This window comes from Schistocerca gregaria, chromosome 2 (assembly GCF_023897955.1).
Source record: "Schistocerca gregaria isolate iqSchGreg1 chromosome 2, iqSchGreg1.2, whole genome shotgun sequence".
NCBI lineage: Eukaryota > Metazoa > Arthropoda > Insecta > Orthoptera > Acrididae > Schistocerca > Schistocerca gregaria.
Genome location: NC_064921.1, coordinates 177,172,181 through 177,316,359, shown reverse-complemented (window position 1 = coordinate 177,316,359; position 144,179 = coordinate 177,172,181). Strand labels below are relative to the sequence as shown.

General features: G+C 42.6%; 1 protein-coding gene and 1 non-coding gene across 2 annotated transcripts; one reads left to right on the top strand and one right to left on the bottom strand.

Annotated features, from left to right (window-relative positions):
• The first annotated feature begins 26,361 nt into the window (after positions 1 to 26,361).
• LOC126336632 (UDP-glucosyltransferase 2-like) lies at positions 26,362 to 114,987 on the top strand. The gene is made up of 7 exons (XM_050000524.1): positions 26,362 to 26,516; positions 33,109 to 33,287; positions 50,803 to 50,981; positions 66,657 to 67,116; positions 76,250 to 76,472; positions 85,944 to 86,163; positions 112,456 to 114,987. Exons 1-7 carry the CDS (start codon positions 26,498 to 26,500, stop codon positions 112,724 to 112,726), a joined length of 1,551 nt encoding a protein of 516 aa, XP_049856481.1. The 5' UTR covers positions 26,362 to 26,497; the 3' UTR covers positions 112,727 to 114,987.
• Trnaa-cgc (transfer RNA alanine (anticodon CGC)) lies at positions 55,145 to 55,217 on the bottom strand. Its single transcript has one exon. It is a non-coding gene; the product is annotated as a tRNA-Ala (tRNA).
• Positions 114,988 to 144,179: the final 29,192 nt, after the last annotated feature.

Genomic DNA, 144,179 nt, shown 5'->3' with positions numbered 1-144,179 from the left:
TGTGATCGCATATGTAACTACCGAACAGTAACGAAGGATCAGATATAAAATAATGGATTTCATACCTAGTATGTGGTGTCCAAAATGACAAAATATTAATTATTTCGAATTAGGGCCCCTTTTTTTTGAGTGATCAGTCCTCTGACTGGTTTGATGCGACCCGCCACAAATTCCTCTCCTGTGCCAACCTCTTCATCTCAGAGTAAAAAAATTGTTCAAATGGCTCTGAGCACTATGGGACTTAACATCTATGGTCATCAGTCCCCTAGAACTTAGAACTAAGTAACCTAAGAACATCACACAACACCCAATCATCACGAGGCAGAGAAAATCCCTGACCCCGCCGGGAATCGAACCCGGGAACCCGGGCGTGGGAAGCGAGAACGCTACCGCGCGACCACGAGATGCGGACATCTCAGACTAGCTCTTGCAACCTACGTCCTCAATTATTTGCTGGATGTATTCCGATCTCTGTCTTCCTCTACAGTTTTTGTCCTCTACAGTTTCCTCTAGTACCATAGAAGTCATTCCCTGATGTCTTAACAGGTGTCCTGTCACCCTGTCCCTTCTTCTTGTCAGTGTTTCCCACAAATTCCTTTCTTTTCCGGTTCTGCACAGAAACTGATCATTCCTCACCTTATCAGTCTACCTAATTTTCAACACTCATCTGAGGCACCGCATCTCAAATGCTCTGATTCTGCGTTCTGGTTGTCTCACAGTCCATGTTTCACTACCATACAATGCTCCACACAATGCTGTGCTCCAAACATAGATTCTCAGAAATTTCTACCTCAAAGTGAGGCCTATGTTTGATACTAGTAGGCTTCTCTTGGCCACGAACGCCATTTTTGCCACTAATAGTCTGCATTTGATGTCCTCCTTGCTCCATCCATCATGGGTTATTTTGCTACCTAGGTAGCAGTATTGCTTAATTTGTCTACTCGTGACCGTCGATCCTAATGTTAAGTTTCTCGCTGCTCTCATTTCTGCTACTTCTCACGACTTTTGTATTTCTTTTACTCTCAATCCATATTCTGCACTTCTAAGTAGGCTGTTTAGGTTTTTATGTTGGTAACGCCATGTAGCGCTCTGTGTTGTTGTTGTGGTCTTCAGTCCTGAGACTGGTTTGATGCAGCTCTCCATGCTACTCTATCCTGTGCAAGCTTCTTCATCTCCCAGTACCTACTGCAACCTACATCCTTCTGAATCTGCTTAGTGTACTCATCTCTCGGTCTCCCTCTACGATTTTTACCCTCCACACTGCCCTCCAATGCTAAATTTGTGATCCCTTTATGCCTCAAAACATGTCCTACCAACCGATCCCTTCTTCTAGTCAAGTTGTGCCACAAACTTCTCTTCTCCCCAATCCTATTCAATACCTCCTCATTAGTTACGTGATCTATCCACCTTATCTTCAGTATTCTTCTGTAGTAGCGCTCTGTATGAAAAGAAAATAACTGGCTGTGCCGTGTGCAGTCTGTGGCTGGTTGATACTGTTGGAATATTCACTATTGTAGTGATGGGCAGTTGGATGGGAAAAGCGTGTAGCGTTGCGCAGTTGGAGGTGACTCGCCAGCAGTGGTGGATGTGGGGATAGAGATGGCAGAGTTTTGAGAGCGGACGATGTGGACGTGTGTCCGTCAGAAAAAGGAAATTTATAAGACTGGATGCCATGAACTGATATTTATCCAGATCGCCCGCTCTCAAAGCTCTGCCATCTCTCTCCCCACATCCACCACTGCTGGCGACTCACCTCCAACTGCGCAACGCTACACGCTTTTCCCATCCAACTGATATATATATATATCAGTTGATGGCATCCAGGCATCCAGTCTGTCCATCACGGATAGCATAATCGACTTTTCGTCACCAAACGAAAGAATCAGCACCATCACAGCGAAATCAGCCAACAAATCTTACACAATAATCAACGCACATGCGCCGACTAATGAGTACAACAGGAGAAACCCGGACGAAATTGATGACTTCTGGACGACAATGGAAGAAACTATCAGAAAAATTCCTGCACATAGAGTCAAAATATTGCTGGGAGACTTCAACGCTAAACTCGGAAAAGAAAAGATATACAAACATACCACAGGAAAACATACTCCACACAAGGACACAAACAAAAACGGAAAACACCTGATAGACTTTTACGAAAGCCACGACGTCGCCATTACGTCAACAAAATTCTAAAAACCAACACTGAAACTTACCACATGGAAGTTCACCAGCGAAAAGCAAGAACTACAAATAGACCACGTAATAGTCCAGAAAGACTCGCAAAAAGAAATTTTGAACATAGAAACCCGTAAAGGGTACTTCGACTCAGACCACCACCTACTACTGATGAGGATTCGTCTTTTACCCAAGAAAAAGCTCCAGAATAACAAAATTGTTAGACCAGATCCAGAATACCTTACTGTAAACCAGACACAAATATGAGACAAAATTAAAATGGAAAAAACGACAGACTGAACACAACTTTCAGGAAGAATCCGAGAGGCCATGAAACTAGCACAAGCACCACGCACAAGGAAACACCGTTGGTGGAACCACACATGTGACCAAGCTATTGACCAACGAATCAGTGCATGGAAAAAAATTTGTAGCCATAAATCCCAAGAGAACTGGATAAACTTCCTGAAAACACAGAAGCAATCAAGCAAAATCATTCGCAGTGAAAAACGACAGCATGATAAACGGCGACTGACGGAGATCGAAACGGACTTCATGAAGAATAATACAAGAAACTTCTACAGAACGTTCAGAGAAAATATGACTGGATATCAACCACCCGACGTGTGCTTCAGAAGACCGGATGGAACCCTAGAAACCAATACCAAAAACAATTGTGACATTCTGGCAACGTACTTTGAAAAACTGCTCAACACGGGCCCCCCTATGGAAGAAATGATGACAGAAACGAGCACGTACAATCCAGATAGTGAACCTCCAACTCTAGAAGAAGTTAAAGAAATAATCAAGTCACTCAAGAATCGTAGAGCACCTGGAGAAGACAGCATCATCGCGGAAATCTGGAAGTTACAGTACCCAGTACTCACCAAAGACATCCACAGGATCTTGGAAGATATCTGGAAGACCATGAAAATTCCTGACGACTGGAAAACTGCCCTGACACACCCACTACACAAAAACGGTGACAAGACTGGCCCGAACAACTACAGAGGAATATCCCTACTATCAGTCACATACAAGATCCTCTCTAAATCGTTACTAAACAGACTAGAATGCCAGACCGACCACTTGATTGGGTAATACCAAGCAGTCTTCCGTAAAGGGCGATCTTGTGCGGAACAAATTTGGAACCTGAAAATGATTTTACAACACAAACAGAACCTGATCATTACCTTTGTCGACTTCAAAAAGGCGTACGACTCTATCGACCGGAAAACTCTCTTCAAAATTCCAGCAGAATACAAAGTATACAGCAAAACACGGGCTATCATAGAACAAACTTTAACCAACACGACCTCCAAAGTGAAGTTCTGTGGGGAACTATCAGAGCCCATTGAAATTCGCACAGGTGTCCGACAAGGCGATGGCCTCTCACCTCTCCTTTTCAATCTGGTGTTAGATAAGGTAATAAAAGAATGGGAAACATCACAACAGGGGATAACCTTAGGAAACCTACAGATTAAATGCCTGGCTTTTGCAGACGATTTGGCGATTGTCACGAAAGGTATAAAAGAAACAAATGACGCTATTTAAAAACTGCACGAAATCGCTTCCAAAACTGGACTACATATCTCTTACGAAAAGACACAGTTTATGAGCACAAAGAAACTCTCATCTCTGAACAGAAAGTATTTCACGATTTAGAAAACGGCAAACTTCAAATACCTTGGTGAAACACTACAAATGAGTGGACATAACAGGGACTCAAACGGAGAAAGAAAAACTAAGCTGGACGAGGCATACAACGTAGTGTGGAATCATTACAACAAGAAGTGTATCTCACAAAAAGCCAAATTATGCCACTACGACACGGTGGTTCTCTCCGAGGCACTATATGCAGCAGAGACCACACTAATCCTAGGGAATACACGTATCAGACAACTAAAAAAAGTATAACGGAAAATACTTAGGAAAATATTTGGCGCAACTAACAACAATGGAATATGGATCAAGAAACCTACAGAGGAACTGTACAAACATACGGAGACAACCACAGAAAAGATTAGAAAACGCAGACTACAATTCGATGGACACCTATACAGAATGCCATCAGACAGACTGATCAAACAGATCTTTGACTGGGTAACCACTAGAAACAACAAATGGGTGGCAGAGGTAAAAAACGACCTGAACCGACTCAGCATAGCAGCAGACACAATAAACGACAGAATAAAATTCAGAAACATCATTAAGAAAAGTAAACTACATGAGATACAATGTGACAAAGGAACAGGCGTAAAATGGACCGAAGAACGCAAGCAAGATCACAGCCAGAAGATGAAAGAAATATGGGCAACTAGTTTAGTCCAAATGCACTCTTTAAAAGCAAAACACCAATAATATATATATAATGACTTTTGAACACTATTAAGGTAAATACATTGTTTGTTCTCCATCAAAATCTTTAATTTGCTAACTATGCCTAATCAGGAATTAGTGCCTTCAGTAGTTAGAATCTTTTATTTAGCTGGTAGTATTGGCGCTCGCTGTGTTACAGTAGTTTGAGCAACCAAGATTTTTGTGAGGTAAGTGATTCATGGAAGGTATAGGTTATTGTTAGTCAGGGGTCAGATTGTGTTGCAGTTAAAAAAAAAAGTGTTAGTTTAGTGCTGATCAAAATAAGTAAGGAGAGAAATGTCTGAGTACGTTCAGTTTTGCTCAGCTGTTTGAAAATCAAATAACGTAGAGGTTTTCCAGCACTGTCATTTATGAATTTTTCTAAGAGGATGTTTCATATGTTGAACCTTAGCCAAGGATACCTCACTGGAATCTTCTGATTTTTTCTTGCAGTTTGTGTAATTAGTGTAGCTATTGTTGATTTCTAGCGCGTAATTGTAGAGAGAATCTTCTTTGTAGTTGTAGTTTTTCATTGTTGTAGCGTAAAACAGTTGTGGCATGCATGTAGATTTGCACCAAGTATTTCGCAGCTGCTCTTGCAATTAACTAGATATTATTTTCAGTTCTATGTTAATGTGTTCTCTTATTTTTGCTCTTCAAATTGTGGTTTTCTGTGTTATCGTGTGAAGTATTGTGACAATAATGGCGTGTGAAAAACGTAACACTAGGCTCCAAAGTAAACTGATAAATGATAGTGACGACGAGCGTACCTTATCAGCACCACCGTCTAATGAATTGACTGACATTCAAAGTAGTAATTTGGTAATTGTGCATATGGAAATGAACCAGGCGGAAAATAATGGTGTAGACAGTGAAACAATTAGTGAACAGAGAAGCATTATCGATCGATCGGTCGGCAACAGCTCACCTCAGGAATCCGAAATGGCAGGACACAAGCTTGCAAATACTGCAGATTCAGGTTTTGTGTCCTCAACGTTTTCTGAAATATGTCAAGACACATTTTCTGCTTTTTAAATTTGTGAATGTTGCCGGTGCAAATGCACTGCCGAAAAGCATAGAGGAACAGACTCCAGACACAAATAAATTATTATTGCAACTAATGCAACAAAGGACCAAAATCAAAAAGAAATGGGACAAAATCAGAGCAAACACAGCAACAGATTCAAAAGTTAGACTCAAAGGAACAAACGCTTGAACAAACACGTGAAAATTTAACTTCAGAATTACTTAAAATCGAATATAAATGTCAAAAAGTCTGTAATGATGTAAAAACACAAATTTGTGAGCATTTTCAACTATATGAAAGTGCATTTCGCAACCAAAAAGCAGCTATAAAAGAACTGCAAACTATTGTTCATGAAAATGACGACACCTTGCAAGGTAAAACTGACGCAGTTGCATCTACCGATTCTGTTACGCAACTTGCAAAAACTCAGGAAAACTTAAAGGACACAGTAGGTACGATTTCAACACAAATCTACACTCTGAAACTTGGTTCAGAAAAAACACTGAGGAAATCAGTTTACTATCTGAGAAAGTAGCCGAACTTTCGGATCAGTTCACTAACTTATCTTCAAAGGTAGATGATGATCTGAATGACACAAGACTGGTAGCCTTCACTGACACGGAAGAGTATGAACAAATTGAGACTTTTAAACAAAGTCGGAATCAAATCAATGCACAGTACAAAAGGGAAATCCGGGAAGTACAAAAACAGTTGACACAGGTAATACAAGAATTACATATTTCAGAGGATACTTGCTCTCCAATACGGGGAGAGTGACATAGAAATACGGAACAGCCACAAAATAATAACAGAGGGCATTTCGGAAATTATGAAAGAAACTGGCAAGGTGCACAGAATTCTGAGATGGAACTGCCGAAACGATGTAACAATGACCGATATGCGACTCGCCAGCATGATGAATTTGACTATAAGCTGTTTATTACTACACGTAAATTCAAAATATTTAAGAATTCCGGCAACGACATTCATCCACAAGCATGGCTTCTTCAATTCTCTCATTGTTTTTCTCCCAACTTGACATTGGAGCACAGATAAGAATTTGTGTGTGGCTACTTACACATTGAACCAGCTGTAAGAATGCGATTAGTCATTCACGATTGTCACAGTGAAGGAGGATTTTATCATGTCTTCCTCTCAGCATATTGGTCTCACGCTACTCAAGATCGCGTAAAACATAGCATCATAATGATGAAAGATTTCGAACTATCTGAATACTCCAGTCTTATAAAATATTCTGAAGACATGTTGCACAAGAATCAGTACCTGTCAAACGCATACAGCCCCTCAGAACTCATCCGCATTTGCTTAATCAAACTGCCTGAACATTTACGGCATATTATTTTGGCAGGACGTTGCAAAGATGACACTGAAGCTTTTCAGGGACTCTTACAAGAATTGGAAACTGACACTGACAATCGCGGGACGTGAAAACAGGAACACATGAATTACAGGTCACATCCGTCACAATTCCGCGATGACAGAAATAATAACAGGACACGACAAGGCTACTCTTACAACGCAAATAGTGACCAAAACCGACACTGTTGGTAGAGTAACAGAAAAACTTCGCATTTCCGTGGTAATGAATATGAGAATCAGAGAAACAGACAATGTTGTTGTTGTTGTCGTCTTTAGTCCTGCGACTAGTTTGATGCAGCTCTCCATGCTACTCTATCCTGTGCACGCTTCTTCATCTCCCAGTACCTACTGCAGCCTACATCCTTCTGAATCTGCATAGTGTATTCATCTCTTGGTCTCCCTCTTCGATTTTTGCCCTCCACGCTGCCCTCCAGTACTAAATTGGTGATCCCTTGATGCCTCGGAACATGTCCTATCAACCGATCCCTTCTTCTAGTCAAGTCGTGCCACAAACTCCCCTTCTTCCCAGATCTATTCAATACCTCCTCATTAGTTATGTGATCTACCAATCTAATCTTCAGCATTCTTCTGTAGCACCACATTTCAAAAGCTTCTATTCTCTTCTTGTCTAAACTATTTATCGTCCATGTTTCACTTCCATACATGCTACACTCCATAGAAATACTTTGAGAAACGACTTCTTGACACCTAAATCAATACTCTATGTTAACAAACTTCTCTTCTTCAGAAACGCTTTCCTTGCCATTGCCAGTCTACATTTTATATCCTCTCTACTTCGACCATCATCAGTTATTTTGCTCCCCAAATAGCAAAACTCCTTTACTACTTTAAGTGTCTCACTTCCTAATCTAATTCCCCGAGCATCACCCGACTTAATTCGACTACATTCCATTATCCTCGTTTAGCTTTTGTTGATGTTCATCTTATATCCTCCTTTCAAGACACTGTCCATTCTGTTCAACTGCTCTGTCAAGTCCTTTGCTGTCTCTGACAGAATTACAATGTCATAGGCTAAACTTAAAGTTTTTATTTCTTTTCCATTGATTTTAATACCTACTCCGAATTTTCCTCTTGTTTCCTTCACTGCTTGCTCAATATAGGGATTGAATAACATCGGGGATAAGCTACAACCCTGTCTCACTCCCTTCCCAACCACTGCTTCCCTTTCATGTCCCTCGACTCTTATAACTGCCATTTGGTTTCTGCACAAATTGTAAACAGCCTTTCGCTCCCTGTATTTTACCCCTGCCACCTTCAGAATTTGAAAGAGAGTATTCCAGTCAACACTGTCAAAAGCTTTCTCTATGTCTCCAAGTGCTAGAAACGTAGGTTTGCCTTTCCTTAATCGATTTTCTAAGATAAGTCGTAGGGTCAGTATTGCCTCAAGTGTTCCAACATTTCTACGGAATCCAAACTGATCTTCCCCAAGGTCGGCTTCTACCAGTATTTCCACTCGTCTGTAAAGAATTGGCGTTAGTATTTTGCAGCTGTAACTTATTAAACTGATAGTTCAGTAATTTTCACATCTGTCAACACGTGCGTTCTTTGGGATTGGAATTATTATATTCTTCTTGAAGCCTGAGAGTATTTCACCTGTCTCACACATCTTTCTCACCAGATGGTAGAATGTTGTCAGGACTGGCTCTCCCAAGGCTGTCAGTAGTTCTAATGCTATGTTGTCTACTCCTGGGGCCTTGTTTCTACTTAGGTTTTTCAGTGCTCTGTCAAAATCTTCACTCAGTATCGTATCTCCCATTTCATCTTCATCTACATCCTCTTCCATTTCCTTAATATTGTCCTCAAGAACATCGCCACTGTATAGACCCTCTAAATACTCCTTCCACCTTCCTGCTTTCCCTTCTTTGCTTAGAACTAGGTTTCCATCTGAGCTCCTGATATTCATGCAAGTGGTTCCTTTTTCTCCAAAGGTCTCTTTAATTTTCCTGTAGGCAGTATCTACCTTAGCCCTCATGAGATAAGCCTCTACATTCTTACGTTTGTTCTCTAGCCATCCCTGCTTAGCCATTTTGCACTTCCTGTCGATGTCATTTTTGAGACGTTTGTATCCCTTTTTGCCTGCTTCATTTGCTGCATTTCTGTATTTTCTTCTTTCATCAATAAAACTAAGCATCTCTTCTTTTACCCAAGGATTTCTAATAGTCCTCGTATTTTATCTACTTGATCCTCTGCTATCTTCAGTATTTCATTCCTCAAAGCTACCCATTCCTCTTCTACTGTATTTCTTTCCCCCATTCCTGTCAATTGCTCCCTTATGCTCTTCCTGAAACTCGGTACAACCTCTGGTTCTTTCAGTTTATCCAGGTCCCATCTCCTTAAATTCCCACCTTTTTGCAGTTTCTTCAGTTTTAATCTGTAGTTCATAACCAATAGATTGTGGTCAGAGTCCACATCTGCCCCTGGAAATGTCTTACAATTTATAACCCTGTTCCTAAATCTCTGTGTTACCGTTATATAATCTATCTGAAACCTTTTAGTATCTCGAGGGTTCTTCCATGTATGCAACCTTCTTTCATGATTCTTGAACCAACAGACAATATGGGAAACAAAATAATTATTATCAAGGGAGACAGAATAACTTCAGACGCAACGGTCCATCGCGCAGCCATGAATCATGGAGAAATTCTCTACCACGTGACCGACAAGAAAGAAATTACAGAAACTACCGACATGAAGACAGACAATATAATCTTAACAATAGACCACAATTTAATCGGAACTGGCTAGATTCAAACAGGGCAAGGCCCTCTCGACTAGCTGAAATTGTAGAAGTTAGGTCTCCTAATCCCAATAACGACGCCCGCCAACAAAGAGGCAAACAATGAGTCACACCGCAGGCGGCCACGTGCGCCATCTGGGATTGAGAAAAATAACATAAGCTAACCTTGAGAAAAATTCCAGTATTCTTTACCGACATAAACCACGTGACAATTGCGTTCAAGTTGATATTCTGTGTACTGAGGAAAGGTAAAGGATTACACGACATTTTACATGTAAAACCGTTTATTAAGAGATAATCTGCTATTCAGCTTAGTCTTTGCCATAAAATTTATCTCTTCACATTACTAGTACACTTTGTCACTCTTAGAAACTCTTAACATGCAACATTGTTTTAATGTTAACTATCCAGTCAAGAACCTAGGGAACTTATTTAGACAGTAATTACGTATGCATTTTTGTAGTGAACAGCCGACACAATGTTATTGTGTGTACATTCTTGCTTGTTCGTTGCACGATTAGGTAACGACTATAAGATTTACATATTTAGAACATATACCAGTACTGCTAATGAGATATTAATGCAACATTTTAGTTTACTTGAAAATAAATTCTGGATTTAAAGTACTTTCTGAGAGATACCAGATGACACAGCAGTTTGTTTATTTGACAGCTACACAATTATATCACAGTGCTACTAATGAGTGACTCAATTTATAGTATTACTTTTGCACTGTATCTGTTTTATACCTACACAGTTTTTCTGAATTCTTCTGGAAAGTAAAACATGTTTTAGTAGTAACGTTTGTGGTATAACTACAATGAGACAGAGATTATCTTACAACAAGACGCACAGTTTAGCGCTACAGTACTTAAAACATTTATTTTTAAAGAATTTTGAATTACAAAGATACAGAGATGGTTTTCGATGATACATTTCATTCCATTGCTGTAATCTGTAACACCTGAGGGTATAATTTCATTTATCCTCAGGGGGTACACCCCTACTTTGTGTACTATGTGTGTGGCAAGCGTTAGGGGTCCTAGCTAATATGGTGTTTGCTTGTACAACTTCACACATCGGTACCATATTTCTCGAACACAGAATTACACAGCTATATGATCATTTAACTGGGAGAGACAAACACTTTTTTTTACTACATCACTGACACATGTTTATGCAATTACACAGTTGGATAACTTCACACTTATGAGATTGTATTTTGTCTGTACTTTGTGAACTCTTCATATTTTTTCAGAAACATTGTAATACTATGAGAGGTTTGCATGATGTATTTGGTATGGGATCATGATTTTTGAATTACATTTGAGGTAGATGACACTACTGAAATGAGCAGAGAAATTTTTTAGGTTTTGAAATTATTGAAAGAAGCTGTTATGATTATCTTATTATGACGATGATGTGTATTATGCTGTTGAGGTATGTTTAAGATCAATAAGCTGATGCTATATGAGGAATCTGATTATGCTACATACTTATTATCATGAAATATTGAAGAAGTGTCTACGAATATGTATATGTGTAATAAGGCAAGGACTAATGAGTAGTGGTTAGGGACTCTGATTTGTGAAAAAGGGTGTTAGAAACCAATAATTGTATTTAAGAGTTATGAAATGTGTGTACATGTGTGAATGTGAATATCACAACACTGCTATTCATGATATTTCGTTTCTACACATTTCTACAATAATTTCTCGACCTGTGAAATATTATTAGTATCAAACTCTCACTGTAGCAGAAACTGCTGCTATTAATATGTCGGTAAGGAAGGTAAGTGACCTTGACATAATGCACTGTGGACTCCCAGCTGTGAGACAGTCGCCTGAAAAAAAGTTCCATTAGTGCGTACCATTCAGAGGGACAGGTGGAGAAAAACTAGGCCCTTAACCTCGCTATTGACATTTCTTTGTAGAAAGCATCCCAAATACGTCGCACTCGTACTTGAAGACATATGATTACAATTTGGAGCTTGCGATTTCTGATATTCACTGAAATGCCTAATGAAATGATGAGAAACATTTTACATCTATTGTCTTTCTAATTGAGAAATTTTTTACTGCCTTAGGACACTCCATATGGCTAGTGAATGAGGTTTCATGCTTTGCTTTATATATAGACATTTCCATTCACAGGCATTGCTTACATAATTTTTTTAACGATTTGGTAACTTTTTGGTAGAGTAAGTTATTGAGATGCATCACTCTAGTGTTAAGATCTGACACAGGCATTAGACATTTCCTATCTTTACTGTAATATTCTGTCTGCTTGAGCATTATGATGTTTAGGTATAAGTTACTGCATTTGCTGCTGCTGTTTATCAGGTATCGGTGACAAAATTCAAAATAAAAAAGAATGAAAAAAGCGCTTGCGTTACCACCAGTGATGAAACTAATTTTTTTAATGAACAGACCGCCACTCGACTGTCAAATGGCGGTAACTTACTACGGTCCCGTTTTGAAAAAAAAAAGGCCATGCTGCTTTCAAAAAGGCACCGTTGAAAGAGGGTTTCATACTCGTAGTAAACTGGGATTATTCTTACGTCATCCCATTAATAGTAAGAATAACAAACAAAACAAAAACCGGAACATTATAAAATCAACTGCGGACAGGGTGATCGTAACTAACTATATCGAGTAGACTGGGACTTTGCAAGATAGTTCAGACAACATACCTACAAAAATAATAGCAGCCTTGGTAAACAGTTTAAGAATGAAGACCCTATGATTGCAGCCATTACCTAGAATATGAAAATCATGCATATAGAACCCAAGGGACGAAACATGGACATCCTTGAAGAACTGGAATTCCATATTCATCGTTCTAAAAACCTATCTAAATTAATTAACAAGCAAACAATTGTGGCCAGCCACTGGTTCTTTAAAATATTTTACGACTTGCTGAGTTATGGAATTAATCTTGGATACCTTCTGATCCCCATCAACATGCACCCATTGATCTCCACCTACATGTTTGGAACATATCCCTATCCTTTCAACTTCCCTTCACCCTCTTCCATCCCACCCCCCCCTGCCAACAACCCTTCTCTTCTTCTCTAACTTATTTACGAACACAAGGACTTGTTGCTCTTAGTGTTGGCCCTTATTTCTGCTATTTGCTAATGGTGGGTTTTGGTTTCTTCACAATATGCATGTTATTGCTCTACGCTTTTCAGGTTTGAACACATAATTAATTTATTGTCACCACTACTGATACTTGCTCAGGCTTCTAAAGTGCTTCTAGTTTTTATTTTCTTTTTCCCGTTGCTACGTGTTTTGATCCCACTCGACGCCTGTTGCCCAGAATTTATCTATTTCCAATATTGCTGCACAATGTAAAGTTGTAACAATTACCTTTGTACTTCTCTTTAGCTTACCTTGTAAGATTATTAGATTAGCTGCTCGTCTGGCTCCGATATTGTACTCACGCCGCTATAAAATATTACATATGGTTGCATTTGAATGTTAGCTGGCTATTTCTGCATAGATATCCATATAACACAATACTGTTATTTCTAAGCTATCTTTCTGATTATATTACATGTCTAGCCTCGCTACCATTCTGTACTTTATGCAAAACATAACTTTGTTGTAAAATGGTTTTTATTTCTTTACTTTGTTACTATTTATGTTGTTTTCCCTTATGGTTCGCCCCATCCCTACTTCCCTCAAACCCCTACCTTATCCCCACTTTTTGTTACATACCATATTACTTTAGCAACGTTGTATGATCTATGTCTTTGATAGTATGCTTTTACAATTTATTTATAACATGTGGTGCATTGCACATGTAACTATTTTTATGATTTCCATGTAGTTTTACTTGTGTTTAGCCTCTGGTCTAGCCCCACGACATACTGCCCACTTGTGTGACCTGTTGGCCATTTCGTTATCTTCGACGCTATGTTCACTAACATTTTCGGATGTATTACATTTACGTGACCCCCTACTGTATGTATGGTCTTCTCCCTGCATTGATATCTGTTTTTCTTACCTGTGTTAATATACAGGGTGTTTCAAAAATGACCGGTATATTTGAAACGGCAATAAAAACTAAACGAGCAGCGATAGAAATACACTGTTTGTTGCAATATGCTTGGGACAACAGTACATTTTCAGGCGGACAAACTTTAGAAATTACAGTAGTTACAGTTTTCAACAACAGATGGCGCTGCAAGTGATGTGAAAGATATAGAAGACAACGCAGTCTGTGGGTGGGCCATTCTGTACGTCGTCTTTCTGCTGTAAGCGTGTGCTGTTCACAACGTGCAAGTGTGCTGTGGACAACATGGTTTATTCCTTAGAACAGAGGATTTTTCTGGTGTTGGAATTCCACCGCCTAGAACACCAGTGTTGTTGCAACAAGACGAAATTTTCAACGGAGGTTTAATATAACCAAAGGACCGAAAAGCGATACAATAAAGGATCTGTTTGAAAAATTTCAACGGACTGGGAACGTGACGGATGACCGTGCTGGAAAGGTAGGGCGACCGCGTACGGCAACCACAGAGGGCAACGCGCAACTAGTGCAGCAGGTGATCCAACAGCGGCCTCGGGTTTCCGTTCGCCGTGTTGCAGCTGCGGTCCAAATGACGCCAACGTCCACGTATCGTCTCATGCGCCAGAGTTTACACCTCTATCCATACTAAATTCAAATGCGGCAACCCCTCAGCGCCGCTACCATTGCTGCACGAGAGACATTCGCTAACGATATAGTACACAGGATTGGTGATGGCGATATGCATGTGGGCAGCATTTGGTTTACTGACGAAGCTTATGTTTACCTGGACGGCTTCGTCAATAAACAGAACTGGCGCATATGGGGAACCGAAAAGCCCCATGTTGCAGACCCATCGTCCCTGCATCCTCAAAAAGTACTGGTCTGGGCCGCCATTTCTTCCAAAGGAATCATTGGCCCATTTTTCAGATCCGAAACGATTACTGCATCACGCTATCTGGACATTCTTCGTGAATTTGTGGCGGTACAAACTGCCTTAGACGACACTGCGAACACCTCGTGGTTTATGCAAGATGGTGCTCGGCCACATCGCACGGCCGACGTTTTTAATTTCCTGAATGAATATTTCGATGATCGTGTGATTGCTTTGGGCTATCCGAAACATACAGGAGGCGGCGTGGATTGGCCTCCCTATTCGCCAGACATGAACCCCTGTGACTTCTTTCTGTGGGGACACTTGAAAGACCAGGTGTACCGCCAGAATCCAGAAACAATTGAAGAGCTGAAGCAGTACATCTCATCTGCATGTGAAGCCATTCCGCCAGACACGTTGTCAAAGGTTTTGGGTAATTTCATTTAGAGACTACGCCATATTATTGCTACGCATGGTGGATATGTGGAAAATATCGTACTATAGAGTTTCCCAGACCGCAGCGCCATCTGTTGTTGACAATTGTAACTACTGTAATTTCGAAAGTTTGTCTGCCTGAAATGTACTGTTGTCCCAAGCATATTGAAACAAACGGTGTATTTCTATCGCTGCTCGTTTAGTTTTTATTGCCGTTTCAAATATACCGGTCATTTTTGAAACACCCTGTATTTACTTGTTTTGTTCTTAACCATCTTCACTGTGCTAATTTTGTGTGTTTTTATAACCTTTTCAGATTTTATGGTTATTGTAATTGAAATGCTTCAATAATCAGTCACCTCCCATCCAATGAGTTACAGAAACAAAAGCTTCTATTCAGCGTGCGTATCATTGGTGTTTCTCCATTTTAATTCATAAAACTCCTGTTGCGTTAGTGTGTGTCACACCTTGGATTTAGAGAAAATCTCAGTGGACATTTTAGTATTAACAATGATAGTTTAGTTGACATTCCGTTCTGCTTCACTTAGTAAAATACAGCATTTGAATCTGGCATTTGACTGGTAGTTGGTGTAACCACAGAATTCATTACAGTATTAATAGTCGGATTAACCACAGCTTTAACAGCTTGGGCTTCAGTTCGTGATTCATCTTTGCACGATGAATCTTTCCTACCATCTAAAATTACGCCAGCATGCTCGTTCTCATCACCACTAGATTCTTTACGAAAACGTAAGCAACAAAAATTGTATCTTTGGTTTAGTTACGAGAACAACAGCCCAATTTGTGTGTTCAATTAAATAAAATTTTAATTTTCTGCTTTAGTCTTGAGGAAACTGAATTTTTCGTCAACAATATTTTCTGATCAAGGCACTGGTTTCAAGACAAAGAAATATTATCCCGCAATGATAAGCAATATGATGTGCTGCGCTGCCGGAGGAAGAATAGCGCATTAATGTGGCCTTCATAGTGGCTGAATTATCAGTTTCACTGGTGGACGTCTGGAGAATACAAAGCTTCAAGAAGCAGATTATGTAACAGTAACATGAGATAGTGGAGCACTCATAAAGCTGTCAAAGGAGGTAAGCTCACGAATAGAAAGAATTAAAAAAATAGTCCTTAATTACACTGATGCTCCAAAGAAACTCGTATAGACATGCTTATTCAAATACAGAGACAAAATTAAAAAAAATCTTTAATTACACTGACGCGCCAGAGAAACTAGTATAGGCATGCGTATTCAAATACAAAGATTTGTAAACAGGCAGAATACGGCTCAGCGGTACTGCTGCTACAATGGCAGGTTATCAAGATTTAAGTGAATTTGGACGTGGTGTTATAGTCGGCACGCGAGCGATGGGACAAAGCATCTCCGACGTGACGATGAGGTGGGGATTTTCTCGTATGAACGGCTATTTCACGAGTGTAACATGTATAACAGGAACCCGGTAAAATATCAGTCTCTGACATCGCTGCGCCCTGGAAAAGATCGTGCAAAAACGGGACCAACGATAACTGAAGAGATTCGTTCGAGGTGACAGAAGTGCAACTCTTCCGCAAATTCCTGCACATTTCAGAAAGGGTTAGCGTGCGAACCATCATCGAATGGGCTTTTGGAGCCAAACGTCCACTCGTGTACCCTTGATGATTGCACGACACAAAGTTTTACACCTCGCCTGGGCTCGTTAACACCGACATTGGACTGTTGATGACTGGAAACATGTTATCTGGACGGACGAGTCTCGTTTCAAATTGTATCGTGCGGATGGACTTATACGAGGAATGGAGACAACTTCGTGACTCCATGGACCCTGCATGTCAGCAGGGGAGTGTTGGAGCTGGTGGAGGCTCTGTAATGGCGTGGGACGTGTGCAGCTGTATTGATATGTGACCCCTGATACGTACAGACACAACGCTGGCAGGTGACACGTACGTAAGCATCCTGTCTGATGACCTGTATCCATTCATGTCCACTGTGCATCCCGACGGACTTGTGGAATTCCACCCCACACGTCCAGAGCTGCCACAGAGTGGCCCCAGGAGCACTGTTCTGAGTTTAAAAGTCTCCGCTGGCCACAAAACTCCACAGACATGAACATTGTTGAGCATATCTGGGATGATATGCAACATGCTATTCAGAAGAGATCTCCACCCCCTGGTACTCTTACGGATTAATGGTCTCAGTTCCCTCCAGCACTACTTTAAACATTAGTCGAATCCAGGCGATGTCGTGCTGCGGCACTTCTGCGTGCTCGCAGGGGCCCTACATGGTATTAGACAGGTGTACCAGTTTCTTTGGCTCTTCGGTGTATTTAACACGCACCACATTGTTGGATTGCAGAAGTTAGGAGGAGTGAGAACTGTTGAATATCAAGGCTAAACAATAATTAGTTTATCTACACTACTGGCCATTAAAATTGATACAAAACGAATATGACGTGCTACAGACGCGAAATTTAATCCACAGGAAGAAGATGCTGTGATATGCAAATGATAAGCTTTTCAGAGCATTCACACAAGATTGGCGCCGGTGGTGATACCTACAACATGCTGACATGAGGAAAGTTTCCAACCGATTTCTCATACACAAACAGCAGTTGACCGGCGTTGCCTGGTGAAACGTTGTTGTGATGCCTCGTGTAAGGAGAAGAAATGCGTACCATCACGTTTCCGACTTTGATAAAGGTCGGATTGTAGCCTATCGCGATTGCGGTTTATCGTATCGCGACATTTCTGCACGCGTTGGTCAAGATCCAATGACTGTTAGCAGAATATGGAATCGGTGGGATCAGGTGGGTAACACGGAACGCCGTGCTGGTTCACAACGTCCTCGTATCACTAGCAGTCGAGATGACAGGCATCTTATCCGCATAACTGTAACGGATCGTGCAGCCACGTCTCGATCCCTGAGTCAACACAGGAGGACGTTTACAAGACAACAACCATCTGCACGAACAGTTCGACGACGTTTGCAGCAGCATGGACTATCAGTTCTGAGACCGTGGCTGCGGTTACCCTTGACGCTGCATCACAGACAGGAGCACCTGCGATGAGGTACTCAACGACGAACCTGGGTGCACGAATGGCAAAACGTCATTTTTTCCGATGAATACAGGTCCTGTTTACAGCATCATGATGGTCGCTACCGCGTTTGACGACATCGCGGTGAACGCACATTGGAAGCGTGTATTCGTCATCGCCATACTGGCGTATCACCTGGCGTGATGGTATGGGGTGTCACTTGTTACTCGTCCCGGTCACCTCTTATTCGCATTGACGGCACTTTGAACAGTGGACTTTACATTTCAGATGTATTGCGACCCGTGTCTCTACCCTTCATTCGATCACTGCGAAATCTTACATTTCAGCAGGATAATGCACGACCGCATGTTGCTGGTCCTGTACGGCCTTTCTGGATACAGAAAATGTTCGACTGCTGTCCTGGTCAGCACATTCTCCAGATCTCTCACCAACTGAAAACGTCTGGTCAATGGTGGCCGAGCAACTGGCTCGTCACAATACGCCAGTAACTACTCTTGATGAAGTGATGTATCGTGTTGAAGCTGCATGGGCAGATGTACCTGTACACGCCATCCAAGCTCTCTTTGACTCAATTCCCAGGCGTATCAAGGCCGTTATTACTGCTAGAGGTGGTTGTCCTGGGTACTGATTTCTTAGGATCTGCGTGAAAATGTAATCACATGTCAGTTCTAGTATAGTTGTACAATGAATCTCCTTTTATCATCTGCATTTCTTCTTGGTGCAGCAATTTTAACGGCCAGCAGTGTACGATAATACGGTCGTACACAGATGGTTTTGTCGCGTGTTTGTAGAACCGTATAAAAGGTGGCGCAGTTCATCGTAGACCACTTCCCCTTTGAATCCGAATACAATATTTCGACTTCTGAAATGAACAGCTACAACAATGGACAGTTTTATGTAATAATGGATTGTTAGCTTCCTTCTGTCAGCATTTCAGCTTCTGTCATCAGTAAAAGTAGTCGCTTCTCTTTGCGGTCTGAAAAATGACTTTCTCGACCGAAGAAAGAACTGAAATATGTGTGGAAACAGGTTCGATTAAGAAGACTAATTTTCGATGTCAAGTATCCGGACAGAGGATTGTGAGCAAATAGAGCACTGATGACTCTGTATGAAAGTTGGCAGACCTACGGATCTGTGAAAAATGTGAAATGACAAAGAATTCCTGCATTTCGCATGCCAGAAGTTATTGTAGACATTCGTCAAAGAATGATTCAGAGCCAGAAGAAGTTTACTCCAAAATAGGATCAACTGGCACATGTAGGTAAGAGGAGTTAACAGCAGATATTGAAAATGTCTTAATTTGAAGACCATATCGTGTGACGGCTGTGTAGTAATTACGAGAGGATGACAGTCGGAAACGTGTAGTTCACTACATGTGAATAACATTAACGATGGTTTGTTAGACCCTTTCCATTACACCATGAGTGATGGAAATGCTATCGATGATGGTGCCACTAAAGCGGAGTAACTGAATACAGTTTTCCGTAATTCTTTCGCGAAAGGAGACGAAGAAAATATTCCAGAATTCGAAACCAGAACAGCTGTTAGCATGAGTGATATAAAAGCATATATCTTAGGTGTTGCGAAACAACTCAAATCGCTTTAGAAAGGCAAGTCTTCCGGTCCAGATAGTATGCCAATCAGGTTCCTCTCAGAGTATGCACGCACAATAGCGCCTTTCTTAGCAATCACATACAACCGCTGACTTTACGAGAGGTCTGTTCCTAAGGACTGGAAAGTAGCACAGGTCACACCAATATTCAAGAAAGGAAATAGGAGAAACCCATTGAATTACAAACCCATATCACTGACCTCAATTTTCAGTAGGATTTTGGATCATGTAGTGTACTCGAACATTATGAATCACCTTGTAGAAAATGACTTATCGATACATAACCAACACGGATTCATATCGTTCTTGTGCAACACAGCTAGCTCTTTATTCCCATGAAGTAATGAGTGCTGTCGACAAGAGATCTCAGATCGATTCCATATTCCTAGATTTCCAGTTTTGATACCGTTCCTCACAAGGGACTATTAATCAAATTGCGTGCATATGGAGTATCGTCTTAGTTGTGTGACTGGATTCGTGATTTCCTCTCAGAGAGGTCACAGTTCGTAGTGATAGACGTTAAATCATTCAGTAGAACAGAAGTGATATCTGTCGTTCCGCAAGATAGTGTCATAGGCCTACTGCTGTTCCTGATTTACATAAATGATATAGGTGATAATCTGAGCAGCTCCATTAGATTGTATGCAGATGACGCTGTAATTTACCGTCTAGTAAAATCATCAGACGATCAAATCCAATTACAAATGATCTAGAGAGAATTTCTGTATGGTGCGAAAAGTGGCAATTGGCACTAAACAAAGAAAAGTGCGAGGTCATCCGCATGAATACTAAAAGTAATCCGATAAATTTTGGGTATACGATAAATCGTACAAATCTAAGGGCTGTCAATTCGACTAAATACCTAGGAATTACAATTGCGAGCAACGTAAATTGGAAAGACCACGTAGATAATATTGTGGGGAAGGCGAAACAAAGACAGCGCCTTGTTGGCAGAACACTTAGAAGATGCGACAAACCCACTAAAGAGACAGGCTACATTACACTTACTTGTCCGTCCTCTGCTGGAATACTGCTGCGCGGTGTGGGATCCTTACCAGGTAGGATAGACAGAAAACATCGGAAAAGTGCAAAGAAGGGCAGCTCGTTTAGTGTTATCGGGCAATAGGCGTGAGAGTGTCACTGATATGATACGCGAGTTGGGGTGGCAGTCACTGAAGCAATGTCAACTTTCTTTGCGGTGAGATCTATTTACGAAATTCCAATCACCAACTTTCTCTTCCGAATGCAAAAATATTTTGTTGACACCCACCTACGTAGGGAGAGGTGATCATCGTAATAAAATAAGAGAATCAGAGCTCGAACGGAAAGATTTAGGTGTTCCTTTTTCCCACGCGCCATTCGATAGTGGAATGGTAGAGAAGTAGTATGAAAATGGTTCGATGAACCCTTTGCCAGGCACTTAAATGTGAATTGCAGAGTAACCGTTTAGATGTAGATGTCGAAGCATGGTTTCAACTTTCCGGTCATGTGTATTCAAGGAATACGGTATCTTGGGCAACGAAGAACCCTAACATTGAGTGTCAGCAACCAGCAAACAATCGGCGTTTGGTTCGGTGTAACAGGAACGCGCATCATTGGACTGAAATGTTTTGGCCCTACCCTCAACACGGTTGCATGTATAGAAAGTTTTGATAAATTTTTTGCTCTGCTCACTGAATATGAAAGACAATATTGCTTCTTCGAGCAAGATTGGGCAACATGCCACCCGCCTAGGGTACCCTGGAACAAGTCCGTGATGTTGTCACTGAGGAACGGACTGTCAGCAAACATTTATGGCCACCACGTTTACCGTTTATAACAACATGTGATTTTTTTCCTGCGAGGACAGCTGAAGAACAAGCCCTATGAAACTAATTCACACACAATACAGGAACTGGTTGACAGTATCAGCCGTGAAGTTGTCGCCGTCGATATCCGAACTTTATGACGAGTGTGTCTGAATATGCTTAGATGTGCACAGCTGTGTATTGAAGTCACCTTCAGCATCTTCTATAGCTGAAGAGATGGCTCTGAGCACTATGCAACTTACCATCCGAGGTCATCAGTCCCCTAAAACATAGAACTACTTAAACCTAACTAACCTAAGGACATCACACACACAATGCCCGAGGCAGGATTCGAACCTGCGTCGTAACGGTCGCGCGGTTCCAGACTGAAGCGCCTAGAACCGCTCGGCCACTACGACCGGCTGTATAGCTGAATTCTTCGCTCTATTTTTCATTGTAAGTAAATGGTAGGTCCATTTCAGCTATTTATTCCTGTAATTCCACTGCATTTCCTTTATACTTACACGGCTTACTTTTATTTGCGGCAACCTTTACAATAAAAATTGTTCCAAAACTCCACACTCTTGTAGGATCTTGTGTAAGAGAGTTATCTCGCGCACGCTGAAAGAATATAACATAGTTTTTTGGGGAAATCTGTCCTTTTTTGTATTCTATCCAAGTTTTGTAAAGAAAACAAAGAACATGACAGCAGGTGAAAATTGGAGTCACTCAGTAAAATTTATACATACTAACCATAGTTGACGGTAACATGCTCCACCTCTCTAGACGCTTTGTATCTTAAATTATTATCTAAATTTGAGTTATGACTTAAAGTGCTACCCAGCGTAGCACATTAAGTCAGTAAAGCCATTTAAAAACCAATCATGATATTCAGCATCATATTACCGCACAGGGCCGCTCACACACATTCCAGATTTGTCAAACATTCAGGTGCGCTAAATCACACGGTCTTAATCGTATAGAAAACTCTTGGCGTCGCGCATAGTAAAAGTTATTTAATACTCTTAAACAGTTGTAGGTTTAAAACACGAGAACTGCTTATGATCATCGACAAACAATTTCGTAAGAAAATCCACGTTGTTGTAGTGACTGCCGAAGGCGCTTCAAAATAAAGAAAAATACATATGGTCTAAATAACACTCTTATTACAGTCACAAAAGACGGTACAGGTATAGGTGATATACCTATATTACATGTATAACTACCACTTTGGAAAATAAGCTTAGAAACAAGAAAGGCCACACGTAACAGCCCCGTATTTTGGTATCTCTACCGTACCCCCCCATGAACCATGGACCTTACCGTTGGTGGGGAGGCTTGCGTGCCTCAACGATACAGATAGCCGTACCGTAGGTGCAGCCACAACGGAGGGGTATCTGTTGAGAGGCCAGACAAACGTGTGGTTCCTGAAGAGGGGCAACAGCCTTTTCAGTAGTTGGAGGGGCAACAGTCTGGATGATTGACTGATCTGGCCTTGTAACAATAACCAAAACGGCCTTGCTGTGCTGGTACTGCGAACGGCTGAAAGCAAGGGGAAACTACGGCCGTAATTTTTCCCGAGGGCATGCAACTTTACTATATGGTTAAATGATGATGGCGTCCTCTTGGGTAAAATATTCCGGAGGTAAAATAGTCCCCCATTCGGATCTCCGGGCGGGGACTACTCAAGAGGATGTCGTTATCAGGAGAAAGAAAAATGGCATTCTACGGATCGGAGCGTGCAATGTCAGATCCCTTAATAGGGCAGATAGGTTAGAAAATTTAAAAAAGGAAATGGATAGGTTGAAGTTAGGTATAGTGGGAATTAGTGAAGTTCGATGACAGGAGGAACAAGCCTTCTGGTCAGGTGAATGCAGGGTTATAAATACAAAGTCAAATAGGGGTAATGCAGGAGTAGATTTAATAATGAATAAAAAAAATAGGTTTGCGGGTAAGCTACAACAAACAGCATAGTGAACGTATTATAGTGGCCAAGGTAGGCCCGAAGCCCATGCCCACTACAGTAGTACAAATTTATATGCCAACTAGCTCTGCAGATGACGAAGAAATTGAAGAAATGTATGATGAGATAAAAGAAATTATTCAGGTAGTGAAGGGAGATGAAAATTTAGTAGTCATGGGAGACTGGAATTCGACAGTCGGAAATGGGAGAGAAGGAAACATAGTAGGTGAATATGGATTGGGGCTAAGAAATGAAAGAGGAAGCCGTCTGTTAGAATTTTGCACACAGCATAACTTAATCATAGCTAACACTTGGTTCAAGAATAATAAAAGAAGGTTGTATACATGGAACAACCTTGGAGATACTAAAAGGTATCAGATAGATTATACAATGATAAGACAGAGATTTAGGAACCAAGTTTTAAATTGTAGGCCATTTCCAGGGGCAGATGTGGACTTTGACCACAATCTATTGGTTATGAACTGTAGATTAAAACTAAAGAAATTGCAAAAAGGTGGGAATTTAAGGAGATGGGACCTGGATAAACTGAAAGAACCAGAGGTTGTACAGAGTTTCAGGAAGAGCATAAGGGAACAATTGACACGATTAGGGGAAAGAAATACAGTAGAAGAAGAATGGGTAGCTTTGAGTGATGAAATAGTAAAGGCAGCAGAGGATCAAATAGGTAAAAAGACGATGGCTAGTAGAAATCCTTGGGTAACAGAAGAAATATTGAGTTTAACTGATGAAAGGAGAAAATTTAAAAACGCAGAAAATGAAGCAGACAAAAAGGAATTCAAACGTCTCAAAAATGAGGAAGTGCAAAATTGCTAAGCAGGCATGGCTAGAGTACAAATGTAAGGATGTGGAGGTTTTCTCACTAGGGGTAAGATAGATACAGCCTACAGGAAAAGAGACTTTTGGAGAAAAGAGAGCCACTTGTATGAACATCAAGAGCTCAGATGGAAACCCCGTTCTAAGCAAAGAGGGAAAAGCAGAAAGGTGGAAGGAGTATATAGAGGGTCTATACAAGGGCGATGAACTTGAGGACAATATTGTGGAAATGGAAGAGGACGAAGATGAAAATGAAATGGGAGGAACAATACTGCGCGAAGAGTTTGTCAGAGCTCTCAAAGACCTGAGTCGAAACAAGGCCCCGGGAGTAGACAACATTCCATTAGAACTACTGTTGACCTTGGGAGAGCCAGTCCTGACGAAACTCTTCCATTTGGTGAGCAAGATGTACGAGACAGGCGAAATACCCTCAGACTGCAAGAAGAATATAATAATTCCAATCCCAAAGGAAGCAGGTGTTGACAGATGTGAAAATTACTGTACTATCAGTTAATAAGTCGCAGATGCAAAATACTAACTCGAATTCTTTACAGACAAATGGAAAAACTGATAGAAGCCGGCCTCGGGGAAGATGAATTTGGATTCCGTAGATATGTTGGAACACGAGAGGCAATACTGCCCCTACGACGTATCTTAGAAGAAAGATTAAGGAAAGGCAAACCTACGTTTCTAGCATTTGTAGACTTAGAGAAAGCTTTTGACAATGTTGACTGGAATACTCTCTTTCAAATTCTGAAGGTGGCAGGGGTAAAATACAGAGAGCGAAATGCTATTTACAATTTGTACAGAAACCAGATGGCAGTTATAAGAGTAGAGGGACATGAAAGGGAAGCAGTGGTTGGGAAGGGAGTGAGACAGGGTTGTAGCTTATCCCCGATGTTATTCAATCTGTATATTGAACAAGTAGTGAAGGAAACAAGAGGAAAATTCGGAGTAGGTATTAAAATCCATGGAAAAGAAATAAAAACTTTGAGGTCCGCCGAAGACATTGTAATTCTGTCAGAGACAGCAAATGACTTGGATGAGCATGACATTGTAATTCTGTCAGAGACAGCAAATGACTTGGATGAGCAGTTGAACGGAATGGACAGTGTGTTGAAAGGAGGATATAAAATGAACATCAACAAAAGAAAAACGAGGATAATGGAATGTAGGCGAATTAAGTCTGATGATGCTGAGGGAATTAGATTACGAAATGACACTTAAAGTAGTAGATGAGTTTTGCTGTTTGGACTGGAAAATAACTGATGATGGCCGGAGAGGATATAAAATGTAGCCGGGCAATGGCAAGGAATGCGATTCTGAAGAAGAAAAATTTGTTAACATCGAGAATAGATTTAAATGTCAGGAAGTCGTTTCTGAAAGTATTTGTATGGTGTGTAGCCATGTATGGAAGTGAAACGTGGACGATAAATAGTTTAGACAAGAAGAGAATAGAAGCTTTCTGAATGTGGTGTTACAGAAGAATGCTGAAGATTGGATGGTTAGATCATATAATTAATGAGGAGGTATTGAACAGAACTGGGGAGAAGAGGATCTTGTGGCACAACTTGACTAGAAGAAGGGATCGGTTGGTAGGACATATTTTGAGACATCGAGGGATCAACAGTTTAGTACTGGAGGGCAGCGTGGAGGGTAAAAATCGTAGAGGGAGACCAAGAGATGAATACACTAAGCAGATTCAGAAGGATGTAGACAGCAGTAGGTACTGGGAGATGAAGAACCTCGCACAAAATAGAGCAGCATGGAGAGCTGCATTAAACCAGTCTCAGGACTGAAGACCACGACAACAACAACGGTATCTAATCGTCAGTCAGTGATTTGAGCTGCACAAGGCAGAGATGAATATACTCGTGGACTCCTTTCTTCTTCGAACTGGCCCAGTATCAATGCTGGAGGCGGTGCTACGCGGAACTAGAGCGATGTATCGTTGGTTGTGCTCCCTTGTCTGCCCAGCATGCGTGTTTTACAACAATTAAGGAGTAAGGACAAGAGCGATAACTCCAGCTTCTGACGGACGCGAAAGAAACACTTGCGTAACTGCCCTCGCATACTCACGTAGTGGGGGAACGCGTCTGTAGGAATGTCTCTCTAGGTCAACAGCAGTAGCGGCAGGAGTTCCATGCCGGGCAGCTGGTGATCGTCGCTTTCCCGAGCGCCTCGCTTCCCAACCGTAATCAGCTGTTGTTAAAGATGTCGGGATACCTTTACGGTAAGGAAATCAATCTGTTCGTTATCGTCCTCGCTATAGGGGTAAACTACGCTACCAACAAATTTGGACCATTTCAAAGTATGGCTGAATCAGTTATTTCCCAATTATGATGCCAGAGGACTCACTAGTGACGAGGTGCACATGGCAAGCTCTTGCTGAGCTTGAAAATTTTTCAACAGTACTTTACTTTCGTGTGCACAACTACGACATATAAATTAAAGGAAAACAGTGATTTTGTTCGTACGGTAACTTCAAGATTAGCGTAGGTATGATCAATGATTCAGTATCCATTGTAATTATGTTATAATGTTACATATCAGTAGAAAAGTATTCACAGACACGAACATTCATATATACTAACTATATTAACTCACAAAAATAATGCTGTAAGCAATATTAAAATGTGCAGCTAGTAAGATCCAGTGATATGAGTGTAATCGCTTTTACATTTGAAATATAGTCACGAGGAATTCGTGAAGCGAAATAAAATAATCGTTTGTGCCAGATTGCATTACATTAGCAAATTAATCCTTACATTTCGACGAAATAAATAATATTGGTTTATCACAATGGGCTTAAAAAAATTAGAAAAGAGTAATGACGGCTGCAAGTGATATATAGCGATGCCGCGACTGTCACGGAGCCAAATACAACAGTAGCTACTACAATGATAGAAGATGAGCGATATGTATTTTGTTTAGACGTGAATATCGTCCATTAAATGTAATTTCGCTTACCTTATTCGTCATTTCTATCTTGGTTCTGTACAATTCTACCTGATGTATACGCTTCCAGTATGAGTCCTTTTTTTTGCCGTAGCTGTATATCTTAAGAAAATTGGCTAAGTCCCACAGGGAAGTTCTGTGCCACGTAGTCGCAAATTGTGGAAGTACAGGCACTAAAAAATGTACTGTCCGTCTCCTAGCCGGCCTTCCTTTTTAATAGAGGATTTCCAGTATTTCCATAATCGCTCGATGTCCTGGGTGTGAACCGACTGATACTCAGAAGACACGAATTCCACTGAATGGTTCACAAATTCGTGGTGAAATAGTTCTTTCTTAAAAGTACTGTACGGCTCTCAGTTTTCTATTCTTACTTCGGTTCCGTACAAGATAAAGTTCTTAATAAGAAGCACTAAAGTTCGTTTATACCTGTAATACACTTTGATATTGAATTATTTTCTAGATTCTCTTTCTTTACCTCCAAACACCCAAATATGTTCAGTTTAATTCTTGAGAAACCTTCTTTTCCCTTATTTTAAACTTGTGATGTGGGTTTAACAATTTCAACAATCGTTTTGACGCCACCTTCATCAACGTTGCCATCGGTCACTATTATTAACATACCTCACGACAGAAACTACAGGAAACACCAACAGTGTTAATCGTTAATTCGGTTTCCGAAGATGTGTTTTCCTGTGTGTATTCTTAAACTCGGCGGGAAACCAAGATGATACTCCGCGGTGTTGTCATTTTACAACTAACAACATGTTTTTTCTTATACTTGTTCTTTTCCAACATTTGGTACAGTATAACCGGAATGGGAAGTTAAAATCGCTAGTTTTTTAAACCAGTTTGACACCTATTTGCCCATTACAGTCCACGCAATTTCTAATGTCGTGAGTCGGAAACAGATTGTATAAGCAACAGAAGTCTAAAGAATTTTGCACAGTAATCAGTCTAGGAACCAAATCGCATCACGTGATAGTAATGCTACTCGAAACTGTAGTGGCGTCAGTCATCTCTGTAATCAGATATTCAGTTGTCAACGAAAGTCTATCAGAAACAGTCTCAGAGCTTTCGCAAATTTTTTGAAAGCAACTGGCATGTATAACCATACCTCCCGAAACGATTGTTTATTATATAGGTCTTTGAATGTATCAAATGTGTCTGCAATCCGTAAAGAAACCTTTGAAACGATTTAAAATCTACACAGTTACATCACAATGACTTTTTTATTTTATCCTGATATTAACACGATACGAGAAATTTCTTTAATGTTATATTGAAAAAGTCGCTCGAAGCGTGATTCTTTGCCGCAGATTGCGCCATCGCTGTAAACGAAATCGACATCTGGCTCCGTGACAAACACGCCTTCGATATACAGGGTGTCCATAAATGTTTACCCTGATAACAAAACAGTATAACTCTTTACTGCATGCCGTACAGGAAACATGTTATCCTACATACACCTCTCCTAGTTAATTTTTGAACTTCACATACACATTTAATGCTGGTAAAACACTTCAACATTTAAATCACTTTAACATGTGCACCGTTCATAAAACGCAAAATTGCAAAATGTTCGCGTTTTGGGCGATCATCTGGTTATAGGTATATACTTTAAGACGTATGCGAACCATTTTATGCCTGTATAAATTAGCTCTCGAAAATCCCGTGTGGCTTGTCTAATCCAGTTCTGTGGCGGCCCCGTGAATGCAGTTTGAGGTGCCTGCACAGTCTCCTCTGAAACAGATGGTATCCCTCTGCTTTTCCGTTTCTGAACTGATCCCAATGCTAAAAAAGTTTCTATCCATTTCTGATTAACTTGACATCAGCTACTTTGTTTCCGTAATGGGGCACAAACGTTCGCTGCACAGTAGTCGGTGATATATCTGCGTTACACAACACAACGAGCCTTCTCCTGGGGGGAAACCAGTTTTACGATGTAGCTCACACAGCTCTCCTTGTGGCGGAAGTTTCGAATGAGACACAGGTGTGCAAAAACTTCATGGGTTCCCTAGTAACAAAAAACAAACGTTATCATCATAAATATAATTAATATCTAATCTTGAAATCAGGGTAATCTTTGTGGGCACACTGTATTTCGCTTGCAGGCGTTCTTGGAAATTACCAGAAAAAGTGACTTTGCTTAAATAACTTTTAACTTATCATTATCAAATCAGTTAAAAAATATTGAGAAGTGCACTTTGCAAAGCTTATTGCTTGACATATCTCTGAAGACTCGTCACTGAAGTATCTTTCTTTCTTTCTTTCTCTCTCTCTCTCTCTCTCTCTCTCTCTCTCTCTCTCTCTCTCTGTTTCAGTGTCTCCGTGGCAATTTTGTGTTAAATAATCAATGGCGGAAAACATCTTCCTCCATCATCTCAGTACACCGCCAGCACACATATACGAAGCCTCATGTTTCCTTCGGATACGATAAGTGCACATTTACACGTGCATTGCCTCGTCAGCAACAGATGTCAACTGTTCGACTCTCTTCCAAAAACAAATATGTCTTTGGCCTACCCAGTAGAGTTCTCCTTCAAATGTAACAAAAATATTTACACATATATTTTATTTTATGTAACACACTCTATTGTCTGAATATTATTTGAGCCCGCTCCTGCACAGCGGTTGTCCAGTGCTACAAACATGAACAATCCCCTGCGTCGACAACGTGTAGAAACATTAAGTTAGCTAGTTTTATTCTTCAATATTTCCAGTTTTATTCTCAGAAATACAACATACGCATTTAATACCGGTATACAAAGGAATAAAGTTTAAACTTTTCACAGAAAGCGCACGCAGATTTTACTCCATATGTACAACAGACGTTTTTGGTCTGAAACGACATGCAGCCACCGTATCACAATAACGTTATCGACAAAACTGTGAATTTAGTATCACAAAAACAATAAGAAATAAAATTACAATTTCACACAGATAAAATAAAAGTATTTGCTTCACTAGCAAGTGATACTAGTAATTATGTTTAGGTAGTATTGGCATGTATTGAGATACTTCAAAATTAATTACGTAAAGAACTGTCAAATGAAAGAAAGAACATTATGTTGTACAGTAATGTCTCGAAATTTTGTTTGCCTTGAATACGTGTTATTGTCTTGAATTTACTCTTTCATTTCAAGAGACCCTCTCTCGTTACTCTTCTTCGTTTCCTTGACTGTGCCTCCCAGTTGTGACAGGGTCTGTCTATACTAGTCAGTTACCCATTCACAGTTTTGTCGCTGATGTTATATTTATACAGTGTCTGGATGTCGTTTCAGACCACAAACGTCTGTTATCCATGTAGAGTAATATCTGTGTGACCTTTCTGTGAAAAGTTTAAACTTTTTTTTCTTTGTATACCTTTATTAACTGCATGTATTGTATTTCTCAGAATAAAACACTGGAAATTTTGAGGAAGAAAACTAGCTAACTAGATACTTCTACACGTTGTCGACGAGAGGACTGTTCATGTTCGCGACACTGAACAAGCGCTCTGGAGGAGCGGTGTTTATATCTTCCCCTAGCCACACTGATTCACGTTTTGTGGTTTGCCCAACTCTGTTACGGTAAATGGTGGAAAATAGGGGGGGGGGGGGGAGTGGTGGGGCATTCGTCTGTGATGGATGTGGCCGATTTTCTCTTTCATCTTTTCGTACTCGAATTTGAGCTCCGTCTCTGACAATTTAGCCGTTATCTTAAAATGTTATCTTATTTTGTTTTGTTTTGACATCTGGAATACCTTCGTCTGTCCTCTATGTACTCCACAAATAGAATAAACGATTATAACACGAAACTTAGTGCACGTCGTTCATCGTTCTGAGAAATGACAATGAAACTACAGAACGAACCACTACATGCTCGTAGATACATTCACAATGACGAGACCAAGGAATTTGAAAATAACCAGCACAAACTGGGCCAAGAAAATGTTCAAACGTCCTTCATCATTTTTTCTGTGTGTAATCACGTTACGTCGTTCTTGTCTGTATAATTTTATGCATACCAAGAGTTGTCTACCTTTCCTGCTGTGCAAAACCCTAATGCTGGACCCATTAATTTAACGCAATAAATGAATCGCTACAAATACATAAAATATTTTATTTAACCGTAAGTTGTAATCATGAACAAAATGGCTAAAATGGCTCTGAGCACTATGGGTCTTAACTTCTGAGGCCATCAGTCCCCTAGAACTTAGAACTACATAAACCTAACTAACGTAAGGACATCACACACATCCATGCCCGAGGCAGGATTCGAACCTGCGACCTTCCAGGCTGTAGCGCCTGGAACCGCTCGGCCACCTCGGCCGGCGCAATCATGAACAGGTTGTGGGAATGTTTTTACAAAGTACACCAATAAAAGATAACCAGCGTCGAACATTCAATCCACTATGCACGGCATTACATAACAGGAACAAAGAAACGAATATCATTGTTGACTGCTTTGTGACTAAACTAGAGAAACTTCTTATACAAAATGCCTAATCCTTGGTGAGGATAATTTCCTTGTCAATATTCCTATATTCTCATGGTTATCTGAAAATGAAATGATGTTTGCGATACTGATACAGGATATTTATGTGCATTTTTGTTCGATCCCGAAACCGCTCTCCATCAAAAATTATTTTTTGTACACTTGTGACAAATACCCAGGTAGTAAATCCGAGAACTCACTCCAGGATCTGATTTTTTAGCGCGGGTTTTAAGAAGGCCGCCTTTTCAGTTTTTTTACTGAAACATTGCAGGAGAAACAGTTTTTTTCTATTAAACTATTTACTGTTTTAGAAAAAAATTATGCATTTTGATATACATCCTTACAAGGTGCCGAAGCAGTTTTACTAGCTCAAAAACGTGGTTTTAAAAGGATTCGCTGCTCATACTTTTGTTTACGTGTTACGACTGCTCATACATGTGACAGATGAGACCATCTCAGTTGTGATAGTTTCCATAAAACTCCAACGTATCTGGTTAAGAAGACACTCCTTCAGGCCACTAGTGGCCTACCGGGACCATCCGACCGCCGTGTCATCCTCAGAGGAGGATTCGGATCGGAGGGGCGTGGCGTCAGCACACCGCTCTCCCGGTCGTTATGATGGTATTCTTGACCAAAGCCGCTACTATTCGGTCGAGTAGCTCCTCAATTGGCATCACGAGGCTGAGTGCACCCCGAAAAATGGCAACAGCGCATGGCGGCCCGGATGGTCACCCATCCAAGTGTCGACCACGCCCGACTGCGCTTAACTTCAGTGATCTCACGGGAACTGGTGTATCCACTGCGGCAAGGCCGTTGTCTTCCTAGTAAAGAAACACAAAGTAATTCTTTTCACCTTTCACCTCTCACTACAGAGGTACACTGATGATTCAAAACATTATGATCTCTGCTCATCGCGAGTTTGAATACCGCCCGGAGGCGCTGCACGCACTTGGTGGGGGAAGTCTATAATCGAAGAAAAGACGAAGAAGCCGGCCGTTGTGACCTAGCGGTTCTAGGCGCTTCAGTCTGGAACCGCGTGACCGCTGCGGTCGCAAGTTCGAATCCTGCCTCGGGCTTGGATGTGTGTGATGCCCTTAAGTTAGTTAGGCTTAAGTAGTTCTAAGTTCTAGGGCACTGATGACCTCAAATATAGTCCTATAGTGCTCAGACCCATTTGAACCGAAATCGAAGTACAGTCATGAGTTCTACCGGTCGTTTTCTCTATGTCTATTGTGTGCGCAAGACTCATAGTTAGACACAATTACGACTTAGTGACATACATTTATCTCAACATTTCTCACAATTTATCACACTACATAACGTTTATTCAATGTTGTTTTCATAAAAACAATTTAACACGTGTCATTTAAATGTAACTAACATTTTTGCAGAGAAAGCACTTGCCACACTTCTGCTACTTTGGCTGATGAGTCAGGCGTGTAATAGCTCCAAGATTCTGGTGGTGTGCCCGACGCCATCCATCAGCCACCAGAAGCCTTTCCACATTTTAACCAAAGCTCTGCTCCAGAGAGGTCACCAGGTCACGTTTTTCACCGCCAACCCACTCAAGGTAGGTCTCGCTAGTTGGTTAACCATTATTTAAACGCACTACTTTGTTTCACTGTGAGACGAAGTTATATATTCTGAGGTGATAAAAGTCAGGGGACAGCGATATGCAAATGGCGGTAGCATCGCGTATACATACAAAAGAACAGCGCTTTGGTGAACCTGTTGTTTGTAGTCAGATGATTCGTGTGAAAAGGTCTGCAACGTGGTTGTGACCGCAATGACCTTGAGCACGTAATGGTAGTTCGAGCTAGACACATGGAACATTTCATTTTGGAGATCGTTAGGGATCTCAATATTCCGAGATCCACCTTGTCAAGCGTTAGGAGATTCAATATTCCCAGATCCACATTGTCAAAGGTGGGCCAAGATTACCAGATTGCAAGCATTATCTCTCAGCACGGACAACACAGCAGCTGACGGTCCCACTTCACGACCGAGAGCAGTGTCGTTTGCGTAGTCGGTGCTAACAGACAAGCAACACAGCGTGAAATAAACGCAGATATCAATGTGGCACCTACGACCAACGTATCTATTAAGACAGTGTGGCGAAATCTGGCGTTAATACACTACTGCCCATTAAAATTGCTACACCAAGAAGAAACGCAGTTGATAAACAGGTATTCATTGGACAAATATATTATACTAGATCTGACATGTGATTACATTTTCACGCAGTTTGAGTGCATAGATCCTTAGAAATCAGTACCCATAAAAATCACCTCTGGCCGTAATAACGGCCTTGACACGCCTGGGCATTGAGTCAAAATGAGCTTGAAAGGCGTGTACAGATACAGCTGGCCAAGCGGCTTCAACACGATACCACAGTTCACGAAGAGTAGTGACTGGCGTATTGTGACGAGCCAGTTGCTCGGCCACCATTGGCCAGACGTTTTCAGTTGCTGAGAGATCTGGAGAATGTGCTGGCCACAGCAGCAGTCTAACATTTTCTGAATCCAGAAAGGCCTGTACAGGACCTGCAACATGCGGGCGTGCATTATCCTGCTGAAATATAGGGTTTCGCAGGGATTGAATGAATGGTAGACCCGCGAGACGTAACAAATCTGAAATGTAACGTCCACTGTTCAAAGTTCCGTCAATGCGAACAAAAGGTGACCGAGACGTGTGACCAACGGCACCCCATACCATCACACCTGGTGATATGTTAATATGGCGAAGATGAATACACGCTTCCAATGTGCGTACAGCGAGATGTCGCCAAGCACGGATGCGACCATCACGATGCCGTAAACAGAACCTGGATTCATCCGACAAAGTGACGTTTTGCCATTCGTAAACCCAGGTTCGTCGTTGAGTACACCATGGCAGGCGCTTCTGACTGTTATGCAGCGTCAAGGGTAAGCGCAGCCACGGTCTCCGAGCTGATAGTCCACGCTGCTGCAAACGTCGTCGAACTGTTCGTGCAGATGGTTGTTTCCTTGCAAAATTCCCCATCTGTTGACTCAGGGATCGAGACGTGGCTGCACGATCCGTTACAGCCATGCGGATAAGATGCCAGTCATCTCGACTGCTAGTGATACGAGGCCGTTGGGAACTAGCACGACGTTCCGTATTACCCTCCTGGTCCCACCGTTTCTATATTCTGCTAAGAGTCATTGGATCTCGACCAACGCGAGCAGCAATGTCGCGATACGATAAACCGCAATCGCGATAGGCTACAATCCGACCTTTATCAAAGTCGGAAACGTTATGGTACGCATTTCTTCTCCTTATACGAGGCATCACAACAACGTTTCACCAGGCAACACCGGTCAACTGCTGTTTGTGTATGAGAAATCGGTTGGAAACTTTCCTCATGTCAGCACGTTGTAGGTGTCGCCACCGGCGCCAATCTTGTGTTAATGCTATGAAACGCAAATCATTTGCATATGACAGCATCTTCTTCCTGTGGATTAAATTTCGCTTCTGTAGCACGTCATCTTCGTGGTGTAGCAGTTTTAATGGCCAGCAGTGTAGTTACTGTTTCGCGAGGATTTCATTGTACGTCACGACTACAGACATGTAGCTGCAAACAAACGAAAATTAATAACGAAGTTTTATTTTTTTCGAGGTAATATATAAAGCTTTGTGACTAGCATATATACTTTGCTCAAAATTGCTTGAGAATAACACTTAGCACCTGGAAGCGTGAAGCTGAGTTAGCACATCCGATTCGGAATAGACGTTTAGTCTAATATTTCATTGAGATCGCTTTAATTCGCAAACTATTCAGTGTACAAAGACGAAGATGGCAGCTGTGTTGTAGAAGAGCTGAACTGTTTTCAGACATCTGCTGTCCGTAGCCGTCTTGGAATCCGCGGTCGGTTTTGGAACAGAAAATGATAAAGAAAACCATTTCCTTTGTGTAACATACAAAAAGTTAATGAAAATGCACTTCCTGCAGACGTTAATGAATTTTATAAAAGTGGAATGTTTTTCGTTATTGAATTTACACGAACGCCCTATGTGAACAACATGTTTAAGATATACTGTTTGCCTAAAAAAAAGGAAGTCCTCGTACGGAGAAGGAAAAGTAACGAAACGCCACGGATGGCCTAGATGTATGCGTTCATTCAATTTTTCGGTTGGATAGGGCGTCATAAAGCCAATTTATTCTCTCATGAGGCAAGTTGATCCACAACTGTTGTAACTGGTCCTAGACATACTGAATACTGACACTGGGAGAGAATGGAACAGAATAACGTCCAAGCTGGTTACACACAGGATCAATCGTCTACTGCAGGAAAAGCGCTTCTCCAATTTATGACACTGTGTGAATTATTCGCATTTTCGTGATTATGGATGCAAAAACCTACAGTTTTATGTGGAAAGAACACGTCTATATATATCCATGGCCTAGAGACAAGATGTAAAATTTCAGTTTAGCGCAGGAACGACGCACCTCCTGGAGTGGTAATGTTTATGCTCTAAAAATGGCTCTGACCACTATAGGTCATCACGAGACAGAGAAAATTCCTTACCCCGGCGGGAATCCAACCCGGGAACCCGGGTGCGAGAAGCGTGAACGCTACCGCACGACCACGAGCTGCGGACTTCTGCTCTAACTGTGTGCGTGAGATATCAGCACAGGAAGCGTTCTATGCAGGAAACTCTCCATTAATGTAGTTAATATTAACAATATGATGAGAAATAATGCAAAATTTTATATTTATTATACGGGGAGGCTTTCTATAATCAACCGCACATTGTTGCCATGTGCTCCTGCTTATCCACAGGGCTATGTTGGACTAAATGAGAAGAAATTAGCTGCATAAGTACGTACGTACCAACAGAACAACGTGACTTTCATGGTGAACTACTAGCTAAACCCACAACAACAGCCGGTTTAAAATTATGTTAATAAAGCTCCTTACATAGAACTACTAGCTAAACCCACAACAACAGCCGGTTTAAAATTATGTTAATAAAGCTCCTTACATAGATATTTTGTATTTATGTGCTCTCATTCTTTATTGAATTTCTAACAGTGTAACTTTATAATGTAACAGAAACGTCGTAAAATTATTTCCTTTTTCTTTAAAGAAACATGTCCTGCGTCGAAATTTGTGAGCCATAAAAATAGTAACTTTTTTGTTACTAAGAACACCTGGGATAGGGTAGGAAAATGGGTCCTATAATGCACTATCAGTTTAAAATATTTTCTGAAGTAAGAAATAAAGTTTCTGAATTAATTACAGTCTATTAAAACTGATTTACTGCTTTTTGTTTTCTTAGTTATTACACTTTATTTGAGAAACAGCACTTCTCCATCGCTTTTAAACAATTCTGTAGCCTTTTGTATTGCTCTCATGTTATCGATCAAGATGTAACAAAATTTTCACTAAACACTAGGAAAGGAAAATATGTCATGGCTCTCCTTTCCTCGCTAGATTATCCCTTACACAATGCTTTTTTAAATTTTCTTTTATTTTCTGGGAAATGTCATTGAATGGAGAAGCGTTGTTTCAGGAATAAACGATTCTGTTCTATCGGGGACAGATCTGCGGACCTTGTTGGCCAGAGGAGTACCTCAGCACCATGCATGCAGTTCATAGTCACACCTGCAATCTCTGGACGATCATAACGGTGTTGAAAAGTGGCACCACGATACTGTTGCATGAGAGGTAACGCATGGGGGTGCAGGATGTTTGCAATGTACCATTGTGCCATCAGAGTTCTCTCAATTTCTGCCAGAAACCATACCTGAGGGCTCCCCACTTCGTGGTACCCGGAGTAACACCACTGAGCCCAAAACACTGGAAGAAAATGACCTCTCCCCAGACTACCATCATAACCGCCGGTGACTGTAATCCAGATAAGTGTAGAACCGTGATTCACCGCTCATCTCAGTGCGGCACGACTCGTGAGCAATCTATGTTGGCTGGTCCTGACATCACTCCAAACGCAGCCTTCTGTTTCTTTATGTTAACAGCACTCTATACATGGGACGGCAATTCCCCCATCCGACTGATGCTGGTTTCTGACCAAAGGTTAGGATGACTAATTTTGCAAAGAGTCCTTTATTTGTTCTCATATGGCAGGTGCAGATGTGTGGAGATTACCATGTGCTTGGTGCATAATACGGCCATCCTCCCTTATGCTGGCTTTAAACATATAGTTTTTCCAGCATATCAAGTAGATTCAAGTCGCCACCGCCTACAATTGTATGATTGGGGCACCTGTTTGAAATGGGACTCAAGTTTCTCTGAAATGTTCAGCAACTACATCTTCTGAGTCGAGGGGTCAGTAAAACGATGCAATTAGTAGTTTAGTCCGATTGTCAGGTATAACCTCTATCCATACCATTTTGCAAGAACTATCTACTTCAGTTTCACTACACGGCAAACTACTTCGGACGGCAGTAAATACTCAACCACCAACTGTATTTAATCTGTCCTTTCTGAACACTGTTAGATAGTTTGAAAAAAATTTCAGCTGAACTTATTTCCGGTTTTAGCCATCTTTCTCTACATATAACTGTTTCAGTTTCAGTTCTTTCTATTAGGGCTTGGAACCCAGGTTCTCTACCAAACTATGACAGTTTTCAACTACAATACCGATAGTCTCTGCAACTACCTTACTGTGTTTTACCTGCGCCCTTTTAGACGGACGCCCTTTCTGTGGTTCCCTGAGACCCTCTAACCTAAAAAACCTCCCAGTCCCTTCCACACTGCCCCCGCTACTCGAGCAGCCGCATCCTGTGTGTAGTGGACTCATCATCTATTATGCGGAACCCGGAAACCCATGACCCAATGCCGCAGGTCAAGGAATCTGCAGCCTTCCTGGTTACAGAACCGCCCGAACCTCTGATTCAGACTCTCCACTCGGCTCGGCACCAAAGGACCACAGTCGCTTGTATCGACGATGCTGCAGATGGTGAGCTCCACTTTAACCTCGGAAACTGGCAGTCTTTACCATTTCTGCTAGCCGGTTGAAGCCAGAGAGAATCTCAACCGATCCAAAGCGACACATGTCTTTGGTACCGGCATGAGTCACCACCTGCAGCTGGCTGTATTCTTCATGGCATTCGGAAGCACCCTTTCCACATCCGGAATGACTCCCCCAGTATGCACACGGAGTGCACAATGGCTTCCTTCCGTCCTTGGCAGCCATGTTCCTAAGCGGCCCTATTGCGTGCCTAACGTTGGAGCTCCCAACTACCAGCAAACCCATCCTCTGTGAATGCCCAGACCTTGCGGGCCGGGAAACTTCCTCTGGAACAGGGTGGATGACTGCATCTGGTTTAGAGACATCGTCAGCCACAGTAACGCCCGGAACCTGTCTGTCAAACGAACTGGGGAGGCCCTATGAGTGGCCCTGTGGAAAGTTTTTCACTGCTCTGCCAAACTTTTGAATGATCTCCCACTCGACCACAGGTGGTGGGTCATCCTCAGTGCAGGCCATACCTGGGGCGGCCACAGCCACATGCTCGGCATCCCTCTCATCACTGCACCTGACCCCCCATGGTAATGCCCCTTGGCAGCGGCCTCAAGCAGGGTGACGGAAGCCAATGCAGCCTGGAGCTGTGAGTGAAGGGTCGCCAACTCAGCTAGCATATGTACACGGCAATCGCAGTTCCTATCCATTACTGCAGTTATTCCTGTTTGAAGTTCCTAAAAATATGTAACAAACGAATGGTGCACTCATTAGCAGCAGGAATTCGAAATGCTTTCTCACTGGCGGTCTATCTGACAGTGAGCTACACTAACCAAAACAAACAAAAGCCTGTACGACACGAGCGTCAATAACAACGGCGGTACTGTAAGCTGTGCTGTTTTTAAAGTAAAAATAAAAGGTTGTGCCTAGTAAGCACTTGAACGAGCATGAAATTGCAAAAAAAAAAAATCTAGTATCTACACAGGTATCTGTAAATAAGTCGCTCCTGTTGGAAGCTCGTAATAATATGTAAGAAACGAACCGTGTACTCGCCGTATTAGCAACAGGAATACGAATTGCTCCATCTCTGACGGTCTATACGACACTCACACACGCATTCCTGTAACTGAAATCGCTATAAGAACCACGGCCCACGCACAACGCTACGACAGACAGTGCAAAATTTGAGATGAATATCAAAAGATTAGGTAACTTTATATCAAAAGTATTCTAAAGGAACTTTTCATTTGAAATTTCATAAACGCAATATTAAGAAACCATGTAGCGTATAAAAAAAGCTCTTTATAATCTGCAGATTTTTGTTTAATACTAAAATTTTTAAAAATGATTGAAAACGTTTCCTTTACTCTAACTGTTAACCCTTACTCATGTGATAATAAAAGTTCAAACTAAATGATTAATGACGATACTTGAGATTTCCTGTTAACATACTTCCACATTTAAATAACGCAAATGAATTCATCATTAATCCAGTGTATTCTAGTGGACGAGAATTACCGCAAAAACTCTGGTCACCCATCTCCATAACAGACAACATGAGTCAACCAGTGCGCAATGCACCACCTTAACGGTATTGCGCTACGCACTATGTTCTCTACATGCCAGGGCATCAGCAGCCAAACTAGTTACTTCTCGCGCAGCTTAGCGCACCTTAAGACAGCATTATTCTAAAGCAAGCCACCTCGACAGCACTAAATATCCCTAGATACCACTTGAGCTAGATAACTATTCAATACAATAGCCTAAGGAATCATCATCACATCTAAATTAGAACTAAGGGGCTGCTCTGTTGGGCACCAGAAACTTCCTTATAATACTACTTGTAATGTAATTAAGCAGAACACTGGCAACCAGTATCAAAAGGCAGCACCGATTGTGCTTTTACAAAAATTACACAATCATCATTTCTCTGCACACACTGACTATGGTAAACTGCAAATATACTTCCTTCGGCAGAACATATTAAGAGTGTAATACACTACTGGCCATTAAAATTGCTACACCGAGAAGAAATGCAGTTGATAAATGGGTATTCATTGGACAAATATATACTAGATCTGACATGTGATTACATTTTCACGCAATTTGGGTGCATAGATCCTGAGAAATCAGTACCCAGAACAACCACCTCTAGTCATAATAACGGCCTTGATACGATTGGGCATTGAGTCATACAGAGCTTGGATGGCGAGTACAGGTACAGCTGCCCATGCAGCTGCAACACGATACCACAATTCATCAAGAGTAGTGACTGACGTATTGTGACGAGCCAGTTGCTCGGCCACCATTGACCAGACGTTTTCAATTGGTGGGAGATCTGGAGAATGTGCTGGCCAGGGCAGCAGTCGAACATTTTCTGTATCCGGAAAGGGCCGTACAGGACCTGCATGATGCAGTCGAACATTATCCTGCTGAAATGTAGGGTTTCGGTGGGATCAAATGAAGGGTAGAGCCACGCGTCGTAACACATTTGAAATGTAACGTCCAGTGTTCAAAGTGCCGTCAATGCGACCAAGAAGTGACCGAGACGTATAACCAATGGCACCTTGTACCATCACGCCGGGTGATGCAGCAGTATGCCGGTAACAAATATACGCTTCCAATGTGCGTTCACCGCGATGTCGCTAAACACGGATGCGATTATCATGATGCTGTAAACAGAACCTGGATTCATCCGAAAAAAGATGAATTTTTTGCCATTCGTACACGCAGGTTCGTCGTTGAGTACACCATCGCAGGCGCTCCTGTCTGTGATGCAGCGTCAAGGGTAACCGCAGCCATGGTCTGCGAGCTGATAGTTCATGCTGCTGCAAACGTCGTCGAACTGTTCGTGCAGATGGTTGTTCTCTTGCAAACGTCCCCCTCTGTTGACTCAGGGATCGAGACGCGGATGCATGATCCGCTACAGCCATCTGGTTAAGATACCTGTCATCTCGACTGCTAGTGATACGAGGCCGTTGGGAACCAGCACGGCGTTCCGTATTACCCTCCTGAACCCACCGATCACATGTTTTGCTAACAGTCATTGGGTCTCGAACAATGCGAGCAACAATGTCGCGACACGATAAACCACAATCGTGATAGGCTACAATCCGACCATTATCAGAGTCGGAAACGTGATGGTACGCCTTTCTCCTCCTTAGACGAGGCATCACAACAACGTTTCACCAGGCAACGCCGGTGAACTGCTATTTGTGTATGAGAAATCGGTTGGAAACTTTCCTCATGTCAGCAAGTTGTGGGTGTCGCCACTGGCGCCAACCTTGTGTGGATGCTCTGAAAAGCTAATAATTTGCATTTGACAGCATCTTCTTCCTGTCGGTCAAATTTCGCGCCTGTATCACGTCATCTTCGTGGTGTAACAATTTTAATGCCCAGTTGTGTACTTTTACAGGCACTGGCGCTGACGGCGTATCCGTCCGCTTTTATCGCACGTGTGGCGTTGGGAAAACATGTATGAACAAGAATCGCAAATACAACCTTGCACGACCATCACTTATGCGTAAAATCTGTAATCACTTTCCGCGATAAGAGGGCAATACGTTATAGCAGGAGACTTACAGCAACGAGCACAGAGAGCGAGAGAATGAGCGACCCACGGCTTGGTGTTAGCCTCAACCAAGGCAAACGGGATGACGGCAGAACCGTGCCACAACGCTGGAACGACTAACGTAGGTCGCACTCGGTGTTGGCACGTGGCATCAGACTCGGACAACCCTGACCTCATTCCGCGCCGTCTGATGGTGTGTGTCACCCACCACACGAAGTCCACATTTAACTTGTAGCGTCTGCTGTCCAAGGGCTTGGTCGCTGCACACGCAATAGCACCTCTTATCACTATGAGAGATTTTCTCTAAATCAGAAGTGAATTCTCGTCAAAACAGCGAAATCATGGCTCTCGCAGAAACAACAACGGCGGAACAAAATCCAGCTGCACGCCAATCACAGTTTCAGCGACCAGAGCACGCCTACGTGAGATAGCCATCAACTACGGTGACTAATTTAAATTAAACATTGAATAGAAAAGCTGTGGTACAACACAGACCAATTAAACTCAACAACGAAGTAAATGGTCTCCGTTCAACAGCCGAGTATTTATTTATTTATTTACACGTCAAGTTCCGTAGGACCAAATTGACGAGCAAATCTCCAAGGTCATGGAACGTGTCAGTACATGAACTTACAACACAAAAGTAATAACAGATAAAAATATATGTTCATGAACTTGAAAAAAAGTCAGTCCATAAGTTTAAGTAAACGCTATCAGCAATACAATAAGAATGAGCTTAATTTTTCAAGGATATCCTCTACACAATGGGGAAACTCTTCAGTTTCGATTTGAAAGTGCGTAGATTACTGCTAATATCTTTGAATTCGAGTGGCTGCTTATTGAAAATGGATGCAGCAGTATACTGCACACCTTTCTGCAAAAGAGTTGAGGAAGTCCGATCCAAATGGAGGTTTGATTTCTGCCCAGTATTAACCAAGTGAAAGCTGCATATTCTTGGAAATAAAGTAATATTGGTAACAAGAAACGACAACAAGGGATATACATATTGAGAGGCCAATGTCAAAATACCCAGATTCGTGAACAGGGGTCGACAAGAGATTTGTGAACTCACACCACTTATTGCCCGAACCGCCCGTTTCTGATCCAAAAATATCCTTCTAGAATGGGAAGAGTTACCCCAAAACACAATACCATACGACATAAGTGAATGAAAATAAGCAATGTAGACTAATTTACTTATCGAAGTATCACTCACTTTTGAAACCGTTCGAAAAGTGAAAATGGTAGTATTAAGTCTTTGAACAAGATACTGAACGTGGGCTTTCCACGACAGCTTACTATCTATCTGAGCACCTAGAAATTTGAACTGTTCAGTTTCACTAATCATATGCCAGTTCTGTAAGATTAAAAAGTCAGGTTTTGTTGAATTGTGTGTTGTTGTTGTTGTGGTCTTCAATCCTGAGAGTGGTTTGATGCAGCTCTTCATGCTACCCTAACCTGTGCAAGTTTCGTCATCTCCCAGTACCCACTGCAACCTACATCCTTCTGAATCTGCTTAGTGTATTCATCTCTTGGTCTCCCTCTATGATTTTTACCCTCCACGCTGCCCTCGATGCTAAATTTGTGATCCCTTGATGCCTCAGAACATGTCCTACCAACCGGTCCTTTCTTCTCGTCAAATTGTGCCACAAACTCCTCCCCAATTCTATTCAATAACTCCTCATTAGTTATGTGATCTACCCATCTAATCTTCAGCATTCTTCTGTAGCACCACATTTCGAAAGCTTCTATTCTCTTCTTCACCAAGCTATTTATCGTCCATGTTTCACTTCCATACATGGCTACACTCCATACACATACTTTCAGAATCGACTTCCTGGCACTTAAATCTATACTCGATGTTAACAAATTTCTCTTTTTCAGAAACGCTTTCCTTGCCATAGCCAGTCTACATTTTATATCTTCTCTACTTCGACCATCATCAGTTATTTTGCTCCCCAAATAGCAAAGCTCCTTGACTACCTTAAGTGTCTCATTTCCTAATCTAATACCCTCAACATCACCCGACTTAATTCGACTACATTCCATTATCCTCGTTTTGCTTTTGTTGGTGTTCATCTTATATCCTCCTTTCAAGTCACTATCCATTTCGTTCAACTGCTCTTCCAAGCCCTTTGCTGTCTCTGACAGAATTACAATGTCATCGGCGAACCTCAAAGTTTTTATTTCTTTTCCATAGATTTTAATACCTGCTGCGAATTTTTCTTTTGTTTTCTTCACTGCTTGCTCAATATACAGATTGAATAACATCGGTGAGAGGCTGCAACCCTGTCTCACTCCCTTCCCAACCACTGCTTCCCTTTCATGTCCCTCGACTCTTATAACTGCCATCTGGTTTCTGTACAAATTGTAAATAGCTTTTCGCTCCCTGTATTTTACCCCTGCCACCTTCAGAATTTGAAAGAGAGTATTCCAGTCAACATTGTCAAAAGCTTTTTCTAAGTCTACAAATGCTAGAAAAGTAGGTTTGCCTTTCCTCAATCTAGCTTCCAAGGTAAGTCGTAGGGTCAGTATTGCCTCACGTGTTCTGATATGTGTACGGAATCCAAATTCATCTTCCCCGAGGTCGGCTTCTACCAGTTTTTCCATTCGTCTGTGAAGAATTCGCGTTAGTAATTTGCAGAAATCTGGACTTAGATAACATCAGGATTTAGATTATATGAATTCTTTATTCTAAATCCGTCACAGTTGCGGTTAATTATGCTCTCGACTAATTTCGAACCACAAATTTCATTTTGAAGCCAGGTCTATTTAAGCTGCACTTACAATGCTTTGTTAGGTGACAGACAATGCATCGGAAATATACACATAATACACAGCCATTGGAATGTCAGACCAATTTCACGTTGTAGATGTGTTCACAATGTGTATTTGAACTAGACTGACGACTGCTGTGTTATGTGTATTACATATGCGCAAACTGACTGTCACCGAATCATAGGCTTGGCTTCAAAATGAACTTTGTAGTTCGAAACTAATCTACAGCATAATTAAACGCAACCGCGACGGAATTACAACAAAGAATTTAAAGTAACAGGTGCATGGAACCTCCTACTGTTTCTTCTACTGTTTTTTTCCCCATTCCTGCCATTTGTTCCCTTACGCTCTCCCTGAAACTCTGTACAACCTCTGGTTTAGTCAGTTTATCCAGGTCCCATCTCCTTAAATTCCCACCGTTTTTCAGTTTCTTCAGTTTTAATCTACAGTTCATAACCAATAGATTGTGGTCAGAGCCCACATCTGCCCCTGGAAATGTCTTAAAATTTAAAACCTGGATCCTAAATCTCTGTCTTACCATTATATAAACTATCTGAAACCTGTCAGTATCTCCAGGTTTCTTCCATGTATACAATCTTCTTTTATGATTCTTGAACCAAATGTTAGCTATGATTAAGTTGTGCTCTGTGCACAATCCATATTCACCTACTACGTTTCCTTCTCTCCCTTTTCCTAGTGACGAATTACAATCACCCATGACTATTAAATTTTCGTCTCCCTTCACTATCTGAATATTTTCTTTTATTTCATCATACATTTCTTCAATTTCTTCGTCATCTGCAGAGCTAGTTGGCATATAAACTTGTACTACTGTGGTAGGCATGGGCTTCGTATCTATCTTGGCCACAATAATGCGTTCACTATGCTGTTTGTAGTAGCTTACACGCATTCCTATTTTCCTATTAATTATTAAACCTACTCCTGCATTACCCCTATTTGATTTTGTGTTTATAACCCTGTAGTCACCTGACCAGAAGTCTTGTTCCTCCTGCCACCGAACTCCACTAATTCCCACTATATCTAACTTTAACCTATCCATTTCCATTTTTAAATTTTCTAACCTACCTGCCCGATTAAGCGATCCGACATTCCACGCTCCGATCCGTAGAATGCCAGTTTTCTTTCTCCTGACAATGACATCCTCTTGAGTAGTCCCCGCCCGGAGATCCGAATGGGGGACTATTTTACCTTCGGAATGTTTTACCCAAGAGGACGCCATCATCATTTAACCATACAGTAAAGCTGCATTGCCCTCGGGAAAAATTACGGCTGTAGTTTCCCCTTGCTTTCAGCCGTTCGCAATACCAGTACAGCAAGGCCGTTTTGGTTATTGTTACAAGGCCAGATCAGTCAATCATCCAGACTTTTGCCCCTGCAACTACTGAAAAGGCTGCTGCCCCTCTTCAGGAACCAACCACACGTTTGTCTGGCCTCTCAGCAGATACCCCTCCGTTGTGGTTGCACCTACGGTACGGCTATCTGTATCGCTGAGGCACGCAAGTCTCCCCACCAACGGCAAGGTCCATGGTTCATGGGGAGGATTGTGTGTAAACTGTAAAAACTGAGTCTTACTGTGATTTAACTTTAGTTTATTTTCTAGAAGCCGTGAACTGGGGTTATATATTGCACTACTTGAAACCATCCCGTACCATATTGTAATACCATCTGTCAAACCGATAACTCAGAGAAGTCACGCGGAATTTACAGTGCAAAAATTCGGGATCAACAATGTAACCACGGAACCCAACACTTTGCCCTATAATGCCCGAGCCGCACAACGCTGATTCCGCGACGAACAGGAAGGTATCACTTGTATCAAGTCACAGGGCCGACAGACATCTCCTCGTCTCAGGCCCGGGGACTGGACGTTTGTGTTGTCTTCATCATTTCATCATAGCTTAGGAAAAGTGGTGGTACTGGACAATGAAAAATTGCTGATTTGTACGGACGCTGATAACCACGCAGTTGAGCGCCCCATAAACCAAATATCATCTTCATATCATCATCATCATCATCATCATGATCATCCTGGCCTCAGCCTCGCACCGCGTGTGTTCACTCGACAGGCTAGAAGCTACGTCAGTTCCCCCTCAGCTCCGCCAAGTGCAGCGGCCACCAAACAGACGTGCGAGTTCAGATCGCCGGATCGACAAACATCCAGCGCATGCTGATGCAGGTCTGGAAGCGGTTTTTTCCACAGGGAGAGTGGAGGAGTCAAGTTTTCTGACACTATCACTGTGGTATGAAGTTCCGATGGGCGCAGACATTCTTCCATCAGTCTCCAATGAGCACAGACTCTGCCTTCAGAATCGGCCAGCAGTTACCGGAGGGCACAGTCTCTGTCTTCAAGCTCCGACGGCGGCTATACTTTTACATCGTTTGGTAAGCACTCCTTTGCTGCTGGTAATCCTTTCGGGGTGTGAGGCCGTGATCCACGAAACTCTGCTATTCATAAGGTTTTGTTCAGAACTGAGTTGCTATAGCCAATTTCTACACGGAGAAATTCAAACAGTCAGTCTTCAGAAAAAGCAAATAAGAAACCATTTCGTTGGTATTGGTCTGTGGATGACACATTTCTGGTCTGCTCACTTGGTAAAGAAGCTATGGACGAATTCTTTGGTTCTCTAAATAATATAAATCCAACAATCCAGTTCACCAAGTAAACAAATAATGACAAGAAAATACCTTTCTTGGATGTTTTAGTTGTGAGACAGACCGATGGAAGTTCCGAACATAAGGTTTTTCGAAAAGCATCGAACACGAATCACTATTTACATAAGAACTCTAATCATAATTCACAACAAGAGAGGTGCCATTAAAAGTCTTATAGACAGAGCCAAAAAGATTCGTACGCCGAAATACCTAGACGCCGAATTAAAATATCTAAGGCAGGGGTTGGACAAAAATGGCTACTCTGGAAAGGAAGTAAACAGAACTATACGACCAAATAACAAGAGGGCCGAAGGACCAGCATGAAAAATAACTATGGAAGACTACAGTTTCTCTCTTTCTCTTTTATTACAAAAGTAACAGATCAGATCTGAAATACTTTGCAGAAACATTACACTAGACTGGTTTTTAGACCAACAAAGAAAATAGGACAGGCACTCCGATCCGCGAACGATAAACGCCATCCTCTGTCTCTATGTGCGGTATGTGAAATTCCGTCTACGTATGGTAAAGTTTATACTGGAACAACCAAGAGACCGAGCGAGGTGGCGCATTGGTTAGCACACTGGACTCGCATTCGGGAGGACGACGGTTCAATCCCACGTCCGGCCATCCTGATTTAGGTTTCCCGTGGTTTCCCTACATCACTTCAGGCGAATGCCGGGATGGTTCCTTTGAAAGGGCACGGCCGATTTCCTTCCCCATCCTTCCATAATCCGAGCTTGTGCTCCGTCTCTAATGACCTCGTTGTCGACGGGACGTTAAACGCTAATTTCCTCCTCCTCCAACCAAGAGAAGTGTAGATACACGGCCAAAGGAACACAAAAGTCTTTGCCAACTAGGGAGAATAAACAAATCGGTTGTAGCAGAGCATGCTCTTCAGCAAGGAAGCCACCAAATGAAGCGTTTTTGAAGCAAAAATTTTGTCTACAACGACGAACTATTATCCATGGCTATGTAGAGATGCCATTGAAATATAAAACATTAGTTCCAGTATTTCTACGGAATCCAAACTGATCTTCCCCGAGGTCGGCTTCTACTAGTTTTTCCATTCGTCTGTAAAGAATTCGTGTTAGTGTTTTGCAGCTGTGACTTATTAAACTGATAGTTCTGTAATTTTCACATCTGTCAACACGTGCTTTCTTTGGGATTGGAATTATTATTTTCTTCTTGAAGTCTGAGGGTATTTCGCCTGTCTCATACATCTTGCTCACCAGATGGTAGAGTTTTGTGCTCTGAAATAAGATAAAATAAAATCTGTCTTACTGAATTTAGTGCAGTAGTATTTTTACTGTTTGATGTCTATTATTGTCTATCATCAGCTAGGTAGATTCGACTGGTGCACAGATAGTACGGAACACCGACTGGTGTTTAATGTACGCGTTGTTTATCGTATTTTCACATGACGTCGTAGTATTACACACATCTTTTGATACCACTTTCACTTCTTGTGCAGGCAAGGGGACCGTATGTACTTGCCCTCACCGATTTATTTCATGTTGGCAGGGTGTATGAAGCATGGCTAAGAGTTGAAATTACGAAATGAGGAAGAAACAGCTCTGAACCGTTTTCGAGAAATCTGAGTTTGAAAGTTTTAGGCATGCGTACAATACTACGTATGGTCGCTAACAGGCGAGGAGACAGTAGCAAAGTGATTCAGCCTGCCTTCGGCAGCGCTGAGGCGAGCACTTTCTTTTTGCGTACTGCCTGTTGTGATGCTTACGAACGAGCGAGCGGCTGTTTACTTCTGCTGAGAGTCCGATCCGATCGACCATCATGGTGTTTTCGTACCGACAAGTCACGGATAAATTAACTTTTCCTCCGGCTCCTGACCGACCAGAGGCGTAAGACGTAGAATGTTTATACAAGACGAAATGCGTCTCCCGACGCAAGATGTTCTCGGAATTCGTTCTTCCACTCTCAGTACTACTCTGTACATAAAGCTGGCGAAAGAAGAGCTGTGTGCCGACGTTGTGCGGCGCCATGCTTATAGTATCAAGTTCCGATACTCTGACGCCCATATAGGAGCTGTCGCGGTTGATGACGTTGATTTTGGCCTCCAAACGTTGACGGTCTTCGAACTCCTGTTTCGGAGTGCCTTCGGATGTTGTGGTGGTCGTTTTTAAACCTTGTGGCAACGTCGTCAGTCATGTTACTGCGACGTGGAAGACGTTCGAAACGTACGTGTCCGCAGTGGTATCCGTTAGATAGAAACTGAATTGAGGAAACAGGTTCAGAGTGTCGCGGCGATAACATTGAATAAAATGTTCTCGGGTTTCCAACCGCGTCAATTGCTTAAATCCACACGAGCTTTCGGCCGAGCACTTCTTCGTCATTGTCAAGTGTTATGACTGCCAGTGGGCTGTTGGTGCGCCCTTATATACGCTAGCTGCCGGCTGTGACGTCACTAGTGCCCCTGACATTTGCCATATATGGGCATGTTTTGAGTCGGCGTTCGAAGAGGGCACATCGAACGCCGACTCAAAACATGCCCATATATGGCAATGTCACGGGCACCAGTGACGTCCAGCCGGCAGCTAGGGTATATAAGGGCGCACCGACATCCCACTGGCAGTCATAACACTTGACAATGGCCACGAAGTGCTCGGCCGAAAGCTCGTGTACTTTTAACCAATTGACGCGGTTGGGAGCCCAATATTTTATTCAGGTTCAGCACTGTCTTACGACGCCAAAGATTTCCTTGCGGTCGGTTCTACTCATTATCAGTATGCTGAACTCCCTCTGGGCTAGAAAATATTTCCAACCTTACTTTCACCTACTCTTCTTCTTCTGTTGCAAATGCAGTTCGTTGTGGATATTCGCCTCTTTAATGATTTTCCGCCAAGTGTCTCGACTCCGTGTTGCTTCTTTCCAGTTTCTGTATCTCATCCTCAGTATGATACCATCTATCCTCCATGTATTCGATCTTCTGCGCTCTTCTTTTTCCTCTGGGATTAGCAACTATTATTTTCTTCGGTACTCCTGTATCACCCATCACTTCTGACTTAAATTATTTGTTGTACTACCTCTTCATTTGTACTTATATTTTGTAATAAAACGTAGTATGAAAAACAAGAAGTAACACCACTTATTTGTGTTACAGATTTCTCACGAAAACCTGACGGAAATTGACTTATCCGTTGGATACAAAATCATCGGTGAGTTGGATTTCGTGAAAATGGCATCGCAGTCACCTGCAGAGAGTATTTCGTTTATTCGATCTGCTTCAAGAACTATGATTCCTTGGCAACTTAATGAACCTGCAGTGCAAGATTTCCTCAAGTGAGTTTTTCATCCATTTTGTCTAAATAGGTGAGCCGTAAGCAAACTTGGATGCTCCATCTAATTTAATACTAGAACTGACCAGCTGTACAATTGGTGTTATTTGAAATGGAGGTAATTGGTTATGTTAGTCAAATCTGATGTAATGCCACATGTAACAGCTATACAAATCTAAATTAATTCACCATCCCACTCAAAATCCATTGGATCACATTCACATAATGGTTCTGTATTCTCACTCAAAAAATCAAAACAGATCGTCACTTATGGAAACACAGAAGCATAAAATTACGGTAACATAGTTGGCTTACGTTAAGTTTAGTTACCCATAAGTGCTGAAGGTCCCGAGTTCGAGTCTCGCTCAGGCACACAATTTTAATCTGCCAGTAAGTTTCATATCAGCGCACACTCCGCTGCAGAGTGAAAATCTCATCCAGTACGCGCAGGATTTGGAAGATGATTTCATCCCCGTCATCCTAAGTGACACTGATATCGATAAGATTTGGTTCATGTAAGACGGATCTCGACCCCATCGAAGAAGCAAGTGTTTTATGTCCTGGAGGAGCACTTTGGGGACCACTTTTTGCCTCTGGGGTACCCAGAGGCCAGTGGCATGGGCCTCTATTGGCCGCCTTATTCTCCATATCTGAACACATGCGATTCCTTTTTATGGAAATATGTTAAAGGTAAGGTGTACAAAATAGCCCCAAAACTATTGCTGAGCTGAAAGCAGCTATTCAGGAGGTCATTGACAGTATCGATGTCCTGACACTTCAGCAAGTCGTGTAGAATTTCGCTATTCGTCCGCGCCATATCATCGCCAAGGATGGCAAGCGTATTGAACATGTCATAACCTAAATCCAAATATCTGTAGTGATGTTTACATGTTGAATAAAGTGTGTGCACGCCGTAGATTGTAACTAATTTACGTTTTCCTTCATATAGTTCAATAAGTGTCACCCTGTAAGTAAACACTGATCTGCCAAAATAAATTATTAGAGTGGAAATCTTCACTAAACCAGCCAAACCCATGTCTACCATCTGTAAAATCTGAAAACAAAGCCAGGTGCAGCTTTCAGCCAACAAGAACCACTCACAGATTTTGGTACGCTAGCACATACGCTGTTCAATGCCGGGCAGATTGTTCACTCACTTCAGAGTTCGAAATATTAGAAACTGCAAAACTGTAACCTGGCGATTTTTAAATTTGCACTGAATGACAGCTAATATGTGCTTATACTATAATGGAAATTATCAGTAGAATTGTCGGAACCACTGTACAGAAATTATTAACTTTGTGGTGTGGTTTAGTGGAGCAGTACATAATAACAGAGACGATAAATATAGTAACTGTAATTTCACACCTTTTTGCACACCATGTCATTTTTAATACCATTTTCATGCAATGCCAAATTACTGACAAGAATTTGGTCATCTGAATTATTGGTAGAACTATAACCATTGTTTACCAACGAGCTTTTCCGAAAAAATAGTTTTATAGGTGCACATACAGAAAATCATTGACTATGTATGGTGCTTGTCTGATGGAAGGTTTAAACTAGTGGGCATAAGAGTTTCACATAAGATTACCCAGATGAAAGATCGCCACTTTTATATGTGAATAGTGGAAAAACATATAATAATATAATGATGCCACCTGACTGCTCAACATGTGTAACTCGATACAGACACACATAGTAACCACAACGGATGTAACTCATAATCTGAAATGACTTACTACTGTTTAATGAGAAAACTACCTATCAGTGTATCTTGGATCTGGTTCCATAAACATTTCCTAAGTTCCACTTTGAAGGGAAAGCATGTACTTTGACTGGATCCCGTTTACAGTTCAAAACATTTCGCTAAAGAAACTGATAACACAGCATTTCCACGGAACACTGTATAATTGCAGGGACTGAACTTCTCGAGGAACACACATATTCTGCAACTTGAAAACAGTCTATTGAAATACTAGGAGGAATCTTATTACTTTGAAATTGTTTGTGCGACATATAATAATGTTATAATTCAGAACATTCCACTATAAAGAAACTGATAACACAGCATTTCCACAGGACGTTGTATAACTGCTTGGACCGTAGTTCTCGATGCACACATACCTTCTAGAACTTTAAAAAATCTACTAAATAATGGAAAGAATCTCATTACTTTGAAATTGTACGACATGAGAAGTGATTTTCACCGAAGTAATTATTGTGCTGAAGGCTCAAGCCCTTGCTTGCTTATCGTGGCTGAACGAAGTATCAATGCATGTATAATTCCGTTTAATTTGGAAGGAAATGAAGTGAAAAATAAAGATCAAGCCTCTCTCTGGGGGCATCAACAGTCAACTGTAACAAGCAAAATATTATTATAGGGCAAATTTATCCGAAGTCTTTTCCAATGCACTCACTATCGTAATCATTCAATACTGTTTCAGTGACTTAAACATCACCGGAAACTCGCCCACAGCACTACTCATCTCGTTTATTTTTCATCATTCACTCACCTATGATTATGAAAGTGACTTATCTAATCAACGGACACCTAGAAATGTGAAATGTGTTACTGGTATTTCGATTTGTGACTCCTCAAGGTCCTGTCTCTACAACATTATCATGAATAATTCTTCTCACTCTGTACGATTCACTGTACTCGTAAAAAGACTATGGCTTATAAATTTACTCTTGCTTGACCTCTTCTCGTTTTCAATAACACTACGCTGTCTAATAACTCGCTCCTTCTCATTGCGTTCTAAGATTATTTTATGGCGCCTCATTGTTCAACTAAAACAGACATTTCTCTTCTCCGTAAACATGCATCACTCATTGGTGATAGGCACTTACTAAGTCCAATTTTTAAAGTTTGGAGATAAACAGAAAAATGTTTTCCGCTCTTGTAACGTAATATGAGATGTATTTGTTTGTGCGTGTAAAGTGCACACACACACACACACACACACGCCGTTATATAAAACCAAAATAGCATTTTTCCATAAATTACTGGCAAAATACATAACTAGACCTATCTCCTCCCAACATGGAACGAATACGACATGTAAGCGTGCAATGAAATTCACGTTCGTGCTTTATTTCCTTTATTTCTAAATTTATACATGCATGTGCAAGCACATGCATATTATTTTCTTCATACAACACACAGAACTGTTTATTATTTTCTTATGCGGTATATTTATACACTGACACTACTGCACTACAGTCACAGATATTGAACAACAAAACAGTTATTAAAACAAGTCACACTATTAGAAACGGCAGGCAATGGATTTTCAGTGACACAGCCCTTCTAGTAATTCATCAAAGAATGCTTTGCTCGCCTCAGACGTCGCGACGTAAAGATGAACCTCCTTGAGATCGTCCTGTTTCGCTGATTTGATTGCTATTCGTCCTTTGTCATTGGCCTTCTCAACTGGTTCATAAGAGTGCCATAGTTTGGTTCAGGCTGAGAAAAATGGAATGTTTGATGCACTATGCTGCCAATGAAGAGAAGAGCAACCACTCCGCCAGGATGATCTGCAGAATACTGGAACTCGGAGAACGACACAGCAGCAAACAGCACCGTCGCGCTTCTAGGAACGTCCTTCCCTCTTGATTGATCACTTAGAGTTATTCACCTATAATGCTAAGGCCACCACGCATCCACATCAATGATGTCATTTCCTTCCCCCATTTTTATTGTAACATCTCTTTTGCATTAGCAGTGATTGTACAATATTCTTTTGGGGTGTAGATTTTGTCACAGCACAATTTTTTTGGAAACACCAAAACCTTATCGCAAGGACGAAGGAATGAGCTCTAATAGGGAAACGGTGAATAATTTCCTCGAATCGTTTATATTCGACCAAACCCATACAGAAACGAATAAATGAATGATACCTATTTTCGACCGGACACGGATACGAGTACAAGTGAAGTTTTTTCGCGCCTCGTTTAATCTGTTTGGTGAGCTAGTCCAATATGAATGTACGCGGTGGTGGTGGGTAGTGTTTAACATCCCGTCGACAACGAGGTCATTAGAGACGGAGCGCAAGCTCGGGTTAGGGAAGGATTGGGAAGGATATCGGCCGTGCCCTTTCAAAGGAACCATCCCGGCATTTGCCTGAAACGATTTAGGGAAATCACGGAAAACCTAAATCAGGATGGCCGGGGACGGGATTGAACCGTCGTCCTCCGGAATGCGAGTCCAGTGTGCTAACCATTGCGCCACCTCGCTCGGTATGAATGTACGCACCTCATTGGCTCCTTACTTGGTGTGCCCATCTCGATACCAGTGTACTTTGGAACTATTGTCTTGGAGTGTGTTAAATCAAACAGCTTCAAGCCCCCTAGTTTGCAAACTTATTTTACGTGGCTCCAGTTTCGGCGATCTACTACGCCATCATCAGGCCCCTGACCGCTGTGTTGGAAGATTCTACCTCGTTTCTGGTCAAAACAGGGGGCAGCAATATTGGTATTAGTAGATTTCTGCTTGCTATAGCGATCACATCAGCCATCATCTGATGACTGAAGATGGCGTAGTAAATCGCCGAAACTGATAGCAAAATAAAATAAGTTTGGAAACTAGACGGCTGAAAGGTGTTTGATTTGACATTCTGTATCGAACAGCCAAGTTCCGCAAATGTCTCTGAAAAGCTGGGTATACAGAGACTATTGTCTTGGAGGTTGTGTACTCGTTTAGTAAATACATGTACCTATAACTGCCTTTGGTAGAATACTTTCTGATCAGGTATTTGAGGTACAGGTAAATTTTGCATGTAGTCAAAGGTAACACAGACTGTGTTATTTGGCTACAGGATTCTGAGGATGATGTCACAGAGGAATATAATTTGCGACTTCTACACTTGTGAATACTTAGCTCACTTGCTAGTGCTAATTTAACATTTTGCGCGATAAGTGCAGATACTGCAGACATCTATTTGGGGTCTACCGACTCTTTAGCCAAAGTTCATATTGAAATAATCAACATAAAATGATATTTTAACTTCAAGATCAGCATGTTCTTCATAAAATAAATCATCCATTTTTAAGGTTCTACCTTGCATCCAAGTACTTTACTCCTTTACCTCCGTAATGAGGTGTTTTGATAGGAAACCTGAGATTGTGGTCCCGAATTTCAGTGCAGATTTCACGTGATACAGCATGCATCTTCTTACTGAATCCTCTCTTGTCCACTGGGCTTTCGCCTTTCGACAACAGTTTAGCAGTTCCGAATACACGCTTCTGTGTTACTCCGTGTGAACTAATGAATCCATTCCTACAGACATACAGACGCTCCTGATGTCTAATTACGAAATACGCTCATTCACGTTACACTTTTCATCGTTCCCCGTTTTGTTTAACAGCCCTAGATCTTCGACGTTCAATGGGATCATCTGTGTAGGTGGACATTCTGCTCATTTTTGATTTCATAATCGTAAAAGCACCAAATACCTCCAGCCTCGATTCTTCTTGAAGTATATTGAAGCAGTGACGATTGCATCCGAAACAAACAAGCAAGTTACCTAGGAAAAATCTTTGTTGGAAATAATCAAACTTCAGTATCAATAACCATTCGAATCCCTTTTACAGAAGTGAAATGGTTAAACAGCTAATATTTAGGTGAAAATGATATTTTCTGTCATACCTGCAGAGAGGTCCAATGCTTTTCTTAGGAACTGCCTTTCCTGCATAGTTTGTATATGAAGTACCCTCGATCTCTTTCCTTTATTCCTGGCATATTTTTTTTCTTTCCGTTAACGCTTCATTCCTGCCGTAACACCGTTGTCCGTGATGAAAATACGTTTATGAACACAACAAGGAAAAGATTAATAATACGCACAGCACAACAGCCACATAGTACATATTGTCAGTGACAACACTCCATATCCATGTAAAGAAAAGAAAGAAGCATGCCAATCTTGACATCCGAAACCAACAGCGCTCTCTGCATAGGTTGGTTGGCGTTGATAGACATTCCATGTTGAAGCGCACTATCTGCAGGACGAACTTCCTTCCAACACGGAATAACTGACGTGACGGCTGTGGTAACGGCACAAGCGCTGCTAGAGCATTTTTCCTTTCAACAACAAAACATGTCTCTTTCTTCGCAGAACGCAAAATCACGCTAAAACGAATTTGTCAAGAATGTGGACTTAGTGCCTTTCAACAACGAGCGATCCTCATACATGTCCACATTCCAATTATTCAGTGTTTGAAGGGCCTCCAGCTACTTGATTCCTAAAATTACACTTTCTTTATTTATTTACAGGGAATCCTCTGGGGGTTACATTTCGTCTAATGGTGAAGTCGGGTCCTCGACCGTCGGCTAATCTTGCCTCATATTGCTTTCCTCTTCATTCCCTCACGGATTCCTTCCCGGATCTGCGCTGCGTATTTCACTGATTTCCGCACAGTCTCCTCTTTGAACATCACATCCTCTGAGATTTCGCCTATCATCAGCAGAATATGGATTCGTCCACGGATTACATTGATTGTTTCCGTTTCACCGGTTCCCATGTTTGTGGGGTCGATGCCTCTATCACCACTTCGCTTTCGCTTGCACACGTTGTCACGTTTCCTAATACGTTTGTACAAAGTGCACTGGTCCCATAACTTCATTTTTGTAGACAAGTTAATGGAGCAAGTGAAGGAATGCGTCTGCATCGACCATACCATGACTGGTTAATGTAAAGTCTTTTGAATTCGGTTAGGCAGTTTGCTCTGGCAGATCTGCACAACGTATGCGTTTCTTCGCCTCAAACGATGTGACCAAAAACTGGTTGCTCCTCACCATTTCTTTAAAGCACTGCTTCATATAACAAAACTGCGAACCCTCGTACGGCTCCATCATTAAAATGCCTAGTCTGACAAATTCATATTTTTCTTTCTCCCAAAATTCGTGCAGAAACGCCTCTTTAAACACCTTATACGTTCTGCACTTCGTCGTAATCCTATGGATAATGTGGCTACCTCTTATCGTAAATGAAGTTGGTTTGATAACAGATGGACCAAAATCCCAGAAGACCATCCTGGAACAATTTTGGAATGTAAACTGTTCGACCTGTCCGGAAACATTGTGTACTTCTGAATGAAAGAAAATGCTTGCTTATTTCGTCCTGTTCAACATCCTGATGGTGTTTATTCCTATCAAGCTGAAGGTGACAATTTTCGGAATAGCATTGTCACTGGAGATGAGACGTGGTATCACCACTACGAGCCGGAATCCAAAAGACAGTCCATGCAATGGCGACAGGCGAATTCTCTGTGACAGAAGAAATTCAAGATACAGCCGCCTGCAGGCAAAGTGATGTGCTCAGTCTTCTGGGATAGCCAGAGTGTGATTCTTTGGGTGTCCTAGGGTATGGAGAAGCTGTCAGTTCAGCATGCTACAAGACGGCATTGGCTAAGCTGAAAGCCCGAATTTACAGGGTAAGGCCAGAGAAGAAGACTAACTTTCATCTGCAACATGATAACGCCAGGCTTCACACCAGTTTTGCTACCACGCAACACACTGCAAAATTCAGCTGGACTGTCTTACCACATCCACATGCAGTCCTGATTTAGCGCCTTCAACAATCCATTTCCTTGTGCCCATGAAAGAGGCCGGCCGGAGTGGCCGTGCGGTTCTAGGTCGCAGGTTCGAATCCTGCCTCGGGCATGGATGTGTGTGATGTCCTTAGGTTAGTAAGGTTTAATTAGTTGTAAGTTCTAGGCGACTGATGACCTCAGAAGTCGCATAGTGCTCAGAGCCATTTGAATCATTTGAACCCCTGAAAGATGGACTATGTGGTGAACATTTTAAAGGCTCGGTTGCTGTTGTCAAAACTGTAAGGAAGTGGTTCGCCTCAGCTGTTTCCGAGTTTTATAAGCGCGGCATGCAGATCCTGGTTCATCGTTGGTCAAAGTGCAAAACGAATGGTGGTGACTATGTGGGAAAATGACAGTCTGTAACTGAAATATTGCTCTACTTAGTTGTGCTGTTGTGATTTATGTATCTTATGTAGTTTCCATGATTAAAAACAGAAGGCATTACTTTCGGAACGACCCTCGTAATACAAGTATTGCACATATGGGGGTCAGGTTTCCCAAAGGGTCTGTCACAAAATTCTTTACATTAGCTGTGTATTAGGTCGTAATCTACGGTAAATCCGCTGTTTTGAATATTTGTGCGTAGTTAACGGACTGCTGTAAAACTGTTGTACCCAAATTTGGTTAAAAGGTATGTCATAGATTGCTCACAGCTTGGGAAGTTAGTTCTCCTCCCCTAAATATACATTTTTTGAAAGAATAGAAGTCTTTTGGGTAGGTTAATCTGAAACACCCATGGGTCACCAGTTTAGCATTAGAGATTCGTGTGTGGGCTGGGGGTGGGGTTAAAAATCGTAGAGGGAGGCCAGGAGATGAATACAGCAAGCAGATTCATAACAGAATAGAGTAGTGTGCAGACCTGCATCAAACCAGTTGAGGACTGAGGATAACCACAACAACAATCTTGCATGTGTTTCTAAAACTGGTCATATTCGTATAAAGTCAGTACTGTTCACGATCGCGAAAAAAGTTCTAAAATCACTTATTGCTGTAAAATGGTTTCAGAAAAATCATTAGTAGAACATTAGCATTCAGAATTATTCCCATGTGCGAAATCTTGTGTTGACTGCGTTTGCACTGCATGAGGCGGTGTACACATTTTACAATGTCATTTTTAGTTTACGAATTTTAATTTAGCCTTTCTGCGTCGCTGCTTGTTGTGTTCCACTTCCGAGAGACGTTTTACTGTACCAAGATAAATACACGAATAGTTCAGGGCCATAGTCATACGGATACGCTGTACATACATACCAACGTCAATACACAGTTAATCAGTGATTAGGCATTCGGGAGGACACTGCTTCCAATCCTGAACAAGTATCCATGTTTGAATTTTCTGTGGTTTCCCAAAAGTGCTGGGATGCTTCCCTGAAATGGACATGTCAGAGATTTTTTTTTCCTGTTCTTCGCCAACTCACGCTTGTACTCCTTCACTTATGACCTTGTCATTGATGGACCGTTAATGTCTTAGCTCTCTTTCTTCTCCCACTCGTTCGTTTTGTAGCTAAGAGTTTAACTTGTCTTACAGTCGGTCAGACTGCCACATGCTTCTTGTGTTCTCTGTGTGGGGTACGGTACACGAACGAAGCATACATTGTAGTGTAAACTGGTGATAAACTGTTCGATAACGTAATGAACCCCCCCATGAACCATGGACCTTGCCGTTGGTGGGGAGGCTTGCGTGCCTCAGCGATACAGATGGCCGTACCGTAGGTGCAACCACAACGGAGGGGTATCTGTTGAGAGGCCAGACAAACGTGTGGTTCCTGAAGAGGGGCAGCAGCCTTTTCAGTAGTTGCAGGGGCAACAGTCTGGATGATTGACTGATCTGGCCTTGCAACATTAACGAAAACGGCCTTGCTGTGCTGGTACTGCGAACGGCTGAAAGCAAGGGGAAACTACAGCCGTAATTTTTCCCGAGGACATGCAGCTTTACTGTATGATTAAATGATGATGGCATCCTCTTGGGTAAAATATTCCGGAGGTAAAATAGTCCCCCATTCGGATCTCCGGGCGGGGACTACTCAGGAGGATGTCGTTATCAGGAGAAAGAAAACTGGCGTTCTACGGATCGGAGCGTGGAATGTCAGATCCCTTAATCGGGCAGGTAGGTTAGAAAATTTAAAAAGGGAAATGGATAGGTTGAAGTTAGATATAGTGGGAATTAGTGGAGTTCGGTGGCAGGAGGAACAAGACTTCTGGTCAGGTGACTACAGGGTTATAAACACAAAATCAAATAGGGGTAATGCAGGAGTAGGTTTAACAATGAATAGGAAAATAGGAATGCGGGCAAGCTACTACAAACAGCATAGTGAACGCATTATTGTGGCCAAGATAGATACGAAGCCCACACCTACTACAGTAGTACAAGTTTATATGCCAACTAGCTCTGCAGATGAAGAAATTGAAGAAAAGTACGATGAAATAAAAGAAATTGTTCAGATAGTGAAGGAAGACGAGAATTTAATAGTAATGGGTGACTGGAATTCGAGTGTAGGAAAAGGGAGAGAAGGAAACATAGTAGGTGAATATGGATTGGGGCTACGAAATGAAAGAGGAAGCCGCCTAGTAGAATTTTGCACGGAGCACAACTTAATCATAGCTAACACTTGGTTTCAGAATCATGAAAGAAGGTTGTATACGTGGAAGAACCCTGGAGATACTAAAAGGTATCAAATAGATTATATAATGGTAAGACAGAGATTTAGGAACCAGGTTTTAAGTTGTAAGACATTTCCAGGGGCAGATGTGGATTCTGACCACAATCTATTGGTTATGACCTGTAGATTAAAACTGAAGAAACTGCAAAAAGGTGGGAATTTAAGGAGATGGGACCTGGATAAACTGAAAGAACCAGAGGTTGTACAGAGTTTCAGAGAGAGCATAAGGGAACAATTTGATAGGAATGGGGGAAAGAAATACAGTAGAAGAAGAATGGGTAGCTCTGAGGGATGTAGTAGTGAAGGCAGCAGAGGATAAAGTAGGTACAAGGACGAGGGCTGCTAGAAATCCTTGGGTAACAGAAGAAATATTGAATTTAATTGATGAATGGAGAAAATATAAAAATGCAGTAAATGAAGCAGGCAAAAAGGAATACAGACGTCTCAAAAATGAGATCGACAGGAAGTGCAAAATGGCTAAACAGGGATGGTTAGAGGACAAATGTAAGGATGTAGAAGCTTATCTCACTAGGGGTAAGATAGATACTGCCTACAGGAAAATTAAAGAGACCTTTGGAGAGAAGAGAACCACGTGTATGAATATCAAGAGCTCAGATGGCAACCCAGTTCTAAGCAAAGAAGGGAAGGCAGAAAGGTGGAAGGAGTATATAGAAGGTTTATACAAGGATGATGTACTTGACAACAATATTATGGAAATGGAAGAGGATGTAGATGAAGACGAAATGGGAGATACGATACTGCGTGAAGAGTTTGACAGAGCACTGAAGGACCTGAGTCGAAACAAGGCCCACGGAGTAGACAACATTCCATTAGAACTACTGACGGCCTTGGGAGAGCCAGTCATGACAAAACTCTACCAGCTGGTGAGCAAGATGTATGAGACAGGCGAAATACCCTCAGACTTCAAGAAGAATATAATAATTCCAATCCCAAAGAAAGCAGGTGCTGACAGATGTGAAAATTACCGAACTATCAGTTTAATAAGTCACAGCTGCAAAATACTAACGCGAATTCTTTACAGACGAATGGAAAAACTGGTAGATGCGGACCTCGGGGAGGATCAGTTTGGATTCCGTCGAAATGTTGGAACACGTGAGGCAATTCGGACCTTACGACTTATCTTAGAAGAAAGATTAAGAAAAGGCAAACCTACGTTTCTAGCATTTGTAGACTTAGAGAAAGCTTTTGACAATGTTGACTGGTATACTCTTTTTCAAATTCTAAAGGTGGCAGGGGTAAAATACAGGGAGCGAAAGGCTATTTACAATTTGTACAGAAACCAGATGGCAGTCATAAAAGTCGAGGGGCATGAAAGGGAAGCAGTGGTTGGGAAAGGAGTGAGACAGGGTTGTAGCCTCTCCCCAATGTTATTCAATCTGTATATTGAGCAAGCAGTAAAGGAAACAAAAGAAAAATTTGGAGTAGGTATTAAAATTCATGGAGACGAAGTAAAAACTTTGAGGTTCGCCGATGACATTGTAATTCTTCAGAGACGGCAAAGGACTTGGAAGAACAGTTGAACGGAATGGACAGTGTCTTGAAAGGAGGATATAAGATGAACATCAACAAAAGCAAAACGAGGATAATGGAATGTAGTCCAATTAAATCGGGTGATGCTGAGGGAATTAGATTAGGAAATGAGACACTTAAAGTAGTAAATGAGTTTTCCATTTGGGGAACAAAATAACTGGTCGAAGTAGAAAGGATATAAAATGTAGACTGGCAATGGCAAGGAAAGCGTTTCTGAAGAAGAGAAGTTTGTTAACATCGAATATAGATTTATGTATCAGGAAGTCGTTTCTGAAAGTATTTGTTTGGAGTGTAGCCATGTATGGAAGTGAAACATGGACGATTACTAGTTTTGACAAGAAGAGAATAGAAACTTTCGAAATGTGGTGCTACAGAAGAATACTGAAGATAAGGTGGATAGATCATGTAACTAATGAGGAGGTATTGAATAGGATTGGGGAGAAGAGAAGTTTGTGGCACAACTTCACTAGAAAAAGGGATCGGTTGGTAGGACATGTTTTGAGGCATCAAGGTATCACAAACTTAGCGTTGGAGGGCAGCGTGGAGGGTAAAAATCGTAGAGGGAGACCGAGAGATGAGTACACTAAGCAGATTCAAAAGGATGTAGGTTGCAGTAGGTACTGGGAGATGAAGCAGCTTGCACAGGATAGAGTAGCATGGAGAGCTGCATCAAACCAGTCCCAGGACTGAAGACAACAACAACAACAACAACGTAATGAAATAACTCTAGAAACGCCAACTGGTCAGTGTATTCTAGAATGTTGATGCAGCGAAGCAAAAGTAAATCTTTCGAAACATAAAAGCAACCAATGAAGAAACAACCTCGTTACAGAGGCAAGACAGCTATTCAGTTAGTTAGCTACAAGTCCCATAAAGCGTTTGAACGGTTCTTCTACCGAAATGATACCCATAAAGCGTTTGAGTGGTCCTTCTACTGAAGTGATGTGGAAACGAGTCAGTTTACAGGATATCTTAGTGTGATTACTGTTACATGAATCAACTTACAATTTTTTAGTTCTAATCATGGAAAACCGTTAAAAACTAATTTTTTACAAATTCATCTATGGAGATGTGCAGGAGAAATTATTTTACGTTAGATTTATAAACGTGCTTTGCTACCTGTCATAAATGTTATGTTATGGGACTAATTATCAAAATTTTTTGTTGCTACAAACTGAACTGCTTCATGATCACCTGATAACTTAATAATGTGAAATAGAGGTCACTCTTCCTCTAGTATTGGAGGTATAGGCAACACTATTCTCAAAATGTGATGGTTTAATTATGAATAATTTCACTAGCGAATATATGTATTGTATGATGTAGTTAAAATGTCCATCTCCTTGAAGATATACCAGCATGACGACCATAGGTGAACGCCACTTATTATTCTTGCAGTTCGCTTTCGTGCAATCAGTATTTTCTTTCTAAGAGATGATAACCTTAAAATTTCAAAGACTTGAATTGCTTATGTGCTTAATAAGCCAATGACTAACTGTTGAGGCAGACAAGAAATGTGGTATGACTGAGGAAATTCAGTTATTTTTTAAATTCGGCATACACTAAATATATAACATCATCTAAAGAATCCATGAACATAAAAAAGAAGTTTTGAAATGCAGACCACTGTTATAAAACTGTTAGTACCTCTAAACTACCACCTCTGCTTGATGAATCTTAACTGGAAGGTCATTAACTTATATAAGGAGCAGAAATTGGTACAAAATTGAACCTTGTGGGTTTCTCTATGTGATTTGTCCTAACCACTAAAATTTTCTCTTCTTTGAATATTGTTTGTATTATCCAGTATGCATTCTTGCTTACTATTAAGCATGATTCAAATTATTTGCATGTAATACCAACTAGGGTTGAGTCTTTCCTGTGTCACTTTTCTCATAAAGTGCTTTAACAGTTGCATGTTTCAATCTGTCCAGTGATGCATTCTGTATATTACTAAGGCTATTACTTATTAAGTCAGAACTCAGATCTCTTTCTGAAATTCCATCAACAGAATATGAGGTTTTTTTTTCCTTTAAAAAAGAAGTTTTATAATTCTATTAATACCAGTGAAGGTCACTGGGGCTACTTCCAGATACTTAAAAATTTGTGAAATTGCATTTTTAATATATTCTATTGCTTCTTCAAATGACTCATGTTATACTTTTTTCTGCTATACTTACGAAGTGATTGTTACAAATACTTGTAATTTGTGAATTATGAATCACAACATTGCAAATTTGTTTAACTGTTGTGATATCCTGCACGCTGACTGGTTGTCCTGCCCAGATGTCCACATTTCTCAACATTTGAGAACGTTCTTTAAAATATTACAGTATGTGTTATAGAACGCAGCAATGTCAGACCTCGCCCCATTCTGGTTTGTAAATAAATTTTGCTTACATGAGATTTCAATGCCTTTAGTTATCCATGGGTTGTTTTCTTAATGGACTTTCGCGATATTTTGGGAAAATTACTTTTGAATATAGACAAAAATTTGCTATGAAATATATTGAATTTCATATTTGCATGTCTTTCTGTGCTTGGGAAATTTACCTCTGAAATTAGATTGAAAGAGACAAATAATTCCAAAAGTAGAAAGTAGTCTCTGTTGCAGGTGTTTTGTTAATAATGACTTGCTTTGTGTAGTTAGTGCATCTTCTGATTATTTGTAATTAGTAATAATAATCTTCTTATGAGATGGATAAATTATGATTTGCTGATATTCTTTTTCGTTCCTAATCCTGCACTCATGCAGATTTTATTTCTTATTACTCTTGTAGTATTAGGGTTTTAACTTAAAGATTTCAGCTTGTGCAGTCACCACTTTGAATCACTTTTCACCTTTAGCTTAGCTATCCCACTGATAGTTGCTAGACAGTTTCGCAAATAAACTATTATGTAACAAGTTTGTTATTTCTAAGTGCAGATAATCTCAAGATGAGCTAATTGCGCAAGATGCATCATTGTTAATAAAACACTTGCAACAAAGACCGATTTCTACTTTCGGAACATTGAATCCATCTTGCTGCATCAGACCATGATGGAATGGCTTAATGAACGAAACAATAATGCTAGTTCATTATTTCTAGCAGATGCTTTTAAGAAAGCTACACTGATACTGTATATCCACAAACTACCAAATGTTCCTTCTTGTCTGACAGATAGCTCAATAATGCATCCAGATTTCGCATAAATAGATGACAATCGTTTAGAGACTATCTGTAGATTGTTACAATCACAAGAGAAGTATTCTACAATAACAAGTCACAAGCATATGCTTTTAGATTCTGATCTTCACAGAAACTGCTTGTATCTGTATTTTTGACTTTGTGTCCAACTTTTACATATGCTGCAACTACTCTGTTTCCCATGTTAACTCTCCATGAAAATGATGCTAGTCTGTAATCCCTGATATTTAAGTTCTCCATCCCTGTGGTTATACGTTATTCAGAGAGGCACAGAAGGGGTATCACTTCAGAATTTTCCACTTATTCCTGATACACAAATTGCTCATCTACCTTCTTTATCGGCTCCCTAATGTTCATCTGAAATAACAGTCTTAAATTTAGCCACAGGACAAATTGGAAACTTAGCGCAAAACTGACTCTAACAATTCGAGCTGAGATTTGATTTTCTAAGTTGGTAGACAAGGAGTATACGGTAGCAACTATGACAAACAAAACCACAAAAAATGATAATTTTACAAATTAGTGATATTAATTGTGGGTAACCAGAAGTCTATGGACAAAATATCCAGTTTAATGATTTACATACTTAGAACAAAGATAAATGTGCATCATAGTTGTTGTGGTGAATGGATGTATGCCTATTTCTTTCAGAAATTTTGGCAACTAAAAATAGACAACTTTTTCTAGGAGGAACCACACATTCGACGTAATGATTATGGAGCGGATTTTGTACCAGGGCTACTACGGGCTCGCCCACAGGGTCGGCTCCCCACCTCTCGTCGGGATGGTGACGCTGGCAGCCTTTTCGCCTCTGTATTACGCCATGGGGAATCCCATGAACCCAGCGTACGCACCCGACGTCTGGCTGGGATTCTCGGACCACATGACCTTCTGGGAACGGGTGTACAATGTGTTTTTCTACCTGAGATGTTATTACTTGTGGTTCTGGGAAACATTTCCAGAGCAGGACGCCATCATGAGACAATACTTCGGTCATGACCTTCCATCGGTGTACGAGACGGATCGCAACTTCAGCCTCCTTATCGTCAACAGCCATTTCTCTATGGAGTACCCTCGTCCGCACCTGCCCAACATCATAGAGATCACTGGTGTTCACGTAGAGACGCAGCCCAAGCCACTGCCAAAGGTGAGTGCCAAACTGAAGCTCTTTGATGCTGTACAATACACAGTAAAATAAATCCCACCAGTTTGGTCAGTACTGACAAAATAATAGTTGAGAACATGCTGCAATAATCGTTGATCGCTGAGAATCGAGGACAGCATCTCCTAACACTCTCTCACTCACTCCCCCCCGCCACATCATCACCATCTTCATCACGCCCAACCCTTCCTAATACCTGCGTGCACGACTGTTGCGTCACCGAATTAAACTACCATTCACATACACTTGATTCGCAGCTTTCCTAGTCCAACAAAAACCTTCCAGCCGGACATCACCCACCAGAGTGCATTGTTCAAAAATGGTTCAAGTGGCTCTGAGCACTATGGGACTTAACTTCTGAGGTCATGAGTTCCCTGGAACTTAGAATTACTTAAACCTAACTAACCTAAGAACATCACACGCATCCATGCGCGAGGCAGGATTCGAACCTGCGACCGTAGCGGGCGCGCGGTTCCAGACTGTAGAGCCTAGAACCGCTCGGCCACAGTGCATTGTTAATAGCGCATTATACACACATGCAAACTAACGTTAGAGAGAACAATACTATGCAGACAGGCTTAAGAAGGGAATTAAAATACCAGCAATCAAAAATGGTGGAGAAAGTCTAAGTACATTTGTAAAGAGAATGGCAGGCTTAAACGAGGACTTAAGAGAAAGCTTGCGCTTTGGGATCATTCAGCACTGAGGTGACAAAAGTCACTGAATACCTCTCAATATCATGTCGGACCTCCTTTGCTCAGCGTAGTGCAGCAACTCGGCGTGGCATAGATCTAACAAGTCGTTCGAAGTTCCCTGCAGCAATACTGAGCCATGCTATCTCCGTAGCAGTCCAAAACAGCGAACGTATTGCCGGCGAGGATGTTGTGCACGAACTGACTTGTCGGTTATGTCCATAAATGTTCGGTGGGCTTCATGTCACACCATCTGGGTGGCCAGGTCATTCTCTGGAAATGTACAGGATGTTCTCCGAACGAAATAACGAACAATTGTGGTCCGGTGATATGACGTCGTTCTTTGGGAACATGAAGCGCATGTATGACTGCAAATGGTCGCCGAGTAGCCGAACACAACCATTTCCAGTCAATGATTAATCCGACCAGGGGACACATTCGATTCCATGTAAACATAGCCCACATCATTTTGGAGCCACCACCAGCTTTGTTGATAAACTAGGTCCATGGCTTCGTGGTGTCTGCACACACTTGAACCCTACCATCCGCTCTCACCGATTGATATGGTCACAAGCCCAGGAGAAGCGCTGCAGGCGATATCGTGCTGCTAGCAAAGGCATTTGCGTGGTCGCTGCTGCCAAAGCCCATTAACACCAAATTTCACAGCACTGTTCCAACTGATACGTTGGTCGTACGTCCTACATTGATTTCTGCGGTTATTTCAAAAAATGGTTCAAATGGCTCTGAGCACTATGGGACTTAACAGCTGAGGTCATCAGTCTCCTAGAACTTAGAACTACTTCGACCTAACAAACCTAAGGACGTCACACACATCCATGCTCGAGGCAGGATTCGAACCTGCGACCCTAAAGGTCGCGCGGTTCCAGACTGTAGCGCCTAGAACCGCTCGGCCACCCCGGCCGGCGGCTATTTCACACAGTCTTCCTTGTATGTTAGCACTGACAACTCTATGAAAAGTAGCTGCTCACGGTCGTAAGAGAAGAACGCCGGCTGCTTTGTTGTCCGTGGTGAGGTGTAATATATGAAATTTCGTATTCTCTGCACACTCTTTACTCCTCAGATCTCGGAATACTGATTTCCTTTACGATTTCCTAAATTATGGCTCCACACTGCCTTTTATATCTTGTGTGTGCAATACTACCGTCATTTGCATATTGCATTGCTATGACTTTTTTCACCTCAGCGTAGAGCTACCAGTTGCCGCCATGGAGAACAACACTGTGCAGACAGACTACTTTAGGTCGCTCCTGATGATTACTTAGAGGTGTTTTATGATAGTTATGGTTTTCAAAATACCAACACGAATTCTTTACAGACGAACGGAAAAACTGATAGAGGCCGACCTTGGGGAAGATCAGTTTGGATTCCGTAGAAATGTTGGAACATGTGAGGCAATAGTGACCCTACGACCTATCTTAGAAAATATATTAAGGAAAGGCAGACCTACATTTCTAGCACTTGTAGACTTATAGAAAGCTTTTGACAATGATAACTAGAATAGTCTCTTTCAAATTCTGAAGGTGGTAGGGGTCAAATACAGGAAGCGAAAAGCTATTTACAATTTGTACAGAAACCAGATGGAAGTTGTAAGAGCCGAGGGGCATGAAAGGGAAGCAGCGGTTGGGAAGAGAGTGAGACAGGGTTATTGCCTCTCCCCAATGTTATTCAATCTGTATATTGAGCAAGCAGCAAAGGAAACATAAGAAAAGTTTGGAGTAGGTATTAAAATCCACGGAGAAGAAATAAAAACTCTGAGGTTCGCCGATGACATTGCAATTCTGTCAGAAACAACAAAGGACGTGGAAGAGCAGATGAACGGAAGGGACAGTGTGTTGAAAGGAGGATATAAGATGAACATCATCAAAAGCAAAACTAGGATAAAGGAATGTAATTGAATTAGGTCAGGTGATGCTGCGGGAATTAGATTAGGAAATGAGACGCTTAAAGTAGTAAAGGAGTTTTGCTATTTGGGGAGCAAAATAACTGATGATGGACGAAGTAGAGAGGATATAAAATGTAGACTGGCAATGGCAAGGAAAGCGTTTCTGGAGAAGAGAAATTTGTTAACATCAAGTGTAATGTAGTACAACTGTAGTGTGTCTATTCATCAATTTATAAGGAACAGTCAAATGAAAATGAGATATGCAGAAAAAAAGTAAGTTAACTGTTTACTGCTTCAAAACTAATCCCTACAACTGTCAATACATTTATCCAACTGTGAGGCAAGACGGTCAACAGCTTGGTGGAAGATTGTTTGCAATTGCGTATAGAACGATGCTTGTACCGAGGCGTGCACATCTTCGTCCGAATCAAATCGACGGCCACGAGCGGTTTTTTTCGTGGTATCAAAAATATGGAAATCGCATGGAGAAAATGTTCAAATGTGTGTCAGATCTTATGGGACTTAACTGCTCAGGTCATCAGTCCTTAAGCTTGCACACTACTTAACTAAATTATCCTAAGGACAACCACACACACCCATGCCCGAGGGAGGACTCGAACCTCCGCCGGGACCAGCCGCACAGTCCGTGACTGCAGCGGCTTAAGACCGCTCGGCTAATCCCGAGCGACTCGCGTGGAGAGGGATCGGGACTGTGTGGCTGATGTTCCCAGCGAAACTATTGCATCGTAATTGAGAAAAGCTTGGCAGCATGTGGGCGGGTAGTGGCGTGCAACAGAACGATGGCGTCCGTCGAGGTACCTGGGTATTTAGACTTAATGGGCATACTCGAAGAAAGATAACTAATTTTTGGCAATAAACTACTTAAAAATGTCTGGAACGTATTTTGAAGGTACATGATACGAATGTCGCTAAGATCCTAATATTATGCGTTCGTAATGACCTTAATGCCAAAAGCAGACTAATAATACCTTCCACAGGCACATGTAAGCTACTGTTCCTCCATCCATCCATCCGTCCGTCAATAATGTTACGGAAGAAACTCTTAGCACCTGATGCAATTAGATGTGCACTCAACCAAAGGTTTCTCAGCGCCGCTCGGAATATAAATGTACATATTCTCTGCTTGACAAAAAAGTGAAGCTCCCAGAAGAGGGGGAGGAAATGAAATTAAACTTCCCAGGTTGAGAGGGTATTATTGCAGTGACTTCAAAGCTTCGAGGAACGTAAAGTTAAATTCTTCTGGGGTGTTAGGCCAAGTCATATTTCCTCTAACGTAATCGACGTTTCGACCCCTCTGCTGGGATTTTCTATACCACCTTCCGGTGTCCACTATTGCTAGAACACTGTCAGAGACCAGTGTCGCGTTCTCTTATAAAGGGTAGTTTTCCCGCGTTAGTCCTGGAGAAGTGGGGGTACTAGTTAAAATCTTTGTGGCTGCCATTGGTGGGCCACTGTCATAGGCTAATATCCCGCGCTGATGCAAAAGAAGGGGCCTTATTGGCTAAACTTTTGAGGATACTATTGGTGGCCCATCGTCATTAGATAGAAAGGTACTATTAAACACTTACGCTGGAGAAGGGTTATTGGCTGAAATTCCTCCTACTGCTACTGGTTAGCCGTCATCATTGGCTAGATGCGAAACGGACAGAGCAAGAGAGGCGGAATGTTTACCCAAAATATTATTGTCCGCCGAGGCCACTTACAGCGCGTTGTTTATGTTGCTCGCACACCACGCCCGCATATTAACTTCCTTGATGGCGGGGAGCCACGATGCTGGAAGCCTGTAAGTGTCCTCTCTATAGAAGTACCATGTGTTCTTACAAGGGAACCTCCCCATCGCACTCCCCTCAGATTTAGTTATAAGTTGGCACAGTGGATAGGCCTTGAAAAACTGAACACAGATCAATCGAGAAAACAGGAAGCGGTTGTGTGGAACTATGAAAAAAATAAGCAAAATATACAAACTGAGTAGTCCAAGGGAAGATACGCAACATCAAGGATGATGTGGGGCCAGGAGCGCCATGCTCCCGTGGTTAGCGTGAGCAGCGGCGGAACGAGAGGTCCTTGGTTCAAGTCTCCCCTCGAGTGAAATATTTAATTTATTATTTTCAGACAATTATTATCTGACAAACTCTTATGTTTTCATCACTTTTTTGGAGTGATTATCACATCCACAAGAAAACCTAAATAAGGCAAGATAGAAGAATCTTTTTACCCATTCGCCTAGTGTACAAGTTAGATGGGTCGACAACACATTCCTGTCATGTGCCGCACATGCCGTCACCAGTGTCGTATAGAATATATCAGACGTGTTTACCTATGGAGGAAACGGTTGATCTATGACCCTGCAATCATATGTTTTCGGTTCCCATTGGAGTGGCGCGTCCTTTCGTCTACTAATCGCACGGTTTTGCGGTGCGGTCGCAAAACACAGACACTAAACGTATTACAGTGAACAGAGACGTCAGTGAACGAACGGACAGATCATAACTTTGCTAAAATAAAAAGAAAGCCTCACTTGAGGGAATACTTGAACCACGGACCTGCCGTTCCGCAGCTGCTCACGCTAACCACGGGACCACGGCGCTCCTGGGCTCAGGTAATCCTTGATGTTGCTTATCTTGCACATGAGCTACTCAGTTTGTATATTTTGCTTATTTTTTTATAGTTCCACACAACTTCTTCCTGTTTTATCGATTGATCTGTGTTCAGTTTTTCAAGGCCTATCCACTGTGCCAACTTATAACTAAATCTGAGGGGGTTGCGATAGGGAGGTTCCCTTGTTAGAAATTTCAACCGCTTCTGGGACCTTCCTTCTATAAATATTTGTTTCTTTAGCCAGCACACGTACGTTATTAAAATCGATGTTCCGCTGTTGCCGATTTTACATTTTGTTTTAGCCGCGAGTGCCGTTCGTGTTCTTTAATGCGTTCTTGAACTGTTCTCCCCGTTTCACCTGTAAACACTTTGCCACAGCCACATGTCACTTGATAGACGCCTGTATTGTGGAGGTATTCAGGTGCATCCGTTTTTCGTCGGAAAAAATCTTTTATTTTGCTTTGACTAAAGAAAGATGTTTGGATACCATTTTTTTAGAACTCTGCCAATGCAGTCAGTGACCCCAGAAACGAATGGTAACGTAACAGAGTGAGAAGGCGGTTTCTCGTCATTCTTATTTACGTGATTAATATTCCACCCGAAAGCCCTGTCGATGGAACAACTATCATAGCCATATACCATTAATGTCTTCTTTAAAAAATTCGACTCCGATTCCAAGTTATCGTCATCGCTGATACGGAAGAAAAATGGTATACAGACTTGTTTCCACTCCGGCCGGCCAACGCGCTGTAAGTGGTCTCGGCGGACCATAATATTTTGGGTAAACATTCCGTCTCTCTTGCTCTGTCCGTTTCTGATCTAGCCAATGATGATGGCAAACCAATAGCAGAAGGAGGAATTTCAACCAGTAATCCTCTAAAATGTAGAATAGTGATTTTCTGTCTAATGACGATGGGCCACCAATAGTACCCACAAGAGTATAGCCAATAAAGTGCCTTCTTCTGCATCAGCTCGGGAATATTAGTCCATGACGATGGCCCACCAACAGTATCCACAAGAATATTAACCAATACTCCCACTTCTCCAGCACAAACGCGGGGAAAATTCCCTTTATAAGAGAACGCGACACTGGTCTTTGACAGTGTTCTAGCAATAGTGGACACCGGAAGATCCTGAAGAAGATACAAGCAGAGGGATCGAAACGTCGATTATTTTAGAGGAAATATAACACGCCCTAACACACCAGAAGATTTTAACTTAAGTGACAATGGCCGCGAAAGCCAGCAGACTTACATTTTACAAAGAACGTGCCAGAATGAGCTCATTCCTCAGAAAGATGTTGCACCCTACTCTGGCCTGGTTGCGTGCAGTGATGCAGTTGGGAATGATGTCATACAGTTGTACCCTTTCCTGAAGAAATATGGTCCACAATTGTTGTAACTAGTCCTAGATATCGTGGTTACTTCAGCTGGGACGGAGTTGACATCCAAGATGGTCCCACACATGTTCTGTCTGTGACATATCTGGGTTTCGTGATTGTCACGGGAGTACCACAGCTACACGAAACGGTTCATAGAGATAAGTGCAACGTGGGACCATCACTATTATGTTGAAAAATGACACTACGATATTGTCCCATGAGAGGCAACACATGCTAATGCAGGGTACCCGTGGTGTACCATTGTGCTTTTAGAGTTCACTCAGTTACTACCAGCCATGACCTGACGTCAAGTCACCCCCTTTGGTTCCCCACATAATGAAACCAGGAGTAACACCGCTGTGCCCCTCCAAAACCTCTCTCAAGGCCGCCGCCATGATCGCAGCCAATGGTAATTCACAGAAGTGAATAACTTCGATTCATAACTGAACACAATGTGGCGCCATTCATCAGCAGTCTGTGCTTTGTAATCACAGCACTACTCCATAGGCAACAGTTTGTGCTATGCTGTTCACGGTAGCTTGTGCATGGATTCAAAAATGGTTCAAATGGCTCTGAGCACTATGGGACTTAACTTCTGGGGTCATCAGTCCCCTAGACTTACAACTACTTAAACATAACTAACCTAAGGACATCACACACATCCATGCCCGAGGCAGGATTCGAACCTGAGACTGTAGCAGTCGCGCGGTTCCAGACTGTACCGCCTAGAACTGCTCGGCCTGTGCATGGGAACAGTTTTCCTAGCCCACTTACTGATAGCCTCTGAACAATGGTCCAGGATGGCTTACAATGTTGCAAATTGTTCACTACTTGTTCCTAGATGTAAAGTTCAGATGTGAAGGGGTTATGTTGTGCTTGGTGCACAATACAGCGATATTCCTTGCGGTGGTCAGAAGTGGTCGAATGGAACCTTCATCGCGAGAATGCTTGCCATTACGTTCGCATGCACTCCAACATCAGGCAGCTGTCACATCCAAATGCCTCACAAAAATGTATGTCGCACGATTCCACTACCCAATTTGGTCGCGCGGTTCTAGGCGCTTCAGTCCAGAACCGTGGGACAGCTACGGTCGCAGATTCGAATCCTGCCTTGGACATGGATGTGTGTGATGTTCTTAGGTTAGTTAGGTTTAAGTATTTCTAATTTATAGGGGACTGATGACCTCAGATGTTAAGTCTCATAGTGCGCAGAGCCACTGAAACATCGCCTTAGAAAAATTTATGAATTATTGTGCAGGTAAACCTCTTACGTTATGTGATTTTCAAACGGCTGGACAAAACTGAACGTACTCAGACATTTCTCTCTTTACTTATGCTGATCATCACTAAACTGACACCCAATATTTTTAGCGCAACGCAATCTGACTTTCAATAATCCCTAGAAAAGAATGGCCGTGACTAACAATAACCTATACCTTTCATGAATCACTTACCTCACAAAAATCTTAGTTACTCGAACTACTGCAACACAGCGAGCGCCAATGCTGCCAGCTAAGTAAAATGGTCTAACTACTGAAGGCACTAACTACTGATAGGCATACTTAGCAAATGAGCCGGCCGTGGTGGCCGAGCTGTTCTAGGCCCAACAGTCTGGAACCGTGCGACCGCTTTGGTCGCAGGTTCGAATCCTGCCTCGGGCATGGATGTGTGTGTTAGGTTTAAGTAGTTCTAAGTTCTAGAGGACTGATGACCTTAGAAGATAAGTCCCATAGTGCTCAGAGCCATTTGAACCATTTGAACTTAGCAAATGAAAGGTTTTGATAGAGAACAAACAATGTATTTACCTCATTAGTGTTCAAAAGTCATAATATATATGTATATCAGTTCATGACATTTCCATTTTCTGACGGACACACGTCCAGATCATCCGCTCTCAAAACTCCATCTCTCTCCCCACATTAACCACTGCTGGCGGCTCACCTCCAACTGCGCAACGCTACACGCTGTCCACATATAACTGCCCAACACTACAACAGCAAACATTCCAACAATGCAAATCAGCCACAGACTTCACACAGCACAGTCAGTGATTTTCATACAGAGCGCTACGTGGTGTTACCAACATAAAAACCTAAACAGCCTACTTACACCACTTGAACAATTTTTGAACCAACCGCTACCCAGTCTAATGGAGACTCAAACTGAGGCCGCTTTATAACTCTGCCACGAAGTGATAATGCTGTTTCAAGCGAGTACGCGGCATCTCCCTGTCCTTCACAGTGAGCATTCAGTATCTCACGCAGTTCATGCCTCTCGTGTATCCAGACAGGCCTGGCAACAAGACTAAAGACGAACACATGAATGCAGTCTGGCGGTCGTTGTAACCGTCACAGAGAACTGGAAATCTAACCGGTTACATACCCGCCTATGGTATGCAACTCTACGATGTGACACTGACATCTAACATTTTTTTATGAGTGTTTCACTTCTTTCGTCACACAGATAAAGAAGCCTAAAACAACATTTTATATTAAACATAGTTCGCTATTTTCATTTTTTCAGCGTATTCAGGAGTTTATGGATGGGGCAGCGAACGGAGTGATCTACCTCAGCCTCGGATCTAACGTGAAGAGCAATGCCTTGCCGTGGGAGAAGGTCAAGGCATTCCTGGATGCGTTTCGTGAGCTTCCACAGCGAGTCCTCTGGAAGTGGGAGAACGACTCGTTGCCTGGACAACCAGATAACGTGATGGTCAGCAAGTGGCTGCCGCAGCAGGATGTTCTCGGTAAGCTCCCAACCACTGTCTTTCAGTCTTGTTCGTTATTAAAATCTAACATGGCTCAGTTAATATTAGTGTCACTCATTAACGGTAAATACTTTCCTCTTATGAAATATAATTCTGATTAGAAAGGGAGTGGGAAAAGTGGAGTGACTGGCTGCAAAATGTTTCAATAATTCACAACCGATTTGTTACCCATTTAATTGTATAAGAGATACTTTATATACACTACTGGCCATTAAAGTTGCTACACCAAGAAGAAATGCACATGATAAACGGGTATTCATTGGACAAATATATTATACTAGAACTGACATTGATTACATTTTGAAGCAGTTTGGGTGCATAGATCCTTAGAAATCAGTACTCGGAACACCCACCTCTGGCCGTAATAACGGCCTTGATACGGCTTGGATGGCGTGTACAGGTGCAGCAGCCCCTGCAGCTTCAACACGATACCACAGTTTATCAAGAGTAGTGACTGGCGTATTGTGACGAGCCAGTTGCTCGTCTACCATTCACCAGACGTTTTCAGTTGGTGAGAGATCTGGAGAAGGTGCTGGCCAGGGCAGCAGTCGCACATTTTCTGTATCCAGGAAAGCCCGTACAGGACATACAACAGGCGGTCGTGCATTATCCTGCTGAAATGTAGGGAGTCATAGAGATCGAATGAAGGATAGAGGCACGGGTCGTAACACATCTGAAATGTAACGTCCACTGTTCAAAGTGCTGTCAATGCTAACCAGAGGTGACCGAGACGTGTAGGCAATGTCACCCCATACCATCACGCCGGTTTATAAGCCAGTATGGTGATGACGGCAGCCATGATCTCCGAGCTGATAGTACACGCTGCTGCAAACGTCATCGAACTGTTCGTGCAGAAGGCTGTTGTCTTGCAAACGTCCTCATCTGTTGACTCATGGATCGATACGTGGCTGCACGATCCGTTACAGCCATCCGGATAAGATGCCTGTCATCTCGTCATCTCGACTGCTAGTGATACGAGGCCGTTTTTATCCTCCTGAACCCACCGATTCCATATTCTGCTAACAGTCATTGGATCTGGACCAACGCGAGCAGCAATGTCGCGATACGATAAACCGCAACCGCGATATGCTACAATCCGACCCTTATCAAAGTCGGAAACGTGATGGTACGCATTTCTCCTCCTTACACGAGGCATCACAATAATGGTTCACCAGGCAACGCCGGTCAACTGCTGTTTGCGTACGAGAAACCGGTTGGAAACTTTCCTCATGTCAGCACGTTGTAGGTGTCGCCACCGGCGCTAACCTTTTGTGAATGCTCTGAAAAGCTAATCATTTGCATATCACAGAATCTTCTTCCTGTCGGTTAAATTCCGCGTCTGTAGCACGTCACCTTCGTGGTTCGACGACGTTTGCAGCAGCATCGACTATCAGCGCAGAGACAATGGCTGCGGTTACCCTTGACGCTGCATCACAGACAGGAGCGCCTGCGATGGTGTACTCATCGACGAACCTGGGTGCACGAATGGCAAAACGTCATTTTTTCGGACGAATACAGGTTCTGTTTACAGCATCATGATGGTCGCATCCGTGTTTGGCGGCATCGCGGTGAACGCACATCGGAAGCGTGCATTTGTCATCGCCATACTGGCGTATCACCCAGCGTGATGGTATGGGGTACCACTGGTTACCCGTCTCGGTCACCTCTTGTTCGCATTGACGGTACTTTGAACAGTGGACGTTACATTTCAGATGTGTTACGACCCGTGGCTCTACCCTTCATTCGATCCCTGTGAAACCCTACATTTCAGCAGGATAATGCACGACCGCATGTTGCAGGTCCTGTATGGGCCTTTCTGGATACAGAAAATGTTCGACTGCTGCCCTGGCCAGCACGTTCTCCAGATCTTTCACCAATTTAAAACGTCTGGTCAATGGTGGCCGAGCAACTAACTCGTCACAATACGCCAATCACTACTCTTGATGAACTGTGGTATCGTGTTGAAGCCACATGGGCAGCTGTACATGTACACGCCATCCAAACTCTGTTTGACTCAATGCCCAGGCGTATCAAGGCCGTTGTTGCTGCCAGAGGTGGTTGTTCTGAGTACTGATTTCTCAGGATCTATGCACCCAAATTGTGTGAAAATGTAATTACATGTCAGTTCTTGTATAATATATGTGCCCAATGAATACCAGTTTATCACATGCATTTCTTCTTGGTGTAGCAATTTTAATGGCCAGTAGTGTGCTTTCTAATATACTCTCCATTGTTGCCAGACATCCTCCCAAATTTTACACTTTAGCAACTTTTTAGAGATATTCGCTCTCAGGCATTGCGAGCAAGATGCGCAGGCATCTGCAAGCACGCCGTGGTACTGCGTCACCAACCCACATCTGTCACTGGACTCCATCTATAGAGGAACCGCTGCTGCAGGCAGTCCGTCAGTCTTTCCGCGACCTCGTATCGTCCATAATTAAAATTCCATTTCCAAAACGTTGTAGGAAGAGAACCACCGTTCAGAATAACGTCAAAATTTGAACAGCAGGCGGATAAGTCACAGGGAAAAAGAATCGAAAATCTTAGCAATATATGGCGCTGTAAGGGTCAGAACATGCACACCAAGAGGCATGCTGCACAAGGCTACTTCTCAGTTTGCATCCAAAACGCCCAGTGTGACTGTCTCCGTGGTGGATCGTGTGCTGCTGGTATAGCTCTTTTGCAAGAACTGTGACTGTTTGTCAGTAGCCCTGCAGAAGTTCTGAATATAAAAAGAGTTTGGTTGTTTGGTTGATTTAGGGAAGGGACCCAAACTGCGAGGTCATCGGTCCCGTCGGGTTTGGGCAGAAGGACAACCGTGCTCTTTCAGAGGAACCATCCCGGCATTTGCCTGAAATATTTTAGGGGAATCACGGGGAAGTTAAATCAGGATGGCTGGACTCATGTTTGAAACGTCGACCTCCCGACTGCGAGTCAAGTATGATAAAAAGGCATTGGTCCGACATATGGTAAGGGTTTGGAGAAAATGACTGCAAAATTCGAAAAAGTCCAGTGTGGTAGAGGAAGGAAGCAAAATTGGAAAAGAGTTTCTTTGGAAGTACAATGTGGCAAAGGGAGGAAGCAAGTTAGCATGGGATTGGTGGGAGAGGGGGGGGGGAAGGGGGGGATTGAGCCATGGAAAATTCTGTGCACAGACGAAGCCTATTTTCTTTTCCAAGGACATGCAGAATTACAGAATATGGGCAAAGGAAAATCCGCACCCACATCAATCGCTACCACTCCAGTCAGTCAAGGTGACAGTGTGGTGCGGGTTGAAGGTATCGTTCGTCGTAGTACTGTATTTTTTTGAGGAGATGAGTCCTGCCGGTCCTGTTACTTGTACCCCCACTTGTAAACGTTATTAGAGTCTTTTGCTCACTAGCGTCATTCGAACCCTTCAACAGCGTGTATGTGCGGGTACGATCATTTTTATGTACGATGGCGCTCCTATCCACATTACACAGCCAGTGAAGCGACTGCTGGAGAGGCATTTCAGAAATGACGAGTATCAGCCGCCATTTTCGTACGCCTGACGAAACAGTATACCTGATTTAGTCCATGTGGCTTCTAGTTAGGGGGTTATCTGAAAGATGCTGTGTTCAGTGTTCCAACTACTAACGTAACCGAACTGAAGGCACGCATTGCGCAAAGCATTACGAACGTGACCCCCGCCCCCCTCACCCATCCCCCCCCCTCCCCCCCCTCCCCCCCCACGAAAGGCATTCCGCTCTGTTTTGAAATATGCTCTTTCTCGATTTCAGGTTGTGCCAGAAAACGGTGGACAGCATATTAAACACGTGGTACGCCAATCTCCTGACAATTAGAAACCGATGTATTTCGCTTTTTATGCAGTTTTTGGCTCCAGGACAATTAAAAACAGATGTCACTTTGCTTTTCATGTGATTTTTGGCCTTAGGACAATTAGAAACCGATTGCCGCGTCAGATGAGTTTACCAAACCAATATTGCCACAACTGTTGACTGTCTAACTCGTGCAGTCATGCACATTGAACAATATGTGTGATGCAACGTGGAACTCAAAACCATAGCTGTCATATTACGATTTATCTATTATTTTAGCAGTCGATCCCAGTTACATTAAGGATGTGTGTATGCGTGGATAGTGGTCTTGATAAGTACTTTAAATTGAGAGGATGGTTGACATTGAAACTTTGTAATTGAGGCATTACGTGTCCTGTTTCTTAGCTGCAAAATTCGTATGATCTGCACACATATGTGACGCTATTGGTCTCAGCCTTGCGTCCACAATTTCCAGGAAGTTCATGAACATTTCATTCCACATGTCTCCTGAAACCTATCAACGGTTGCGTCATGCAAAATATGGATCAACATTCTATAACAAGATCTTAGAAGTTGTGTCCCATGTAGAGTCAGAAGACCTAAATATGGTGTTTTAACGTCGTTATGATGCATATTGATTAAACGGATATCGTACTTGACTGGGCTATCGAGCAAACTCTTAAAATTCAGTGTAATTGAGTAGGCATCCGCAGCCAGAGCCAGTTGACAGAGACGTTTCCTGAGTATCGCAGAGCATTATGAGGTAAAAAAGTGTGTCGGAGAAACCATTGTTTCGGCCACGGTTACAGTGGACTTCTTCTGGGTCTACTGAAAATTCAGCTTTAAAAACAATATTGTTCATAATTAAATTACAGATCAGTCAGTTACATCTGCATATGCACAGTGGAGCTTTCAAATTAAACTAGAAACGGAATGTAAAGCGTCTTGAAAACAAAAGTAACACTAGGATTATCCCCAATAACTTAGAAAACTATATTTGTAATTCTTTAAAGGCCACAATGAATTCCTGGAACTTTACGTTTTTTTTATAACACCAGTGAGCTTAGGGAACTGGACTGTGTTTGTCAGAATTTGTCCCTTCTACAATGCGGTTCTCTTTTTAAACGCATTCCCATCAAATCGGAAATAAGTTGTTCCTCACATTGCAGTGCCTTACCGTGGGCAGTGTGCAGTAAAATTCACTTAAAATGCGAGCTCTTCAATCCATTCCAGATGTTAAAACTTTCGTTGCTTTTCCCTCAAAATTCAACAGCTGGTTTTAAATCGAAAAATTGATCCAGGCATGGCCCTCGACATACCCAACGTACTTTGAAATTTTATATAAAATCTATGTGCTCTACGTTCAGTTCCATCGTAAACTGTTGAAACTGAATAATGTTTGCGACTTCACAAACTTTAGTATTCGTACCAGCAATTTCTTTACGTGCTCGATGCGCAGCACGAAGTATTTCTTGACGTACTCGGTACTGAATCCCGTCTAACAACCGTTGTAATTTTTTGCTCTTCCATCTTCAGCTTTATCATAGAATTATTTCTGCATGGCATTGTAATGTCGTTTCATAGCAAATTTGGGGAAGTCATCGATTATGCGACTACACAATAAATACTGAGCATTCTCATCCTTATGCACTTTCATTCCCACTTAGTTATAAAGACTTGTGAAGATATATCGCCAAAGTGCCTCTTTTTGTGAAAACAGCCACTGCATCTGTGAACGTCCATCATACTACGAACAAACAGTGAAGAGTAAACAGCGCTGAGCTCATGATTCTTCTTAAATGAACGGAGTGGTTGCGACACATATTTGGTAGTACTCCTAATATTAATGCGATGGTTATCATTTTTGACAGAGCACTGAAAGACCTGAGTCGAAACAAGGCCCCCGGAGTAGACAACATTCCATTGGAACTACTGACGGCCTCGGGAGAGCCAGTCCTGACAAAAATCTACCATCTGGTGAGCAAGATGTATGAAACAGGCGAAATACCCTCAGACTTCAAGAAGAATATAATAATTCCAATCCCAAAGAAAGCAGGTGTTGACAGATGTGAAAATTACCTAACTATCAGTTTAAAAAGTCACAGCTGCAAAATACTAAGGCGAGTTCTTTACAGACGAATGGAAAAACTAGTAGAATCCAACCTCGGGGAAGATCAGTTTGGATTCCGTAGAAATGTTGGAACACGTGAGGCAATACTGACCCTACGACTTATCTTAGAAGCTAGATTAAGGAAGGGCAAACCTACGTTTCTAGCTTTTGTAGACTTAGAGAAATCTTTTCACAATGTTGACTGGAATACTCTCTTTCAAATTCTGAAGGTGGCAGGGGTAAAATACAGGGAGCGAAAGGCTATTTACAATTTTTACAGAAACCAGATGGCAGTTATAAGAGTCGAGGGACATGAAAGGGAAGCAGTGGTTGGGAAGGGAGTGAGACAGGGTTGTAGCCTTTCCCCGGTGTTATTCAATCTGTATATTGAGCAAGCAGTGAAGAAAACAAAAGAAAAATTCGGAGCAGGTATTAAAATCTATGGAGAAGAAATAAAAACTTTGAGGTTCGCCGATGACATTGTAATTCTGTCAGAGACAGCAAAGGACTTGGAAGAGCAGTTGAACGGAATGGACAGTGTCTTGAAAGGAGGATATAAGATGAAAATCAACAAAAGGAAAACGAGAATAATGGAATGTAGTCGAATTATGTTGTGTGATGCTGAGGGAATTAGATTAGGAAATGAGACACTTAAAGTAGTAAAGGAGCTTTGCTATTTGGGGAGCAAAATAACTGATGATGGTCAAAGTAGAGAGGATATAATATGTAGACTGGCAATGGCAAGGAAAGCGTTTCTGAAGAAGAGAAATTTGTTAACATCGAGTATAGATTTAAGTGTCAGGAAGTCATTTCTGAAAGTATTTGTATGGAGTGTAGCCATGTATGGAAGTGAAACATGGACGATAAATAGTTTGGACAAGAAGAGAATAGAAGCTTTCGAAATGGGGTGCTACAGAAGAATGCTGAAGATTAGATGGGTAGATCACATAACTAATGAGGAAGTATTGAATAGGATTGGGGAGAAGAGAAGTTTGTGGCACAACTTGACCAGAAGAAGACATCGGTTGGTAGGACATGTTCTGAGGCATCAAGGGATCACCAATTTAGTATTGGAGGGCAGCGTGGAGGGTAAAATCGTAGAGGGAGACCAAGAGATGAATACACTAAGCAGATTCAGAAGGATGTAGGTTGCAGTAGGTACTGTGGAGATGAAGCAGCTTGCACAGGATAGGGTAGCATGGAGAGCTGCATCAAACCAGTCACAGGACTGAAGACCACAACAACATCATTTTTACATGTGGCAATGTTTTACGACAACAACAGACTTGAAAGGTTTTATATGCTTTTACAGGAAATGACTTCCGTTTTTATCCATAATGTACAGGGTGCAAGTTCTGAGCATATATGAACGTCATTGTTTCTGTTTGTAGTGCAAAGCGCAAATTTTGTGATAACTGTTATTCCTTGTGCACTGCAGCTACTATCAGGATTATGGACTGAGCCAATATGTACACTAACGAAAGAAAAGCAAATTGTAGACCTTAACCGGTATTAACATTAATCTACCAACCACGACATAGCTTAGCACTATCCACGCCACCTCCTGAATTTACATAAGTAAATTAGAAAGACAGCTGCTACTTGAAAAAAAAAATTGCTGCCTCCACAATAGTTGCTGTTTATTTCCAACTGGTAGCTTCATATTTATTTCAATATACTCGTATTTTTCAAGTAAAATAGTTACTTACATTTGGAAACACAGTGTTTACAGCGCATAGCTACTTGAAATATAACTTCACAACAAATACTCGTACCTTCCTTCTAAACAAAAGAAGTTTTTAATTCTTGAATCTAGATATGAGGAGTGGCTAATTAAATGCATTTTTTAAATTTTTATTTTAAAGACAAATACACTATCTCTAGTTTTTATACAGTATTTTTGTGTGAAAAATCCAAATTCGAGGATGATGTAACTCCTCGTTGTGGAATCTCGCTTCATGATGTAGCCGTATTTTACGGTACTCAGTGAGCACAGCTTTTATTAAAATGACAAATGTGTTGTCGGAGGGAGAAATATTTTAAACGCGTCCATTCCGCTGAAGTAATTCATTATTTCTTTATGCCCAACAAACCTAACATAACTAATTTCTGCAAATGGTTTTCCACGGTAATAATCGACATTTGTCTTAATGCTTTCTCGTCCATTTTGAAATATACCTATGAAGTATATTTATAAAAGCTATTCTTCTTGTAGAGTGGACCAGTAACGTTTCCATAACAGGTTGTTTTTCTTTAAATAGCAAGTGTTTTGCTTGCTTTACGTATCGGCTTATGCCACTGTATGTAGCAAAAGTCATAAAGCCTATTTTGTGTAAAAACAGGGCATTATGGATAGAAACGGATGTCATTTTTTACAAAAGAATAACAACGCGTTTCGTATTGTTAAGAAATCATTAGAAAACTAATAGTGCCTGCCAGACTGATATTTTGTCTTCTATTCTGCTGAAACTGTGGAAGATTCGCAGTGTAACAGAAACAAGGATTCACTGAAGAACTGCAATTCTGTCGCTTATAAAATGGAAGAACTGTCAATACTTTTGATCTGGACACAAGTAGAAACGATAACCACCGCATTAATAGTAGTAATTTCACATAAATTAGGTTAACTTAATACTTCATGTAAATAATAATACAACAGTTCGTTCGGTTGTTAAAAATCAATGTTTGATTTCAGCTCAAAAAGAGAAAGCCAGTACCTGCCAGCTCCAGTTCACATAACGCGTAATGACAGAAGATCGTCTCTCTGTCCTCCGTCACATGACTTAGATGTTGGTTCGAAACCCTAACTCGGCAAAGATAGGGGCGTGCGCGGTCTGTGTTATCTGTAGTCCTTAGGTATTAGTGGCTCTTACTGCATGGCTATTGTTCCGCGCATCCACCGTGCCCACAGTTAACGTCGCTGTTACTCTTTCCCTGGACCACGACTTTGCGTGCCCGCTCGGACGATCTCTGCAGTAGACGTTCAACACATTTTTACAAAACACTTAATAAAATGATTTTTCGCACTTGACCCTCTGCCATCGTTTCCAACCGTATATTACTCATTATGTTCCTTGAAGCAATTTAAAGTAATACTGGGGGGGGGGAGGGGGGGGGGGCAAACGCATGTAAATGCACCGATACGTTGTAAATCAGACATAGCAAACATCGCCATGAACACTGTACAGTATTCCACTTGAATAATAGTAGCTCAGTAAAAAGGTGAGATATCATCATTGTGGGCATTCTGAAAGCTTTGACGGGTATTTATTTACCATTGGTACATCGCTAACTAAGTTATTATTTCTTTTTATCGTTTGCTCTTTAATGTTTAAACTTCTTCTGAAAGAAACTCTGTGCCGGACAGGGATTCGAACAGGAGACGTTTTGCTAGTCGGTCGAGCACTTGCCCATGAAAGGATACGCGTCCCAGTCCGAAATATACTTTTAACCTGCCAGTAAGTTTCAAAATAGTACATAGTTCGCTGCAGAGTGAAAATTCATTGGGAATGTGTTAAGTATTATTTGTTCTGTTCACAGCTCACCCGAAGTTGGTCCTCTTCGTCACGCAAGGAGGCCTTCAGAGTATGAATGAAGCCACTTACCACGCTGTCCCGTTTCTCGTCATCCCGTTCTTCTCCGATCAGGATCACAACGCTGCCAAGATACAGCAGGCGGGGATAGGGTTATGGCTGAAATACAGTGACGTCACCAAGGACACGGTGCTTCACGGTATACGTGCTGTTTTAGAAAATACAAAGTAAGTGTATGACATTTTTAGTAATCATTCAGTCTTAACCATACACCTTGTTTACAGCGGTACGCAGACGTCAATTAAATTACGATGCAGATTACTAATTTTTGTATTCAACGATAGCATGCATGGCTATAGAGTATTTTTCGTACAGCATTCGCACACTGACGATATGGTTAAGTGATACACTTTGAACACCTTGGCCTAAAGTTACCAGACTTGTTGTTGTTTTAAACAAATAAGCTTGGCATCCAACATTAAGGTGGTAGGCAAAGACCCCCACTACCACTGAAAGTAGCTGCTATACTGAGTTAGCTTGTTAAGCACACAGTAGCTAATCATCTCCGTCACGGAGCAACACACATTAAGATACACTTAATTCATCATCATTTAAGACTGATTATGCCTTTCAGCGTTCAGTCTGGAGCATAGTCCCCCTTATAAAATTCCTCCATGATTCCTTATTCAGTGCTAACATTGGTGTCTCTTCCTATGTAAAACCTATTACTTCAAAATCATTCTTAATCGAATCCAGGTACCTTCTCCTTGGTCTGCACCGACTGCAACTACCCTCTACTGCTGAACCCATGAGTCTCTTGGGTAACCTTGCTTCTCCCATGCGTGTAACATGACCTCACATCTAAGCCTGTTCGCCGTGACTGCTATAGAGTTCATTCCCAGATTTTCTTTGATTTCCTCATTGTGGACAGCCTCCTGCCATTGTTCCCATCTACTAGTACCTGCAATCATCCTAGCTACTTTCATATCCGTAACCTCAACCTTGTTGACAAGGTAACCTGAATCCACCCAACTTTCGCTCCCATACAACAAAGTTGGTCGAAAGTTTGAACGGTGGACAGATATCTCAGTCTTGGTACTGACTTCCTTCTTGCAGAAGAGAGTAGATCGTACCTGAGCGCTCACTGCATTAGCTTTGCTACACCTCGCTTCCAGTTCTTTCATTATGTTGCCATCCTGTGAGAATATGCATCCTAAGTACTTGAAACCGTCCACCTGTTCTAACTTTGTTCGTCCTATTTGGCACTCAATCCGTTTATATTTTTTTCCCACTGACATTACTTTCGTTTTGGAGATGCTAATCTTCATACCATAGTCCTTACATTTCTGATCTAGCTCTGAAATATTACTTTGCAAACTTTCAATCGAATCTGCCATCACAACTAAGTCATCCGCATATGCAAGACTGCTTATTTTGTGTTCACATATTTTAATCTCACCCAGCCACTCTATTGTTTTCAACATACGATCCATAAATAATATGAACAACAGTGGAGACAGGTTGCAGCCTTGCCTTACCCCTGAAACTACTTTGAACCATGAACTCAATTTACTGTCAACTCTAACTGCTGCCTGACTATCCATGTAAAGACCTTTAATTGCTTGCAAAAGTTTGCCTCCTATTCCATAATCTCGTAGAATAGACTGTTGTGGTTGGCAGGAGAGCCAACACCGTGTTACTAGAGGAGGCTGAAAGGCACGCGATTTAGCTCACGCAGGCTGGCGTGAGGTCTGGAACAGGACAAGGAAATTAGAATTTAGAAACAACGGAAGTAGCTGGTGGAATACTTAACTTTAATCCATTAATGACGAACGTCGGTTTTGACGGTACATGATTCACAATATCAATAGAAACTGATAATGGTGCCTTGCTAGGTCGTAGCAAATAACGTAGCTTAAGTCTATGCTAACTACTGTCCTGGCAAAGGAGAGCGTATTTTGTCAGTGAACCAGCGCTGGCAAAGTCGGCTGTACAACTGGGGCGACTGCTAGGAAGTCTCTCTAGACCTGCCGTGTGGCGGCGCTCGGTCTGCAATCACTGATAGTGGCGACACGCGGGTCCGACGTATACTATCGGACTGCGGCCGATTTAAAGGCTACCACCTAGCAGGTGTGGTGTCTGGCGGTGACACCACATTCCTCCCCCGCAAATCGGCGTACGGTTGTGGCATAAGCCTTCCGCCCGCCGTGGGGAGGACCCGATGTTGACGTAGGCGACGAGGTGGGGAGCCTAACAACAGGCGAGGCTGTGCCACCCGCACCCTGCCATTCGGACCGCGGGGAGCTAGGAAACGCCTGAAAACCTGCTCCAGGGTGCATGCCAACATGCGGTGTATGCGCCCGTAGAGAGACAAGAGGTGCTGAAGGGTCGACCGCCATCGGGCCGGGGCACCCGACGGGCGAAGACGACATATGGTCCGGAGCGGGCAAGAGTTCCATGTCGGACGACAACTGGTCACGTGAAGCGATCGGCGGCGCGTGACCCAGGAAGGCGCCCGGCGGTAGCAGCGACGCGTCCACTGCGGGTGTCGCCGGCGGGAGAACAGGCGGTGGCGGTGGCTGTGGCGGCGGCGCGTCGCCATGGGGCAAAATGGAAGGCAGCGTCGGTAACACCTGGGGCTGAGGCGTGCCAGTAGATGGGTTCCCAGGGCGCTGACGGGACGGCACCGTCGTTGAAAACAGACGGCGAGCGGCAGATCCCGTGCGACGACAGAGGCGCAGCTGATTGAGATGCCGACGCACCTCACCAGAGGCCCCCAAAACCAGATACATAACACGTCCGAGGCAGCGAAGAATGCGCCCTTGGAGCCAGCGCCGTGAACCCCGGTAGTGGCGGTAGTAGACAACGTCGCCTGGGGCAAAAGCAGGTGTCTGCCGCGGCACAGGAACCTGATGAGGCGGATGTAGCAAAGACATCAAGGTTCGATGATGACGACCGTGGAGCAACTCAGCTGGCGAGCGACCATCTCGGGGCTGAAAGCGATACGAGGACAAAAAGAGCAATAACGCGTCCTCCCGAGAATGCGACTCTTTCAACTTCAACATCTGTAACTTGAAAGTCCTGACCAACCGTTCAGCGGCACCGTTTGACTGTGGCGAAAACGGCGCGGGTGTCAGATGTTGAATACCATTGGCCTTGAAGAATGACAAATTCTGCGGACATGAATTGTGGGCCATTGTCGGAAACAATAGTCTGTGGAAGACCTTCAATGCAAAAGATAGCAGATAACGCTTGGACGGTGGCAGATGACGTCGTGGAAGACATCCGGACAACAAAAGGAAAATTACTGAATGAATCTACCACAACCAACCATCGAGCATTCCAGAATAGACCAGCAAAATCGATGTGTAGGCGTTGCCAAGGGGAAGTGGCTTTTGACCATGCAAAGAATTTCCGCGGTGGTGCCGATTGTTGTTCGGTACACACCATGCAAGAAGAGCACATATTCGTAATCGTGGCATGGATTCCGAACCAAGTACAGTACTGACGAGCAAGTTGTTTCGTTCTCACTATACCCCAATGTCCTTGGTGGAGAAGCTGTAAGAAAGAGGACTGTAACGAACGTGGTACCACGACCCTGGACTGATCATTATCAGAACGCAACAGCAAAACATCACGTCGTACAAAAAGTATTTCCTTATAAGCAAAAAGTCGGTGAACCAACGGGTCCCCGATCCGTGACTTTGACAAGGGCCATTGCGTAGCAATAAAACTCAGAACGGGAGCAAGGACAGGGTCGGCAGCTGTGGATGTAGCTACACGACGAAAATCAATCGGAAACGATTCGACCACGTCATCGGTTTCCGCATCACTGCACAGGCACGCAAGTTCGGAGGAATCGAATGCCCTATCCTCAGCAACAGGCAAGCGGGACAACGCATCGGCGTGTCCGTGCTTAGCAGTGGACCGATACAAGATATCGTAGCGGTATTGCGAGAGGAAAATAGACCAGCGAATGAATTTCTGCACAGTAAGTGGAGGTACAGGCTTGGTCGGATGAAGAAGCGATGTCAAATGTTTGTGGTCTGTGATTATGGTAAAGTGACGACCATACAAGAAATTATGAAACCTTGTAACACCAAATACGAGAGCCAATGCTTCTTTCTCGATCTGTGAATAATTTCTTTGAGCAGACGAGAGCAATTTGGACGCAAAGGCAATAGGGCGATCGTGCGATCCATCTTTGTGCGCAAGCACAGCACCGATCCCGAAATCCGATGCATCCACCATCAACAAGAGGGGTTTCTGGGGATCGAATGGCGTAAGGCAAGTATTGGAAAGCAACGCCGATTTCAACTGGCGAAAGGCGCGTTCGCATTCCGTCGTCCAGGCGAACGGAACACCCTTACGTCGTAAGCGATGAAGCGGAGCTGAAATGGAAGAGGCATGCGGCACATATTTATGATAATAGTTGACTTTTCCCAGCACACTCTGTAGCTGCTTCAAATTCTGCGGCGGCGGCAAGTCTTGTATGGCACGAAGGTGCGTGGGGCTTGATGTATGCCTTGGGCATTGAGTACATGTCCAAAGTATGGCAAGCCCCGAGCAAAAAACACACATTTGTTCTTCCGCAAACGAAGACCATTTTGTCGCAAGACCTGAAATAATGTTCTGAGATTGGCCAAATGTTCTTCTTCCGTCTTTCTGGAGATCACAATATCGTCCAGATAATTTTCTGCAGTAGGGACCGACGCACAAACAGTTTGTAGATATTGCTGAAACAATGCAGGGGCGGATGCACATCCGAATGGCAGCCGTTTGAATTGATTCAACCCAAGATGCATGTTAATCACCAAAACGCGCTGGGATTATTTGTCGACCGGTATTTGCAAGTACGCATCTGCGAGGTCCAGCTTCGAAAAAGATTTACCCGGGCACAGTTTGTCGAAAAGATCTTCCGGGCGGGGTAAAGGAAAAGTTGCAATCACTAGTTGTGGATTCACTGTTGCCTTTTAGTCCACACAAGGTCTCAATTTTCCGGAAGGTTTTGGCAAAATTACTAACGGTGATGCCCAGAGAGAAGCCTGCACACGTTCAATTACACCTTGCGATTCCAAATCGTGTAATGTTTTTGCGACCTCATCACGCAATGCGTGGGGAACATTGCGCGCTCTGAAAAATTTCAGTTGCGCGTTTACTTTCAGTTCCTAATGTGCTTTGTAGTTCTTAGCGCAACCGAGGCCCGGTGCAAAATGTCTGCAAATTCTTCACATAGACGAGAAACACTGTCTGAAAGTACCGTCTGGTTCACTGATAGGACCTGATTTACTATAGACAAGTTAAACAACTGAAATAAATCGAAACCAAACAAGTTCACTGCAGAAGAAGAACGAAGGACGTAAAATGACACAAGTTTTGTTTGTCCTTTGTATGTTGCAAGAAGGCTGCACTGTCCTAACACAGGGATATCTTGACCTGAATAGCTAGTTAACTTAACATTTGCGGCACGCAACGGAGGTGTGCCCAGCAGTTTGTGTCTTGATTGATCAGTGAAACTGCAGCTCCGGTATCGAGCTGGAATGGTATCACTTTGCCGTTAATGTCCAAGTCTACAAAAAGTTTATTGTCCTGCTGACGACAAGAGCGACTGTCTCGTGCAACGTAAACTGACACTGGTACATAATCACTTGCGACTTGACGGGAGTTCCGGCGATGTTGATGCACACTATTTTTGGGACGAACACAGTCACTGTTGGAGAGAGTGGCACTGGGCGGAGTGGAATGAACTACATGAATTTCCATGGGCGAAGTTTCGCGAGCCGAGTACCCTTGGTTCGATTCCGATACCGGCGCGAAGCAAAGTGCGTGGAACGGTTTTGAGCTTGCGATCTGAGCTTTTTCCGGCAAACACTTTGAACATGTCCTTTTTTATTACAATAAAAGCAAATAGCTTTCCGTGACGGGCAATTCTCACGCGAATGTTTAGTAGCACACCACGGGCATGATTTTATCACTGCATTTGCTTGCCAGCGCAGCACACGTGGCTGAGAGCCTGGCGGCAGCGGCGCGGCCGGGCGCGAGGGCTGTTTACTGCTCCGTGCAGCTCGCCCGGCGGGCCGGTTAACCTGACACACTGCTGGCGAAGTTTCAAATGATTCCTGAGCAAAGTCAAGTGTGTCCTGCCGATCCAATATGTCCATCACTTGTTGAAGGGAGGGATTTACAAGTTTCAAAATCTGTTCCCTTATACGAACATCAGAAACGTTCTGTGCAATTGCATCACGTACCATAGTATCTGAATAATGGAGTCCACATTGACACTCAAAAGCACAATCCCTAGTAAGGCCTTGCAAGGTTGCAACCCACTCCCGATTTGTCTGACCGGCCGTACGTTTTGTACGAAAGAAGGTATACCGTTTGGCAACTACATTGACTGATTCTTTGAAATATGCATCTAATGCAGACAAAATTTCTTCGTAGGACAGAGTTGCTACGTCGCGTCGGGGAAATAATTTGACTATCACACGGTACGTATTCACGCCGACCGAAGACAACATAAAAGGCTGCCGCTCGTTACCTTGAATTCTGTGGGCGTGACCACTCTGTCCAGCTTTCCAGTGCAGCATCAAAAGGTCGAAAAGTGGGTGCAACAGCGTGTTGTGGCTGCGTTAGCGGTGAAGCGGCTGCTGCCGCATCGTTTTGCGTCGCACGTTGACCTTGGACGAGCTGTCCAAGGGCATCCAGTAAGGATTGCGTCTGCTGATTCTGTAAGCGATAAAATTCGGATAGTACATCTGGAGATTGTGGCGAAGCCATTACACAAGTAAATCAGGGCAATATTTACAAGAACGCCAATGCTGTGGTTGGCAGGAGAGCCAACACCGTGTTACTAGAGGAGGCCGAAAGGCACACGATTTAGCTCACGCAGGCTGGCGTGAGGTCTGGAACAGGACAAGGAAATTAGAATTTAAAAACAACTGACGTAGCTGGTGGAATACTTAACTTTAATCCATTAATGACGAACGTCGGTCTTGACGGTACATGATTCACAATATCAATAGAAAATGATAATGGCGCCTTGCTACGTTGTAGCAAATGACGTAGCTGAAGTCTATGCTAACTATCGTCTCGGCAAATGAGAGAGTATTTTGTCAGTGAACCATCGCTAGCAAAGTCGGCTGTACAACTGGGGCGAGTGCTAGGAAGTCTCTCTAGACCTGCTGTGTGGCGGCGCTCGGTCTGCAATCACTGATAGTGGCGACACGCGGGTCCGACGTATACTAACGGACCGCGGCCGATTTAAAGACTACCACCTAGCAAGCGTCGTGTCTGGCGTTGATACCACACAGACAATAACGTCCTCCTAGGAACCCGGTCATATGCCTTTTCTAGATCTATAAAGCATAGGTACAATTCCCTGTTCCACTTATAACATATCTCCTTTATTTGCCGTAAGCTAAAGATCTGGTTAGGTTATAATAGGTTAGTGTTGTTTAACGTCCCGTCAACACCGAGGTCATTAGAGACGGAGTGCAAGCTCGGGTTAGGGAAGGATGGGGAAGGAAATCGGCCGTGCCCTTTCAAAGGAACCATCCCGGCATTTGCCTGAAACGATTTAGGGAAATCACGGAAAACCTAAATCAGGATGGTTGGAGACGGGATTGAACCGTCGTCTTCCCCCGAATGCGAGTCCAGTGTGCTAACCACTGCGCCACCTCGCTCAGTAAAAGATCTGGTCCTGACAACCTCTAAGAGGCCTAAACCCACACTGATTTTCATCCAATTGGTCCTCAACTAATACTCGCACTTTCCTTTCAACAATACCTGAGAAGATTTTACCCACAACGCTGATTAAAGAGATTCCCCTGTAGTTGTTACAATCTTTTCTGTTTCCATGTTTAAAGATTGGTGCGATTACATTTAATGTCCATAATATATAACTAAAGTTTCTGGCTAAGGTGTGGCAAAGTTATTAACAGTTCACTAACTACGAACACTGGGTTTTCCTGAATCCGGTGGATGGCGACTAACTAAACGAGTAGATTGTGAAGGCTGGCTCTGCAGCGGATACAAAGACACCGTGTGGCTTTGGAGACACCGAATTATTAGTGCAGGCGTGCCTCCGCTTAAATCAGCAATTGACGAATTAATGTTCATTTGTGGACTGTTCATCTTTTTATGATAATTATATCTGAGTATTACACAGGCGTCAAATGGCGTTGGAAGCGCATTTCATGACGAACAGACACGCCATAGTGACCAATTGCCGGCCGCTGTGGCCGAACGGTTCTAAGCGCTTCAGTCTGGAACCGCGCTGCTGCTTCGGTCGCAGGTACGAATCCTGCCTCGGGCATGGATGTGTGTGATGTCCTTAGTTTGGTTAGGTTTAAGTAGTTCTAGGTCTAGGGCACTGATGACCTCGGATGTTAAGTCCCATAGTGCTTAGAGCCATTTGAACCACGGTGACCAATTTCACCTTCCTCACGAGGGCACGGTATTTACAGCGGAGCTCACTGGAATACGGGGAGGACTTGAATATTCTAATGGCTAAGATGAACACACAGTCTTCATTCTGGCACACTCGCGAGGAGCGTTGTCTTTCATATGGAATCATATCGTTAATAATGTCAACAGTTACCTGGTGTAGTAGGCTACGGACCGTACTGCAGAACTACAGTGTCGGAAACATAAAATCACTGTGCTGTGGATAAAGGGGCACAAAGGTATTAAGGCCAATGAAATTTTCGACGTCATGACTAAGAGCGCCACCCACAATGGGACAAAGTCGTACGAACATGTTCCTTACGCGGATCTCCTGCAAGAGATGTTATGACAGATCAGAATCTTGTGGAACAATGAGTGGCGTCTGGCGTACCAAAATAGGGAAACCATTAAGAACCTATACAGTGAAATGTCAGGGATAGCAATTTGCAGGTATACCGATAGCAAAAGTACCTCGTACACAAGATAAAAAAGGGTAGTGCATTGGTCGAGCAGTCATTTGTACTCAGTTGATTGACGTGAAACGGTGACCGTGATTACGGCCTCAATACTGGAGTTAATATACTTTGAATGCGGAATGATAATTGGAGCTAGAAGCGTGGGGCATTTCGTTTCCGAAATCGTTAGGAAATTCAATATTCCGAGATACACAGTGTCAAGAGTGTGCCGAGAATACCAAATTTCAGGCACTATCTCTCACCACGGACAACACAGTGGACGTTGGCCCTCGCTTAACGACCGAGAGCAGCGGCGTGACCGTTTTGTTGTCAGTGATAACAGACAAGCACCGCTGCGTTAAATGACCACATTGAAACGTCTCTGTGAAGTCGATCCATAAGACGCTTCTCGAATTCGGGACAAGTTATTCACTTTACTACCTGATTTTAGCTCAGTTCATGAACTCTTCCAGAAAGACTGATCACTCAAATAAGGGCTATTGAATATTATATGTGGTTTGGAAGGGAGTGAGACAGGGTTGTAGTCTCTCCCCAATGTTATTCAATCTGTATATTGAGAAAGCAGTAAAGGAAAGAAAAGAAAAATTCGGAGTAGGTATTAAAATCCATGGAGAAGAAATAAAAACTTTGAGGTTCGCCGATGACATATTAATTCTGTCAGAGACAGCAAAGGACTTGGAAGAGCAGTTGAACGGAATGGACAGCGTCTTGAAAGGAGGATATAAGATGAACATCAACAAAAGCTAAACGAGGATAATGGAATGTAGTCGAATTAAGTCGGGTGATGCTGAGGGAATTAGATTAGGAAATGAGAAACTTAAAGTACTAAAGGAGTTTTGGTATTTGGGGAGCAAAAAAACTGATGATGGTCGAAGTAGAGAGGATATAAAATGTAGACTGGCAATGGCAAGTAAAGCGTTTCTGAAGAAGAGAAATTTGTTAACTTCGAGTATAGATTTAAGTGTCAGCAAGTCGTTTCTGAAAGTATTTGTGTGGAGCGTAGCCATGTATGGAAGTGAAACATGGACAATAAATAGTTTGGACAAGAAGAGAATAGAAGCTTTTGAAATGTGGTGCTACAGAAGAATGCTGAAGATTAGATGGGTAGATCACGTAACTAATGAGGAGGTATTGAGTAGAATTGGGGAGAAGAGGAGTTTGTGGCACATCTTGACGAGAAGAAGAGACCTGTTGGTAGGACATGTTCTGAGGCATCAAGGGATCACAAATTTAGCACTGGAGGGCAGCTTGGAAGGTAAAAATCGTAGAGGGAGACCAAGAGATAAATACAATAAGCAGATTCAGAAGGTTGTAGGTTGCAGTACGTACTGGGAGATGAAGAAGCTTACACAGGATAGGATAGCATGAAGAGCTGCATCAAACCTCTCTCAGGACTGAAGACCACAACAACAACAACATGTGTGTTTTAATGTGGGGTTTCGGTTTTGTTTTGTGGGAAACGCTGAGTTGGTCATCGTCTGCTGGGAGCAGACGATGTTGCTTCTCGTTCGAAGGAGAGCACAGGATGACCTACATAGGTTTACTCATCTTAGTCGAAGGCTGTTTTTGTGTGTGAAGTTGGTGATGGAGGGCTACCCCTCTGGTAGCTTCCGCTGCACTGGGAGCTAGGTAATCTCCAAAGAGAAAGTGGTACTCGTCGGAAAACGTTTGGTGAGTACGGATCGTAGATCTTAGGGGGGGGTTTCAGGTGATAGGAAGCAGGTTGGGTTAGAACTTCGTTATGTTTAAGTGTTGAAATACTAAAAAACTTCAGCTTAACTGAAGCGTGTGAAGCGAGTTATCTTTCCGAATGTGCAATAATTATATTGCTTTAAATAGGCGATTTTTGGTGTTTGAGTTAAAAGTGTGGAAGTATCTTTGTTCATTTTGAATAACGATGAAGTAGAATTTCAAACGGTAAATCTGATTAGTAAAAGCTGGTTAGGACCACTTCAACCGTACGTGAGTTTAACACTGTGTCGAAACGAGTATGATTTTTAATCTTACATTTTGTGGAAGTTGCTTTTGCCTTTGTGTATCGATTTTGTTCCACGTGTTTGGTAATCAATGACCCTTCTTGTCCACCACGGCACCGAAATAGGCTTTATTTTAACAGTTTGCTTGTTTAATGAGCTATAATTTATGCAAGAATATCTGTTATTTCGTGCGCTTACTACAAAGCAGCACAACAGTTTGGTTCGGAATGCACCACTTGCTCTAGTTCGGCTGTTTGCAAGCAGCAGACGCAGTAGTTAGGTTGAATAAGTATCACACAACCTCGAGCATTGGTTAAACCTCTGTCGAGAATAGTGCGAATCTCACTGAGATATTTTTATCTTATGAATGCAAAGGAGATGATAGTATCGTTGTCCCCCACCCTCGTTTTCTGCGTTTCTTCTTGCTGTAGTTAAATTGTGCTCTGTTACATTCTCACGTAATTGTAACTTAAATATTTCTAGTCAAGCACCAGTTTTGTGTAGTTAGGATGTGCAACCAAATACTTAAATACAATAAATAATCTACGTGAAAGATAAATTCTGTGGTGTTGATCTTGCCCACTTACTCCGATTTCCGATCCTGAATTAATGAAGTTGCTTCATGCACGACATGGAGTGCTATTTATCTGGCTACTTAAAGAAATTTGTATACTTATAATTAAATTATTAAAGTAATTAAACTAATAATTTTCCGGCTCCGTTTCTTTTTAAACCGTTAGGAACGGCTTGGGCTGGTGGCGACCCTGAATTCCTGAATTTTTATCAGTATTTGTGTGAGAGAAGCAGCTAGAATATCGAGATAACGTATATGACTCTGTGAGAAACGTCGTAAAGATAGTAAGACGTTACAACATGTATCGATGTAGGACGTACAAGGAACATATCCGTCAGGAGAGTGCGAAGAAATTTGGCGTTAATGGGCTATGGCAGCACACGACTGACGCGAGTGTCTTTGGTAACAGCACGACATCGCCTGCAGCGCCTCTCCTGGGCTCGTGAGTGTATCCGGTAAACCCCAGACGACTGGAAAACGGTGGCCTGGTCGGATGAGTACCGGTTCCACTTCGTATCAGCTGATGGTAGGGTTTGAAGATGGTGCAGAAGCCATAGAACCAGACTGTCAAGACGGCAATGTGGAAACTGGTAGTGGCTCCGTAATGGTTCGAGCTGCGTTTGCATGGAATGGACAGGATCCTCTGGTCCAACAGAACCAATCCTTTACTTCAAACTGTTATGTTTGACAACTTGGAGACCATTTACAGCCATTCATGGGTTTCATATTCCCAAACAACGATGGAATTTTTAGGGATGACAAAACGCAATCTCATGGGGTCACAGTTGTTCGTGATTGGTTTGAAGAACATTCTAGACAACTCGAGTGAACGGTTTAGCCACCCAGAGGGCCTGACATGAATCCCATCGCACATTTATGGTACATAATCGAGAGGTCAGTTCGTGCACAAACTTCTGCACCGGCAACACTTTCGCAATTACTGACTGCTATAGAGGCAGGAAGGCTCAATATTTCTGTAGGGGACTTCCAACGACTTTTTTGCTGCACTACGCCGGGCAAAAGGAGGTTCAAATGGTTCAAATGGCTCTGAGCACTGTGGGACTTAACATCTGAGGTCAGCAGTCCCCTAGACTTAGAACTATTTAAACATAACTAACCTAAGGATATTACACGCATCCATGCCCGAGGCAGGATTCGAACCTGCGACCGTAGCAGCAGTACGGTTACAGAATGAAGTGCCCAGAACCGCTCGGCCACAACGGCGGGCGCAAAAGGATGTCCGACGCGATATTAAAAGATATCCTACGACTTCTGTCGCCTCAGTATACTACCAAGTAGCGTTGCACGACCGTGGGACTACTTTGATATTAACCACAGAAAGTTCCTCGTTATCATGTTTCGCATCTGCTTTAACCGCGAGCGGTTCCGATTGCCCCTCTATCAGTTACAACTCACTGACGCAACCCTATGTCATTGTGGCGTAAGATTGTATACCGACCACATCGTTCTCGGCTGACATCGAATTGGCGCAGTTCTTGATGCTTTGCGGATACCAGTTTCCACCAGCGCGTGATGTTTCACTGTATAGACATATACACTCCTGGAAATGGAAAAAAGAACACATTGACACCGGTGTGTCAGACCCACCATACTTGCTCCGGACACTGCGAGACGGCTGTACAAGCAATGATCACACGCACGGCACAGCGGACACACCAGGAACCCCGGTGTTGGCCGTCGAATGGCGCTAGCTGTGCATCATTTGTGCACCGCCGCCGTCAGTGTCAGCCAGTTTGCCGTGGCATACGGAGCTCCATCGCAGTCTTTAACACTGGTAGCATGCCGCGACAGCGTGGACGTGAACCGTATGTGCAGTTGACGGACTTTGAGCGAGGGCGTATAGTGGGCATGCGGGAGGCCGGGTGGACGTACCGCCGAATTGCTCAACACGTGGGGCGTGAGGTCTCCACAGTACATCGATGTTGCCGCCAGTGGTCGGCGGAAGGTGCACGTGCTCGTCGACCTGGGACCGGACCGCAGCGACGCACGGATGCACGCCAAGACCGTAGGATCCTACGCAGTGCCGTAGGGGACCGCACCGCCACTTCCCAGCAAATTAGGGACACTGTTGCTCCTGGGGTATCAGTGACGACCATTCGCAACCGTCTCCATGAAGCTGGGCTACGGTCCCGCACACCGTTAGGCCGTCTTCCGCTCACGCCCCAACATCGTGCAGCCCGCCTGCAGTGGTGTCGCGACAGGCGTGAATGGAGGGACGAATGGAGACGTGTCATCTTCAGCGATGAGAGTCGCTTCTGCCTTGGTGCCAATGATGGTCGTGTTTGGCGCCGTGCAGGTGAGCGCCACAATCAGGACTGCATAAGACCGAGGCACACAGGGACAACACCCGGCATCATGGTGTGGGGAGCGATCTCCTACACTGACCGTACACCTCTGGTGATCGTCGAGAGGACACTGAATAGTGCACGGTACATCCAAACCGTCATCGAACCCATCGTTCTACCATTCCTAGACCGGCAAGGGAACTTGCTGTTCCAACAGGACAATGCACGTCCGCATGTATCCCGTGCCACCCAACGTGGTCTAGAAGGTGTAAGTCAACTACCCTGGCGAGCAAGATCTCCGGATCTGTCCCCCATTGAGCATGTTTGGGACTGGATGAAGCGTCGTCTCACGCGGTCTGCACGTCCAGCACGAACGCTGGTCCAACTGAGGCGCCAGGTGGAAATGGCATGGCAAGCCGTTCCACAGGACTACATCCAGCATCTCTACGATCGTCTCCATGGGAGAATAGCAGCGTGCAATGCTGCGAAAGGTGGATATACACTGTACTAGTGCCGACATTGTGCATGCTCTGTTGCCTGTGTCTATGTGCCTGTGGTTCTGTCAGTGTGATCATGTGATGTATCTGACCCCAGGAATGTGTCAATAAAGTGTCCCCTTCCTGGGAAAATGAATTCACGGTGTTCTTATTTCAATTTCCAGGAGTGTAGTATTCATTATAATGGTTTTCAGGTGAATGAGCCACCATTTACCAGTTAAGTGTACAACCAATGTAAATATTCCATGCGTATCTTGGGTGTATGCATGTGTGTGATGTTGTTGTTGTTATTTCATACTATCTCTGGCAATCAGCGCTACATTCAACCTGCTCTTCAGTCAAGGGACAAGTAAAAACTAACCGAGAAGAGAATAAACGCTAAGATAACGGGGAGATATTTATAACGAATAAAAAATTTTTAAAGGTGAAGTATGAATGATTTTATATGTAAGAGGCATGACTTCCGTCGGTTTTAGTTAAAATCAGTAATAATAAAAGGAAAAACTAAAGAGTAGAAGAACACATTTTAAAAACATGATGTAGAAGACTGACGTTAAAAAGAAACAGTTCAATAACACTATAACTGGTGAGACCTGTCGTGAGATAGGGAGGATGTCGTTAAAGGAGCTTAATTTGGTTATTGAGGAGGTTAGAAGGGCGATGGTAGAAAGATGGTGGACAAATGCGTAGTGTCGAAGAGGCTGTTGGTAGACGAAGAAGGGATTGAACAGGGGTCTCAGCGAGGCTGTACTTTAAAGAGTAAAAGGTGGTAGGGAACGAGGGGGGAGAAGAACAAAATGGGTAGGGAAATATGGGAGGGAGAGAGAAAGGAAGCCCTGATGAGGCGGGCTTGGCGGCTTGAAGATAATAGGATGGATAAATGTCACCACATAGTTCATGGTCTGGGCTGGAGAGATGGATATGTCTGCAGAGCCTCCATTGGGTTATTGGAGCGAAGGTTTGCAGATGGTGTAGATTGTTTAGACGTATTGAATGTGAGTGAGAGAGGTGGGACATAAATTAGACGGTGAAGGACACTCGTGAGGCAAAGTAAACAGATGCGGGAAGTTAGGCAGAGTGCATGACGTTTAAGGATCTGGAGGCACATACAGAACCAAGGTAGGTATGGAGTACAATGGAAGGGTGCAGTCCTCAAGTTCGGCATGCTTATAGTTTTAGTGGTTTTAGTCTGTTGTGGGTTTTCTGTTGGATGAATAGTAGGTGAGGTTTCCATGTCAGCCGCCGGTCGATAACTAGTGCAAGGTATTTTAGTTTATTAATTAACTGGATAGGACAGTCACAAATGGGAAGTTACGTCATAGAAGGTGGGAGGTGTAGGTGGTTTGTCTTACACGTATTGCCTGTTTTTTGGAAGGGATGACCTTGAGGAGGCATTGGTTGCACCAGAAGGCAATCTGAGGTGAACGTGGAGCGATTTTTGGGATTTATGGAGTGTAGGATAGAGGGCAAAGTTAGTGGTGTTTTCAGCCTACTGTAAGAGGTAGTCTGGTGGAGGAGATTTGGACACATCAAAAGTGTATAAGAAATAAAGAAGAGAGAATGGAGGCCGCAGGTAGAATATGACTGGATACACCTTTCAATCTGTAACGTATCATGTCCTGGAGGTGGGATGTGGGGATCATCTCCGCAGGACACACATAAATAATAATAATAAAACTATGTGCAAACTACCCTTTAGTTCATACTTTGTTACATAAAGAAAATTAAAGATTTCTATAGATTCAAATTAGAGCTAAAACAGTTTATAGTAACACATGTTGTTGTTGTGCTCTTCAGTCCGAAGACTGGTTTGTTGCGCTTCTCCATGATACTCTATGCTGTGCAAGAATCTTCATCCCCGAATAACGACTGCAACCTACACCCTTCTGAATATGCTTACTGTATTCATCTCTTGTAATGATTTTTGCCCCCCACACTCCCCTCCAACACTAAGCTGGTGATCCCTTTGAGTCTTGGAATGTGTCCTATCAACCTATCCCTTCTATTAGTCAAGTTAGGCTACAAATTTCTTTCCTTCCCAAATCCCCAATTCTATGCTGTACCTCCTCATTAGTGTTTTTAGCGCCTTTTATTGCACTGGGCCATAACTATGGCAGATGAATAGAAATATTTTGTGCACAGTACGTTATGTGCTTACTCAATGTCGTTTGACCATCATTATGTAGCCCCACACTGGACTGGCCTCGCTGAGTGGTGCCCTGCCTGTGTATGGCTGTGTACTATATGTACCGGAGGACACAGAACTGGTAACGCAGTACTTCCATGTCTATTGACTAGTCTGACTGAAATTTCATGGTGTGTGCATTATGGCTATTGAGGGTGTCCAACTTAGCTGGAAATTTTCTGCTGCAGACTGCAACACAGCGTGGCCAGAGCTCCTACTCAACCAGTTGTTACCATTTTCACGCTATGGGAAAGGTATAATTATTGGCCAGCGATCTTTATGAACTGACACGTCAGGCTTTTAAGGTTTGCAAGAGATTCATCAAAATAACATCCGGAGCCTGTTTTCTCCAACGTAACAATGAATACAAGAGTGTGTTAGTGGCCGTGAGAGCCACTTATCTTACTGATATTAACGATGGATATCAGTTCCAGGCAGATGCAACTGCCATCTGGTTGTAGCGAAGTGACTGCAACACGAGTGCTGACGGGATGAATTCAGGACTACATTGCGAAAAGGTCACTGGATTGTTGGACTGGCTCTGACCATTAGACGTTTGACGACAGATAAAATCTGGAAAGAGATTACAGGCAGAGGGTCACCGCGAATGGTCGTGAATAGATTGCTGGAAGCTGGGTTGAGGTCTCGAGTTGTCAAGCGACATTTACCGCTGACACTATGAGACCATAGACAACAGAGACTTGCGTGATGTAGAGCAAGGGTCACCTGCTGCACTGAATGGCATTCTGTGACTTTAAACGAAGAGTGTTGTTTCTGTTTGTGGCATTTAAATCGACGCAACCGTGTGATCTGGTGCAAGGTCGGATGAAGTAGCGATTCTCGAGGCCCGTACCTCTCCATCTCCTGGAATTATGTCCGTAGCTGCCTCTAGATCACAGGACATCGAGTTAGAGGTTTTCTTCGCTGGGGAACTGGGTAGTTGTGTTGCTCCAATCTCTTCATGTCATCTTCATCGACAGTAAAATGGCTTCACATAGAAAGACTTGCACCAGGCGGCCAGACAATCCCATATTGGGGTTTCCCAGCCAATAACGTCATGCGATTACTTCATTTCCTAAAATCATGGTGTGGGGAGCTGTTGGATATGATGATTACAATTCAAGGGACGCAAAATGTCCATTAGTAACTGCGGTCACACCCATCATAACCATTACACAAAATGTCCTATTACCGTAGGATAATTTAAGACTCCACACCCACACTGCAGCTCACACCAAAAATGCCACGAGGAATGTACAAATCCTAGACTGGCCTGTCTGATCCCCTGATTTGTCACCCATAGAGAATGTTTGGGATACACCAAACTCAACGCAACAGTCTTCATGGAATGACAACATATTTTATGCGCAAGGCAAAGAATTCCTTACGACGAAATTCGGAAGTTGTATGTTTGCGTACCACAACGAACACAAGAGTGTATTCATTGTCGTTAGTGATAATACTTCATACTAACATTGATAACGGACATCACTAGAAGAGTAACAGTTTAATCAGTCAATAGCCGTTATCTGATGAACATCCCCAGAAAGCTTGATAGGTATGGGACAGAGCGTACAACTGTGTGTGAGCGACAGGTTCAGCAGTGTTCAGCAGTTAGTCTGCAAATTAAATTTGCTTTCAGGAGCTATCGTTATCCTGTTACCCGTGGTCACTAATTTGTGTTCAGGTGAGACAATTTTGATTTTATGATTTCGATTTTTCAGAATAAAATTCAGAAGTCAGTTACACGGATATCTTTATTTCGCTTTACCAGTTTCAACAGATCAGGCAGTTATCTTCATAAGGATATTATGAATCTTTACACCTTGGCCACACATCTATGTAAATTATAAGAATTGTATTACAAAAAAGTACCTAGTATTGACTTAACAGAAGTCAAAATGTTCTTCACAGAAGAGTAATGCTACGAAATGTCCAAAAATGTACATATTATGCTAAATAAATACTAAGTAAGTTTTTGTAATACACTTTTTGTATTATATATAAAAGTATGTCCAAGGTCTAATGCTCTATAATATCTCTAACTCGGTAGGCTTCTGAGGGTGCAAATTAATCTGTTGAAAGCAATTAAGCGAAATAAAAAATACCTGGGTAGAAATAAGATTAATGCTGACAACAGAATTTTTTCCGAAATATTGGGTTTAACGTCCCGTTGACATCGAAGTCATTAGTCATGGAACAGAGGGTAAGATGGTGCCAAGGATAGGGAAGGAAATCGGCCGTGCCCTTTCACAGGAACCATTCCGGCGTTTGCCTGGAGTGAGTTAAGGGAATCGATCTGGATGACTGGACCCAGATTTGAACCGTCTTCCTTCCGAATACCAGTGTGCTAACCACTGGGCCATCTCGGTCGGTCTCTAATAAGGTACGTCTCCTAATGTTTCATTCTGAATTTATATGTTTTACGTAAATAAGCATGTAATTTTGCTTTCGATAGGCGTATGTGTCACCTTAATTGGTGAAAGAACCGCACGTATCTGATTTGTCTGCATCTTTTGCATTATTTAAGCACGCATTTGTTGAGAGAACGGCACAAGATTCAGAGCAGCAGTGCTGGCCGCGACCAGTGAGGACTGTAAAAGCCGTTTTGCATCTTTGTGGTCGCACTATTCTGAAACAGAGTCCCTCAGTACTGTGTCACTTGTTTGGATCCTGACATACACGATCGGAAAGGCAAATCCACTTTGACAAAGTTCCTATTGCTGCAATTACGTCGTCGTTCTCTCCTCCTCCTAAAGACTAAGGCGAACACTGTCGCGGCGAATACTGCGTAAATGATTGCGTCCTCCAAATCTAAATTGCTGTGAAATGTAAACATAGATAACCGTTTGCTTGTACTAGGATGACGTAAAACGAACACTTTAGTCCATAATTCTGCATAACGTGATTTCATTATACACTACTGGCTATTAAAATTGCTACACTACGAAGGTGACGTGCTACAGACGCGAAATTTAACCGACAGGAAGACGATGCTGTGATATGCAAATGATTGGCTTTCCAGGGCATTCCCACAAGATTGGCGCCGGTGGCGACACTTACAACGTGCTGACATGAAGAAAGTTTCCAACCGATTTCTCATACACAAACAGCATTTGACCGGCGTTGCCTCGTGAAACGTTGTTGTGACGCCTCGTGTAAGGAGGAGAAATGCGTACCATCACGTTTCCTACTTTGATAAAGGTCGGATTGTAGCATAACGCGATTGCGGTTTATCGTATCGCGACATTGCTGCTCGCGTTGGTCGAGATCCAATGACTGTTAGCAGAATATGGAATCGGTGGGTTCAGGAGGGTAATACGGAACGCCGTGCTGGATCCCAACGGCCTCGTATCACTAGCAGTAGAGATGACAGGCATCTCATCCGCATGGCTGTAACGGATCGTGCAGCCACGTCTCGATCCCTGAGACAACAGATGGGGACTTTTGCAAGACAACAACCATCTGCACGAACAGTTCGACGACGTTTGCAGCAGCGTGGACTATCAGCTCGGAGACCATGGCAGCGGTTACCCTTGACGCTGCATCACAGACAGGAGCGCCTGCGATGGTGTACTCAACGACGAACCAGGGTGCACGAATGCAAGACGTCATTTTCTCGGATGAATCGAGGTTCTGTTTACAGCATCATGATGGTCGCATCCGTGTTTGGTGACATCTCGGTGAACGCACATTGGAAGCGTGTATTCGTCATCGCCATACTGGCGTATCAATCGGCGTGATGGTATGGGGTGCCATTGGTTACACGTCTCGGTCACCTCATGTTCGCTTTGATGGCACTTTGGATAGTGGACGTTACATTTCAGATGTGTTAGGACCCGTAGCTCTACCCTTCATTCGATCCCTGCGGAACCCTACATTTCAGCATGATAATGCACGACCGCATATTGCCGGTCCTGTACAGGCCTTACTGGATACAGAAAATGTTCGACTGCTGCCCTGGCCAGCACATTCTCCAGATCTCTCACCAATTGAAAATGTCTGGTCAATGGTGGCGGAGCAACTGCCTCGTCACAATACGCCAGTCACTACTCTTGATAAACTATGGTATCGTGTTGAAGCTGCATGGGCAGCTGTACCTGTACACGCCATCCAAGCTCTGTCTGACTCAATGCCCAGGCGTATCAAAGCCGTTATTACGGCCAGAGGTACTGATTTCTCAGGATCTATGCAACCAAAAATGGTTGAAATGGCTCTGACCACTATGGGACTCAACTGCTGTGGTCATCAGTCCCCTAGAACTTAGAACTACTTAAACCCAACTAACCTAAGGACATCACACACATCCATGCCCAAGGCAGGATTCAAACCTGCGACCGTAGCAGTGGCACGGTTCCGGACTGCGCGAGACCACCGCGGCCGGCATCCATGCACCCAAATTGCGTGAAAATGTAATCACATATCATTTCTAGTATATATATATATATATATATTTGTCCAGTGAATACCCGTTTATCATCTGCATTTCTTCTTGGTGTAGCAATTTTAATGGCCAGTTGTGTAGCTGCACAAGTTAACAATAACTGCTTAATAAATACAAAACTTGATCTAAGTTTAAATACGAGTAAATAGCAGCTTTACAGAAATATCAAATTCTACACTCAACGAAGTAACCGACATAAACAAGCTTGTACCATTGTGCTCAGAGCCATTTTTTTTAAACCTAAGAAGGCAGACGCATTCATGTTACTGACGATGAATGGATTTCTTTTCCTTGATTGATATATGGTGTCCTTAACATTTTCTGAAGCAGCGCATTTGGCAAATGAAGAATAAACGTTGTGCCCAGTTATTGTGTAGGTTAGCAACCAGTGATGAGACTTACCTCCTGTGCAGGACGAGCTTCTGCAGGAATACATTTATTACTTGAACTTATGTATTCATTCCCTCCATTTTGCAGATTTTTTCCTCATTCCTCGCACAGTACTTTCCCCTTTAATATGTCATTTCCTTCCACTCATACTGTTATAAACATCTGCTGCCTCCGTCATTTTATCCAACACTAAGGAGCAAGCACGCGGAACGCAGTCTTTCATATGTTAACAGCAGTGCCCGCTAAACCCCGTACCATCTATTGATTGCATTTGATACTACATTTTCATTCATGGCAGTTTGAACCTTTGCTACATTATGGGGCTTGGAATGTAGACTACATTTCACCCAAGACCTCAAAATTCCCTGTTATGGCACTTAGTCTTTTTTTATTTCAAGTGTTCAGTTGTGTTAAATTAGATTGCGTTCTGCATTACAAATACTGTGGCGTCTACGGACTTGTAGAAAAAACAGAAAGTGGAGACGCAACTAGATTGAGTGCCTAATTTTTAGTGTCTTTTTAAAGTCACTCAAAGGGCTTAATTTGCGATCGCATTATTACGAACTGAAAAAAAAACCACTCGCTGGAAGGTCATTACAGCAACGCCCACAAAGATGGCATGGTGACCTCGTCTTCTGACGGACGAGAGTACATGGTGGCTGAACTGAAGACGGCCATTAGGACATTAGTAACAAAATCTATAATGATGGACGTCACCAAATATTTGAATTTATTATCTTAATGTAGGTGGCGAATTATTTGGTAATGGAATTGGCGGCCACCATTGAAATCATCAAAAAAAACTTAATCCTACAGAAAAATTACCTTCAAGTTCATGATATCGAATATTTCGAGGAATCCAAGCCTGTCGTTTGTGGACTAAACATGTCTGGCTACGTTTCAGTAACTGAAGCATTTCATCATGAGTTCTTCAAAGAGATTGGAAACCTTTGGATGACTGAAGACTGATTTCGCTTTATTTGTCGGACCATTCTCGCCCTTGGCTGCTGATGTTCCTAATTATTTCTAACTTGAGTTGATAGGAATTTACAAAACTTTTATAAAATGCTACGCCAAGAGTAATAACGTTCACTGCACAGGTAAACCATTAAAGTTCAACGAATGTTTCGTTGATGTAGGTGTGCGAATTTCTTTTTCTGCTATGAAATTGACTTTGTTCCACCAACATTCAGGTTTATCAAATTGTAATCTGCATAACTCCATGTATTTGTCTCTATCACGAACCATGATTATAGATAAAAAAGTACTTCGTCTTCAGGCCACTTGTAGCCTACCGGGAGCATCCGACCGCCGTGTCATCCACAGTGGTGTATGCGGTTAGGAGGGGCGTGGTGTCAGCACACCGATCTTCCGGTCGTTATGATGGTATTCTTCACCGAAGTCGCTACTATTCGGTCGAGTAGTTCCTCAATTAGCATCACGAAAAATGGCAACAGCGCATGGCGGCCTGGATGGCCACCCATCCAAGTGCCGATCACTCGCGACAGCGCTTAACTTCGGTGATATCACGGGAACCGGTGTGTCCACTGCGGCAAGGCCGTTGCCGTGATTGTAGGTATATTACATATTCAAAACTCGAAATTATAAATATCGCAGCCTAATGTTAAGTGCCTGTACATAAAACTTTCTGTATGTATGTTCACTGTATGAACACTAATGTTTCTTATGAATGGTGGGCTCCATGTGGTTCCCAAGTCGTGCAGCGACCGTAAACTATAAAATTAACAAATACGCAGCAACCAGTCGCCAAATAATGTTTTATTTATTCACTTTTGGAAATCGATTTCAACTGATTAACATAAATTTTAACTAATGTTTCTCTTCATAGCTGTCGTTCAGCAAGCGGTGTCAAATCTTTCCACGAAAATAAAAATCAGTTGTCAGCAACAGCAAAGGACTGATATTTATTTTCATAAAAAGGCTTTCTAACGGGCTTATTTACTTAAGTAATAATGTTAATGCTTTAGTAGAAAATTAAAAAGTTGAAAATACGCACTAGTCATAAAATCCTGTTGTATAAAAGTATACTAAAATATTGTTCCCTTAGAAGTAGTCGCACTGTGTTGCAAACACGTTTTCCTAAGTTTTCCGCTTGTGCACCCTTCTGCATATAGCCGCCTCAAACATACACCTGCTCTGAGCAACATAGCGGTGGGGGAAACCGGAGCGCTGAGCAGACTCAGCTGTACTCGGGGAATGCGAGCGCGCTCCGGTTGAGGAAATTGTAGTCAGACCTGCTGTAGAGTTTCACATGCTTCGGCTATCAAAAGGAATTTCGCGAAGCCTTCAATAACTCCTGTAGAAAATTTGGGCATTTGTTGGAGCTGTAAGTGGCACAAAAGTAATTTCCAAAGGTTCCTAACAGCTTTGCAAATGAAGCCCTGCTCACCTTGATCGTCTGCAACAGTAACGTACGTTAATGCTTTTGTTTCAACCTTGCGTCAGCGTACCAGTACTGGCGCCTAAAGGCAAGTTATGACACTAATACTGCTGACAACGCAACTCTGCAGTGCACAGTCTGAACACCATTCTTATGTAGTTGGGAACTCATGCAGTAAATAGTTTTCCGTTTACACTGGCTCAAGCAGGAAAAGCTTAATTGAAACCACCCTTTACCTTTTGCACATGAGACGAGTTTTATAAATGGTCTGACTGAAGACAAAGTAACAGAAGGAATTGTTAACTATCTTTTTCAGAAAATTCCTGAATGGTTTTCTGCAACTACTATCCACTAATTTCCCCAAAACCATAGTATATTCAGTTCTGTACAGTAGACAGAATCACTCTAAAAATTAATATAGCATATGAATGGAAGTAAGGAGATGAGAATTCTCGATATTTATAAGGGTACATGTTCATGATAATGAAGCGTGAATCAGATTGAAGTAGACAGCAAACCTCTCTTTAAAATTTGTAGAATTCAAAAGAGTCTTTGGGTATAACATTTTTCTTATTTTATGATCATTATCAAACATGTCTGTCTTCTTACATAAATAAACAAAACATAAAACTTTGGATAGTGGAAACACGTAAAAACATATCAAAACTATGATAAACACAAATAACCTTTGGTGCAGGATACCATCAACCTGTAATATATCTAAGTATAAAACTACATACACACACCGCAGGGTACCATATGGTATGTGGTGGAGGATACTTTGTACCAATATTATCCTTTTTCTTTCCTGTTCCACCCACAAACAGACAGAGGAAAAAACGATTGTCTATATGCCTCTGTAAAAGCCATAACTTTTCTTATCTTATCTTCTTGATCCTTAGGCGAAACGTACGTTGGTGGCAGTAAAACCGTTCCACAGTCAGATCAAATGCCGGTTCTCTAAATTTTGGCAGTAGTGTCTGTCAAAGGCAGATTTGCCTTCCCTCCAAGGATTCCCACCTGAGTTCCTGAAGAATCTCTCAACAGGCTCAGTAGACTGGCAGTGACCCTATACAACAGGTCATATGCATTTATCGTAGTTTTATTATCCTATATCATACCGTTAAATTGTTCAACTCATGTGTGGGACTTATAATTTTCTAACCAACCACATAACATTTAACATGGCACTTTGTCCTTCAAAGATCGCTGAAGGCTAAATTATAATGTTTCCTATGAAGGTCATTTGTGTTTTGAGCTTATGACTGAGCTACATGGGACGATGGCTGAGGTGCAGTACTCGCTCCAGGTCGAACAGCACACAGAAATTGTTTCTTGATGAGGTCATGGTCGGTTCCGTGACCAACCTAGCACTATGTGGTTCACATTTTCAAATTACTGCAACATCAACAAGATGTTGAAGTCTAATATTCCATCCTCCCTTCGTTTTTAGCATAACATCCCTTGTCTAAATTCTAATCATGCATCCCTTCTTCGCTTCCTCAAGTTTATGTGGCGACAAAATACGAGGGTAATCCTAAAAGTAAGGTCTCCTTTTTTTAATATATATATATATAAAAGTACATAGACCTGTTTCGTTCTACAGTGGTTTACATCAGTTTACATCTTGTACATTTAGCTAGTTTTCAACATAATCACAATTTCTGTCAATGCATTTTGTAGACGCTGTGGCAGTTTTTGTATGCCCATGTAATACCAGCTCGCCGCCATGCGGTTCAGAAAGTTATGAACCCCTTCTTTCACCTCGCCGTCGGGGCTGAATTGCTCGGACCACAATTAACGCTGACAGGTACTGTGAGACTCTGAAAACACTCAAACGGGCAATTCAGAATCGGAGAAGAGGAATGTTGAGTAAGGGCCTACACATTCTCCATGACAACGCTCGCCCACACATCGCACGGCAAACTATTGCTCTCCTGCAACAGTTTCAGTGGCACATAATCCCCCACCCACCCTATAGTCCTGACTTGGCACTCAGTGACCACCTGTTCCCTAGGTTAAAAGAACATTTGGCCGGAAAGTGATGCAGCTCCGACCACGAGGTGAAAGAACAGGTTCATAACTTTCTGAACAGCATGAGAGAGAAATGCTCGCTTAATTTCAAGACCTGTTCTTTTCTATTAAAATCATCTTCATGTTTATAAATTTCAATAGCCTCCCTATACAGAAATTTATAAACATGAAGATAATTTTAATAGAAAAGAAGAGGCCTCGAAATTAAACGCGATATGGACAGTGGCGTTACAGAATCGATAAGTGATTTTTATTTATGACGGACTATTATCGATAGTTATATTTTATCTTTGACTAGTTTTGTCTCTGCTACTATGTGCAAGCTAGACCACGCCCACTTTCCACGGTATTTAGGCCGCTCTCCGACGCCCGACTCGTCAGTCGGCAGGACTCAGCAGGACCAGTCATACCTCTGAAGATGTCCAATGTAGTATTGGACGAAACGTTAGGAATAGAAGAATTCCATGGACCACGGCCATATAACCCGGAAGAATTATCAACAACAGTACCATCCGGTCGTGAAAGCCTTCATTGTATGATTGTAGAAATAAACAAGTCTATGTACGTATAAAAAAAGTAGGAGATCTTACTTTTGGTATTACCATCGTATTTACCATCCACATCCCACAAAATGGTCCTTATCACTTACAGTCATAGCTATTTACTCTGAAAAATAAGTTTAATAATTCCTTGCAGGCCAAGTTGATCAGTTTCAAACAATTCTTGAACATTCAGAGCTAAGAGGTACTGTAGGAAGAGAGAAATGCTGATAATATTGTTTTGATCGGCAGGTATAGAGAGAACATGAGGAGGCTGTCGTCGATATTCCGCGAGCACAAGGCGGACTCTTTGGAGCGCGCCGTGTGGTGGGTGGAGTACGTGATACGTCACAAGGGGGCCCCGCACATGCGCAGTGCTGCCCTCGACCTGCACTGGTGGCAGCTGCTCCTGCTCGACGTCACCGCCTTCGTCCTGGTGGCAGCGGCTGCGGTTCCTGCTGCCATGTTTTGTCTCGCGCGACGGCTGTTCATCTTAGCAAGGCCGAAAGAGAAGAAACATTAACGCTCCATTTGGGGGAAGACCTTGTGGAGACCAAACTTTCCACGTTCAGCTGCCTGTAGGAACTGGGAAGTACGGTTATAACAATATCGTTTGTTTTGTTATATCTGTGCTCGCTTTTGAAGTAATTTCTCAGTATGAAGAATCGCGCTCTAATTTGGTAGGCCCTCTGATTGGCAGCTGGCCTGCACCAGAGTTCGTCTGTCTTATGGAACAAGTGACATTGTGATAACATATTGTTGTGACGCAATCTGGTGATAGCTACCTCATATTGTGTGACACACATGAGTGAACACTCCATTAATAAGTTGACGATTCATCGAGAAAAATTTCCAACAGTTATTGTGATAACTATATATGAAGCTAATATTTCCTATAGTTGTGATGTAGTACCAATGTAAAGCAAGTCCTTCATTAATAGCGTCGTAGAGGTTGTGAATAACTCATACTCAGTGTAACATCTGACACTTTCTGGTTCTATGACATCAGAGTTACAATATCCCGTAACAATGGGGCGTTATTGTGGGAAGAAGGTGAAAAACAAATGAAAATTATACTAAAAGCGTTGTTTATGACGCAATTAAAACAGAACTCTCAGTTAAGGAATGGAAATAAACAGTATATTTTACAATAGAGATATCACTGGATTTTACTTAAGGAGGGTAGGACGTCAAACGAGACGATTTGGAGCAGGAGAGGCACCACAGGACATTTCAATTTCCACTGACTATACTTTTACAAATAAATTTATAAAACTTTGTCAGCATGACCAGGAAGGATTCAGAATTCACACTCTTAGCAGTGGAAGTTGTAAAACATAACGAAACAATTTTTTATACATGTGAAATTTCATTTTTTTTCGCTTACTAATGACAGCATTTGTTGCTATAGGTACACTTTTCTTTATAAATAAGGGAGATTCTTCGATAAATTTTGCACAGCATACAAACCATACTTAAAGGTGTATAAAACTCTAGAAGTTTCCAAATCTATTAAAAACTGTGGTAAAAATTGAGGTAATTAACTACAAAATTAGTTTTTTTCTAAACATGAAGATTAAAATACAACAGCTCATTCGTTTTTTCATAAATTAAATAAATTCTAGAGTTTCATGCAACTGTAAGTATGGTATGTACGATGTTCAAAATTCATCGAAGAATCTCTGTAACTTGAAAAGTGTACCTATAACAACAAATGCAGCTATTAGTAAGTGAAAAAATGATGAATTTTAACACGCAAAAAAAATATTTTGTTATGTTTTCGAACTTCCACTGCAATGAGTGTGAATCCTGAATCCTTCCTGGTAATGTTGACAAAGTTTTATGAATTTATTTGTAAAAGTATAGACACTGGAAATTAAAATGTCCTGTGGTGCTTCTCCTGCTCCAAGTCGGCCCGTTTGACGTCCTACCCCCCTTAATCAGTTTGAGGAAACTACGGAAAATGGTGCAGTTTTTACTTTATTATAAATACTCGTGTTAACCTGTAAATACTGTATTTAGTTTCCATTTCTCTGGTATACGAGGCTAGTACCTGAAGCCACTGCACTCTCTTGAGCGATATCAACCAATTGACCTCATGATACTCTGACAGATTTCTACCATAAAAGAGCTGTCATACGTTGCAATAATAATGAATTCAATTTCCAATATCACAAGGGCTGAACGCCAAAGTGTTTTCTTAAACAAGAACATGGCTGGTATCCTGATGCTTCCTTATTCGATTTGATGATGTGCTTTGTCTGTGATGTTTCTGTTGTCGACACGACGTTTAATTGTTTCCCTATTTTGTTTTATACAGTTTGTATGTCCACTTTATATTTACAGCAATCCATCACAACAGGGTAATGCTTGATGCTCGACATCTGATAGTAACAAAATAAAGAAGTAGAAGAAGAAGAAGAGAAAAGGAATAACGAGGTGATACAGAAGTTTAAACATAGAACAGACCAAGAAATAAGATCAATTTGATAATTAAATCCAATATTTCGCCCACTAAAGAGCTTTATTCTTTTCTACAGTTTTTATTCCCTCTTCTATGGGGTCCAATTTCTCAGGATTTGTTAAATTTTTATTTTATTATCAAACTTTGTTCCTAGATGCACTTCCTGACTCCACAGTCCTTAAGGCGACCAAATAGATGGAATCGTGTCAGACGTCTGTGAAACGCGTAAATTTTGTTCTTTGTATTGATGTGATGTAATTATATTTTGCCTTAGACAAGGACACAAGCTGAAATAACGGATTAAAATATTTGTTACAATATTTTTACTGTTTTTTTGGCTAACTTGGAATTTGAGGAGCAATCCAACATAGGAAACCACTTAGAAAACACATTCAGGATGGGCGATGCAGCAGCGCACGGTCGTTAATCAACCACATAGATTAAATCTGCGCCTGGCTCGCCTTCCTGGGTCGCAAGGTAGTGGGCTGTACATTGTGCTATATGAGTAAGTCTAAAATAGCTTTGCACTAGTAGATATAAATAAATTAACGACTGTGGATTTTTCTATTGGCTAGAAAGTTTTATGTGTATTGGGATTCACCATATCCACAAAGTATATTCTAAGTCATCAAGTGTTCTATACCTCTATCTGCTGAATATTTTCTGGACACTGTTGGAAGGTACTTGTAATAAATAAATAAATAAATAATGTACTGGGAGGTATTACAAGCAATATTCACTACTGGCCATTAAAATTGCTACACTAAGAAGAAATGCAGATGATAAACGGATATTCATTGGACAAATATATTATACTGGAACTGACATGTTGTTACATTTTCACGCAGTTTGGGTGCATAGATCCTGTGAAATCAGTACCCGGAACAATCACCTCTGGCGGTAACAACGGCCTTGATACGCCTGGACGTTGAATCAGAGCTTGGATGGTGTGTACAGGTACAGCGGCCCATGCAGCTTCAACACGATACCACAGTTCATCAACAGTGTTGACTGGCGTATTGTGACGAACCAGTTGCTCGGCCACCATTGACCAGACGTTTCCAATTGTAGAGAGATCTGCAGAATGTGCTGACCAGGGCAGCAGTCGAACATTTTCTGTATCGAGAAAGGCCCGTACAGGACCTGCAACATGTGATCGTGCATTATCCTCCTGAAATGTAGGGTTTCGCAGATATCGAATGAAGGGTAGAGCCACGGTTCGTAACACATCTGAAATGTAACGTCCACTGTTCAAAACACCGTCAATGCGAACAAGAGGTGACCGAGACTTGTAATCAAAGGCACCCCATACCATCACGCCAGATGACACGCCAGTATGGCGATGACGAATACACGCTTCCAATGTGTGTTCACGCGATGTCGCCAAACACGGATGCGACCATCATGATGCTGGATTCATCCTAGAAAATTACGTCTTGCATTCGTGCACCCAGGTTCGTCGTTGACTACACCATAGCAGGCGCTCCTGTCTGTGATGCAGCGTCAAGGGTAACCGCAGTCATGTTCTCCGAGCTGATAGTCCATGCTGCTGCAAACGTCGTCGAACTGTTCGTGCAGATGGTTGTTGTCTTGCAAACGTCCCCATCTGTTGACTCAAGGATCGAGACGTGAATACACGATCCGTAACAGTCATGCGGAGAAGACGCCTGTCATCTCGACTGCTAGTGATACGAGGCCGTTGGGATCCAGCACGGCGTTCCGTATTACCCTCCTGAACCCACCGATTCCACATTCTGCTAACAGTCATTGGATTTCGACCAACGCGAGCAACAATGTCGCGATACGATAAACCGCAATCACGATAGGCTACAATTCGACCTTTATCAAAGTCAGAAACCTGATGGTACGCATTTCTCCTCCTTACACGAGGCGTCACAATAACATTTCACCGGGCAACGCCGGTCAACTGCTGTTTGTGTATGATAAATCGGTTGGAAACTTTCCTCATGTCAACACGTTGTAGGTGTCGCCACAGGCGCCAACCATGTGTGAATGCTCTGAAAAGCTATTCATTTGCATATCATAGCTTCTTCTTCCTGTCGGTTAAATTTCGCGTCTGTAGCACGTCATCCTCGGCGTGTAGCAATTATAATGGCTAGTAGTGTAATAAAAAAAAACTTACCTTAATTAAAAGGCAGTCAAAGTGAATAACAGTTGCACTGTTTCACATGCACACATGACGAGGTGCAAATGACGAAAACAAATGCAATACTGGTTATTTTAGAAACCTTTGAGATATGTTGAATGGGATGATGCTCGACATGTGATAGTAACAAAATGAAGAAGAAGTAGACGAAAAGGAAAGGAATAACGAGGTGATACATATCGAAGAAGATACTTGAAGAAGAAGAGGAAGAGAAAAGGGATAACGAGGTGATACATAATCTAAACGTATAACATACAAAGAAATTAGATCCATTAGATCCATTTGACTATTAAATCCAATATTTCTCACTCCTTTGACTAGCTTTTATTCCATCTTTTATGGAGTCCACTTTCTTGAGAGTAGTTAAATAATAGAGGTACACTGTAAACAACCAGGCACTTACATGGAAGGCAGCTGAGTGAATGGTATGTGCACCTCGAGAAATAGAATTGTTGTGATATCGTAACAGTATAGTGACGGTAGTGTAAAAGTCGGAATTAACATAACTGGAGGATGAAAATAGAAACCGAAAAAATTTGAAGAGTCATCCACAGGCTCCAGGTGGTCGAAGGGAATAGTTTCTTCTCAATGCCAAAAGTGAGGACTGAAATCACGTAATTACTGGGAAATATGAATATAAACCAACTAAATTAGATTAAAGTTGATCAAAACTTGGGAACCAAATACTTGGTTGCGGAGCGTATGTGTAATTCCAAATTATACTATATTATCGACAAATAGTAAACTGAATTTCATAATAATAAAGAAAGAAGTAGCTTTAGAAAAAGCATTATGTTGAACGGAGAATGAGATAAAGTGAAGGATATTGATCTATGAGCTTGAGGGTAATTAAAAGAGGAACACTGGATAGAACAACGACTTACAGGAAAGGCAGGTGAGTGAATGATATGTGCATCTCGAGAAATAGAGGAGACTTCAAAAAGTAAATTACACATCGTTATGGGAAACCTAGTAACTTTTAATGAATATTTGGAGGCCACATAAACCTGTGGGCAGCCCTATAACAGACAGGGTATGTTAGTTCAACGATCAGATAAATCAGGACATGCCACGCCAAATAAGACCACTCTGAAGTTGTCATGGCCAGAGAATCCCTCGAAGGAAGCAGGAGGATTAGGATTTAACATCCCTTCTGAAACCTTCGAACTGCGAACAGTCTTATCGTCACGAAAGGTCCATCATCATTTAGTTGACAAGTATTGTTATAATGAAGTTGTACCTGTGAAAGTAAATGATAATTAACTGAAACCCTCAGCTGCCGACAGCTGTCGTTGATATACCTCTATGGGGACAGCTGAAAATGTGTGCCCCGACCGGGACTCGAAACCGGGATTTCCTGCTTACGTGGCAGACGCTCTATTCGTCTGAGCCACCGAGGACACAGATGAAGAGCGCGATTGGAGGGACTCATCCCTTGCACGCTTCAAGTGAGACCCACATTCCCAACTGTCCACAATCTATCCAAAAATCTACAGATCTATTAAGGACATTACGTATGTAGATTGTGGACAGTTTGGAATGTGGGTCTCACCGGAAGTGTGCAAAGGATAAGTCCCTGAAGTCGCGCTATTCGTCTGTGTCCTGGATGGCTCATCTGGATAGAGCGTCTGCCATGTGAGCACGAGATCCCGGGTTCGAGTACCGGTCAGGGCACACATTTTCAGATGTCTCCATCGAGGTACATCAACAACACCTGTCGGCAGCTGAGGGTTTCAATTAATTATCATTTATTCTAGAGAAGCTGCTCGGTCATCAGTGGTATCTGTTCTTTCGAGAACAGTTACTATCTTCACATATACCTGTGACAGTCACAGTTTAACCTCGGCTTTGCTTACATCTGTCTTACAAGTGGTTGGGCTATTGTCTCTCTACCCTGCATCACTTATGTATGCAGATCCCTCGTACTGCCCCTATAAATTTTACGTTCAGCAGTGATATTTGTCGCTCTTTTTTTTTTAGAGGTAACAAATCTACACTCCTGGAAATTGAAATAAGAACACCGTGAATTCATTGTCCCAGGAAGGGGAAACTTCATTCACACATTCCTGGGGTCAGAGACATCACATGATCACACTGACAGAACCACAGGCACATAGACACAGGCAACAGAGCATGCACAATGTCGGCACTAGTACAGTGTATATCCACCTTTCGCAGCAATGCAGGCTGCTATTCTCCCATGGAGACGATCGTACAGATGCTGGATGTAGTCCTGTGGAACGGCTTGCCATGCCATTTCCACCTGGCGCCTCAGTTGGACCAGCGTTCGTGCTGGACGTGCAGACCGCGTGAGACGACGCTTCATCCAGTCCCAAACATGCTCAATGGGGGACAGATCCGGAGATCTTGCTGGCCAGGGTAGTTGACTTACACCTTCTAGAGCACGTTGAGTGGCACGGGATACATGCGGACGTGCATTGTCCTGTTGGAACAGCAAGTTCCCTTGCCGGTCTAGGAATGGTAGAACGATGGGTTCGATGACGGTTTGGATGTACCGTGCACTAGTCAGTGTCCCCTCGACGATCACCAGAGGTGTACGGCCAGTGTAGGAGATCACTCCCCACACCATGATGCCGGGTGTTGGCCCTGTGTGCCTCGGTCGTATGCAGTCCTGATTGTGGCGCTTACCTGCACGGCGCCAAACACGTATACGACCATCATTGGCACCAACGCAGAAGCGACTCTCATCGCTGAAGACGACACGTCTCCATTCGTCCCTCCATTCACGCCTGTCGCGACACCACTGGAGGCGGGCTGCACGATGTTGGGGCGTGAGCGGAAGACGGCCTAACGGTGTGCGGGACCATAGCCCAGCTTCATGGAGACGGTTGCGAATGGTCCTCGCCGATACCCCAGGAGCAACAGTGTCCCTAATTTGCTGGGAAGTGGCGGTGCGGTCCCCTACGGCACTGCGTAGGATCCTACGGTCTTGGCGTGCATCTGTGCATCGCTGCGGTCCGGTCCCAGATCGACGGGCACGTGCACCTTCCGCCGACCACTGGCGAAAACATCGATGTACTGTGGAGACCTCACGCCCCACGTGTTGAGCAATTCGGCGGTACGTCCACCCGTCCTCCCGCATGCCCACTATACGCCGTCGCTCAAAGTCCGTCAACTGCACATACGGTTCACGTCCACGCTGTCGCGGCATGCTACCAGTGTTAAAGACTGCGATGGAGCTCCGTATGCCACGGTAAACTGGCTGACACTGACGGCGGCGGTGCACAAATGCTGCGCAGCTAGCGCCATTCGACGGCCAACACCGCGGTTGCTGGTGTGTCCGCTGTGCCGTGCGTGTGATCATTGCTTGTACAGCCCTCTCGCAGTGTCCGGAGCAAGTATGGTGGGTCTGACACACCGGTGTCAATGTGTTCTTTTTTCCATTTCCAGAAGTGTATTTGATGGCCTCCTGTTCCTTTCTATTTTAGAAGATGATGACAGCAATTCCACACTACTAACAGTAGTCGAATCAAACCTTACTGCAGCAGACAACAAACTGAATATCTACTTGGCTTTAATTTAAAGCAACATGGACATTAAATTTTCAGGCAGCAAACATTTACTCGTAACGCAGGATTTCGGTCGGAGTGGAGTTTGATTGGAGGTTGTCCAAGCGTGTACTCTAAATCAAATGTAATTCAATTTCATTAACAATATAACACGTGTAAGAGAAAACAAACCAGGAGTTTGCGCTCAGTTTTCCAAATGACTTAACACCTGATGTAACAACATAAAAATTCAGGAACATAACCTCACCTCACATTAATAACAAAAATTTAAAGTGGCCACAAATGAATATTCAATCAGAAAATCTGAACTTAATGTAAATAATGTAAACTGATATAAATATTTCGCCCACTGAGGTTAACTTTACAAAGTGGGCACTGAATATAACGTGCAAGAAACGCACAGTTGTCAGCAAGGCGGCACAAGGACACCCCACTACAACCAATGACGTAAGAAAACATGGACAGACAACAGAGGCGATATACAGAATGTACAGTGACACAATAACCAAACATGCATCAGTTATCAAGGCGGGGACTGGTGACCTCAGATGTTAAGTCCCATGGTGCTTAAAGCCATTTGAACCAGTTATCAAGGCAAACAGAAAGGGAACTTGAATCACTTGAACCTTATCTTTAAAATACTTTTCCAAAGATAATTCACTGTTTTACAGTTTTCAGGCCCCACACTTAACCATGCTTCATAAAAAACAACTTTTATACAAAGCACTGCTCCTCAAATCGCAGGCCCAATTGTGCTCCTACTGATTTATCAATTCAAAATCTCGCAATTAACTAATTCCTCAGACTCAAAGATCAGCACAACAAATGGCACTTCCACTCGTCGGAGCGGAAATCGTTTTTCCACAAACGCTTCCTGGCTCCCAGCTACCATTCCCCTGGACATACAGAGGCAAACACAGTTTGCTTCAGCCAGTTGATGGCTGTCAATAACATCACGTTATACTCTTCAGCCAGATGATGTCTGTCAATAACATCACGTTACACTCAGCATCACCAGTTCTCCCCCCAACTGCATTGCCGTCTTCATGCAATCTGCTACAACTCAAGGTCGTACTGTTGAGATGTGTAGCATTTCGCCAGCAGATTCCAACTCAGATAAACCCTTCTGTTTACACTGAACTGCATTCACCGAGGTAGCTGTATAGGCCAATGGAAACACAAGTAGTCCAGCGCGCGAAGCATGGCCTCCAGCGCTGAACCAAAGCGTTGTCAGTTGCTGCTCGCTGCACACGGCCCGCTCCCATTTCAAGTCGTCGCTCCAGTTCTATACTTCTAAATGCCCTTGGCTGTCACGCACCACCACAGCAGGTGTTGCCGTGCGCTGCATCCATGATTTCGCTGACACCTGTGGTCTCTGGTGCGAATGAAACACCTGACATGCACTGGCACACTGCTGACTGAGGTGGAAATTCAAGTATGCTGTGAAATTGTTCTTTCATGGCACAAACTGAATCTTAATAATTTATCTGTAAAACTATAACAATTTTTTTTGTTCATAGACACTACTGATCATTCTCGAAGTACTAAAAGAAGAATAAATTGTTGTACGAAATACTAGATACATCATAGGTTAAAATAAATTTTGACTGAATGGAAAAGGTCACTTTTCAGGTCAATTACTAGGTGCGACCGAATCTGTGTTACGGCGGAGAAGAATTTTTCAGTTCTTAGACCACACTGTCTGTAGTTAGGCACACAGCAGACAGTACTCGTCAGCTGTATATAATGGAGGTGCTTGCCAATTCAATAAAGACATCCCTCCGGCTCAGTGTGGTTTTGTTAGTTGCATAGATCTACTAATATAACATTCGCTTGTTGCATAAAACATTATCTGACTTTCCGCCGTGTCGATTTAGGATAAAACGTCAAGCTTTTGACGGTTTCCGTCATCGTCATCGTCATGGTGCCTAAGACGATGACGATGGCGGAAATGGTCGAAAGCTCGAAGTTTTACCCTGAACTGACACACCAAAAGTCCGAGAATGATTTATACAACAGTACCGCCACGAAAGACCTCGTTCTTATTTAACATTCACTTGCTCACCAGGAATAGTAGGAGTGCGCACTGATCTAGCCGATTGGGTGCACATTCTTTCTCCCAAGCCTTAAGGCACATCTCTGTGCAGGCTTTGGCACCTGACTGAACGTGTTGTCTCCTGGCTGGTAAGATGACGAGTCGGCAGCACTGTGTGATGACATCCACATGAACTGCATCTATTACACAGTTTCCCAACTTAAAGGGGGAAATGTGCTGTAGGACTTTTAGGGTCAAAATCCGAATGGTTCAGGATATTTAATCGTGCGCTGTGATGACAGAACGTATGTTTCACAGTATACTGAGTGGCGGAAAGACATGGGAAGACAGTGGATATGATATCGGTCTTCAGCACCCTACACACCCATTTGTCTTCATACAGAACATGGTAGAAATGTGCTCCTTACAGCCCACCCTGAAACTGGTGGCCACGTGACTCACAGTAAACAACTGCTTATGGCTCTGTGCAACTCTCACTTTCTATTTGTAAAACCTGATAGAGTGTCTATTTCTGCTAGACTGACCGTAAACGTGAGGCTGCGTTTTGTAAGTGTCCTTCACTGCTAGAAGTTGAAGCCATGATTCCGGGAGAGGCAGTGTGTGAAGCTCAGGTCTGTTTGTTCTACTGCCCGTGTGACTTCCAAGTTGGTCTGTCTGAGCATCTTCCAGAGATGAGGGACATGCACCAAAATCAGGAATGGGCACATTATTCCGTAGGCCAACGAGTTTAGAGGCGAGTGGGGGTCGTCGTCATCCATACATCTTCTGGCTCCTTCAAGCACAGCAGTCTTTCCTTAATGAATCGTAGTTGGTACTCTTGATACTGGAACACTTGCAAGTTTCCCAGTTTAGACATAACTTCGCCCCACATTAATAATAAAAATCTTAAGAGGGCAAACATGTATATACAATCAGAAAGTCTTAACTTAATGTAAATAATGTAAACTAATTGAGATATTCATACCTCATAAATTGGTAAGAGATGGAACGGATCCCCCATGGTACACAAAAAAGGTCCGAACGCTGTTGCAGAGGCAACGGAAAAAGCATGCGAAGTTCAGAAGAACGAGAAATCGTGAAGATGGGCTAAAATTTACAGAGGCGCGAAATTTGGCACGTACTTCGATGCGAGATGCCTTTAATAGGTTCCACAACGAAACATTGTCTCGAAATTTGGTAGAAAATCCGAAGAAATTCTGGTCGTATGTAAAGTACACAAGCGGCAAGACGCAGTCAATACCTTCGCTGCGCAGTGCCGATGGTACTGTTATCGACGACTGTGCCGCTAAAGCGGAGTTATTGAACGCAGTTTTCCGAAATTCCTTCACCAGGGAAGACGAATGGAATATTCCAGAATTTGAAACACGAACATCTGCTAGCATGAGTTTCTTAGAAGTAGATAACTTAGGGGTTGCGAAGCAACTCAAATCGCTTGATACGGGCAAGTCTTCAGGTCCAGATTGTATACCGATTAGGTTCCTTTCAGATTACGCTGATACTATAGCTCCCTACTTAGCACTCATATACAACCGCTCGCTCACCGATAGATCTGTACCTACAGATTGGAAAATTGCGCAGGTCGCACCAGTGTTCAAGAAGGGTAGTAGGAGTAATCCATTTAACTACAGACCTATATCATTGACGTCGGTTTGCAGTAGGGTTTCGGAGCATATACTGAATTCAAACGTTATGAATCACCTCGAAGGGAACGATCTATTGGCATCGATAAATCTTACAGAAAATTGAGGAATATCAGTGAGAAAAGGATGGTGCTTGATTCGCAAAGCATTTATTGGAATGGAAACTACACAAATTCCCCGTGAATTAATCCGTTTTAGAACACAATCAGGATCTGTTTACATGAATCCGCTGTGACCCCGAATTCTGCTCAAATGGAATCAGCTAAAAAAAAAAGGTTCTAATGGCTCTGAGCACTATGCGACTTAACTTCTGAGGTCATCAGTCGCCTATAACTTAGAACTAATTAAACATAACTAACCTAAGGACATCACACACATCCATGCCCGAGGCAGGATTCGAACCCGCGACCGTAGCGGTCGTTCGGCCCCAGACTGTAGCGCCTAGAACCGCACGGCCAGAATCAGCTACAACAAAGTGCACCAAAAACAATGGTTCACAGAGAGCAGGGAGCTGTGCATGTCATTCAGCAAATTAACGCTTGTATAGCAATACTTAATTTACCCTCTCACCTTGATTCAACTACAGCAGAAGACGGCACGCTTTGGGAGCACAGCAGCACCTGTAATGTTCTGAAATATCCACGAAAACTTCCAAAGTATGCAGACTGGCGTTCTGAATATTAGAACGCGGGAAACGTACCGATCAGAGAAAAGAAGATTTTAGTCTAGGGAGGCGTCATTGTCACGGGAAACATGGCCATGTTTTGGCAAAAAACGTCTGTCTAGGGAACACCACAGTCCCTTATTTACGGTCAGATCTAATCTTTCCAGTTCGACCATTTACAGTTTCTGAGAGAAGGCTGTTGAACTTCTCAGAGTGTCGTGCCCATGAAATGTATGTTTTTGCCACTCATTAAAAAAACCTGGCGACTTCCTGGTGTCACAGCAGTTACAGTCGGGCCTCCACTAAACTTGCGCACAAGCCGCTCTGCTCGTATCATCCCAGCTTCTAACATGTGAATACTTGTAATTTTATGACAATCTCACTATTTTCACAAAAGCTGAGAGTACAGCAGTCTCTCTTAAATGGATTCTTCCACCCTCTTTCTGCCAACTGCAGCTTTCGCAATGGTCCGTCCCCTGGTCAGATAATTTTTTTTGCGAGCTCTCGCCCTTCTGCTCATAACCTGAGTGGCAAGAGCGGAGTGGCGCTGCCTGAAGTCCTTCTACAGGTACAGCTCACAACAGAGTGCTTACGTCAATCAGTCGCACGACCAGGTTGCTGGATACAACATTTATGGCCCGCAAACTGTCTTTCTCCATGTTCTCCATCCCCTCCACTACAGCCCCTTGCTTACAAGTTCTCTACAGGCTACACATGCAGTTATATAAAGTTCGACCTCCAATTTACTCATGTACATAGGTCATAATCCAAATATACCAAATGTAGTAGTGCGGAACATGAAGATCATGACCCAAAATATGAATATTTATCTGGCTGAAACTGCAGTTAAAGTGAAAGAGTGGCGTGTGATCTTTCAGTGTCAATAATCGATATGGTTTTGTCCAACTACATAGTTTTGTCTTAATATGTCGAGGTCCTATTGATCTAATTTAAAAAGTTTTATTGGCTGATAAGTGTTACTTAAAATCTTGATATAAACGATGTTCAGTCATTACTTTGCCAGATACTTCCACTCCTTGGCATCTGTTCGCCAGCAGTGTGTACCATCAAGGTTGTGCTGCACTTTATTATACACATATGTTGTACAAGACACAGCAGTCCAACACCTTGTTAAACAGTAAATTACAACTCTGTAATCATTAATATACAATGTGGTCCATTGATAGTGACGGGCCCAATAGCTCACGAAATAACCATCAAAGGAAAAAACTACAAAGAACGAAACTCGTCTAGCTTGAAGGGGGGAACCAGATGGCGCTATGGTTGGCCCCCTACATGGCGCTGCCATAGCTCAAACGGATATCAACTGCGTTTTTAAAAATAGGAAGCCCCTTTTTTTATTACATATTCGTGTAGCACGTAAAGAAATATGAATGTTTTAGTTGGACTATTTTTTTCACTTTGTGATAGATGGCGCTGTAATACTCTCAAACGTATAAGCTCGTGGTATCACGTAACATTCCGCCAGTGCGGACGGTATTTGCTTTGTGATACATTACCCGTCTTAAAATGGACCGTTTACCAGTTGCGGAAAAGGTCGATATCGTGTTGATGTATGGTTATTATGATCAAAATGCCCAACGGGTGTGTGCTATGTATGATGCTCGGTATCCTGGAGGACATCATCCAAGTGTCCGGAACGTTCGCCGGATAGTTACGTTATTTAAGGAAACAGGAAGTGTTCAGCCACATGTGAAACGCCAACCACGACCAAATGATGATGCCCAAGTAGGTGTATTAGCTACTGTCGCGGCTAATCCGCCCATCAGTAGCAGACAAACTGCGCGAGAATCGGGAATCTCAAAAACGTCGGTGTTGAGAATGCTACATCAACATCGATTGCACTCGTACCATATTTCTATGCACCAGGAATTGCATGGCGACGACTTTGATCGTCGTGTACAGTTCTGCCACTGGGCACATGAGAAATTACGGGACGATGACAGATTTATTGCACGCGTTCTGTTTAGGGACGAATCGTCATTCACCAAGAGAGGTAACGTTAACCGGAGTAATATGCGCTACTGGGCAACGGAAAATCCACGATGGCTGCGACAAGTGGAACATCGGCGACCTTGGCGAGTTAATGTATGGTGCGGCATTATGGGAGGAAGGATAATTGGCCCCAATTTTATCGATGGTAATCTAAATGGTGCAATGTATGCTGATTTCCTACGTAATGTTCTACCGATGTTACTACAGATGGTTCACGGAATGACAGAATGGCGATGTACTTCCAACATGACGGAAATCTGGCACATAGCTCGCGTGCGGTTGAAGCGGTATTGAATAGCATATTTCATGACAGGTGTATTGGTTGTCGAAGCATCATACCATGGCCCGCATGTTTAGCCGAACTTATGTCCCCGGATTTCTTTCTGTGGGGAAAGTGGAAGTATATTTTCTATCGTGATCCACCGACAACGCCTGACAGCATGCGTCAGCGCATTGTCAATGCATGTGCGAACATTACGGAACGCGAACTACTCGGAGTTGAGAGGAATGTCGTTACACGTATTGCCAAATGCATTGAGGTTGACAGACATTATTTTGAGCATTTGTTGCATTAATGTGGTATTTACAGTTAATCACGCTGTAACAGCATGGGTTCTCAAAAATGATGAGTTCACAAAGGAACATGTATCACATTGGAACAACCGAAATAAAATGTTCAAACGTACCTACATTCTGTATTTTAATTTAAAAAACCTACCTGTTTCCAACTGTTTGTCTGAAATTGGGACCCATATGTTTGTGCCTATTACAGCGCCATCTATCACAAAGCGAAAAAAGTGGCGCAACTAAAACATTCATATTTCTTTACGTACTACACGAATATGTAATAAAAAAGGGGGTTCCTATTTTAAAAAACGCAGTTGATATCCGTTTGACCTATGGCATCGCCATTTAGCGGGCCAACCATAGCGCCATCTGGTTTCCCCCTTCAAGCTAGACAAGTTTCGTTCTCTGTAGTTTTTTCGTTTGGCCCGGTCACGATCAATGGACCACACTGTACACTTGTGACCAGGTCGCCTGACATTATCACGATTCAGTTGTGTTTTATTGCCGCGTCTTTTAGAATATATGTGACTGTACTTTAGTAACTTTGAAACGTCCCCTTAGAAAAATTTGTACAAGACTCTGCTTAAACTGACGCCCCTTAGAAAAATTGTACAAGACTGTGCTTAAACTGACACACAATATTTTTAGCGCAACGCAATCTGACTTTCAAAAATAGCTACAAAAGAATGGCCCTGACTAACATTAACCTATACGTTTCACATATCACTTACCTCACAAAAATCTTGGTTACTCGAACTACTGCAATACAGCGAGACCACTACTGCTAGCTAAATAAAAGATTGAAACTACAGAAGGCACTAAATACTGATAGTTATAGTTAGCAAGTGAAAGTTTTTAATAGAGAACAAACAATGTATTTACCTTAATAGTCATAATATATATAGCAGTTCATGACATCCATTCTTACAAATTTCAAAATCCCGCCGTCTCTCCCCCCACGTCCACCACTGCTGGCGGCTCACCTCCAACTGCGCAACGCTACGCGCTGTTAACATCCAGCTGCCCAACACTACAATGGCGAGTATTACAACAATGCCAACCAGCCACTGACTGCACACAGCACAGCCAGTGATTTTCATACAGAGGTGGCGTTACCAATAAAAAAACCTAAACACCCTACTTACAACTTTCCTAACATTTGTGATGACTGCATTCGACACACGTTCATTTGAGTTGGATGTCCCCCCACTAGGTATCTGAGTTTTTGCAGTTTCCCAACTCCAAAAATCCTCTCAACAAATCCTTTGCAAGGATTAATTTAATTTCCTTATAAGGTATTGTTCCTATCAGCCAAGGAAAACTAACACACTTTCATGTGGCCTAGTTGTTACATAGACAGTACTATGTCACTGAAAATTGCATCTTCCACTGCTGCTCTGCAGAAAGTTCGCGTTACAATTGTACAACCTCATAGAATCTAATGAATTAAATGTGGAGCACTGAACATTAAATCTAGCATATATGCATTACAGCTCAGAGTGATATGATAAGTTGGAACATTGTGTCTGCAGTATTGGACATCCACCCCAATAAATAGTGACCGGAGATACCTGATTTCTTGCGAAACCTGAGATATGCCATACCAGTTGCATCTTGCATTGATTATAATTCTACGTTCATGGCCTTTTGTTCTTCATAAAGGACTGTGAAAGGGGCGATTGCCAGAAAAAGTGTTGAGGTGACGAGACAAGTAGCTATGAATTCTGTTGTCAGGACTGTTTCTGGAAATTTTGTAACTTTGCCAAGGTTGACTATTGATGCAATTTTAGGGGTGGAGTTTTGTTGACACCCCAATCAGTGAGGTACTTGGATTATAGTAGAGTATGTCTGAAGTCTCAGATGGAAACCCAGTTCTAACCAAAGAAGGGAAAGCAGAAAGGTGAAAGGAGTATATAGAGGGTCTATACAAGGGCGATGTACTTGAGGACAATATTATAGAAATGGAAGAGGATGTAGATGAAGATGAAATGGGAGATACGATACTGCGTGAAGAGTTTGACAGAGCACTGAAAGACCTGAGTCGAAACAAGGCCCCTGGAATAGACAACATTCCATTGGAACTACTGACAGCCTTGGGAGAGCCAGTCCTGACAAAACTGTACCATCTGGTGAGCAAAATGTATGAGACAGGCAAAATACCCTCAGACTTCAAGAAGAATATAATAATTCCAATTCCAAAGAAAGCAGGTGTTGACAGATGTGAAAATTACCTAACTATCAGTTTAAAAAGTCACACCTGCAAAATACTAACGCGAGTTCTTTACAGACGAATGGAAAAACTAGTAGAAGCCGACCTCGGGGAAGATCAGTTTGGATTCAGTAGAAATGTTGGAACATGTGAGGAAATACTGACCCTACGACTTATCTTAGAAGCTAGATTAAGGAAGGGCAAACCTACGTTTCTAGCATTTGTAGACTTGGAGAAAGCTTTTGACAATGTTGACTGGAATACTCTCTTTCAAATTCTGAAGGTGGCAGGGGTAAAATACAGGGAGCGAAAGGCTATTTACAATTTTTACAGAAACCAGATGGCAGTTATAAGAGTCGAGGGACATGAAAGGGAAGCAGTGGTTGGGAAGGGAGTGAGACAGGGCTGTAGTCTATCCCCAATGTTATTCAATATGTACATTGAGCAAGCAGTGAAGGAAACAAAATAAAAATTAGGAGTAGGTATTAAAGTCCATGGAGAAGAAATAAAAACTTTGAAGTTCGCCGATGACATCGTAATTCCGTCAGAGACAGCAAAGGACTTGGAAGAGCAGTTGAACGGAAAGGATAGTGTCTTGAAAGGAGGATATAAGATGACCATCAACAAAAGCAAAACGAGGATAATGGAATGTAGTCGAATTAAGTCGGGTGATGCTCAGGGAATTAGATTAGGAAGTGAGACACTTAAAGTAGTAAAGGAGTTTTGCTATTTGGGGAGCAAAATAACTGATGATGGTCGAAGTAGAGAGGATATAAAATGTAGACTGGCAATGGCAAGGAAAGCGTTTCTGAAAAAGAGAAATTTGTTAATATCGAGTATAGATTTAAGTGTCAGGAAGTCATTTCTGAAAGTATTTGTATGGAGTGTAGCCATGTATGGAAGTGAATCATGGACGATAAATAGTTTGGACAAGAAGAGAATAGAAGCTTTCGAAATGTGGTGCTACAGAAGAATGCTGAAGATTAGATGGGTAGATCACATAACTAATGAGGAAGTATTGAATCGGATTGGGGAGAAGAGAAGTTTGTGGCACAACTTGACCAGAAGAAGGGATCGGTTGGTAGGACATATTCTGAGGCATCAAGGGATCACCATTTTAGTATTGGAGGGCAGCGTGGAGGGTAAAAATCGTAGAGGGAGACCAAGAGATGACTACACTAAGCAGATTCAGAAGGATGTAGGTTGCAGTAGGTACTGGGAGATGAAGAAGTTTGCACAGGATAGAGTAGCAAGGAGAGCTGCATCAAACCAGTTTCAGTACTGAAGACCACAACAACAACAACAACAATGTCTGAAGTTAAGTAACGAAATACTGAAGTTGAACTGTGATGAGTGTGTGGTTAGGGAGTAGAATTCAAGTCATTGTATTAAAATTCTCAACAGATTTGAGTTGTTGTTGGATTAGAAGCCTGTTGCGAGTATGGGTGGACTGTGCTGAGGAAAATGGGCTAGTGAAAGTAAATTAGTTTATTGTACTGTGCCGTCATTCTTCAGTATTTTCAAAGTATCAATTCAGAAGCTCAGAAAGTTGTTTTTCAAGCCATGTTTGTAATAATAGATTGGAAGCTGAGATTGAGAAAATGTTACAGCAAGGTTTCACTAAGCCTGCTGTCAGTCGTTGGTAGTTCCAAAGAAGAAGGGAGGTGGTATTAGGCTGGTGTCAGATTCAGGATGGATAAATACAATTATTGTACCAAAACCGATAGAATAATGACATTAGAGGAGCTTCTGAAGAATTTCGTGGTATTATAATCCTGCTTTCCACTGATTTAAGAGAGAGTTATTGGCAAATTGAGTTCCGTCCCTGATATGGAACATTTACAACATTTTTGTGTTATTGCTTTTGTTATCAATTTATTAAGTTTTCCTTCACACTGAATGTTACTTCTGCTGCCTTTATTAGAGACGACAACAATATTCTGCTAGTATATTTGAAAAGACGATTGACTATTTATGTTGACGATACGTTAAGTGCTGAAGGGAAAAACTTATGAAGGAATTGGTCAGATTGTTGGGCGTATTTAAGGAGTATGGTGTAAATCTGCATCTAGAGAAGTGAGAGTTAGCTGGCAGTTGGGTGGAATTTCTTCGACATATTGTAATTGGACATATTGTAACTGTATCTGGGATTGTATCTACTCCAGGTAAGATTGAGACCTTTCGTGAGTGTCCTGTTCCCTGGACGAGGAAACAGATATGTCCATTTCTAAGGTTACCAAAGCTACTCATTATGTAACTCATGCACTGCGTGAGCGATGCATACCCATTTTCTGTTGCGCAAGATTTATGTAAGTGTGTGTTAAGGTGACAGATACCTTAACTTAACTTAAACGGGATAGCGTTTACAAATTGATCACTTGATCATGAACAGTTCTCGCATAACAAAGATTACCTTTATGCATCAGGGCTTTGTCTATCTACTCCTGGTAGTAGATCAGTTTTTTGACACATTACACGCAGCTTACAACCTATTCAACCTATTATTCTTATTTTCATAAGATTGAGTGTACTTTGTATCCATGTTAGCGCTTTATCCATGCTAATAGCGAATTGATGGGCGTGCGGTGGGGGAGAGTTGGGGGGGGGGAGAGGGGAATGGTTGCCTCTATCCCTGAGTATGTGCACTAACCTTCCTTAACTTGTTCTCAAGATGCCTACACACGACTCCGAAGGCTGCAGTAGAATCGCCGAACATACACCGTCGAAAACCAGTTCTCAAAATTTGCTAACAGGGTTCGCGAGAATAGCGTCGACTGATATCTGTTGTCATGCCTGCACTAGGCCGCCAGAAGAATGCCTGAGAGGTCTCAGTCTTCCTATTGCTTTCCTTCGCCCTGCGACTGAACTCTGGCGAAACTTAATTGCAGACATTGCATTCACACTACAAGCAAGAAACAGATGACAGAATGCTACCACTGGCTCTATTTTAAGCGAATAAAAAGAAATGTGTATCGTAACGAAAAAACACATTTTCTTATTTTCATAGAGTACTAGTGTTGATAAACAGTTGCTACAGTCGATAGTGGTAGCATGTACACAGTTCGGAAATTTGATCGCAGTATTTGGGAAATATCTGTGCGTTGATGAAGTGAGACGCTTTAACATACAGGGTGTTTCAAAAATGACTGGTATATTTGAAACGGCAATAAAAACTAAACGAGCAGCGATAGAAATACACCGTTTGTTGCAATATGCTTGAGACAACAGTACATTTTCAGGTGGACAAACTTTCGAAATTACAGTAGTTACAATTTTCAACAACAGATGGCGCTGCAAGTGATGTGAAAGATATAGAAGACAACGCAGTCTGTGGGTGCGCCATTCTGTACGTCGTCTTTCTGCTGTAAGCGTGTGCTGTTCACAACGTGCAAGTGTGCTGTGGATAACATGGTTTATTCCTTAGAACAGAGGATTTTTCTGGTGTTGGAATTCCACCGCCTAGAACACCAGTGTTGTTGCAACAAGACGAAGTTTTCAATGGAGGTTTAATGTAACCAAAGGACTGAAAAGCGATACAATAAAGGATCTGTTTGAAAAATTTCAATGGACTGGGAACGTGACGGATGAACGTGCTGGAAAGGTAGGGCGACCGCGTACGGCAACCACACAGGGCAACGCGCAGCTAGTGCAGCAGGTGATCCAACAGTGGCCTCGGGTTTCTGTTCGCCGTGTTGCAGCTGCGGTCCAAATGACGCCAACATCCACGTATCGTCTCATGCGCCAGAGTTTACACCTCTATCCATACAAAATTCAAACGCGGCAACCCCTCAGCGCCGCTACCATTGCTGCACGAGAGACATTCGCTAACGATATAGCGCACAGGATTGATGACGGCGATATGCATGTGGGCAGCATTTGGTTTACTGACGAAGCTTATTTTTACCTGGACGGCTTCGTCAATAAACAGAACTGGCGCATATGGGGAACCGAAAAGCCCCATGTTGCAGTCCCATCGTCCCTGCATCCTCAAAAAGTACTGGTCTGGGCCGCCATTTCTTCCAAAGGAATCATTGGCCCATTTTTCAGATCTGAAACGATTACTTTATCACGCTATCTGGACATTCTTCGTGAATTTGTGGCGGTACAAACTGCCTTAGACGACACTGCGAACACCTCGTGGTTTATGCAAGATGGTGCCCGGCCACATCGCACGGCTGACGCCTTTAATTTCCTGAATGAATATTTCGATGATCTGGTGATTGCTTTGGGCTATCCGAAACATACAGGAGGCGGCGTGGATTGGCCTCCCTATTCGCCAGACATGAACCCCTGTGACTTCTTTCTGTGGGGACACTTGAAAGACCAGGTGAACCGCCAGAATCCAGAAACAATCGAACAGCTGAAGCAGTACATCTCATCTGCATGTGAAGCCATTCCGCCAGACACGTTATCAAAGGTTTCGGGTAATTTCATTCAGAGACTACGCCATATTATTGCTACGCATGGTGGATATGTGGAAAATATCGTACTATAGAATTTCCCAGATCGCAGTGCCATCTGTTGTTGACAATTGTAACTACTGTAATTTCGAAAGTTTGTTTACCTGAAAATGTACTGTTGTCCCAAGCATATTGCAACAAACGGTGTATTTCTATCGCTGCTCGTTTAGTCTGTATTGCTGTTTCAAATATACAGGTCATTTTTGAAACACCCTGTATTTATGTCTGCAAAAACTCTTCCAGTCAGCCACAGTTCAAATTACATGTAATTGCTTTCGCGAATATCTTTTTAGAACAGCATATACAACCCTGTCTATATGACATCATGCCATATCTCTGCCACAAGCATTCTTCTGTACTGCGGATGCCTACATCTACATTTGCATCATACTCTGCAAGCTACCTAATGATGTGTGGCGGTTGTGGGTGGGGGGTGGTGGTGGTGGGGGGGGGAGATTACTGGTACCACTAACCGATCCCTCGTATACAGTTCCACTCGAGAATGGCGTGTGAGGTTAATGATAGTCGGTAAGCCTCTCTGGTGACTGTAATTTGTCGAATTTTCTGATCTTGGTCATTACTCGAGATGTATATGGGAGAAAGAAGTATGTTGTTCGTCTTTTCACGGAAAGGGTTCCCTCGACATTTCCATAACAACCTCTCCGTGACGCACAATGTGTCTTTTGTAACGCCTGCCAATGGAGTTTCTTCAGCATCTCAGCAACGCTCTCGCAACGACTAAACGGACCAGTGACGAAACGCGACGCTCTTCGTTTGATCATCTCTATCTCTATTGGTAAGCAATACTCAAGAGTCGGTCGAATAGGCGCCTTATAAGCCTCCTTAAGAGTCTTCCTGTAAATTTCAATCTGGCATCCGCTTTTCCTACGATATGTTGTATGTGGTCATTACTGCTAAATATTTTACGTTAGATACTGTTTCCAGCAGTTTCTCATGAATAGAGTAATTTGTCACATTTACTTACGTTCAGGGTCAACTTCCATATCTTGCAACATTCACCAGTCCTCTGCAGGTCACTCTGCATATCGATACTGTCTTCTGGCGTTACTTCTTTCTTATATACAACCACATCATGTGCGAGCAGTCGTAATGAGCTTCTGACGATTTCTACTACATCATTTATATTCACTGTAAATAATAACTGTCCTGAAACTTCCTGGCAGATTAAAAACAGTGTGCCGGACTGAGACTCGAAGTCGGGACCTTTGCTTTTCACAGGCAAGTGCACTACCATCTGAGCTACCCAAGCACGACTCACGCCTCGTCTTTACAGCCTTACTTCTGCTAGTATCTCGTCTCCTCTCAGATAGTAGAGCAATTGCCCGCGAAAGGCAAAGGTCCCGAGTTCGAGTCTCGGTCTGGCACACAGTTTTAATCTGCCAGGAAGTTTCATATCAGCGCACTCTCCGCTGCAGAGTAAAAATCTCATTATGAATAACTGTCCTATACCACTTTCTTTCTTGCGTTACTCTGGAAATTACAATTGTTTCGTTGAGAGTGACTTGTTGAGTTCTATCTGCAAGGAAGTCTTGAATTCACTAGCAAATCTGATCCGATACTCGATAAGCTCGTATTTTCTTCACTAAACGCCAGGGCGGGACGGTGCCAAATGCCTCCCTGAAATCAAAGAACACAGCATCAACCTGAGTGCCTTTGTCTACAGCGCTATGGAGCTCATGGTGTAACAGAGCGAGCTGAATTTCGCAAGATCTCGGTTTGCGGATTCTCTGTTGATTTTTATAGAGGAGATTTTCGTTTTCCAAAAACATCATAATTCTGGAGCATAAAACATGTTCATATGTTCCTTCCAGTCAAAGGTATGACAATTGTAAGACGTCGTGGTCTCCTGACCTTCATTGCTTACATATTCCGCCCTCACAATCATATTCCGCACATCAGGACGCTTCATTCGAAACCAAACTCGACAAGATAAAGTCAATGTTGTATGAATTCATGTAAACGATGTGCAGTTAACAAGTTCAATGGTTCAAATGGCTCTTAGCACTATGGGACTTAACATATATGGTCATAAGTCCCCTAGAACTTAGATCTACTAAAACCTAACTAACCTAAGGACATCACACAACACCCAGCCATCACGAGGCAGAGAAAATCTCTGACCCCACCAGGACTCGAACCCAGGAACCCGGGCGTGAGAAGCGAGAACGCTACTGCAAGACCACGAGATGTGGGCTATTAACAAGTATGCGCACCGTGGTTGAAATACTCAAGGCTGGCGTACACACATATATTCCAGACACGACGGTCACAGAGGCGTTTAGTTTGGGAGAGAAACCACACAACGGGACGCCGGTCCCTTCAGAGGACGCCCCAGCCTATGTCGGGCGGTGACCGCCCGTGTAGCGGTCAGCGTGGGCCGGAGTGAAAGGGGGAACAACCCCTTGTTCTGCTTGAAAGCAAATTCCGCTACATTGTGTGGGAGCGGCCAGCCTACGCATTCTTTACACATAGCACGTAGTTTCAGAGATTTTCACAGGGAGACAGCAAACGCCAAACGCCAATGGTACAGGTTTCCGGACTGGTCACCTTAAATGAAACGTCATTCTCCCGTTTTAGAAGAGCAATGCTGATTGGCAGCAAATATTTCTAACGCCTTGGGCTGAAGGAATAATGGAAGAGACCGAAAGATATACCCCTTCATGTCTGGCGTGGAGAGGCGCCGTACTGTTGTCACTCGTGGAGCGAGGAACAAGTCTCTTCTCAGTACTTCACTGGGAGAGCAGCTCTGTCGAGAGCGAATCGAAGTGCTACTGTATATTGAGTTCTTGCGATTAAGCGTTGTTCACTGTGTTGGCCGACACACTTATCGTGCGGTGTGAACGGACAGAGTTATAGTTAAACGTCTGCGAGCGAATTTTGAGTGGCATCGCGGTGGTCTGGTTATCTGACCGGTGTACCATGCCAATAGTTAGACTAGGGGCGAATAGGAATGTTTGACTTCATCAAGGCATAGGGAGAGTTTGATTGGCGAAGGGCAATCCAGATAGAACGAGAGTTATCTTATTTGTCAGCAGCGAGCGGCGCAGACAGCAGTCATCGCAGCTTACGGTATTGTGCGGTATAGCTATTGCGAGCCCCATATTTCCTCCACAACAGTACACTTCACTGCATTTCACACACGACAGTCTCGACCATACCTAGCAAAATTCTAAAGGATAATTGTTTAAGTTGGGTAGTCGCGCCTCTCAGCTATTATGCCAAGTCAACAACCATCTTAAACTTTGTGTAGAAATTTCATTAGTGAAACGTATTCTTGAGAGGTAACTTCACACTCCGAAAACAACCAGGATATAACTTGTTCAATTCATAACTAAAAGTGCCATTGTGATTTCTCAGAATTTTTGCATAATAAATAATAACCTTCGTTAGTTTCATGTTTTTCTTACACTAACTAGCACTACTCCAGTACCCAAGTATCCCACTAGTTACGTAAGAAATTTTGTGAATTTTTGTGTCATTTTCTTATAGCGGACGACTCCAGAAGATATTTATTGCAGTAAGTTTCTCAGGCATTTCTTTTTAGAACGGTAGGAGCGTCTGTCTGACTTCTGTAGTAGTGTGGGGGAGGAAATTGCATCTTGCAGGAGACACAGGGCAAACGGTACATCTCATCTACATCTACATCTACATGACTACTCTGCAATTCACGTTTAAGTCTTTGGCGGAGGGTTTATCGAATCACAATCACACTATCTCTCTACCATTCCACTCCCTAAAGGCGCGCGGGAAAAACGAACACCTAAACCTTTCTGTTCGAGTTCTGATTTCTAGTATTTTATTTTGATGATCATCCCTACTTATGTAGGTTGGGCTCAACAAAATATTTTCGCATTCGGAAGAGAAAGTTGGTGATTGAAATTTCGTAAAAAGATCTCACCGCGACGAAAAACGTCTTTGCTGTAATGACTTCCATCCCAATTCGCGTATCATATCTGCCACACTCTCTCCCCTATTACGTGATAATACAAAACGAGCTGCCATTTTTCGCACCCTTTCGATGTCCTCCGTCAATCCCACCTGGTAAGGATACCACAACGCGCAGCAATATTCTAACAGAGGACGAACGAGTGTAGTGTAAGCTGTCTCTTTAGTGGACTTGTTGCTTCTTCTCAAGTGTCCTGCCAATGAAAGCCAACCTTTGGCTCGCCTTCCCCACAATATTATCTATGTGGTCTTTCCAGCTGAAGTTGTTCGTAATTTTAACACCCAGGTACTTAGTTGAATTGACAGCCTTGAGAATTGTACTATTTATCGAGTAATCGAATTCCAACGGATTTCTTTTGGAACTCATGTGGATCACCTCACACTTTTCGTTATTTAGCGTAGACTGCCACCTGCCACACCATACAGCAATCTTTTCTAAATCGCTTTGCAACTGATACTGGTCTTCGGATGAACTTACTAGACGGTAAATTACAGCATCATCTGCGAAAAACCTAAGAGAACTGCTCAGATTGTCACCCAGGTCATTTATATAGATCAGGAACAGCAGAGGTCCCAGGACGCCTCCCTGGGGAACACCTGATATGACTTCAGTTTTACTCGATGATTTTCCGTCTGTTACTACGAACTGCGACCATCCCGACAGGGAATCACGAATCCAGTCGCACAACTGAGGCCGCAGCTTGATTAGAAGTCGCTTGTGAGGAATGGTGTCAAAAGCTTTCCGGAAATCTAGAAATACGGAATCAACTTGAGATCCCCTGTCGATAGTGGCCATTACTTCGTGCGAATAAAGAGCTAGCTGCGTTGCACAAGAGCGATGTTTTCTGAAACCATGCTGATTACGTGTCAATAGATGGTTCCCTTCGAGGTGATTCATAATGTTTGAATACAGTATATACTCCAAAACCCTACTGCAAACCGACGTCAATGATATAGGTCTGTAGTTAGATGGATTATTCCTACTACCCTTCTTTAACAATGATGCGACCTGCTCAATTTTCCAATCTGTAGGTACAGATCTATCGGTGAGCGAGCGGTTGTATATGAGTGCTAAGTAGGGAGCTATTGTATCAGCGTAATCTCAAAGAAACCTAATTGGTTTACAATCTGGACCTGAAGACTTGCCCGTATTAAGCGATTTGAGTTGCTTCGCAACCCCTAAGGTATCTATTTCTAAGAAACTCATGCTAGCAGTTGTTCGTGTTTCAAATTCTGGAATATTCCATTCGTCTTTCTTGGTGAAGGAATTTCGGTAAACTGCGTTCAATAACTCCGCTTTAGCGGCACAGTTGTTGGTAACAGTACCATCGGCACATCGCAGCGAAGGTATTGACAGCGTCTTGCCGCTTGTGTACTTTACATACGACCAGAATTTCTTCGGATTTTCTACCAAATTTCGAGACAATGTTTCGTTGTTGAACCTATTAAAGGCATCTCGCATTGAAGTCCGTGCCAAATTTCGCGCGTCTGTAAATTTTAGCCAATCTTCGGGATTTCCCGTTCTTCTGAACTTCGCATGCTTTTTCCGTTGCCTCTGCAACAGCGTTCGGATCTGTTTTGTGTACCACGGGGGTTCCGTTCCATCTCTTACCAATTTATGAGGTATAAATCTCTCAATTGCTGTTGCTACGATATCTTTGAATTTGAGCCACATCTCGTCTACATTTGCATAGTCATTTCGGAAGGAATGGAGATTGTCTCTTAGGAAGGCTTCTAGTGACACTTTATCCGCTTTTTAAATTAAATTATTTTGCGTTTGTTTCTGGCGGATTTGGAAGAAACGGTATTGAGCCTAGCTACAACTTCCTTGTGATCACTAATCCCTGTATCAGTCATGATGCTCTCTATCAGCTCTGGATTCTTTGTGGATAAGAGGTCAAGTATGTTTTCGCAACCATTTACAATTCGCGTGGGTTCGTGGACTGACTGCTCGACATAATTAGGACTTCTCGGAAGATGTTTTCTGCCTACCACCGGTTATGAACAAGTATTTTTGCCAACATATCGAGGGATGGTTGAAGTCCCCACCAACTATAACCGTATGAGTGGGGTATTTATTTGTTACGAGACTAAAATTTTCTCTGCACTGTTCCGCAACTATATCATCGGAGTCTGGGGGTCGGTAGAAGGAGCCAATTATTAACGTAGTTCGGCTGTTAAGTATAACCTCCACCCATACCAATTCGCACGGAGTATATACTTCAACTTCACTACAAGATAAACCACTACTGACAGACACAAACACTCCACCACCAATTCTGCCTAATCTATCTTTCCTGAACACCGTCTGAGACTTCGTAAAAATTTCTACAGAACTTATTTCAGGCTTTAGCCAGCTTTCTGTACCTATAACGATTTTAGCTTCTGTGCTTTCTATTAGCGCTTGAAACTCAGGGACATTCCCAGCACAACTACAACAATTTACAATTCCGACTGTTCCTTGATCCAATCACGTCCTGTATTTACCATGCACCCTTTGAGATTGCAGCCCACCCCGTACTTTCCCGAGGCCTTCTAACCTAAAAAATCGCCCAGTCCACGCCACACAGCCTCCGCTACCCGTGTAGCCGCCAGCTGGGTGTAGTGAACGCCTGATGTATTCAGCGGGACCCGAAACCCCATCACCCTATGGCGCAAGTCAAGGAATCTGCAGCCAATACGGTCGCAAAACCGTCTGAGCCTCTGATTCAGACCCTCCACCCAGCTTTGCACCAAAGGTCCGCAGTCGGTTCTGTCGACGATGCTGCAGATGGTGAGCTCTGCCTTCATCTCGTAAGCAAGACCGGCAGCCTTCACCAAATCAGATAGCCGCTGGAATCCAGAGAGAATTTCCTCTGATCCAAAGCGACACTCGTCATTAGTGCCGACATGTGCCACCACCTGCAGCTGGCTGCACCCTGTGGTCTTCATGGCATCCGGAAGGACCCTTTCCACATCAGGAATGACTCCTCCCGGAATGCAAACAGAGTGCACACTGGATTTCTTCCCCTCCTTAGCCGCCATATCCCTAAGGGGCCCCATTACGCGCCTAACATTGGAGCTCCCAACTACAGATTAATCCGTTGCGCAGAATAACAGAGTAACAGAACAACCCCACACCTCAGACAATGAAAGAAACATTGAAGATAAATCCAGATTTGTTGACACTGAAAAAGCGCTTAAAAATGTCAAATAGCGCAAGATGTTCGAAATTCTGAGAAAAATCTGGTTAAGCTATAGGGGAAGCCAGGTAATATATAGCATTTACAAGAGCCAAGAGGGAAAAAAAAGAGTGGAAGACTAAGAAAGACGGATTGGAAAGGGTGTAGGACACGGATGTAGCCTCTCGCCCTTTCTGTAGAATCTCTACATTGAAGAAGAAGATAAAGGAAAGGTTCAAGGGTGGGATTAAAATTCAAGGTGAAAGGATATCAACAATAAAAATCGCTGATGACATTGCTGTCCTCAGTGAAAGTGAAGAAGAATTACAGGACCTGCTGAGTGGAGTGGGCAGGCTAAAGAGTCCAGAATATGGACTGAGAGTAAATCGAAGAAAGACGAAAGTAATGAGAATTAGCAGAAATGAGAACAACTCGAGACTTAATAGCAAAATTAGTGGTCACGAAGTAGATGAAGTTAAGGAATTCTAGTACATAGGCAGCAAAATAACCCATGAGGACGGAACAGGAAGGACGTAAAAAGGAGACTACCGTTGACAAAAAGGGTGTTCCTGACCTACCGGCGGAGGTTCGAGACCTCCCTCGGGCATGGTTGTGTGTGTTTGTCCTTAGGATAATTTAGGTTAAGTAGTCTGTAAGCTTAGAGACTGATGACCTTAGCAGTTAAGTTCCATAAGATTTCACACACATTTGAATATATTTCTGACCAAAACATATCTGTTAGTATCAAGCACGCGCCTTAGTTGTAGGTAGAAATTTCTGAGAATATAAGTTAGAGCACAGCAGTGGGAAAACAGGAACAGAAGAGAATCGAAGCGCTTGAGGTATGGTGTCACAGAAGAATGTTGGAAAAGGGATGTACTGATAAGGTAAGGAATGAGAAGGTTCTCCGGAGAATCGCCGAGGAAAGGAATATATGGAAGATACTAACGAGAAGAAGGGATAGGATGGTAGGACATGTATTGAGACACCAGGGAATAACTTCCATGGTACTAGATGGACCTGTAGAGGGTAAAAACAGTAGAGGAAAACAGAGACTGGAATACGTTTAGCAAATAATTGAAGACTATGTTGCAAGTGTTACTCTGGAGTGAAGAGGTTGACACTGGAGAGGAATTCGTGACCGGTTACATCAGACCGGTCAGAAAACTAATTAAAAAAAGGGTGCATATGCACACTTCCTACTGGTGCTATGCCGTGAAAGCGTTTGCAGCCTCAGGACCTATTAAAAATTCAGAAGAAGCGGCATTAATAGCTGTCCAATGGAGTGGGCAACAGCACCACAAGTTTAGAACACAGGAAACACGGACACAGTAGTAAAAATTGTATATAGTGAAACGGAATTAATACGTTTCTAACCCCTATGTTTTTCACATTTGTACATTGTACATTGTGCACTTTTTCGACTTTGCATACGTCGCTACATCTCTTTCACGCTTAGAGATTTTTACTGTATTACTTTTACGCCCTCAAAACCATTTATACCGCACTCTTACATTTTAATGACAAAGTTATCGCCACGAAACTTTTCATTTGTATCGCACTTTTACATTATAAAGACAAGAAATCGTCTCGAAACATTTCGATTCAGGTGCTGTCAGTGATTCTTGGTGTGCTGTCTGCATGCAAATCCGCAGTCATTATTGTGGTCCATAGCTGCAGTACACACAGTGATACAGTTACTCATGATTTTGTGGTAGTCGGTTACAGGGATAAGGAGCGGGAATGCGATTCTCCATCCAAAAATCACAATACAAAGCAGTGGTATGCAGTTTCAGTTGACGATAGTGTGAGTAGGTGCACGGTATATTGAATGACACCAGCAATGTTTCGGCGAGTGGCGTAGGTTAATTTTGTTAGTGTAAGTTCCTGATTTTGTGCGCATGAAAATAGTGAGTTCATCACAAAACAATGAATGCCTTTCATTTCAGTAGAAAATGTAATTGAAGAAGTGCAAGGAAGTCTAAGTAAACGTAAAGCAGCCATCGCAAAGTGTCTCAAAATCCCATATTTCACCACGGCTACTACCATAGTAGTCAATGAAACGCAGTCTTCGAACGCCGGGCGAAGTGGCGACAAATGTACGTGTATCCAGGGTCGAAAGTTCACGAAACTGGAAAAATGCTTAGTAACTTGCTTTTGGCAGCGGCGTACATGTTATATGTCTATTTCGGGCAAAATACTGAAAGCAAAGGCTTTACAATTAGCAAAAAAGTTTAATGCTGAAAAGTTTCAGTTTTCTTCATGGTTATTACTTCGCTTTCAAGTAATAAGTGGCATTACTGGCCGCAGAATTTGTTGGGAGCCTAACAGCGTAAATAAAGTCACCGACGAACGCGGGAAAGAGCAGGATGTTTCAAGTCAAACTGCAAAATACAGACTGAAAGATATTTACAACACAGGTGACATATGACTTAAAAAATTTAAAAAAAAGATTATTGCCAGACAAAACATTGGTATTTATGATAAGTAAGCAAAGAGCGACAGCACTCTTTGTCACAAACGCAGATGGCTCTGATAAATTCCGACGACTAGTGATGGTATATTAGGGAGGCCTCGATGTTGCAGGTGAGTAATCGGGTTTCCCACCGAGTCAAACAAGAAGGCACGGATGACTGCAAACCTCAAGAATGACCTCGAAATCTCAATGCCTGCTTGCACCGTGACAAGAGAAAAATAATTCTTCTTCTGGACAACTGTTCGGTTCAGCCAGTTCAGCAACATAGAATTGGCATTTTGTTTCAGCAAATTGTGCCGGCCATCTTCACCTTCTGGGCTTGGGTATCATTGCAGCCACGAAAGCAAAGATCAGCAAGATGATGATTCGACGTGCCGTGGGGAGGAAGATTCTAAACTGGACGTTTTGTAGGTAAGCCGAAGAACCGTTGGGATACTCTTTATACACTATTTATACATAAACTGCATGTGTTGTCAGTTCCCTCTGAAGAACACTAAACTTTTTAGGACAGATCTGTAAATTAAGTGGAGTGAAATAAGCGATATATAAATTTTTAATTTATTTTTACATATCTAGCCAATGCAGTATATAAGGACTGCT

Bases quoted from the DNA above. Each gene is read 5' to 3' on its own strand.
- LOC126336632 (XM_050000524.1), top strand. The intron at 76,473-85,943 runs GTAAGCTCCCAA...TTCTGTTCACAG, and splicing joins GCCGCAGCAGGATGTTCTCG to CTCACCCGAAGTTGGTCCTC. The intron at 86,164-112,455 runs GTAAGTGTATGA...TTTGATCGGCAG, and splicing joins GCTGTTTTAGAAAATACAAA to GTATAGAGAGAACATGAGGA.